The sequence below is a fragment of the Hemitrygon akajei genome, chromosome 1, assembly GCF_048418815.1.
Source record: "Hemitrygon akajei chromosome 1, sHemAka1.3, whole genome shotgun sequence".
Taxonomy (NCBI): domain Eukaryota; kingdom Metazoa; phylum Chordata; class Chondrichthyes; order Myliobatiformes; family Dasyatidae; genus Hemitrygon; species Hemitrygon akajei.
In genome coordinates this window covers 123,064,885-123,209,063 of record NC_133124.1, presented here as the reverse complement: position 1 = coordinate 123,209,063, position 144,179 = coordinate 123,064,885, and the positions used below count along the sequence as shown (strand labels likewise).

At 40.7% G+C, this 144,179-nt stretch overlaps 1 protein-coding gene across 1 annotated transcript; it reads left to right on the top strand.

Moving 5' to 3' along the window:
- Window positions 1-23,651: 23,651 nt before the first annotated feature.
- Window positions 23,652-110,804, top strand: atp6v1c1a (ATPase H+ transporting V1 subunit C1a). The gene is made up of 13 exons (XM_073051261.1): window positions 23,652-23,799; window positions 38,005-38,174; window positions 41,362-41,429; window positions 49,503-49,588; window positions 70,568-70,662; window positions 84,534-84,625; window positions 84,865-84,963; window positions 91,837-91,905; window positions 93,105-93,197; window positions 93,285-93,378; window positions 99,175-99,272; window positions 105,659-105,785; window positions 110,139-110,804. Exons 2-13 carry the CDS (start codon window positions 38,043-38,045, stop codon window positions 110,232-110,234), a joined length of 1,149 nt encoding a protein of 382 aa, XP_072907362.1. The 5' UTR covers window positions 23,652-23,799; window positions 38,005-38,042; the 3' UTR covers window positions 110,235-110,804.
- Window positions 110,805-144,179: the final 33,375 nt, after the last annotated feature.

Here is a 144,179-nt window from a genome sequence, read left to right as displayed (position 1 = left end):
ACCTCCTCACCTTTCCTACTTACTGTATGTCATTGGTGCCAATATGTACCAAGACTTCTGGCTGCTCATCCTCCCCCCGAGAATGCTGTGGACCCTATCTGAGACATCCCTGACTCTGGCACCTGGGAGGCAACATACCATCCACGTGTCTCTGTCATGCCCACAGAATCTTGTTTCATTTCCTCTGACTATGGGATCCCCTATCACCATTGCAAACTGCTTCTCCTCTTTTTTCCTGTCAGTCACAGCACCAGCCTCAGTGCCAGAGACCGGGTCACTGCGGCTCTCCCCAGTAGCGCCCCCCCCCCAACATTATCCAATATGGTATACTAATTATTGAGTGGAACGGCCACAGGTGTATTCTGCACTGGCTGTCCATTTCCCTTCCTTCTCCTGACAGTCAGACCAGTTACCTGCTTTCTGCAGCCTAGGGTGACTACCTCCCTGCAGCTCCCATCTATCACCTCCTCATTCTCCCATATGAGCCAAAGATCATCGAACTGCAGCACCAGTTCCTTAATACATTCTCTCAGGAGCTGCAGTTTGGTGTATCTGGTGCAGACAAGGTTATCTGGGAGGCTGGAGGTCTTCCAGAATTCCCACATCTCACACACAGAACAAAAGACTGCCCCTGGAGCCATTCTCACTGCACTACTATGCCCTAACAGATGAGAAATGAAGAATCAAGAAAAAAAAAGAAACTTACCAGATACCTCACACAAATGTGATCTCGCCTAAACCTGATGAGCCAAAGCCACTCCAAACACCTTATTTTTATTTGCACATTCTAATGAACATTATTTTTATTCACCCATTCTAGTGATTGATTGCAATCCAACTCCGAAAAACTGCCACAAGTTTCTGCCTATTTAATCTTGAGAGTGAACCTAATTGAAAATGTAGCTCTCTTCTCATACTCTCAATCAGTGATTGATTGCAGTCCAACTTCCACATCACTTTGACAAGGTGCCACACATGAGGCTGCTTCACAAGTTAAGAGCCCATAATATTCCAGGAAAGATACTAGCATGGATGGAGCATTGGCTCATTGACAGGAGACAAAGAACGGGAATAAAGAGAGCCTTTCCTGGTTGGCTGTCAGTGACTAGTGGTGTTCCGCAGGGGTCTGTGTTTGGACTGTTTCTTTACACGTTATATGTCAATGATTTGAATGCCAGAATTGATAGCTTTGTGGCCAAATTTGCAGATGATACGAAGGCAGGTGGAAGGACAGATTGTTTTGAGGAAGGAGAGATGTTACAGAAGGACTTAGACGGATTAGGAGAATGGGAAAAAAGTGGAAGATGGAATACAGCGTAGGAAAGTGTATGGTTATGCACTTCGGTAGAAGAATAAAAGCTTAGACTATTTTCTAAATGGAGAGAAAATTCAAAAATCTGAGATGCAAAGGAACTCGGGATTTCTTGTGCAGAATTCCCTAAAGTTAATTTTCAGGTTGAGTCAATGGCGAGGAAGGCAAATGTGATGTTAACATTAATTTCGAGAGCACCAAAATATAAAAGGAAGGGTTGAAATATTGAAGCTTTATAAAACATTGGTGGGGCCTCACTTGGAGTATTGTGAGCAGTTTTGGGCCCCTTAGAAAGGATGTGCTGACATTGGAGAGGGTTCAAAGGGGGTTTATGAAAATGGTTCTGAGATTGAAAGTCTTGTCATATGAGGCTCTGGGCCTCCACTCACTGGAATTCAGAGGAATGAGGAATGACAATAAAACCTATCAAAAATTGAAAGGCCTTGATAGAGTGGATGTGGAGAGGGAGTTTTCTATGGTGGGGAAGTCTAAGACCAGATGACACAGCCTCGGAATAGAGATGAGGAGATTGCTGAATCTGTGGAATTTATTGCCACAGACACCTGTGGATGCCAAATCATTGGGTATATTTAAGGTTCAGGTTGATAAATTCTTGATTAGTCAGGGCATGAAGGGATATGGGGAGAAGGCAAGAGATTGGGACTGAGAGGGTAATTTGTATTTCTTTGTTCTGCTGTGAATGCCAGCAAGAAAATGAATCTCAGTGTAGTACATTATATGGAAACATATATGCACTTTGATAATAAATTTACTTTGAGCTTTGAATTTTGAGAACTAGATGGTTGTTTATTCATAGGGCCATCTTTCACTTCTGCAACTAAAGGGGGATATTTTGGGTGTCTAAAGATTGTATTCAAGGAGGTTTTTGAAATGGATACCACCATTGAAGATTCAAAGCAGTTCTGCTAGTTCTATGTGTATATACAGTTTCTCCCAGCTTACACACGCCTGTCTTATGTGTAGTTTATATACAGGGATTAGTGTTTGGGAGACTGGAGGGGTGGTCATGCTGTAACACCACAAACTATTATGTTTAGCAGCTTTATGCTCCTTTTCCTTTCTCTGACAGTTTTCTTCCTTCCATAAAAGTCGTTCAATCAATACGGGTGTACAATTTCTTCAGTAGTGGTCAATTTCAATCCAGTATAAATTCTTATAAACATAAGAGGTTCTGGAGCTGCTGGAAATGTGGAGTAACACACCCAAAATGCTGGAGGAACTCAGCAGGTTGGGTAGCATCTATAAACAGTCAACATTTCAGGTCGAGACCTTTTATCAGGACAGGCTATGTACTGGCAGGGAGAGAATTACACACTCGGCTCTCCTTTTCATGAGACTGCTAACCAGTGGTGGAAGCTGAAAGTGAGAGTGACAAGCACTACCCACTACACCTACACACTAGATGTATCACAACAACCATTTTGACACCATTCTGAAATAATAGCATGTTGTTAATTACCAAACTGAAGAAACATACAGCACAGTGGGAGGATCATCTGACCAATTATAGGCAAAAACAATTTAGTCTATTCCTTTGCCACATCTCTTAGTTTGTTCCCTTATAGAAGATGATACTTCTATTGCATTTTGGAATTGCATTGATCTCTTCCACTTCCAAAATGCTTTTAAACAGTGATTTCCAGATCCCACTATATGTTGGTTAGATATTTTTCCACGACTACCATCAGGGGAGAGGCCACATAGCATCCACACCAATGGTTGAGATGTTCCAATCATTTTGATTCCATTCCCCATTCCTATTCTGACATGTTGGTCCATGGACTCAAAAATAATTACTTCTCCAAGCTGTCAGGTTGATCATACCCCCCCCCCCCCAACCACTACTTTATAATTTACTGTCAAGGTCACCTTATGTACAGATACTCCTGTTTCTAACATCACTTTATATGTACAGTCAGTCTATGTATATAAGCTAATCATATGTATTTATATTTATTGTTTTTATTGTGTTCTTTATGTTTATTGGTGTTTTTTTTTTCATACAGCATTGGATCCGGAGTAACAATAGTTTTGTTCTCCATTGCACTTCTGTACTGAAGAATGACAATAAACAATCTTGAATCTTGAATTTAATCTTTCCACTTTTTTCCTTGAATCTTGTACTTTAGTAATTGACCTATCTTCTACATGAAGTAGTTCCTTCCTCTTTACCATGTCTCAACTTACAAGTCAAAGTACATATGTGTTGTCATTTACCACTTAGAGTATATAGTAATATATACATACTCTGACAAAAAATTATTGTGACTGTATGCTCAATAATAGCTGTGTGTGTGTGTATATATATATACATATACATACATACATCTCTGTTAAACCTTTCTTCCGTCACCTTCGTTGCAACAAAAGTAAGCCCAACTGAGCTAATCTTGAAACTAAAATTCTTTATCCCTTTCAACATTCTTTTCAATCTCTCCTATAGCCTCTATAAAGCTGTCACCTAAGGAACTTTAGTCATGGCCTAAATAGTGTCTCGCCTATTTGCAGCATGACCTTGCTGTTTATGTATTCTATTGCTCAGCATGGACTTGAAGATTCCTTTCTTCAAGCATAGTCCAGTCCCTGTCTGCTTTGTTTGTGTGCCCCAATGCATTACTTTACCTCACAGTTATCTGGATTGAATTCAATTTTTGCCCACCAGACCAGTCCTCCAATCATGCAATTCTTTACTATTAATTATAATTCTAATTTTGATATTACTTGCAAACTTATTTTATTGTGGTTATGCCACAAAAAAGGAACTGAGCACTGAACGATACAGAAGCCAAATGTATGCAGTTTCCAGTCTTGTATACCGCTTCCAATATGCAAGACTTTGGAGGAGGGGGTACTGTTTGAGTATGTAGAAACAGGATGTTTTAAGGGATATGGAGGGGATAGTTAGCAGGGCTGGTTGTATAAAATATACAATATGAAGTTGTGTATTCACAAACCATTCATGGTAGAACCAGTTAATATGGAGCAGGTTCTTTCAATGCTGGAGCAAAACGTATTGGAGAAGTGGTTGAGGGAAGTCCAATTAATGTTGCACCTCTTAAAAAGTACTCACTTCAGCCTGAGAGCATTAAGTGTTTGTTTCATATGTTCCAATTAATAAGGGCCTGTTCCACCAGGCCAATGCAGAACTTATCACAAGATCAGTTTTCATTAATTAAAATCACTTTACTTTGTAGCAATAATGATATCTGTTCAAATTGGTAAATGCATTTCAATGCAATAGAAAATGCATTTCAAAACTTCTTTGAAATTTACTACTAAGTGGTAGTCACAGTTTAGCATATTGGTAGCGTGATGATATAACCAGATTCAATTACTCCATTGTCTGTAAGGAGTTTGTCTGTTCTCCCCGTGACCACATGAGCTTCCTCCGGGTGCTCCAGTTTCCTTTCACATTCCAGAGACGTACAGGTTAGTAGGTAAATTCATCAAATGTGTGTAATTGGGTGGTGCAGGCTTATTGAGCTAGAAGATCCTTTTACTCTACTCAATCTCTAAATAAGTGTAATGCTCTGGGTAAGATTTCTACTACTATGCTGTGAGGTTTTTGTACTTTAGTAGTTTTCTGTAAAGTAGTGTGTGTTGCTAGTAAGAATGTTTTGGCTTTGGCTAAAGATAAGGAGCCATATTAGCCAACTTAACAATGTTGTGTCAGCCTATCAGGACTGTTAGGGTGCATGTTGTAACTTTCTGTCTAATGGGATGCAAGACAGAAAGTTAGAAAGTTGGGTGGGAAGAGATTTCTGAAGGACAGTAGTGTGGTTTGGGATCTTTTGGCGGGAGGTGTGGAGAGAAGAACACCAGGGAAGACACCAAAGTCCCATCTGAAAGGGAGATCCTAATGCAGGAAATGCTTTGTGAGATGAAGGATTCCAAGAAGGGAAGTTCTACCTGTGGATTCAGTGCCATGAGTAAAGCAATTCACCCAGTTACCACAGAAAAGAGCTCCAATGTTTATGTGCTGTTATTTCCTGGTGACCAATAATTGTGTATTTACACAACATTCACTATAATCAATGTTCCTTAATCAGAACATCCCAGCTGTCCTGTTTGGTTGTGTTATGATACGGCAACAATGAATATAGAATTGAGACAGGTTTTTTTTATAAACAAAGAAACATTTATTTAAACTCAGCTCAACAACAAATGAAAAGTAAACAAATGACTAACTTAACTGGAAGTTAATTGCTATACGGCAACTCGAACAGTTCTTAAAGCGATAAATGCCAACACAGTTCTTAAAAGTGGTAAATGCGAAAGTCCAAATGATTTACACAGTGAATTAGGAGAGACTTTCCTGAAGTAACAAATTCCTCGACGACGTGACATTACTGCTGATCCCAGCCAAAATATGCCTTGCCCAAAGGATTTATGACGAAGGAAATAAAAATGGCTTAAAGGAACTGACCTTTTCCTTGGCGAATAACGCTGCCCCAACCCTTTCTGCCCTTATACAAGACAGGGATTATCTTGGATGTAGGTTACTAATTCCAGAACAAAGATCCAATAAGGTCGATCCTGTATTACTGCCGACAACACCAACTTTACTTGATCCTTCGGGTTCCTGCATTTTGGTAAATCTTCACTCTCCAATAATTAGACTAAAATTAAATCAAAGATACATCAAACACAACTGGCAGTGATTTTAAAAACTGCTGGCACAACTTACAGTAAAAAGTAAAACTCCACTTTAAAACAAAACTTCGTCATGAGACGAATGCGCAGCATAACAGAGTTACTGATGAATTAAACAACGAACTAACCTGCATCACAGCAAAGGTTTCCCGTTTTACACCTGTTGGAACAGGCCATCACATGACCTCCCACTGGCGGGAAAATTACATCACCCCACCATCGCAAGACCATTACATCATGCTCACCGGATACTCAATTACATCATGGTCATGAGGCAGTCACAAGATACCCACGGGGTATGTAACAGTTGAAACCCAAATCCTACTGACCCTAGATATATGATATTGTTTATGAAAGGTGACTCTCTATGCTGAGTCACATGGCTGTTAACAGACTTAACTAACAAGCCAAATTTGTATACGAGCGCCAGTGAGAGGGTAACACTTGTGGGGGCTTGTCCGGGATCTGGATGCTGCGTGAATGCTGCTTGAGGATTGATTAAGCAGTTTACTTGTGTGTTTAAGCCAGTGTTTAACCTAGTGTTTGTGAAAGTGAAGTGGCACCATAATTAAAGTAATTTATTAGGGTTAAGGTTTGGTGTGATTTGAAGAGGATATCAATAGCAATGCTTGTGTTCTGAGCAGTGTGGATATTAAAATTCCCGACAAACTGCTACATAGAGAGTTTTGTAAAAGTATTGAGGAAAGTTACGCTGATTAAACGGTGTTTTGACCAATCAGCTGGTAAGAATGTCATGTTAGTTCAGGCTACCAGTGACGTGACTGAAGTTACACTGCCTGATAAGTTAGGGGCACCTGGAGAGGTGGGGTCCATGGGCAGTCCATAATTTTAGAGAAAGGGAAATGTAGCTGAGGGTGAAGACAAGTTGCTTTTGTTTCTACAAAGTAAGGGAAAGTAATTGATGTGGAAGGTCTAATGGGTCCTTCAGCGGTTAATTTAAATTCAGAGCTGGTTTTGGCTATTACATCACTGGTTGATAAATACCAGAGTGTACCCGCAGAAAGCCAAAGTTATCATAGGCTGAGAGTGTTCTCTGGAACACTGGTGGGTTCCCCTGGTGGGGAAGAAGAATATGAGGGTTGGGTGGAGCAAACAACTCAGTTACTGGATGAGTGGGACTGCTCAGATAATATGAAAAGACAGGGACTGGTAGGGAGTTTAAAAGGTCTGGCTGCTGAAGTGGTGAGGTCCATAATGGCAGAAAACCTGTTGTCACATCTGTGAACTACATGCAAGTGTTTGAAAGTATCTTGGCATGACGGACAGCCCAGCTGATCCTATGATGGAGTTTAGGCACACATTCCAGGAGAAAGGGGAGAAACTTTCTGTCTACCTTTTCAGTCCAGAGATAGCCGCTTTGCTTGTGCTGTAAAGGGACCACTCAGTTGGCTGAGATAAATTGATTAAGGGTGAAGCAAGTAGTGAAGGGCGCACTGCCACATGATGTGATTGCTGTAAGCATTCAAATGACTCTCAAGATGTGTCCCCCTCCCTTGTTTGTTGAGCTGATCAGAGAAGTAGGAGAGAAGGAAAATATGAAGGAGGACTAGGAGCCTTCCATCAGTTGGTATATGTCCCAGTAGCAGCCTCTGTTGCTGAGGCAACCCCTGATGCCACATAAGTGGGGGTTTTGCAAGATAAAGTGAAAAACCTGTAAGGTGAGGCATTTTGTTTGATGTCGGCTAGTGCTGCAACCAAATATGACAAGTCTGATAGAAAACCTGACCCATCTGTAAGACACCCTAAGCAGAGGAATTCTGCTTAAAGTGGCCTTTGACATGGCCACTTACCATGTGGAGGATGGACAATTCAAGCGGGAGTGCAAAAGACAGGAAAACCTTCAGAAAGTAACCCAGCAGTTACTTAAACAAAAAAGTAAGTTGGGAAAATTCAGAAGGACCCAGTAAGGCAATGGTCTGGCATCTTGGAGAAAACACATTCCAATCAGTGTATCAAAGGAAATACTAAAGTCAAAACCCTATTCCTGAAGGTTTAGTGGAACTAAACTCTGATGTATCCATGCGGATTGAGGGTTTTTATGCTAGAGCTATACTTGACACAGGTTCACAAGTTACCGGTACTTTAGAGATCCTTTTACAAATGGTATTTGATGCATTTACCATTGACACCACTCAATGCCCTAGAAATTTGGGGCCTTAGTACTGATGATTACTTGGTTACTTGTAATGTAATATGATGGTTACTTGTCATTTTCAGAAGCAGATATTGGAGTAGCTGATACCTTTGATACACTAGTGCTGGTCTGCCTGGATCCGGTTGAAAAAGGGGAAACTTCCATACGTGGGAACAAATGCTTCCATGATGAGAAGGCTCGTGGGAGCATGCAAAAAGAGAGAGGGAAGAAGTTTTTGATAAATGCTGTCCGTTAACCTGGTGTTCAGAGCTGCTTTTGAGAAGGTGCAAGTTCCTCCTAAGCAGGATGATGAGCATATAAGAGGAACTATGTGGTACACCCAGTCCAAACTCGTCATGTTACGTCTTGGGGAAGTAGCTAGAGTGACAGGAAACTCCAAATTTCCCATAATGCTTGATGCTGAGGCCAATCTGGTGGATACTCCAGAGGATCATAAAGAAGAGTTGAGTTTACCTGCCAAAGTGCTGCTGAGATCTGAACTGCAGAAACCTTTGGCTGTCCACACAAACAGGATGACAGTGATTATCAGGAATACCTCTGAGAGAGAAGTTACCCCCCAATTGGGGAATGCCAATGGCACATCTTTTCCCTGTGACATTAATGTCTAGTTTTCTGGTCAGCAGAGACAGTCTCTTGGACTGGGAAAGTCAACAACAAAGCCATTCAACTTTGGTGACTCCCTGGTACCCGATAAATGGAAAACTAGATTAATTGAGAAGATGTTGAAGCTTAAAGATGTTTTTTCTACTGTCAAGTTTGATCTTGGTTGCTCCAAGATTACTTGCCACACTATTAGTGACAGAGTACACTCCTTTCAGAGAGAGGTCCTAATGGTTAGCATCAGCGAAGGTTGAAGGTGTTTAGCAGCACCTGCTGAGACTGAAAGAAGCTGGAGCTATTATTGAGTTGAGATGTCCCTATGCGTTACCCATAGTGGTGGTGAGGGAGAAGAGTGGGAATGTATAAATGTGTGTTGATTATCGGACACTGAACAGGCGTACAGTCTCAGACTGTACTGTTCCACAGATCAAGGATACTCTGGTCTGCCTGAGTGGAGCAAAATGGTTCAGTATGTTGGATCTAAGGAGTGGGTATTATCAGATACCCATGAGTGAAGCTTAGAAGGAGAAGTTGGCAGTCATATGTCCACTTGGATTCTTCCAGTTTGAAAGAATGCCCCAGGGCATATCAAGAGCACTGGCTACTTTACAAGGAGCCTTGGAGAAAGTTGATGGGGACATGACATGTTTGACGTACTGATGTACTTGGATGGTCTCGTAGTGTTTGGATCAACACTGGAGGAGCATGAGATAAGGCTACTTAAGCTGTTAGACCACCTGAAAGCTGAAGGTTTAAAACCATAACTGACAAGTAACAGTTCTGTAAGACATCAGTCTAGGTTTCCATGATTCTGTGGGTACTACCGGAAACTTGTGAAGGACTACTTCAGAGTAAGTCACCCTTTGAATCAGCTTCTGTATGGTTACCCTCCCTTGGGGAAGAAAGGCAGGAGAATGAGAGGAGAAAGGTTTATCTTAGCCCTTTGGAGCCTTTCAGTGAAAGATGGGATGCAAATGTGAAGAGGTCTTTCAGCTGCTGAAAGAGTTGTTGACGAAATCACCTTTGCAGACCCCCCAGTTGCCATATATACTGCATACAGATGCCAGCCTTGAAGATTTTGGCTGTGTTCATATCAAGACCAAGTTAAAGTGTTGAGACCTGTTGCTTTCATTAGCCGGAGTCTGTCACCACCTGAACGAAACTACTCCATGCACAAATTGGAGATTCTGGCATTGAAATGGGCCATGGTGGATAAGTTAAGTGACTATATATGGTGCCGAGTTTGAGATGAGGACTGACAATGATCCACTGACTTATATCCTGACCTTGGCAAAGTTGGATGCCACAGGTCATCACTGGTTAGCAGTATTATCTGCTTATGATTTCAGCCTTAAATATTGCCAAGAAAGTTGCAACATTTATGTGGATGCGTTGTTCTGCCATTTGCTTGAAGTGCCGGAAATGAATGGAGAGTGGGAGAGCGTTCCTGCCTCTGGTGTTAAAACAATATGCCAGTTTTCCACAGTGGGGAAATTAGAGGTAAGGCTGTGGCCTGATAGAGCTGTGGATCATTTGGGAGCTTCTTCCCATGCCATTCCACAAGCATATTGCAACTTGACTGCTCTGAATACAAAGCAGTTGCCCAATTTGAGTTCTGTGGAATTGGCAGCAGTCCAGCAAGATGACCCTTATATAAGTGCCATTTGGTCATTGATTGTCAAAGGGGAAATGGCCAAAGCTGAGAAGACCAAACACCCTAACATACCCCTACTGATGAGGGAATGGGGCAAAGTGGCATTGAGGGAGAAGGTTTTAAATATGGTCACGTGTCCTCTAGAAAGGCCTCGGCAGTCCCAGTTGGTTTTGCTGAGAAGAAATGGATGATGACTCAGGTCATTGGGGTTTGACAAAATCTAAGGATTGGTCCAAGATTGGTTCTGTTGGCCCCAAATGAAGCCTGAGGTTGAAGATTACTTTAAGTCAAATATCCGATGTATTTGGAGGAAGAGGCTGGCTATGAGAGTTCTCCACTATCTCACTTACAGAGTACGTGACCACTTGAGTTAGTGTGTATGGATTGCCTCTCCATTGAGTCTGATTCCAGTAACATTGCGAATATCTTGGGCATCATGGATCACAACACCAGATAGATAGATAGATAGATAGATACTTTATTCATCCCCATGGGGAAATTCAACTTTTTTCCAATGTCCCATACACTTGTTGTAGCAAAACTAATTACATACAATACTTAACTCAGTAAAAAATATGATATGCATCTAAATCACTATCTCAAAAAGCATTAATAATAGCTTTTAAAAAGTTCTTAAGTCCTGGCGGTTGAGTTGTAAAGCCTAATGGCATTGGGGAGTATTGACCTCTTCATCCTGTCTGAGGAGCATTGCATCGATAGTAACCTGTCGCTGAAACTGCTTCTCTGTCTCTGGATGGTGCTATGTAGAGGATGTTCAGAGTTTTCCATAATTGACCGTAGCCTACTCAGCGCCCTTCGCTCAGCTACCGATGTTAAACTCTCCAGTACTTTGCCCACGACAGAGCCCGCCTTCCTTACCAGCTTATTAAGACGTGAGGCGTCCCTCTTCTTAATGCTTCCTCCCCAACACGCCACCACAAAGAAGAGGGCGCTCTCCACAACTGACCTATAGAACATCTTCAGCATCTCACTACAGACATTGAATGACGCCAACTTTCTAAGGAAGTACAGTCGACTCTGTGCCTTCCTGCACAAGGCATCTGTGTTGGCAGTCCAGTCTAGCTTCTCGTCTAACTGTACTCCCAGATACTTGTAGGTCTTAACCTGCTCCACACATTCTCCATTAATGATCACTGGCTCCATATGAGGCCTAGATCTCCTAAAGTCCACCACCATCTCCTTGGTCTTGGTGATATTGAGACGCAGGTAGTTTGAGTTGCACCATATCACAAAGATATGCTTAAGCCTTCCCCACGAAGGATCAGAAAGCACCCACAGTTGTCAAAGTATTATGGGAGAAGTATTTTGTTCATTACTGCCTCCCAAGGAGGATACACAGTGAGCAAGGAAGGGATTTTTTTGAGAGTTGACTCATACATGAGTTGCAGAGCATGCTTGGAATCGAGAAGTCAAGGACCATGCCATATCACCCTCAGGGTGATCCTCAGCCTGAAAGGTTCAATCGGACATTGCTAGACATGCTTGGGATCCTGGATGCCAACAAGAGCAAGTGGAGCCAGCATATTAAGCATTGGTACTCTGGCTACACGCTACACTATTTGCTATTTGGACAAGAAGCAAGATTACTGGTAAATCTCTGTTTTGGAACTGGTGGTGAAGACTTGCCGCAGAGGACATATCTCATATATGTGTCTGACATGAGGAAAGAACTGCAAAAAGCTTATGAGCTAGCAGTGTTTTCTGCCACTAAGCCAAACCAAGGAAACAAGAGGACATATGATCAAAAGTTTAGGTTCTCTCAATTGATGCCTGGACATAGAGTTTTAATAAGATAATTGGGGCTATCAGGAAAGCATAAATTGACCAACTGTTGGGTTTCTATGGCTTTACGTAGTGGAGAGCCAGATGCCAAATTTGCCAGTTTTCCTGGTGAAGCCAGAGGTTGGAAATGATACTGTCAAAATTCTCCATCAAAATGACCTTTTACCCCTAGGCCAGGAAGTACATGAGAATGTGTTGACCCAGAGCCTGACGTGGACCCACAACTAGTAGGAGAATTCTGCACAGAAGGAGAACGGAAAGGTAATAAGCTGACAATAGTGTGATTTCAGTGAAGAGGAACCAACATGCATCAGTATATTGTTCTCAGAGGATGAGGAAATGGGGGTATTGTATGCTTTATGCAAACTCCCCAATAATTGATGAAAAGATGTCTGAATTTCCCAGCTCTGACTTAGAGATAGCAGGGAAGACTACTAGTGGACAGTCAATAGACAGTGAGGAGAAACTGGGCTCCAATATAATTGGAGATGAAGCTGAGTGCAGTCAAATGGCAGGGGAACTCAAGCAGCCGGAAAGTATGAGTGCCAGACAGGGAGAGGCATTCCCTGGTAGACTGGAGTGGTCACAAGGATTAGCTGAAGCTGAAGATGAGATAAGGAGATCTCAGAGAGTTAAGACCCCCCCCCCCCCGCCCAGATAGGCTGGCCTATGATGCACTGGGGAAACAAAATTTGATATGTTACATCCATTTACAGATGTATAGTGGGTTCTGAAATCATGAAATTAATTTGAACACTGCATTGTTAAAAATGTTTTAATGAGTTCCAAAGTCATGAGCACATGACTATTTCTGGTGGGGGTGGGGATGTAATGCCTCAGGTAAGATTTCTACTGCTATTTTGTGAGGTATTTTTATTTAAGCAATTTCCTGTGAAGGAGTGTGTCCTGCTCGTTAGAGTGTTTTGGCTTTGGTTAAAGATAAGGAGCCATGTTGTCCAACTTAGGAAAGTTGTGTCAGCTCATCAGGACTGTCTGAGTACGTGTTGTAACTTTCTGCCCAGTGGGATGCAAAGAAGTTTCTAGAGAGCTGAGCAGGAAGGGCAGTAGTGTGGTTTGGGGTCTTTTGGCAAGAGGAGCACCAGAGAAGACACCTGGGGGGGGGGGGGGTGGTTCCATCCAAGGGGAGACCCTGTTGCAAGGAGTGCTTTGCGAGATGAAGGATTCCAAAAAAGAAAGTTCTACCTGTGGTTGGTGATGTGAATTCAGCGCTGTGACTAAAGCAATGCACTCAGCTTCTACAGAAACAAGCTCCAACGTTTATGCACACATTTAGACTGGTTAACTGTAATGGGCCCTTTTATCTTTCTTTCCTTTTCCAATTAGCTATTTGATAAAGTTTAAAAATTGGTAAATACACTTTCTTTATAATTTTATGCTGGTGTACGATCTGTTATTTCTTGGAGACCGATAATTGTGTACGAGCAGTATTTATACAGGATTCGCTACAATCATTGTTCCTTAATCTGAACATCCCAACTGTCCTGTTTGGTTGAACTCATACCAGCACTGCACATACTGTATATTGTTCATAAGAGGAGGCCTTCTCTCCGCTGAGTCACATGGCTGTTAACAGATTTAACTAACGAGCCGTGGTGAGAGGGCTACATAAGAAAGTAACAATTTTAAAAAACTGAATTTTAACTTGAAGAAGCAAATAGGCGCCACCTTGTGGACCTGTATGAGCTGACTTTTACTTCTGATTCAATGTATCTAGCATCAAAAACAACAGGAGCAGAAACACATCAGTCCTTGATTTTGTTCTATCATTCAAGGTGACCAAGACTGATCTTAGATTATAAAATTAGCTTTATTTGTCACATGTACATCAAAACATACAGTTAAATGTGTTGTTCACATCAAATCAAATCAGCAAGGAGCAGCCAACAAGTACTGCCATGTTTTTGGCACCAGTATAGTATGCCACAATTTACTAACCCAAACCATACATCTTTGTTATGTGGGAGGAAACACACATGGTCACGTCAAGAACATATGAACTTCTTACAGACAATGGCAGGAATCAGACCTCGATCTTACACCTTGCACTGTAAAGCTATGTGCTAACTGCTACATTGCTATGCCATCCCGGCTCAAATGGATGTCCTTATTCTATCACCACACTCCATAACTTTATAATCATCTATACATCTCTTTGGAGTAAGCTGATGTTAGTCTGGTGGTGCAGTACCTTTAAGAGAAGTTCACAACTATTTAAAAAAAATTGTATCTTGATATCCTAAATGGCTGACATGTTATTCTAAGACATCCCTTAATGTTGGATGGCTCAGGTAGGAGAAAGGTTCCGTTAATGAGACTGCAGATGCTGGAATTGGAATCAGAATCAGTATTTATTATCATTGAAATATGTTGTGAAATGTGTTGGTTTGCGGCAGTAGTACAGTACCACACATAAAAATACTATAAATTTCAGTAAGAAATAGAGTGCCTATAAAAAGTATTCACCCTCCTTGGTGATTTCTTGTTTTAAGGTTTTACAACATTGAATCACAGTCTATTTAATTTGGCTTTTTTTTTTACACTGATCAACAGAAAAAGACTTTTGTGTCAAAGTGAAACAGGTCTCTACAAATTAATCTAAATTAATTACGAATATGAAGCTCAAAATAATTGATTGCATAAGTATTCACTCCCTTTTAATATGACACACTAAATCATCACTGGTGCAGCCAATTGGTTTTAAAAGTCACATAATTAGTTAAATGGAAATCACCTGTGTGCAGAAAAGGTGTTTTCATTGATTGTAGTAAAAATACACCTGTATTTGCAAGGTTCAACTGCTGATGAGTCAGTATCCTGGCAAAAATTACACCATGAAGACAAAAGAACACTCTAAGCAACTCTTTGAAAGGGTTATTGAAAAGCATAAGTCAAAAAATGGATACAAGAAAATTCTCTGAATATCCCTTGGAGTACAGTTAAGTCAATCATCAAGAAATAGAAAGAATATGGCATAGTTGTAAATCTGCCTAGAGCAGTCTGTCCTCAAAAACTGAGTGACTCCAAGAAGGGGACTAATGAGGAGGCCTCCAAGAGACCTATGACAACTCTGGAGGAGTTACAAGCTTCAGTGGCTGAGATGGGAGAGACTTGTGCATACAACAATTGTTGCCTGGGTGCTTTGCCAGTTGCTGCTTTGTGGGAGTGTGGCAAAGAGAAAGGCACCATTGAAGAAAAACTCGCATGTAATTTCAGATAGAGTTTGCCAGAAGGTGTGTGGGAGACTCTGAAACCGGATGGAAGAATATTCCAAAATTTAGCTTTTTTGCCATCAGACTAAATGCTCTGTTTGGCATAAGCTAAACACTGTACATCATCAAAAACACACCATCCCTACTGTGAAGCATGGTGGTGGCTGCATCATGCTGTGGGGATGCTTTGCTACAGCAGGTGCTGGAAGGCTTGTGAAGGTAGAGGGTAAAATGAATGCAGCAAAATACAGGGAAGTCCTGGAACAAAACCTGATGCAGTCTGCAAGAGAACTGGGACTTTGGAGATTTGTGTTCTAGCAAGACAATGAACCTAAGTATAAAGACAAAGCTCCACAGGAATGGCTTAAAAACAACAAAGTTAATGTCCTGGGGTGGCCTAGTCAGAGTCCAGACCTCAATCCAATTGAGAATTTGTGGCTGGACTTAAGAAAAGCTGTTCACTCATGATCTCCATGCAATCTGACAAAGCTTGAACAGTCCTGTAAAGAAAAATGGGGAAGAGTTGCAGTGTCCAGATGAGCAAAGCTGATAGAGACCTATCCACACAGACTCAGGGCTGTAATAGCTGCCAAAGGTACATCTACTAAATACTGACTTGAAGGGGGTGAGTAATTATGCAATCAATTATTTTGTGTTTAATAATTGTAATAAATTTAGATCACCTTATAGAAATTTGTTTTCACATTGACACAAAAGTCTTTTCTGTTGATCAGCATAAAAAAAAGCCAAATTAAATCCAGTTTGATTTAATGTTGTAAAACAATAAAACATGAAAACTTCCGGGGGGGGGGGGGGGTGAATTCTTTTTATAGGCACTGTATGTACTTAAAAAAACTATTAAATAAGTAGTGCTAAAAGAGAGCAAAAGTGGATAGTGTTCATGGACAATTTACAAATCTGATGGCTAAGGGCAGAACTTGTTCCTAAAACATTTGAATATGTGTCGTCAAGCTCTTGTACCTCCTCCCTGCTGGTAGTAATCAGAAGAGAGAAGTCCTGGATGGTGGCTCTTAAGTGATGCTACCTACCTGAGGCATTGACTTGTGAAGATCTCCTTGATGCTGGAGAGGCAAATGCCCGTAATGGAACTGACTGAACTTGCAACCTTCTGCAGTAGCAGCTCCATATCATGTGGTGATGTAACCAGTTAGAATGCTCCCTGTGGTATGTCTGCAGAAATTTGCTAGAGTCTTTGGTGACTTACCAAATCTACTCAAACTCCTAACAAAATATAGCTACTGGTGTGCCACCTTACTTGTATCAATCTATTGGGCCCAAGATAGATCCTCAGATGTTGAACTTAAAATTGCTCACCCTTTCCACTGCCAACTCCTCGATTAAGGACTCTGTGATCCCTCAACATGCAAAGCCATCAAATGTCATGTGTCGGTGGTTGCATACTTACTTGTTCGAGATGGTTGTTGCTTTTATGGTATAGATATTGCTAGCCACTTGTCAGCCCTGCTAGAATGTTGTTTTGGTCATCCTATTTGCTGACATGGAGTGCTTCATTTGCTGAGAAGAATTGGAAATGGATTAAACATAGTAAAATCATTAGGAAACCTCTCTATTTCTGAGCTTATGGTGAATGGAACATCTTTGATGAAGCAGTGAAGGTGCTTGGGCCTAGTAATACCACGACCATCAACAGCCAGAATGATTGCCCTTTGTGTGAACAATACAGATAGATACAACTAGTCAGATGCTTTTTATCGTACATTTATAGAAATTTGTAAGGGTCTTTAGTGACATGTCACATCTCCTCAAACCCCAGCAAGAATAGCTGCTGGGGTCTGTATCATTGCAAGATGTTCTGGGCCCAGGATAGATCCTCAGATTTTGGCATCCAGGAAGAATGAAGCTGCTTAACTTCTACTCTCCTGAACCCTTGATAAGACCTGATGTGTGTTCTCTTGACTTGCCCTTCCTAAAGTCCATAATTCCTTAATCTTACTGACATGGAGTGTAAAGATGTTGTTGCAACACCACTCATGCAGCTGTACATTTGTGCATCTCCTCATCCACCTGAGACTCTATAACAGTTGTGTCATTGTCAAGTTTATAGATAACATTTGAGTTGTGCTTAGCCATACAGTCAAGAGAGATTTAGTTATCACATGTATATTGAAACGTACAGTGAAATGCCATTTATGTTAACGATAACACACTCAAGGATGTGCTGAGGCAGCCCATGTTACCACACATTCTGGCGCCAACATAGCATGTCTACCATGTAAAACTTGGAACACAAAGCAGAATATACCAAGTGACAAAGCAATATCAGTGAAACAAACCAGTTTCTCCTCCCATCCACTCACCACCCATGTGCATACACAGTCCTCTAACCCCGGGACAGAATGTAGTTCTCCTTTGACCTTCAGAGGACTTGTGGAGTTGTAAAAGCCACTAGGCTCCAACTTCCCTAACATGCTCGCAAAGATTCACAGACCCATGTTCAGGCCATCAGGCCTCAATTTCTGGGCTTCTGATGGACCCCTGAGCTTTGATCTGGACCTCTGATTGACTTTTGGGCTTTGATCTGGACTTCCAATCAACCTTCAGGCTTTGATAAAGCTTCTGATTGACTTTTGGGCTTCGAGCTGGACTATGATTGACTGTTGGGCTTCATTTAGACTTCGATGGACCTTCAAAAGAACCAAATGTGTCATAGGTAGTTTTATTACTTTGTGAATGTTTACTGATTAGTACACATTAACAACAATGTTTATCATAATATATAGGAGCAAAATTAGGCCATTCAACTGATTGAGTGTGCTGGGCCTTTCAATCATGGCTGATTTTTTTTCAACCCCCATTCTCCCACATTCTCTCTTTAAACCTTAACTCCCTTCCCAGTCAAGCACATATCAGCAGGCTCAAACATAGCTACTGCCCTATGTACTGTATGTTTCTTAGACTACACTTAGAATATACTTGACTTCACAACCTACCTTGTTATGACCTTGCAATGAATTGATCTGGATTGACAGTATGCAAGCCAGGTTTTCCACTGTACAGTCATCCCTCAGTATCCATGGGGGATTGGTTCCGGGACCCCCCATGGATACCAAAATCCATGGATACTCAAGTCCCTTATATAAAATGGCGTAATATTTGCATATAACCTACTCACATCCTCCCGTATACTTTAAATAATCTCTAGATTACTTATAATACTTAATACAATGTAAATGCTATGTAAATAGTTGTAATACTGTATTGTTTAGGGAATAATGATGAAAAAAAGTCTGTACATGTTCAGTACAGATGCAAGCATCATAGCTCTTCTGGGAACACTGATGCTGCCTCGGCATCAGCCGATGCAGATTCTCCCGTTGTCTTTAAGTTCTTGAGGCTGTAGCAATTTACATAGCTAGCCATCCCTTACTAGCCTTAAACTCCTTCCTCTCACTCACAAGTAGCGAACGAACGAGACACGAGGCGAACAATGCTCAAACAACGAGTGCTTGAGAGAGACTGAGGATCTGTGAAATGACAGGAGGCTACAGCAGGATATGCCTATTCATCACTTCATCTGAGTGGATTCAGCATAGTGCTCGGTGCGTGGCAAATTCAAGTTTTGCTTTTTGGAACTTTCTGGAATTTTTTTTGAATATTTTCGATCCGCGGTTGGTTGAATCTGCGGATGTGGAACCCGTGGATACAGAGGGCCGCCTGTACTTTGATATATATGTTAATAATGTACCAATTTACATCCCTTTATTCTGAGGCTGTGCACTCTGATCCTAAAGTCTTCTATGAATGGAAATGTACTCTATATCCATTCTATCCAGGCTTTTCAGAATCCAGTAGGGTTTAATGAGATTCCCCTCATCCTTATGAATCTTATCGAGTACAAGCCCAGAGACATCAAGCGCTTCTGATACGTCAAGCCCTTTATTCCTGGAATCAATCTCATGAACCTCCTCTGGACTGTCTCAAGGACCAGCACATCTTTCCTTAGATGAAGGGGCCAGAATTGCTCACAATATTCCAAATGAGGTGTGACCAATGCCTCGTAAAGCCCCAACAGTACATCTTTGCTTTTATGTTCAGCACTGCTCTTTCTCTGTATTGTTTTTGATTTACCTTGTTCTGGCTTAATGTACAGTGTAATGATTTCATCTGTATGTCCTCCCAAAATGAATGCTAATGTTGCATTTGCCTTCTATACTGACTCAACCTGCAAGCTAACCCTAAGTGAGTTCTGAATGAGGATTCACAAGTCCCTTTGTGCCTCCAATTTCAGAATTGTCTCCCCATTTAGAAAAGTCTATACTTTTATTCTTCCTACATAGTGTTCACATTTCTCTATATTGCAATAATGGAGGCCCATTGAATTGTAGTATTCAAAAGTGTGGTTAAGCATCTAAAAGAAAATAATGGGTGTGGGGAAGGGAGATTCAGTGTAGCTTTTGGAGAGAGCTTGTACAGACTTGATGAGCTGAATAGTCTCCTGTATTTTTACTATTCTGTGTCAGCTGTGATTTGAACTTTTGGATTTGAGTTATAAGGATGCCTATTGAAATCCAATTTCAGGGATTTGATCACAAAAATCAAGTATGGCATTCCTGTGTAGAACGGAGCAAAGATCATTCTTCAGAATGGAGATGTTAAAACAACTTACTTTTTTGAGTCTTGAATTTCCCAAGGGAAATCCTATGGAACAATATTGCAGATGATCCATAACTTCCCAGCCCAAAACATTGACTGTTTATTCCCCTCCATTGATGCTGCCTGAGTTCCTCCAACATTTTGTAAGTGTTGCTCTGGATTTCCAGCACCTGCAGAATCTCTTGTGTTTATGCTTTGGTATCCTTTTCTGATCTGTACTTGTCCCCAGCCTGAACATGCTGCAGCTTGTGGCTGCCACTGGTAGGGTTGCCAACTGTCCCGTATTAGCTGGGACAACCAGTATATTGGGCTAAATTGGTTTGTCCCATACAGGACCGCCCTTGTCCTGTATTTGACTGCTACTACTCTGTAATCACCAGAGGGCACGCTTAGACAGATCCTAGATCTGATACAACAGCGTGTGTGTGTGTTGCATGAACTGTTGATGCCACGCATGAGTGATTCACCTGTCATCCAATCACAGGCCCCCTTATGTGTATCAGTTGTGTGCTATATTTTGCCAATTCCTGCGAAAACTAAGTTTCAGTAACGTCTAGTGCTGGTTGGTCAGTTTGGCATGTGCCAATATGGACAAACCTCCAAAAAAGACTGTGCAGCTAGAACAAGCAATGAGAAGCAAAAAAGACATGGGTTAAGCCCGTCAGCGGTGACTCGATGTCGACGAAGGCCTTCTGTACTTTATGCCGTTGGGAATTCTCAATTGGCCATGGAGGTGAGAATGACCTAACTCAGTATGCTTCCACAGAAGTGCACAAGAAAGCCACACTAGCTAAAGGTTCAAGCAATATTGGTGCATTCTCCATGAAATCTACTGCAGAAAATGACAAAATCGCGGCAAGTGAAGCCTCGTATGTGTACCATACAGTTAATCGTGGATTCAACTATAACAGCACCAACTGTCTTCCTAAGCTCGACGGTGCTTTGTTTAATGACTCAAACGTTGTTGTGACGAAGATGCACTTGGGAAGAACAAAAGCTGAGATGATTACAATGAATGTTTTAGGACCAAAGACTGTGTGGGATACTATGGATGATCTGTCCCCGACCGAAGAAGGTGAGCCCGCGTATTTCTCAGTTGTCACCAATGCCTCAAACAAGGGAGATGGAAAAATGTTTCCAGTGTGTGTGAGATATTTCTGTGTCTGATGGAGTGCAGTGTAAGTTACTTGACTTTTATGAAGACAGTGATGAAACTGCAAATGACATACATCAAGCTCTGATGAGCTGTCTGGAAAAGTATAAACTGGATATTAGACACGCCACAGCCTATGCAGCAGATAATGCCAATGTAAACTTTGGAAAACAATCCCATTCTGAAAGCTAATTGCCCAGCTCACATAGCTCATAACACCTGCAAGCACGCCTGTGATCAGCTGTCAGTTGATTTTGAGACAATTGTTCTAAAAGGTCTACAGCCACTTCTAAATATCTGCTTCCTGAAGAGAGGAACTGCATTCATTTTTTTGCCTTTGTTGACATTGAGTGGCGTGAAATTCTGCGTCATGTTTGCACATGATGGCTCTCTCTTCATCCAGCTGTCGAATGTCTCCTGCAAAGAGGGCCAGCTCTTACATCATACTTCAGGTCCCTTGAGACCTGTTATGTGGCACTGAAGAGGATTTTTGAGGCTGAAGAAAAAACTGGACCTACTGAAATGCTTTTTCCACAATGTGGGGTGTGTTTTTGACCAACTCGTAAAAAAGCTGGAGGAAACAAAACTCTGCATTACAGATGTTTACGAAGAAGCCTGAAAGATCAAAATGAAGATGCTTCAGTGGAAACGGGGCAGCTTTTTTGGATACCAGACCAAGCAGCTAATGGACAAATAAGTGCCAGCACAAAGGTCCAAGCAGCAACAGGACGTTGTGACGTTCTATGACTCTGTCATTATGTACATTGACAAGTGGTTTGATTTCTCACCAGAAAATGTAATGATCAAACTGATACCAATCAGTTTGAGGAGCTCTCCTTCATTGACCTGGAGCAGGTGGTGGCTGCCCTCAAAATGACAGAGACAGTCAATATGGACCAACTGTATGAAGAGTTTTGTGCTAGCCGGGAGGAAATACAGAAAGCCAGACAGGATACCACAAAATCCACCTGTGAGAAGTGGGTGGCAGTTTTCCAAAACATAGGGAAAGCCAACTCGATCAACATGTTCAGGATTGTCTCATTTGTCCTCAATGTGCCAGGCTCAAGTGCCTTTGTAGAGAGGATCTCCTCTCTGACCATTAAATGGTCAGATTCAAGAAACAGATGCAGCACAGACCTGATAAAAAATGAACTTCAAATATCTGTGGACTGTGACTTGTCATGTGAGGACTTCTCTCTGGTTGTGCAAAAGGACAAAGGACTGCTTGAATCAGTCAAGAGCAGCAAGAAATATCCATGGAAAAAGTAGACTTGGTGAGTTCCCCCCTCACCCCTTTTCCTCTTTTGTAGTGATTATATGTCTACTCTATAGGCACGTACAGACAGGGTTATTTGGTGTTATTTCATGGCTGACTGGTAGATTATGCTCTGTATTATGCTTTGTTATAATTTGGTGTTACTTTTCATATATAACACTGAAGGTATGTACACATGGTTCATATATTGGATTTGTTTACCTATTCAGTTGGTTTTTTTTCTCTCATTTGAAAAAGGTCCGTTACCATCTGCTAGCTGCAAGCCCTCTCAGTCTCTTCATCCCAGGCCTGCACCATACCCACACCTCCGCGGCACACCACCTTTTGTCCCTTATTTGGGAATGAGAAAGTTGGCAACCCTAGCCACTGGTGGCCCAGAACTTAACTTACCTTGGGACATCTGAAGGGTTGTAAATCTGTGGAACTCATTGCCACTGACAGCTGTGGAGGCCAAGCCATTGGGTATATTTGACAGGTTTTTTGATTAGTAAGGGTGTCAAAGCTTGCAGAAGATGGGGAAATGGGTTTGAGAGGTATAATAAATCAGCCACGATGGAATGGTGGAGCTGACTCAATGGACCAAATGGCCTAATTCTGCACCTATGTCTTGTGGTCTAAAGACACTGCAGAGACGGAACACGAGAGATACTGGAAAACTTGAGAGGCTTGGGTAGAGTGGACGTGGAGAGGATGTTTCCTATAGTGGGGGAAGTATTTTGTAGGACCAGTGAGCACATCCTCAGAAAGCACGGACGTCCCTTTAGAACAGAGATGAGGAATTAAGCCAGAGGGAGGTGAGTGTGGAATTAATTGCCACATGCGGTTGCGGAGGCCAAGTCATTGGGTATATTTAAAGCCCAGGTTGATCGGCTCTTGATGAGTCAGGGCGTCAAAGGTTACTGGGAGAAGGCAGGAGAATGGGGTTGAGAGGAATACTAAATCAACCATGATGGAATGGCGGAGCAGACTCAATGGGCCGAATAGCCTACTTGTGGTCTAAAGCTCACGCAGCCTCTCAGAATGCCACAAAACATTTTGTACCGACTTGATAAATACTGTATTAACTGTCCTCTCCCGGCAGAGCGCCGCGCCGCGCCGCGCCAGGCAGCGCGTAGCCGAGCGCGAGAGCGGAAGCGGTGGCGGTGGCGGCGGCGGCGTGTGCGCAGGCGTCGCAAGCTCAGCTGACTGACTGGAGTTGCGCCGCTCGAGGGCAGCGGGCGATGTGAAGGCAAGAGCGGAGCAGCCACGGCATCGCAGGAGACCCCCTCTTCCACCGAGCTGCTTCGGTAAAGTCTCGGCCTCGGCTCCGCTCTGCTCCCAGGCCGCCGAACGTTTGGGGGGCGTCGGTTGTCTTGTGTGGTGGTATTTGCGTTGGCTGTCATTTAAATGCCGGGGTGAATGATGTAGGAGTAAGGCCTGAAGGAGAGAGGTGAACCTTCGCCTCCTCATCTCTCATAGTTTCTCCACATTTTGCTGCCAATTAGACGGCATGGTTAGGCGATTGAGGCTCTCTTCTTCATTGGCTTTGAAATCTTCAGGAGGGTGGTGCTGTTAATTTTTCCTATGTAAAGGTCGGTGACAGTTTGTACAGCCCCCTCCCCCCGAAAAACAAACACTAAGGTTTAGGGAAGTGCAATAATCCATTAAGCAATCGCCCAATAAATCCGCTTTCCTTACTTGGGGGAGAAATGGAGCTGTTTGTCACGAGTGCTTGAGTATTTAAGATACATTCGTCTTTTTAGGTTGGTGGGACGCTCTAAGTTTATAAAACGTGTGCACTATACACTAGACTTGTCATGCAGTAGTATCCCTTTTGGGTCATTTCTTGTCAGATTGGAGTTTTTCAAGAAGTGTTATTCAATATATTTTGAGAAGTCAGGTGGACTATATTCCCAGTCTACTTTTAGAAATCTTACCAAACAGCAGTGGCTTTTAATGGTGCTAGTTGTACTGACTGCAAGTGTTTTGTTTGGCATATAGTGTGCATCAGGAAGATTTTTTTTAATGAAGGGAATCAGAATCTGGTTTATTGTCGTTGACATAAAGTGGAATGTTTTCTTTTGCCTTTACAATACAAGCACATCAAATGATTATAAGCTACATTAAAATAGTGTAAAAGAGGAAGATCAAATTGGTGTTCGGGAGTTCATAGCTCATTCAGAAATCTGCTAACAGGGAAAGAAACTATTCCTAAAACTGAATGTCGGTCTTCAGGCTCCTGTACCACCTCCCTGATAATACTGATGAGAAGAGGGCATGTCCCAGGTGGTGTGGGTCTTAAATGATGGATGCTGCCTTTTTGAGGCACCACTTTTGGAATGTGTCCTCAGGGAAGGCTTGTGGAGCTGGCCTAGTCTACAATCCTCTGAAGCCTCTTAAGATTCTGTGTATTGCCAGACTGTGATGCAGCTAGTCTGAAGACTCTATGGGACATCTATAGACATTTATCTTTGGTGACATGCTGTACCAAATCTCCTCAAAGTCCTTGTGAAGTATAGCACTGGTGTGCCTTTGTGATTGCATTTAATATGGTGGACCCAGGATAGATCCTGTGAGACATTGATACCCAGGGGGTTGAAAATGTTTACCCTTTGCACTGCTGGCCCCTCAAAATGACTATTTGTGTGTGTTCTGCCAACATCCCCTTCCTGACATCTATAATCAATTCTTTTGGTCTTCCTGATGTTAAGTATTGCAACACATTCAGCAAGTTGATCTGTTTTGCTCTTGTACTGTTCAGAAATCTGATGGTGGAGGGGAAGGAACTGTTTTTGAATTATTGAATGTTGGTCTTCAGACTTGTGTACCTCTTCCCTGATGGTATTGAGGGGAAGAGGGAATGTCTGGATGGTGAAGGTCCTTCATGTTGGATGCTGCCTTGTAAAGCCGTCCTCAGTCTACATCCCATTGCAACCACTTTGTGATTCTTTGCATTGGAGCCTCTATAACAGATTTTGATGCAACCAATTAGGATGCTCTCCATCATACATCTATCGGAATTTGCTTGAGTCTTTGGTGACCTACCAACTGTCCTAAAACTAGTGAAGTAGAGGCACTGGTGTGCTGCCTTCATGATTGCGTCAATATGTTGAGCCCAAAACACATGCAAAAGTAACACTTGACATAAGTTATTGAACTTTGAGCTTGACAATCCAAGGTTTGGTTATAGCACAAAATAGTTTTTTTAAGATAACAACTTATTCAGCCGTGAAATAATTAGCACTAGAACTGGGACAACTGACCTGGCTTTCAGATACTACTCTGATAGCTGTTGATTTGGGGAACTGGACTTGATGTGTTGGAGATTGGCATTTATGACGATTTCCATGTTGGAGTCATTTATTTTCTTTCTTATTCCCAAACCCAAATGTTCATTGTAACTTCCAATTTTTGTAGAGGCTTTAAACCCTATGTCTTGCTGCTTAACATCACAAGTAGGGTTATGTAGAAGTGTCTCGGCCTGAAGCATTAACTGTTTATTCATTTCCCTAGATGCTGCTTGACCTCCTGAGTTCCATCAGCATTTTTTGTGTGTTGTGTGTTGCTTTGGACTTACAGCACCTGCAGACTTTTTCATTTTTATCACAAGTAAATTTGTCTTCTGATCTTGTAAAAGCACATTCATGTATATGTACTTTATCTCTGTGTAGTGGAGAAGGTTGCAGTATTATGATGCCAGTCAATTCTGGCATAATCAAAGGAACTTGTTTTTCATTGTAGGTACTTCAACTGAACCTTTTGGCCAATTTTTAAGGTTTCATTTCAGCTTTTCTTTGACAATGTCTATTCAAAAAAACATCATTCATTCAAATTATTTTTGCTAATGGATTGTAAGCAGAATATTAGTAATGTGATCACTCAAGTATACTGTTCTCATTGTCAATTGGTGGGTACTCGGGTGCTTTTAGAGGCTGATCTGGGGTCCACATGTTGTGGTGCGGTATTGGCAAGAGTAAATGGTAGCCATGGTTAGTGGTTGGGTCCTTTAGTTGTTCAGTCTCTCCTTTCACACCTGTCACTTGTTCCCTGGTATAGCGGAGGACGTATTTGTGTCGAGCATCTCCTTCCTGAACAGATTTCCTCCAGGTGTATCTATTGAGTGTAATGCCTTCCTAGTTTTTAGATGGAATGTCGAATTTATTGCCATTAATTTTGATGTTATCTTTGAAGCATTTCCTTTGCCTATGAGGAAAATATAGCATTGTTAATTTGTGGTATTTGAAATTCCTGAACACCCTTGCTTGTTGCTTTTACATCATTGTGTATTTTGTGTAAAACAAAAAAATCAATCATATTTTGCTTTATTGTATCCTTTTTAAAGGGCAAGTTTAAAAGCAGTAAATATGTCTTTGAACTTTAAATGGAATTAAGCTGGGAGTTTTAATATGGACCTGCATGGATTAAGTAATTGTTTTGGATATCCATTATGTTCAAGGAAAAGAATTAGTTCAAATTATTTTTGTAAATTTCTCTTTTGCAGTAGAAATAACTATCTACTCTGGCTTCTTTGAGTTCAAAATTAAACATTTGATTTCACTGGTCATGCAGTTCGGCTTGCATAGACTCCTAATAAGATTTTTAAAAGGGGGGGTTGTTTTTATTTTGTTGTCATACTATATTTTAATTAACTTAGTGCAGTTAGAAAATGATTACTGCATACAAATATCAGAGCTTCAAAATTGTATACATGTTTTCTTAAATGGGTTAGCTTAGGAGGTTTATGAGTAACATGAGGGGAAAAATGAAAACGGAAATAGAAAGCTATGGTAGGTGGGGAAGTTGCTGTCAGCCTTGTGTATTTCAAGAAGTGAAAATTCAGATTTCATTTATTGTGTAATATAATTTGTTAATATTTCTCAGGATTTTTGAAATTAGTTTTTCCAAGTGTTCTGGAGTTGGTACAGAATTTTAAGAATCTTTTCCTTTTTTGGGTAGAATGAGCAAAGAGTGTCATCAGAAGTGATTTTTGTCAGCTGTTGCTTGAGAGACAATTTAAAATTAGGATTTTTTTTGTAAATGTTTGGATTTTCTTTTACCCTGGCATTTCCAAAGCATTTAAAGGAACTGATTCTAACAGAGCTTCAAGTTTTGCCATGCTGTAATCTAAGTTATGACTGATGACTGTCTGTTGGTGAACTTTTATAGTAATCACTTGGCCACAACAGAATCTACCCAACATCTACACTTGTATTCTTCCTTGGAGTCCCTGCAGACTTTTTTCCCATTTTTGTCTGCATATCAAAGTCATTTGTTAGACTCCGTCGGTCTAGCTGCCAATTTAGTTACATTGAACTCCAGATCTTCCTTTGCCAGCTGAGCAATCAGGGATGATGTTAAATTCATAGATGAAAATGTCTGATGCCTAGTTCTCCCTGTAATTATTAGTTGTAACTTTAAAATAACCTAGGGTAATTTAGTAGATCCGTAACTTTAAACAGATGATTCTGAAGATAAATCTCAAAGGCCAGATTGTTTACTTGTAGTAAAGATCCTAAGTTGCTTCTCCAAATTGATAAGTAACATGGATATGAAGTAGATTGTGATGCTATTCAAAAAAAGAACAAAGTGCTCTCATTGTGGAACAATTCAGAATCAGGTTTATTATCACTGACATGTTGTGAAAGTCGTTTTTGTGGCAAATACATAAAATGGGGGTTACAGATGCATGCAGATACAGATATATGTAATTTTATAGATAAATGCATAGCTACTTTGATATATTATTATACACAATGGTTGTCTATCGATACAGGAAGCCTGTACGGGAGAGCTTTCAAAGTGGAAAAGCCATTGTACTGAGGCAGTTCCACTCTCTGGACCTCAGAAGTCTGGGTCCAGTGGTACAACCAAGTGTCACAAACTGGGATCTTCCTTGCGTGCAGAGGATGAACATGCATGCATTTTGCTCTTCATGGAGATGTGCAGTACCGCCTTCCTGGCAGTTGGATCTCACTGTAGATCTCATCTGCCCTGTCCACTGGAGCTGACTTTGCATGCGACAGGTGTGTCCCTATCTCATCAGGGAATGGTGCCTGCCTCTAAGTGTTGTGCATACACACATATACATACACCTGAACTGGAGGGGTACTAATATCCTAGAAGGAAAGTTTGCTAATGTTGCGTGGGGAGAGGGGGGTGGCAATGGTTAAAGGGAATCAGAGTGCCACAACAGATACTGGAGAGGTTGTGGCAAAAGATGTTGTTAAGACCTCAGACAGTCAGGAATCAAAAGGTTGAGCACAGGTCCGGAGCTGTGTATATTTCAATGCAAGAAGTATTGTAGGAAAGGCAGATAAGCTTGGGGCATGAATCAACACATGGAAGTATATTGTAGCCGTTAGTAGTTGCAGGAGAGGCAGGGCTGGCAGCTCAACATTCCATGGCCCTGCTGTTTTAGACGCAATAGTAGGAGTGATTAAAGGGAAGGGGGTGGCATTACTAGTCAGGGAAATTGTCAAGGCAGGGCTCAGTCAGGATAGACTGGAGAACTCATCTAGTGAAACTGTGAGTGGAGCTGAGAAATAAGAAAGGTGTGACCATATTAATGGGGCCATATTACAGACTACCCAACAGTCTGTGGGATTTAGAGGAACAAATTTGTGGAGAGATCATGAACTGTTGCAAGAGACATAGGTCATTATAGCAGGTGATTTTAACTATCCACATATAGACTAGGACTCCCTCACTGTAAAAGGATAGTTTGTCTAATGTGTTCAGTAAAGTTTCCTAAATCAGTGCGTGCAACTCCCAAAGAGGGTGCGATAAGTGATCTGCTATTAGGGACTGAGACAGGGCAAGTGACAGAAGTTTGTGTAGGGGAACACTTTGCATCTGCTGATCATAATGCCATTAGTTTCAAAGTAAATATGGAAAAAGATAGGTCTGATCGGCAGGTTGAAATTCTAAATTGGAGGGAAGGCCAATTTTGATGTATCAGAAAGGATCTGGCAAGTGTGAATTGGGACAGGCTGTTTTCTGGCAAAGGTATACTAGAGAAGTGGGAAGTCTTCAAAAGTGAAATCTTGAGTACAAAGCTTGTATGTGCCTGTCAGAATAAAAAGCAAGGACACCAGGTTTAGGGAACCATGGTTTTCAAGATTTATTGGGGCCCTCGTTAAGAGGAAGAAGGAGGTGCCTAGCAGGTATAGGCAGGTAGGAACAAATGAGGTACTTGAGTACGAGAAAGAAGTCAGGAGGGCTAAAAGAAGGCATGAGATGGCCCTAGTAGACAAAGTAAAGGAGAATCCTAAGGACTTCTACAGATATATTAAGAGCAAAAGGATTGCAAGGGATAAATTTGATCCTTTGGAAGATCAGAATGGTAATCTATGCATGGAGCTAAAAGAGATGGGGGAGATCTTAAACATTTGTTTTGCAACTGTATCAACTCAAGATGGACACAGAGTCTATAGAAATGAGGCAAAACAGGTGTGTTCCTACACAGATTACAGAGAAGGTGGTGTTTGTTGTCTTGAGGCAAATTAGGGTGGATAAATCCCCAGGGACTGACAAGGTGTTCTCTTGAACCCTGTGGGAGGCAAATACAGAAATCGCAGGGGTCGAAGCAGAGATATTTAAATCACCCTTAGTGACAGGTGAGGTACTGGAGGATTGGAGGATAGCTCATGTTGATCCTCTGTTTAAGAAAGGCTCACTGGCCTATAATTTCCTGGTTTATTTTTAGAGCCTAACATCAGTAGTGGGAAAGTTATTGAGGGTATTCAAAGGGACAGGATACAAGTATTTGGATAGACATGGACTGATTACGGCTAGTCAGCATGGCTTTGCATAGTAGGTCATGTCTAACCAATCTTAAAAGTTTGGTGCTGGGTCTGTTGTGTTTTTTTTTAAATCAATGATATAGATGATGATGTGGTTAACTGGATCAGCAAATACATGGATAACACCAAGATTAGGGGTGTTGCGGACAGCGAGGAAGACTGTCAGAGCTTGCAGCAGGATCTGGACCAGATGGAAAAATAGTGTAAGGAATTTAATGCAGAAAAGCGCAAACTGTTGTACTTTGGTAAGACCAACCAGGGTAGGACTTTCACAGTGAATGGTAGGGCACTGAGGAATGCAGTCAAACAAAAGGATCTGGGAATACTGGTCCATAATTCATAAGAAGTGGCGTACAGATAGGGTCATAAAGAAAACTTTTGTCACTTTGACCTTCATAAATCAAAGTATTGAGTACTGGAGATGGGATGTTATGTTAAACTTGTTTAAGACATTGGTGAGACCTAATTTGGAGTATTGTGTATTGTTTTTGTCACCTATCTACAGGAAAAATGTAAATAAGGTTGAAAGAGTACAGAGAAAATTGGATAGTTGGGGTATGGAGGACTATGGTCTGGCTGCAGGACAATGAGAGGAAGGTTAAATGTTTTGGTAAACATTAGATGGGCCGAATGGCCTGTTTGTGCTGTATTTTTCTATGACTCTATGCATATACACATACACACATGTGCATATATATTTTTTTTCACCATGGTAAGAGTGAGCATAACACTAAGACACGTGCTGGTCATCCTGCATCAGCAAGGTCTTTTCCAAACAGAAATTCTGTGGCACACAGGAGCTTCAAGATGTCCTCTTCTGAAGAAGCACAAAGAAGTGGGCAAGGTTGATGACGAGAAATGCAGTGGTTGGCCATGGAAACTGGATGCTTCAGACGAGAGATGCATAAAACTGATACCCTTCTAAATCTAAGTTCAGCACTGCTATCAGCTGTGAGTTCACAGGGATCAAAGTACACCCCTCTACAGAAGTCTTCTCAAGATGTGTTCTTCATGGAAGAGCTGCTGCTAAAAAGCTATTCCTCTGAAGTGGGAACAGAGCCAAAAGACTCACCTATGCACAAAAACACAGGGACTTGGGTGTTGAACAATGGCAGCAAATGCTGCGGACTGCCAAGTCAAAATGTGAAATTTTTGGCTCAAAGGCAGTTTGTAGAAGAGCTGGAGAGTGCTACATGGATGAGTGTCTGCAGCCAATATTGAAGCACGGCAGAGATTTCCTAGGGATGCATTTGTGCAAATGGAGTTGGTGATCTGGTTAGAATTGATGGAATCCTCAATGCTGAGAAGTACAAGCAGATTCTCGTCCATCATTCAGTACCATGAGGGAAGTGTGTTATCAGTCCCATCTTCATTCTGCTGCAGGACAATGACCCCAAACATGGAATGGCCTCCACAGAGCATTGATCTCAGTATCATGGAGGCCGTCTGGGTATACCTGGAGAGACAGAAGCAGCAAGACAGCCAAAGACTGCAGGATTGTGGCAAGTTCTCCAAGATGCTTAGAACAACCTACCAGCTATTATTTTAAACTGCATGAAAATGTACCTAAAAGTCTGTGTCTCATACGTACATTCAAATAGACGTACAAACTGGATTCTGGTTAATTGGGTCAGTCACTTATTTGGGACAAATCTTGAAGAACAAAAAAAGAAAAACTAGACTGTTGTAATTAAAGTTGCTGGAGAGAAGTACTGTTAGACATTTAGTAGTGTCTTTATCTGACAAAATGAGGCACAGCAGGAATCCTAAGGAAACACAAAGTGCACTGCAGATGCTGTGGTCAGATCAAGACGTACAAAAAAGCTGGATGAACTCAGCAGGTCGGGCAGCAGGTCCTGACGAAGGGTTTCGACCCGAAACGTTGACTGCTTCTTTCAACGGATGCTGCCCGACCTGCTGAGTTCATCCAGCCTTTTTGTACGTCTTAAGCATCCTAAGGAAACCTTTTTGGAGGAAGAGGTCTGCTTGACCTCTGCAATGCTACATGACATTTTATGTGCTAAAGATCAAAAGACAATTCCATATTTACAATGCATTCACAATGTTTCCTTTGAACTACACAAGCTTTATACCTTCTGCTTCACACCCACACCACAGATGGCTAAATGCATTTTTATCAGCTTTGTCTGGTCTTCCCATTAACTTTGATTCACAGCTTTTTAGGAACCCGTTGTTCAGAGCTGCTGTTTAAATTTAACCTACAGACTACATTCAGATTTGAAGATGGGTGGCTGGTTAATTAGACCATATGACATAGGAGCAGAATAAGGCCATTCAACCCGTTGAGTCTGCTCTGCCATTCCATCATGGCTGATCCCACTCAACCCCATACACTTGCTGCCTTGCCGTATCTTTTGATGCCCTGACTGATCAGGAAACGACTGACTTCCACCTTAAATGCACCCACAGACTTGGTCTCCACTGCAGTCTGTGGCAGAGCATTCCACACATTCACAACTCTAAGGCTAAAAAAGTTCTCCTTTATCTCTGTTCTAAAAGGTTGCCCATCAGTTTTGAGGCTGTGCCCTCTATTTCTGGATACCCCCATGGGAAACATCCTCTGTACATCCACCTTATCTGGTCCTTTCAACATTTGGCAGGTTTCAATGAAATCTCCCCCCCTCCCCCCCCCCCCCCCGGGCATTATTTTAAAATCCAGTGAGTACAGGCCCAAAGGTGCCAAATGCTCCTCATATGTTAACCCCTTCATTCCCGGAATCATCCTCGTGAACCTCCCCTGGACTCTGTCAAATGACAACACATCCTTTGAGATATGGGGCCCAAACTGTTGACAATACTCCATGTGCAGCCTGACAAGTGTCTTATAAAGCCTCAGCATTATCTCCTTTTTAATAGTCTATTCCCCGTGAAATAAACGCCAACATTGCATTTGCAGACTTGACCTGTAAATTAACCTTCTGGGAGTCTTGCATAAGGGCTCCTAAATCTCTTTGCACCTCTGATGTTTTCACCTTGTTTGCACCTCTGATGTTTGAATTTTCTCCCCATTTAGATAATAGTCTGCGTTATTGTTCCATTTACCAAAATGCATTCTTATACATTTCCCAACAACATATTCCATCTCTACTTTTTTGCCGATTCTTCCAATTTGTCCAAGTCCTGCTGCAATTGTATTGCTTCCTCAGCACTACCTACCTCTCCATCTATCTTTGTATCATCTGAAAACTTTGCCACAAAGCCATCAATTCCTCTATCTAAATTCCTCTATCCATGCCAATATCTGTCCTGTAACGCCATAGAATTTTATCTTGTAAAGCATCCTTGTATGTGGCACCTAATTAAATGCCTTCTGAAAATCCACTGCCTATACTTTGTCCACCCTGCTTATTTCTGCCTCCAAGAACTCTAACAGATTTATCAGGCAAGATTTCCCTTTACAGAAACCACGCTGACTTTGACTTATTTTAACATAAGTCTCCAAGTACCACGAAGCTTCTTCCTTAATAATAGACTGCAACACTTTCCCAACCACTGAAGTTTGGATAACTGGCCTATAAATTTGTTTCTTTTGTGTTCCTCCCCTCTTAAAGAGTGGAGTGACATTTGCAATTTTCCAGTCCTCCGGGACCATGCCAGAATAAAGTGATTCTTGAAAGATCATGACTAATGCATCCATTATCTCTTCAGCAGCATCTCTCAGGACTCTGGAATGTAGTTTATGTGGCCCAGGTGACTTAATCACCTTAAGACCTTTGAGTTTTCCTAGCATGTTTTCCTTTGTAAAAGAAATGGCACTCACTCCTGCTTGCTGACACTCATGGACCTCTGGCACACTGCTAGTGTCTTCCATAATGAAGACTGATGCAAAGTCCTCATTAAGTTCCTCTGTCATTTCTTTGTCCCCCAATACTACCACACCAGCATCATTTTCCAGTGATCCAATATCAACTCACCTCTTTTGCTCTTTATATAACTGGAAAAAATCTTTTAGTATCTTGCTTTATGTTATTGGCTAGTCTGCCCTCATATTTCATCTTTTCCCTTTTTATAGCTTTTTTAGTTGCCTTTTGTTGGATTTTAAAAGCTTCCCAAACACCCATTTTCCCACACTTTTTTTTGGCTACCCTTTCCTCAGCTTTTGCACTGTCTTTAACTTCCCTTGACAGCCACAGTTGCTTACCCCTGCCATTTGAGAACTACTTCTGTGGGACATATCTATACTGTGCCTTGTGAACTATTCCCAGAAACTTCAGCCACCTCTGCTCTACCGTCATCCCCGTCAGTATCCTTCTCCAATCCACCTGGGCAAGCTCCCCTCTGATGCCTCTCTAATTCCCTTTACACCATTGTGATACTGATACATGTGTCTTGTGCTTCTCCCTCAAAATTGCAGGATGAATTCAATCATATTATGATCACAGTATCCTAAGGGTTCCTTTGCATTAAGCTCCCTAATAAAATCTGGGTTATTACACAACACCCAATTTAAGATGGCCTTTCCCCGAGTGCGCTTAAGCACAAGCTGCTCTAAAAAGGACATCTCTCAGATATTCAACAAATTCCTCTCTTGCAATCCAACACCAACCTGATTTTCCCAATTCCCTTGCATATTGAAGTCCTTCTTTACAATTGTGACATTACTGTTAATACATGCCTTTTCTAGCTCCTTTTGCAATCTCAACCCCACACCTTGGCTACTGTTTGGAGGCCTGCATATGATTCCCATAATGGTATTTTTTAAACCCTTGCTGTTTCTTAACTCCACCCACAAAGATTCAACATTCTCTGACCCTATGTCACCTTCTTCTAAAGAAGTAATTCCATCTCTTACCAACAGAGCCATACGACCGCCTGTGCCTTTCTGCCTGTCCTTTCGATACAAAGTTTGTTAAGCTCCCAACTATGGCTACTTTTCAGCCATGACTGTGATGCCCACAGTGTCATACCAATCAATCTGTAATTGTACCATGAGTTCGTCCATCTCATTCCAATTGCTACGCGCATTTAAATACAGCATCTTCAGTCCTATATTCTTTACCCTTTTGAATTTTGCCTCTGTGGTACAATTTAACTCTGTCTGCATTTGTACCCAATCATTGGCTTGTCATGAGTTGTTGAAGTTATTTGCCCAAAAATCATTAACAGACGGGATTCCCTTTGTTTATTTGGGACACAATGTTGTTTAATTAGGACAGTAGACTGTTGCCAAACAGTTTCTAGCTAGCATCAGTTGTGCACATTGTGTGGCTATTAGACACTACACCATGCTTAGAACAAACAATTTCTAAATACCGTAGATTCCGGATTTTAAGCCGCTACTTTTTTCCCACATTTTGAACAGCTTTGAACTTTGCGGCCAATAATCCGAAGCGGCTAATGCAAGGTTTTTTTCATGCCGCCTCGTAAACATTTTGCCTCGTAACAGTAGACCAATAAAATTGATGAGTAGTTCACAGAGGTCCAATGAAATTGTACGATAAATCAAGCGCACTTTCACAATTAAATTATTGTAAATCAGTCATTTGTACTCACCCTCATCAACATGGAAAACACTCGAAGCATTGTGCTACCTACCCTACTTAGTTTAAACTATATTTGTTTTCTGTACTACATCGCGGGATGCTATGACGACACACCCGGTTTCGCGGTGTCTTGTGGGAAAATGCCGTTTGCGATGAAACGGAAAGGAGGGGGGAGCGGATTACGCGAGCGGCTTTGGATCCGAGCGAAATCTGCTTTTAAATGCCGTTTGCGATGAAACGGAAAGGAGGGGGGAGCGGATTACGCGAGCGGCTTTGGATCCGAGCGAAATCTGCTTTTAAATGCCATTTGCGATGAAACGGAAAGGAGGGGGGAGCGGATTACGCGAGCGGCTTTGGATCCGAGCGAACTCTGCTTTTAAGTTAAAGGTATCAATAACTTTTCCTGGTAGGCTGCAGTATATATATTTTTTACCAGTCGTTAGGAGATATTGGAATGTTGTTCAGTAAAGAAGTATACGCAACGTATATTTAAAAGTAGCCGCGTACGGGCACGGTTCGAAAAAAAGCATTTGCAATATGTATTTGTTTTTGTTACCATATGGATTTAATTAAAAGTTAAAAAAATCCTCACGTGTAATATCTTTCTGTGTAAATATCTCATATTACAACGTGGGACACCTGCGGCCGAAAATCCGGTGCGGCCTAAAATCCGGTGCGGCCTTTACATTTAAAAAAATGATTTTATTTCTAAAATTAGTGCCAGCGGCTTAAAATCAGGTGCGCTCTGTAGTCCGGAATCTACGGTAGTATCATTTGTGTGCGTTTTGTGCTGACAAGCAGTAATTTTTGTCACTGACAATTGGAGAGAAATAATCAGCAAGTCAATTCAAAATTGTTTTGTTGAAGGGTTTCAGCCCGAAACGTCAACTATCTATTCTTTTCCATAGATGCTGCCTGGCCTGCTGAGTACCTCCAGCATTTTGTGTGTGTTGCCTTGGATTTCCAGCATCTACAGATTTTCACGTGTTTCAAAGCTGTTTGCTCACTGTCGTTTCTAGTATTCAGGCTTGTACGCAGCAGAAACAGCCAGGAGTGAAAATGATACAATTTCACTACTTCAAGTTAGGAACTACAAATAATATGAAAGTATTGATGATCATCTTGAATGTTACAATGCAAATGAAGATTTGGAGGATTCAATAATCGCAAGCATTGTTTGAAGGCAGTCCATGTGTCTAGGCACTAGGTGTCTGCTTATTTTGCTGATTTACAGTCAATCAAAAAGATACTGCAGTGTGTTGGTTGTCCATTGTTTCTAAAGATGACAGTGAAGACTATGCAGGAGAGTTTTTAAAGTGGAAAAAGCCATTGCACTAGGAAATTTCCATTCTCTCTACCTTGGAAGTCTGGGTCCAGTGATACAAGTGGTCATCACAAGTTGGGTTCTTGGTTGCAGTGGATAACCATGACTGCTTGTGTCTTATGCCCTTTGCTCCTCATGAAGCAATGCAGAACTGCCTTTTTGGCCGTTGGATCTCAATGTAGGTCTCATCCACCCTGTCTTCCAGAGCTGACATCACATGCTAGGATAGGCATGTCCCTATTTCACCCAGCTATGAGGCCCATCAGCTGAGTTGGCCTGCTTGTCGAAGCAGTGTACTGGGGACGTGGCCGCTGTCGCATGTGAACAGCTACTTGGAGCCACTAATACACAATTTTATAGCATTATAGTCGCATTTTGGTGCTCTAATTGATTCTGTGTTTCATCTGAATAGATGTCTTTTTTTAAAAAAAAAATGTTTTTAACTATTTCCATGAAACTTGGGCTAATTGAGACAGCCGCTTTCTTGAGCCAAAATGTACTGTTCCTGATGTGTGCCAGTTAACCAGAATCTGCTGTATTATAACAAGTATGAGGGGGGAGAGAGTCTGAGGTTTAGGTTGAAAATCTTTCAGCAGAATGGTTAGAAATAATGCTCAGATGTGAAAAAGATGGAGAGTTAAGAAAAACAGAAATGGTGATGGGGTGGAAGATGAGAGAAATTAAACAAGAGTGAAAGTGCAAACTGAAAAGAGGTGATAATACTCCCAACACTTTATAATATTTCCAGAATCTTGTGTAATTTGCTTTTGAATGAAAGAGCAATTTTAAATTTGTGACTAGAGACATAATTCTAGGTATTGATGCATGAGGTAAAACCTTGAATTCCTATTGCACTAATTAAGTTTTATCATCTTATTTCAGTATCTCATTTACTTTGCAAGCCATTTACTTATTTGAGGATGACAGAATTTTGGTTAATATCTGCTCCTGGAGAAAAAACGTGTCAACAGACATGGGACAAATTAAATGTTGCAACTACGAGGAGCAATAATCTTTCTACCAACTTCAAGTTTTCAATTCCAGATTTGAAGGTATGTAACAGCTGAGATAAAGTTGTGTAAGTTCTCAATCCTGCTCCTTCATCTGTTGTTTTTTTTTTGAAGCAATGAAACCAATATCTTTCTCTCTCAAAAAGAATTGAGTTAATGTAGTTTCTCTGAATATTTTAGTTCCAGAAAGAAACTGATAAAACCAATACAAAGTAATATTGAATAGATCCTATTGAGTGAGAATTTTCACATTAACATTAAAGGAGAAATTTGGTTGTGCGCTACTGTGTGATCCAAGGTGAATATAAATGAACAGAAAGCAAAGTTGAAACATTGCACTAAAATTTTACTTGTACTTTGTTATGTTTGTTATTAGCAAAGAAGAATGAGATTTTTCAAGTTTAAGGTTTTTTGTCATTCAACCATACATGTTTATACAGCTAAATGAAACATCATTCCCCTGGGGCTAAGGTGCAAAACACAGCACACAGTCACAGCATGTACAATTATGATTCAGTGCATACAGTCTCAAAAGAATATTAGCATATGTCCCTGAGTGGCATGATCTGAAGTTTGACAGGTTGACATTATGTGGGAGAATCGTGTTTATGTAGGACAATATCCTGTTACTGGCACTATTATTATAGAACCTCAAACTGATTAGTACTTGTAATTTACATTAGGAACTGAAGACTGGTTTTCATTTGAACTAATGCCTGTAACTGTCACATTAATCCTGTAACTCCTGAATCCCTAGCAGTAACAATGAAAGTACCTGAAGAGCAAATGAGGATGGTCAATAAATATTGCCCTTCCCTATAGTTTGTATAATAGGGATGCCATTTTAGCAATGTATTACAGCATCAGCAATCAGTGATCCGGGTTCAATTCCTGCCACTGTCTAAGGAGCTTGTATATTCTCCCTGTTGGTTTCCTCCATATGCTCTGGTTTCCTCCCCATTTCCAAAGATGTCAGAGTTAGGGTTAGTAAGTTGTAGGCATGCTGAGTTGGTGCTGAAAGCATAGTGACACTTGTGGGCCTCCCCTAGCATATTTGTAGCATAAATGACATTATTTTGATGTACAAGTTACAAAGGTAATCGTTAATCCTTTTACCTCACTGATCACTACATCGCAAACTGTTGACGAGACCCGAAGATGAAACTGTTCATTTCCCTTTTGTTACTCTTGCTTTCCTTTCCAGAAGAAGTGAGAATTTTCTTTGGCATTCAAAAGATCATCTACCATTTCCATGATCTTGCTCTGTACTGCTCTCTTTTGCCTTGCCCCTACCCCTACCTTTTTGTAATTTGATCTCCATCAGAAACTTTTCCTCAACTACCACCCCACCATTTTCCAGTGTATTATAAAATTTGCAGCTGTTTAACTTTTCCAAAACTACTATAATATTGTTGATGTGAATTGTTAACTGCTTTTCAGTAATACAAAAATAAATGTCCCTCTGAAATGCAAAGTTTTACATAACCTGAATGATTCTGGACAATATTTGAACATTAAATTTGTAATAGCAAAATGTTTTCCTTCAGTTTTGTGACACTCTATACATGTTTATTTTGACTAAGGTGGGCAATTTTAGTTATTGTGTTGAAAAAAGATTGCCTCCAAACCTGTCATTTTCATGAATGGCAGTATAAGGTTTCATGAGCTTGCATGAAAACTATTGCTCCACAAGAAATATCTTGTTTAATGAATTTGAAAATTTTGGAAAAACAAAGTTTAGATTTACTTCATAAGAGGGGAAAACATTCAAGCCCTGTCACAAAGTGTCAAGCATCTTTCATTGATTAAAGTTTAGTCTGGATTTTCCACTTCTCCTATGAGATGGTTTTCTGGAGGTCGTACCTGGACCTCTTGTAACTTTCTAGGTCGCCTGACTTGAATGCCTTTGATCTGGCCCTTAGCAGATTGTGGATCGCATGGTTCATCCAATGCTCCTTGTTAAGGAAGACTTTGAATGATTTACACGCTCGTCTACAACTGTTTTTATAAAGTCCATGACGACTATGGTGTATTCATTCAGATCCACAGATGAGTCCTTGAACACGACACAGTCCACTGACTCAAAACCAACCCTGTGGCCACTCCTCTACCTCATTTGACCACCTCTTTGTTGTCCTAATCTCTGGAGCCTTGCTCTTTAGCTCTGTCTGTATGCAGGTAGGAGAAGGACAGCCAAGTGATCACATTTCCCGAAATGTGGTCTGGGCATAGAAAGTTAGCCATTACTTATCTTAGTATAACAGTGATTATGGTGTGTTGGGACCCTGGAGCTCCAGGTTATATGCTGATGGTAATTGGGCAGGGATTTCCTTCAAACAGGCCTTGCTGACGTTCCCAACAATGATTTGAAATCAAAGTTGGGGACTGTGAACATAAAGGAGCCTTGGGACTCTCACCACCAGTTTCAGGAATGGTTATTACCCCTTAGCCACCAGGCCATAGAGCCAAAGGGGATAGCTTCACTTGCCCCTTCATTGAAATGTTCCCGTAGCCTCTGTACTCACTTTCAAGGATTCTTCATTTCATGTTTTTGATATTTAATGCTTATTACATTATTATCATTTCTTTGTGTTTGCACAGCTTGTCTGATTGAAAGCCTAGTTGGTGTGGAATTTCATTGATTTATGTTATGGTTATTATTCCAGTATCGATTCATTGAACATGTCAGCAAGAAAGAATCTTGGGGTTGTATAAGGTGATATATATGTACCTTGATAATAAATTTACTTTGAACTTTGTTTAGATTTCTATAATTTTGTTTTTGATATTAAACCAATGTTGAAATGATTTCAAATAAGGAGAATTATGCTCTATATAACCAATTAATATTAAAACGGAACTGTAAAGCAATACACACCAAGTGCTGGAGGAACTCAGTAAGTCAGGCAGCGTCAATGAAGGGGAATAAGCAGTCAATGTTTCAGGCCGAGCCCCTTCTTCAGGGCCATTTGGAGAATTGTAAGTGCATTTTGTAAAATTATTCATTTTTAGATTCCACATTTTTATCATTCACCATGGTAGTTTTAGGCTTGGTTAGACTGTACATTTAAATCATTAAATGTATTTTGTGGAAGAAAAATATAGAAATGCTCAAAGCTACAAAAAACAGTTGTCTTTGAAGCTATTGATTGTTTGGGATCTTAATTTCAATCTGCTGTCACATAATTTTGTTCTGCTTTTAATATGGGATTTTCTTTCCCCTTAATAGGTTGGAACGTTGGATGTTTTGGTGGGATTATCTGATGAGCTCGCCAAGTTGGACTCCTTTGTTGAGAGGTAAGTTTGTTAAATAGTCATATTTCTAAAGATAAATTTATATTACTTCTGACAGTTCCGTTATGAAAGGTTCCAATTTTTAAAAGTGACCAATTAAATAATCTAGTAACTGGTTGCTGTTTACAGTTCACATTGGATTGTGGCTATGTGAATTGAACCCATCAGAAACCATCTATCAGTTTCAGATTGGGTATGTGTTCTGATTTAAATTTTTTAAAATGCAGATCTGTGTTAGGGCATGCATGCTGGCCTGTCTCTTGATGAAGTCACAATAGGTTCAGGTAGATTATAGATAGGTTAAATGACTGGACAAAGAACTAGCAAATTTGGTGTAATGTGGGAAAATCCAAAATGTCCATTTTGACAAGGAAAAAAATGAAAGGAGCAGAATTTTGACCCAGATCATTGACAATTCGTCTCCACCCCCTACTAACAGATGCTGCTTGGTCCGCTGAGTTCCTCCAACTGATTGCTTGTCCGTATTCCAGCACCTGAAGTCTCTTGTGTCTCCAAAAGATGAAAGGAAATTATTATCAAAATGATGAGATATAGTAGAGTTCTGAAATGCAGAAAAGGTTAGTTGAATTTCCAAATGACTAGTGCATGAATCGGTGAGATTGGTGGGTTTGGTGTTCAGTGATTGGCAGGTCCTTGTGGTCACTGTTGAGGATGAAGGCCTGGAAGTCAATTTGGAAGTCTAGAAGTCAAGGCTCTACTGTCTGTTAATCTGATTCCACTGGAGGCCGAAGAAGACAGCCTGTCCTGGGGTTAGAGGCCTGTGTATGTGGGTGGCTGGGTGAGAGGAACAGGGCTTGTTTTGCTGTTGCTCTGTTCCTTGTGTTCTGTTCCAAGTTGTCCTACTGAGCACTAAGGGTATGCTTATGTTGGCATTGGAATGTGTGGTGACCCTTGTGGGATGCCTCTAGCACATTCTCGGGTATGTTGGTTGTTAATTCGAATGGCATATTTCACAGCATGTTTCAATGTGCGAGTGACAAACTTGAATCTTAATCAAACTTGAGGTGCCAAGTGGCCTTTGAGTCTCTGTGACTTTGGCTTCAAGTTCAGTTCGAGAGATTTAAGTACGTAGATTCAGGTTGATGCTCATTTGTCGATATTTAGGCTGTGAAATATAAGGAGAGCAGAATTAGGCCTTTTGGCCCATTGAGTCTGCTCCACCATTCCAATTATGATCTTTCAACCACGGTTCAGTGATGCCCACAATGTAACACCCACCAATTTTTAACTGTGCTGCAAGATCACCTACCTTATTTCTTATGCTGTGTGCATTCAAGTATAACACCTTTAGTCCTGTATTTGCCACCCTTTTCAATTTTGTCTCTGTGTTTCCTGAAGTTAAACTCTTATCTTTTTAATCTTATTCTTTATTCTGGAGACTTCTGTAAACCTTCCTGCACTCTTTCTGTTTTACTTTATCCATACTTTTCCAAGCTGTTAAACTGACCTGCCCCCCATACTGTTTAGTTTAAAGCCCTATCCTAGTTAAAGCCTAGTTATGTTTTGCTAGGGCCATGGTCCCAGCATGTTTCAGATGGCACTTGATCTTATTAACCTTGTGCCAATTTATGCATGGCTCATAACAATCCAGAGACTATTACCTTTTGCATTTTAATTTAGTCACTAGCTGCAAAAGTTCCCTCAGCAGAACTCCTTTTATTGTTTTTATTCTGCCATTTTAGATAATGAAAGATACAATATTAAATTCTTTGTACTCTTTTGAAGTTCAAAATAAATTTATTATTGTGTGTATAGTATTGTGGAAAAGTCTTGGGCGCCTTATTATTTTATGTGGTTTTCGATTGTATGACCTCCATAGAGACTGGATTTCAACATCAGCGAGGCTGTCTGGAATTACCTGGAGAGACAGAAGCAAGCGAGACAGCCATAGTCTGTGGTGGGGGGGGGGGGGGGGTGGAAACTGTGGTGGCAAATTCAAGATGCTTGGAGTAGCCTACCAGCTGATTTTGGTGCACTGTTGTGCAGTTTTATAAGAAAGAGAATTGATGTAGCTTTAAAGATAAAGGGTGGTCACACCAAATATGGATTTAGTTTTTTTTACCATTTACTGTTCTTTATAGTAATTCTTTGATATTTGGAAACTTTTCTTTTTTTTTCAAGCATCTTGGTTTGACAAAATTTTTTACATTTGTCTTAAGACTTTTGCACAGTATTGTATGTGTGCATAATATGTGTTTCCTTTTGTACAGTTCAAGTAAAAGACTTGTTTGAATGTTCCACATTCTGGATTTTGTCTCATTCCAATTTGTCCAATATTTTAAACTTGTCACATTTTATTATTTTAACTGGTGTTCAGCATTTTTTTTTCAACAAAGTGTTATAGATATCAAAGTGAGAAAAATCTTTAATGGAATCAGATGTAAAAGATTTTCTTTGATCACAAAATAAAATTAAGATCACCTCCCTGTCAAATTCCAGTCACTACTCTGAAAATCAATTGCCTTCAATCTAATGACTGAGATTAAATAAATCTACCAACGTGGTGATGAAGCAAAGGGTATATTTTTGATTAACAAGTATGGTTATTTTAAGGATATACACAACTTTGATAAGTTATCAATAGTAATTAGACTATTAACTAATGGTATTTATTCCAAAAACTGATACATCATGAGTTGGCGATGAAAACAAATTGAATATCAAAAATACAGGTTCAGCCAAATTTTCCACACTAACATTAATTCTTTGGCTCAAAGTAGTACCACATTTTTGTAATCAAGAATTAAGTTCAGTGATAATTCTTAATGGGAAGGAGCACAGGTTCAAGGAACATTTCAGAGTTAGATTTATCACATGTACGTTGAAAAACACAGTGAAATGAGCCGTTTGTGTTAACAACCAAATCACCCAAGGATGTGCTGGAGGCAGCCTGCAAGTGCAGCACACATTCTCGCACCAACATAGCATGCCTACAATGCTCTGCAGAACAACATGCAGTGAACCAAGCCACAAAGCATCAACAGCAAAATGAGCCCCATTCCTCCTTCTCACCCACGTGCAAACACAGTCCTCTAACTCAAGGATGGGTCGTCACCTTTGGCCTCCAGCAAACTCATGGATTTGCAAAGAGTGGGCCTCAACGTCACCATTATTTTAAAACTCATAGCCTGTCATATATTCCACTAATGCCAATTGAGATTGACTAGTTTTGATAATGTATCTCAATGCAAAATTATTCAGCAAAAAAAATTATACTGAAAATTCCAATCTGAAAATTTTGCACCAATAAACATTCATCACTAACTTTTGCATAAATCTGTAAACATTTTTTCACTGCATAGTCAGTTTTTCCCCCAATTACATTCCACTTAAAAATGGGTAACTTCAAAAACCTATATCTGAAAATATTATTTCAGAGAGAAAACTAATTTTACAGAGTAGCTCCCAAGGAATTAGACTGTTTTGATTACAATACAAATTCTACAGGTTTAATTTCAGCAGTAATTTTAAATTCAGTATTTTTTTAAATGCTCACCTTGAAGGGTTAGCAGAGCACCCTCCTCAAAATGGGCTTGCCGTAGAAATCCTTTCATCTTGTTTACAATACCACCACAGTCCACTAATAGAGTCTATGCAGAACCAAGCTTCATTACTGCCCTAACATTTTGTTCAGTTTTTCTTGCCTCCAAACTGTGTCCTGTGTGTTCAAAGTATATTATCAAAGTACAAACAGTATATGTCACCATATCCTACCCTGAGTTTCATTTTCTTACAGGCATTCACAGTAGAACAGAGAAATAAATAGCATCAATAAAAAACTACACACTGACTGTCAAACAACCAATGTTGAAAAGAAGGCAATCTGTGTAAATACAAATGTATTAATAATAAATAAGAAAATAAATACCGAGGACATGAATTATAGAGACCTTGAATGAATGTGAGTTCATAACATTGTGGAATCACTAAAGTAAAGTCAGGTTGTGAGTGTGGAGTTCAAAGTAAATTTATTATCTAAGTATGTGTATGTCACCATATACTGCCCTGAGATTCATTTTCTTGTAAATATTCAAATTAAATACAAAGAAACTCAACAGAATCAATGAAGAGCTGCACACAAAACAGACTAACAATCGATGTGCAAAAGACATCAAATTAAACATATAAAATTTAAAGAAAAGAAATAAGTACAGTGGATTCCAGTTAATTGGGACACATTGGGACCAGTACATTTTAGTTCAATTAAGTGACTGTACTAATTATCTAAAGTTTCATGGAGATAGTTAAAAAGGTATTTAAAAAAAAGACAAGCTACTGTTTAACTGAGTAACAAATTAAGCATTTAAATGAAATACAGAATAAATTAGGGTTTAGTAACATCACCTATATTACTACAGTACTATAAAAATGTACATTAGTTCATAATGGTTGCTGACACAGGAATTCATCGAATGTATGCTGGCAGAGTACTTAATTGGTAAACTATCCATTCTTAGCCCCTTAAAACATCGAGGTTTAACACTTTTCCCAATAACAAACAATTATTTTTTATCAGTTTCTGACGTGCAAATTTGAACAACACAACAGTTATTAGATCCATTGCTTTCTTTGAACATGATAGTGTTGTGTGTTTTGTAGCCTGGTACATCAGCATTGTAGATAACATTTGCAAAAAGAGTTTTCAAACAAGCTGAGGCCTTTTGTAGGTTTCCATGATTCCGCACTTACAGTATCAGCACTACTTTTCTCACCCTGTGCTTTCTTGAATTTAATGTGTCTATATTTCCATGAAGATAATCATCTGTTGCTTTAAAATCTTTGAACCAGCTTCTTAGCTAGCCCCTCAGACTTGTTTTTTTTTAACATTGGTCCACTGACACACCTTGTCCAGTTACAATGGAAAACCATTGATTTTTCAACATCTGGATCTTTACCTTCATGCTTTCACTTTTGGGATGCTTGCTTAATGCCCATTCTTCTCGAGCATCCAATTGTAGATTTCAAAAAACCAATCATCTCTGCCAGCTGATGATGAGGGGTGTTAGGTGGATGGCTTTATATTTGGTTAATGAGGGTAATATTTTTTTTAAAAAGTCAAAATAAAAGAAACCGAAATGATGAAAAAAGACTGATTTTTGAATCTGCGTCTGTTGGCCCAAATGAATAACATAACACAATCACCTGCTACTCTTGTCTCTAAGCATGGCAGTTAGACACTACACCACACAAGTTCATGTGATTGACCATCTCCTATCCCAATTAAGTGGCATAGTGTCCCAAATAAATGAAGGCAATTCTGGCTATTTTCTTGATTTGGTTTTATTTGAGTTCTCCCAAATAATTGGCTGCCCCAATTAACCAATGCCCTAATTAACTAGATTGAGAACGAGTTGTAGAGTCCGTGAAAATGAGCCCATAGATTGTGGAATGAGTTCAGTGTTGAGGTGAGTGAAGTTGGTGTCTAATGGGCAATGGTGACCCCCCTGTCGTTTATCTTATGAGGTCTGGGCTACCTACAACAGGTATCTCAAGACACTTAAAAGATAACTCAATGCTGAATCTATACAATTCTCAATTCCCAGAGGTAAAAGTAAACTATTATGTTTCCATTTGTAGGTAGGCACTTAGGTGCTTGGCTGTGCTGGCCAGGTCATCATGTTCACATACCTGCTATCAGATTTCTGAAATAATGCCCAGGGCCTCATTAGAGAAGAGGGAGGATGGGGGGGGGGGGGGGGGAAGAACAGCTTGTGCTTTATGTCCCTTTTGAGAAAATGCAAGAACACCATTGAGTATTGGGATTCTCTGGTTTATAGCTACTCCATGTGAAGAGATAAATTTAGGATGGTATTCAGTACTTTGTACACTTCGTCCATGCTTTGTCAGTACAGAGGTCCTGCAACTACCTACCCATCTGCCCTTTTAGGCAGTTCAGGGGAGTGGGGGAGGGGGGGTTGGCATGGTGGCATAGCTATTAATGAAATGCTTTGAAGCACCTGTGATTAGTAATCAGGGTTCGATTCCTGCTGTTGTTTAAATGGGGTTTATATGTTCTCCCCATGACTGCATGGGTTTCTTCCGGATGCACCGTTTTCCTTCCACATTCCAAAGATGTACTGTTAGGGTTGTTATGGATTCAAGCAACAATAAATATGAGTTAGGCAGGGGTTTTTATAACAAACAACATGTTTATTAAACGCTGAAAACAACCCCCCCCCCCCCAAAAGTAAACAAATCACTAACATAACCGGAAATCAGCTGCTGTGCGGCAGCTTAAACAGTTCTTAAAGCGATGTTGCAAAAACAGTTCTTCAAAGTAGTACTGCAAAAGTTCAAAATGCTCACAGTCCATTTAAGGGAGAGACTTTTTAAGACGATTTAAATTCTCTTTCACGTCGTGTTGCTTCAGTTCCCAAATCGAACTTTTCCCACGAAGAATTTTACGTAACGAAACGGCTTAAAGGCACTGACCTTTCCTTTACAGAACTGTTCCCAATCCTTTCTGCTATTTCACAGGGATTAACACGAGAACAGTCAACAAATTCCTTCCGAATAAGGATCAAACAAGGTCGAACCTGTTTCACTGTCGAAATCGATTCTCCTCGATCTTTTATCTCCCGAACTCCGATCTTCACTCTCCACTGATTCTCAACTAGCAGTGTTATAAAGAAACTGCTGGCAATGACCCTTTAAACTTTAGGCATTAAATAAAACTTCATCTTCCAACTAAACTGCGTCATAACATTAAATCACGCAGTGGCATGAAGTCAACATGGCAAATCCAGCCACGAACTGCCCCTCCTCACAGGGAGGGGTCCTCCTTTTATACCCTGTTTAAAAAAAAAACCTGTCACATGACCTCTACTGGCGAGAAAATGACGTCACTCCACCATCACAAGACCATTACCTCAAGTCCAGTGTAGCTTCAACCCCAGTCACGTGTTATGTGTACGTAACAGGGTTAGTAGATTAGTAGATTGTGGGTATGCTATGTGGTGATAAGCTTGCCCCAGTATAATCATCACCAATTTGATGCATACAATGCATCATGGTATGCTTTGATGTACGTGTGATAAATAAAACTACTCTTATAATTCATGTCCCATCTGAAAGATTCTTCAGTTGTCGTGTCAGCTTCACTGTCACTTGCGAACCCTCAGAACCCAGTGGAGGCAGGTTATGCTCGATTCCAAGGACAATCAAAGAAGATGCTGATTTGTGAGAAGATATGAGTGTCATTGGAATTCCCTTGACTGTTCCCTTTTTGGGGCACCATTATTGAGTGATGTTGGGTATTCTTGCTCATCAACTCTCAAAATAACCACATCTTTAGGCTTATTTATTGTTTCTGATCAGTTGGTCTTCAGAATGTCTTTTCTCCTAACTCCTCCATCCTCTGCTATTCCTATAGTTGGCAGCATATCTAGAACCAACAAATATTCTCCAGCCTGAAGCGTATTGCTTTCCACATATCCTGACCTGCTAAATGCTTTTAGTATTCTCTATTTTTATTTCAGTTTTCTAGTATCTGCAGGTTTTTGATTTTTCAGTCTTGGAAAGGACCTGAGTGTACTGATTCAAATTTTTTTTGCAACTCTGAACATTCCATGTCATTTCCTGGTGCACTAATTACCAGGTTATTGAATTCAGTTTTGGAGACATTCTACTCTTGGCCTTGTTCTCTGTCTCATGGTAATTTTTTTTAAATTTAAGGATATAGTGCGGGACAGATCCTCCAATCTTTTGAACTGCACCGCTTAGTAACCCACTAATTAAGCACAGGATAATTTACAATAACAAATGAACCTACTAACCAAAGCATCTTTGGACTATTGGAGGAAGCTGGAGCACCTGGAGGAAACCCACATGCATATGGGAAGGAATGTATAAACTTAGAGGATGCTGGTATTGAACCCCAAACCCCAAGCTGTAATAGCATTTTGCTACCCACTACAGCATTGTGGTGTCGAGCACAATTATGCGTTCATGTACTCAATGTTTTAGTAGGTTGTGCTGGAGCAGAGGACAGTACATGTTGCATTTGCCCTAATGTATTGTTTAAACCCATAACCCATGATCTGTTTAATGTTTCAGTGTTGTGAAGAAGGTGGCCCAGTACATGGCTGATGTGTTGGAAGACAGTAGGGACAAAGTACAAGAGAACCTTTTGGCCAGTGGAGGTAAACGGAAAACTCTTGAATCACAGTGGAATTTTGCACTGTTAATCCGGCTTTCAGTTACATTCCTGCTTTCTTTTGAATAGGTTGTAGGAATTGAATTTCACCTATGTTCATGCATGAGTGAATATTGTATCTTTGAGACCAATGTATCAAATGCTGGAATTTCATGATCAGTCCAGTTTGTATTTTATTTGCTGGAAACAATGATACCGAGCAACCATTATGTAGTTAAGATGCAGTAACAGAGCAGACATTTAGTGGATGTTGATCAGTTATCGTGGATTGGAACAAGGGCAAGCTTTACTATCATGACATTGGAGAGGCAATAATGGGGGACATCATTGTTCACTTCAAAGAAACCACCAGTATGCCAGAAATTTGGAGTGTCAAGGGGCAGAAGTGAGTGTAGTGTTTTTACTAAGGAGAAGGTGTTTTACTTGGGAAGCTGACATGTCTAAATGTAGGTAAGTCACCTGGACCACCAGGGATTTGAAAGTGATTGCTGAAGGGATTGTGGAGACATCTTTAAAGAAATTACTGGATTCTGGAATGGTTCCAGAGGACTGAAAAATAGCAAATGTTACACCTGCTTTAAGTAGGGAGGGTAGTAAAAGACAGGAAATTATAGGCCAATTAGCTTGACTTCAGTGGATGGTAAGATGTTGGAGTCCATTATTAAGGATGAGTTTTTGGGGGATTTGGAGGCACACGATAAAGTAGGTTGAAGTCAGTATGGTTTTCTTTAAGAAAAATCTTGCCTCACTAATCAGTTGGAATTCTTTGAGGAACTAACAGGCAGGATAGACAAAGGGCGGTCAGTATATGCTGTTTACTTTGATTTTTCAGAAACCCTTTAAAGTACCATACATGAGGTTGCTTAATAAGAAAAAAGTCCATGGTATTACAGGAAAAATACTAGTATGGACAGAAGATTGGCTGACTGGCAGGAGGCACAGAGTTGGAATAAAGGGGGTCTTTTCTGGTTGGCTGCTAGTGATTAGTGGTGCTCTTCAGGGCCTGTGTTGGGACTGCTTCTTTTCACATTATATTTCATTGACTTAGATGATGGTTTTATGGCTAAGTTTGCAAATGACAGAAAGATATGTGGCTTCACATGGTTCAAACAGATTTGGATCTGTTCAAACCAGAGCTTAAAGTAATCTTTTGGAGATAGTGATCACAATATGATAGAATTTGTCCTGCAGTTTAAGATGGCAAAGCCAAAATCTGATGTACCAGTATCACAGTGGAATAAAGGGAACTAAAGTTGCATGAGGAAAGAGCAGGCCAATGTTGATTGGGAAGGGCCCCTAGCAGGGATGATGGCAGAACAGCAATAGCTAGAGTTTCTGGGAGAAATTCAAAAGGCACAGGATCAATTCATCCCAAAGAATAAGTATTCTTAAGGAAGGATGACGCAACCATGACTGACAAGGGAAGTCAAAAACAGCATAAAAGCAAAAGAGGGAGCATATAATGTCACAAAAAATAGTGTGGAACTGGAGGATTGGAAGCTTTTTAAAACAAAACTAACAGAAGGTAATAATCAGTTAAAAGATTAACTACATAGGGTAAGCTAGCTCATAATAGAAATGAGGTACTAAAAATTTTATCAGATATAAAAAGAGGAAGAGAGAAATTATCTTGGACATTGGACCACATGAAAATCTTGTTGGAGAGGTAATAATGGGGGAACAAAGAAATTGTGTTTGTTGCTTCAGTCTTCCCTGTGTAAGACACAATCAGTATGCTAGAATTCCAAGAGTGCTGAGGAACAGAGTTGAGTGTAGTTGCTATTACTAAGGAGGAAGTGCTTGTAAAGCTGAAATGTTTAAAGGTTGATAAATCACTGACTGGAAAATTGCAAATGTCGCTTCTCTTTAAGGAGAGAGAGAGGTCAAAGAAAGGAAATTTAGGCCAGATAGCCGGACTTCAGTGGTTGGGTAGATGTTGCTTTTCATAATTAAGGATGAGGTTTTGGGGGACTTGGAGGCACACAATTAAAATGGCAAAGTCAGTATAGTTTCCCTCAAGAGTAATCTTGCCTGACAAATCTGCTGGAATTAATTGAAGCACAATAAGCAACATTGAATGCTATTTTCTTGAATTTTCAGAAGGCCTTTGAAAAGGTGCCGCATATGAGCCTGCAAAACAAGAAAAGAGCCCATATTATTACTGGAAGTATACTAACATGGATGGGAGTTAGGGTGGGGGGGGGGGGGTTAAACTAGAGTTGCAGGGGATGGGAACCAGAGTGCCAGAACAGATAGAAGAATAGTTGTGGACATATGTTTTAAGTCGTGCATATTTTAATGCAAGAAATACTGTAAGAAAGGCACATGAGCTCAGGGCATGGATCAACACATAGAATTATGATATTGTATCCATTAGTGAGACTTGGTTGCAGGACAGGCAGCTCAATATTCCAGAGTGCCATTACTTCATACGTGATAGAGCTGGAGGGATTGGGGGGGGGGGGGGGTTGTCATTATTAGTTATGGAAAATGTCAAGGCAGTGCTCGGTCAGGACTGACTGGAGAACTCTTCTGGTGTCGCTTTATGGGTGGAACAGAGGAATAAGAAAGGTATGACCATGTTAATAGAGCCATGTTATAGACTACCCAACAGTCAGCGAGATTTAGAGGAACAGATTCATAGAGAGATCGCAGACTGTTGCAAGAAACACAAGGGTGTGATGGTGGGCGAATTAAAATTTTCCACATTTTTGACTGGGACTCCCATACTGAAAAAGAGCTGGATGGGAAAGAGTTTGTCCAATATATTCAGGAAAATTCCCAGCAACAGATTGTGCAATACCTAATCTCCTCACATGTTAAACTCATACATTCCCAGAATCATTCTCGTGAACATGCTCTGGACCCTTTCCAAGGCCAGCACATTTTTTCTTAGCCCAGGGCCCAAAATTACTAGCCCTTCAGAATGAATGCTAATGTTCTATTTATCTTCCTTTCCAATGAGTCAGACCACAAGTTAGCCTTTACTGAATCAATGCACAAGGATTCCCAAGTTCCTTTGCACCACTGATTTCAGAATTTGCCTCCTGTTTAGGAAGCAAGTCTACGCCTTTTATTCCTTCTACCAAAGTGTATAACCATACACTTCCCTACACTGCATTCTATCTTCCATTTCTTTGCCCATTCTCTTAATCTGACCTAGTCCCTCTGCAGACTCCCTGCTTCCTCAAAATTACCTGCCCCAGCAATCACTGTATCATCTGCAAACTTGGCTATCAATTCTGTCATCCAGATCATTGACATAAAACATTAAGTTGTGTCAAGACGAACACCTGCAGCGCACAACTTGACATTGGCAGTAAACCAGTGAAGACCATCTTTATTCCTACTTTGTCACTTGCGAGTCAGCCAATCTACTATCCATGTTAGTATACTTCCAGTAATAATATGGGCTCTTTTCTTGTTTTGCAGGCTCATATGCGGCACCTTTTCAAAGGCCTTCTGAAAAGGTCTAATGCTAGGATATTAGTCACCCTCTGGTGGAGATGAAAACCACAAAACTCCTGCGAGGTGCTGCCTTTTAATGAACGCTCGCTAGCCTGGGTGATTCATTCCTTCGCTCACTCTTGATCTGTGCACCACCTTCTGGTGTTGCATCTCCTTCCCTTTCTCCCAAGGTTCTCTCTCCTCTCCTATTTGGTTGGACAAGACTGACTCCAGCCAGGGACAAGACCATCACACACAACACAAAGCATACACAAGATATCAAGCACAAATGGTATCACAATTACGCAAATAAAGAGTGCCAAAATTTGAACCTTAAATACACAGTAGCCACGATAGAGCCAACTCCTGGGGGTAGCACTGACTCCAAAACTTGGAAGGCACAGCACACCACCCCCAGTGAAACGCACTGGCCTCAACATGGCCTCTTTCTCTCTCCCCCCCAGTGCACTCCAGTCCTCGCACGTACTGGACAACAAGCACATACAACAACACAGAATGTACATGTATATATTCCAGATCCTCCAGCCCATTGAAATCATAAGTCAACCATAACAGAGCTTCTAGTCTGGTTGCTGCACCACACTGCCCCGGTGCAATGCACCGGCCCTGACACCTATCAGGCGACACAGCAGCTTGGGGCTCATCCTCACATATTCAAGCACATAGAATATTAGAAAACTTCCAGTCACATACAATGTATGTAGTCCAGACCACAACTGTGCCACCACACCCCTGGTGGAGCACACCAGCACAGATGCTTCTTTCCCCAGCAGCAGAATTAGGCCATTCAGCCCAACGAGTCTGCTCCACCATTCCATCAGAACCCACTTGTTGTGATGGAAAATAACTGGTTCTTTGAGTCTCAACAGTAGAGGCCTGGACACACACTGTTTTAATAATAAGGAATTTATTTACAAGGGGAAGTCGGGTCAACACAAGCAACTACAATATTCTAACAAAAAACGCTTAGGGTTAACACGTGTGGGGAAGGTCAGGTTGGCTGTACAATACACAGAAAGCGGTGTGGGGACAGGGTACAGTTACACATACAAAGAACAAAGGAAAAACACTACGACAGCTATCCCCCTTGACCTTGGATAGCTGCGGCTCGCTTACCAGGACAAACGATAAACCTTTCCAAACGTAAATCAATGCACTTACCTTCAATGAGGTGGTCTGTAAGAGAGAGCGAGCCAGGCACATGTCTCACCTTTTATAGCATGGGGCTGGGCGAGATAATCCAATTAAGGTGTCCAATAATTTAGGTGTGCATTGATTAGTTGGGAGGGACCAAATGTTGATTGGCGTGTGGTGTGTCCTCCAACCTGCCAGGTGGCAGTGCATCTGTCACGTAGCCGGTATCTCTGGATACACCACTCAAACCCATACACCTGCCTTCTCACCATATCCTTTGATGCCCTGACAAACCAGGAAACAATCAACTTCCACTTTAAATATACCCACTGCACTGCAGTCTGTGGCAGAGCATTCCACAGATTTACTACTCTGGTTAAGAAAAATTCTTCCTTACCACTGTTCTAAAAGGTCATCCTTCAATTTTGAGGCTGTACCCTCTAGTTCTGGATACCCCTACCATAGGAAACATCCTCTCAACATCCACCCTACCTAGTCCTTCCAACATTCTATCGGTTTCAATGAGATCCCTCCTCACATTCTTCTAAATTCCAGTGAGTACAGGCCCAAGGCTGCCAAACATTCTTCATATGTTAACCTCTTCATTCCTGGTGTCATCCTCATGAACCTCCCCTGGACTCTCCAATGACAACACATCCTTTCTGAGATAAGGGGCCCAAAACTGTTGACAATACTCCAAGTGCGGCCTGACTAATGTCTTGTAAAGCCTCAGCATTATCTCCTTATTTTTATGTTCTATTCCCCTTGAAATAAATGCAAACATTGCATTTGCCACCTTTACCACAGACTCAATCTGTAAATTAACCACCTGGGAGTCTTGCACGTGAACTCCTAAGTCCCTCTGCACCTCTGATGTTTGAACCTTCTCCCCATTTAGATAATAGTCTGCACTATTGTTCCTTCTTGCCAAAATGCATTATCATACATTTCCCAACACTATTCTGTCTGCCACTCTTTTGCCCATTCAAATTTGTCAAAGTCCTGCTGCAATTGCATTGCTTCCTCAGCACTATCTACTGCTCCACCTATCTTTGTATCATCCGCAGGCTTTGCCACAAAGCCATCAATTCCACTATCTAAATCATTGATAAACAATGTGAAAAGTGCAGTTCCAATAGAGACCCCTGAGGAACACCACTAGTCACTGGCAGCCAACCACAAAAGGCCCCCTTTAATCCCACTCATTGCATCCTGCCTGTCAACCATTCCTCTATACATGCCAATATCTTTCCTGTAACGCCATAGAATTTTATCTTGTTAAGCAGCCTCGTGTGTGGCACCTTACCAAATGCCTTCTGAAAACCCAAGTAAATGACATCCACTGCCTCTCCTTTGTCCACTCTGCTTGTTAGTTCCTCAAAGAGCTCTGATAGATTCGTTGGGCAAGATTTCCTTTTACAGAAACCATGCTGTCTTTGATTTATTTTATCATTAGTATCCAAGTACCATGAAACCTCACCCTTGATGATGAACTCCTAACACTTTCCCAACCTCTGAGGTTAGACTAACTGGCCAGTAATTTCTTCTGTGTTCCTCCCTTCTTAAAGAATGGTGTGACATTTGCAATCTTCCAGTCCTCCGGGATCATACTAGAGTCAAGTGATTCCTGAAAGATCATGACCAGTGCATCTGTTATCTCTTTAGCAACCTCTCTCAGGATTCTGGGATGTAGTCCATCTGGCCCAAATGACTTATCCACCTTAAGACCTTTTGTGTTTGCCTAGCACTTTTTCCTTTGAGTCCAACAGAGTTTGTCTTCTGCTGAGTGAAACCCTGGAAGGGCAGCACCTACTTTGTTCTGGACGCTGCACCACACCACCCCCAGTGGAGCGCACCAGCTTCATCTCTTCAGTGCTGGCGGCTGCAAGCAGGCTTGAGGCCTAGTCCTCGCTACAACCGAGGCCACACAGCTCCCTTGCCATCCGCCCCTGTTCTCATCCAATAAATCAGCAAATCGAACTTGCGGCATACCAGTTTATCAATGTCAAATGGGGTCTTGTGATCACAAGAAAAGTGATTGTGTCAGCACTTGCTGTTAGACTATAAGCCGCTATTGACTCAGGCAGCCACATGTTGCGCAGTTCCTTCATTTTCTCCGCCAATGAGCAACTTGCTGATGGTGTAGACATTCAGTTCTTTAAGTTCTTCATGTGTAGCAGGATCTTGCACATTTGAAGTGTTGTTGGAGTCTTTATTCACACAGTGAACCTTCAGAAGAGGGAGTTCAAGAGAATTTCTTTTTCTACTACTTCAGCACAAAGGTAACAATAAATGATTATCAACAGTTTAAATTGTTATATCACTACTTAAACTTTTTGAGTATAGTCAGGTAAACTTGCAGAATTACATACTTACCAACTTACCAGAAGCACATCCCAACTTTAAAAATTCAATACAGTGCATTCTGGTTAATTGGGGCATTGGCTAATCAGGGCAGGTACTTATTTGGGGCTGCTCTTAAAGAACAAAAACTAATTGAAAATAGCTGGGATTCCCACAGTTTATTTGAGATACGATTCTGCTTAATTGAGACAGGAGGCTGTGGCCAAACAGTTTCTAACTAGTGTCAGTCACGTGAACTTGTGTAGTAGTTAGGAACTGCACTGTCCTTTAGAGTGAATAGTTTTTAAATAGCATCGATTACATGTGCTTGTGTTACCCATTTGGACCGAAAGGTGCTGATTCAGAGAAACGGTGATATTTGAGAATTTTGTACCTGGAAATTTAGGATTAAGATACTGCTTCATGCAGGAAGGCAATGAAGGCAGTCTGTTATCTGCGCTAGATATCAGCGCTTACTTTGTTCATTTACAATCAAAAGAGCATGACAGCACACACTGGATGAATTCCTTTGTCAATAACTTAGGAACTAATAGTTTTATAGCACTGTAGTAATATTGGTTGTGTTCCAATTTGTTCTGTACTTCATTTAAATACGTAATCTGTTCAGGAAATGGTTGTTAACTTTTTTTCATATTTTTAACTATTTCATTGAAATAGTTAGGACAGCCACTTACTTGGGCCATGATATACTGGTCATGATGTGTCCCAATTATCTAGAATGTAGAGCTTTGGTTACAGTGTTGAAGGATGGCTCCATGAATATACAATTAACTGAAAGGACCGGTCCTGAATAGAACATTCATTGTCTTCCCCAAGTTTATTGATGGGACAGTATCAGAATGCCCCATTAAACTGTGTACAGGTTTTATTTCTTGAAGACTGATTTCCGTAATGTCATAACTCCGGAATGAAGTTTAAATCCGGCTTTGGCCAGTTCCATGTGGTTTAGATAGGTTCAAACCAGTTCTGGTGGGTTCAAACTGGTTCCAGCGGGTTCAGACTGGTTCAAATGGGTTCTGGCTAGTTCAGAAGGGCTTTGGCCAGTTCAATCTGATTTTGGCCTGTTCAGTCTGGATCAAACCAGTTTCAGCCATTTTAAAGCAGAGCGGGAGACTGATCATAACATGATAGAATTCACCTTGCAGATTGAGCCGGAGAAGCTAAAATCTGATGTACCAGTATTACAGTGGAGTAAAGGGAACTACAGTTGCAGGAGAAAGAAGCTGGCCAAAGTTGATTGAAAAAGAAAACTAGCAGGGATGATGCCAGAACAGCACGGGGGGCTTCTGGGAGAAATTTGGAAGGCGCAGGAAAGATTGATCCCAAAGAAGTAGTGGTATTATAAAAGGAGGATGACACAACCATGGCTGATTGGGAAGCTCAGAGATAGCATTAAAAACGAGAGGGCATATTGTTACGAACCCCGTAACTGGGTGACTTACCAGCAAAGATAGAGACGTCTGTTGAAGTCTGATGATACTATTTTTAACAGTATTTATTAGTAAAAATACACAAAAATAATATCAATGCAAATATACAGATAATATACGTCGTCAATACTAAACCTAAAAGTGTGGGTATAATAATAATCAATAAGAAATAAGCTCTATCGTTGTCTAGGGGATAATGAATTGTCCGATGGAAATATACAGTTCACTGCAGTTCCACAAGCTGCCGTCTTTAGGTTGTCGCTGTGTTGCAATTGTTGGAGGGAGAGAGAGAGAGAGAGAGAGAGAGAAAACTTGCCGGCTTTCTGTTATGATCTCGATCCGTCAGGTGTCTCATTGTTGTGGCCGTTCAAGTGTGACCCCTCCTTTAGCTAAACCGTTCTTCCGTGATGAGCCTGCCACCCAGGCAAGGGAGGACGCACACAGGCCCCCACCGGCTTTCGCTATAAAACGCTATCACGGGATTTCTAGCGTTTCTCCTGGTGCGTCTGAAGGGGTGTTCCCCAGACCCCTCTTTTATCCTTACTCACGGGGTCTCAGATGTCAATCAGGTTGGGATGATGCAATCCCTCAACCAGACCACTCTGGTTGTCCCCTGAGGGGTTTCAATGAATAGTACAGTACTCAGTACACAATTCCTTCTCCAAGAGACAATGGCAGTAATGAGTGGGTCCATTCCGCTGATGTCAGGAGACATTCCACCTTGTGTATTCTGCGTCTCCCTCTCTCATGATGTGTATCTCTCTCATTTCCAAGGTCCCAGACCCAAAATTATAGCGATCTTGCGAATCTCAAAAAGGAGGGGGGTGACTTTGTACCCTTCGGCCCCTCAGAGTTGCTTCACCTTCATAACAATATAATGTTGCAAAAAATAGTGGGGAAGTGGAGGATTGGGAAGCTTTTTATATTTTTTAAAAAAGCAAACAAACTAATAAAATGCAATTAAAAAGCAATGCAGGCAGTCCCCGAGTTATGAACGTCTGACTTGCGAACAACTCGTACTTATGAACGGAGGGAGGAGAACGTCGTCCGCCATTTTAAGTCGTTGCCGTTAACACTGTGAGTGTGTAACTTCGTATATGGCTTAAATATTTCTTAGCAAGATTCACCCTGAATGCCCCCCCCCTTCCAGTCAGCATCACCCCTATTTGTCCCATTTAATATGTCTCAGTGCGGGTGGACTTTAGGACCCAGGGGAGCAGAGGATCTGCCGCCTGTGGCTGCTGCTGAATCTGCAGTTTTCTGTTCTATTGATGGAAAACAATTGCGATTGGCAATAAAGTGGAAATAAAGTGATCAGAAAGAGGTGAAACGCCATCAGTAATTGGAAAAGCGTTAGGCTACAATCAGTCAACGATCAGAACAATTTTAAAGGATACAGGTAAAGGATAAAGTGAGAATAATGGAGCATGTGAAAGGCCCTGCCCCGATGAAAGCTACAATTATTACTAAGGAACACAGTGGTTTAATTATTGAAATACATACATTTCTTTAGTGTTTATATGCATAGAAAGGTAAAATATATACTACATACTAAGACAAATGTTTAACTTAACTGACGCTAAATAATACTGGATGTACCTGTTCCGACTTGTGTACAAATCCCACTTAAAGACAGATTCAGGAACGGAACTCGTTCATAACCCGGGGACTGCCTATAATCAGTTAAAAGATAAAGTAAATCATTAACTATGCTGCCTTCAGATTGGGGGACAGGATGACTCCAAGGTCAGCAAAAGCTGTGCTGTCCTGTGCCATCAGGAAGGTAAAGTGTGAGTACGCACAGAAAACCCACAGACACCTTTGTAACACCATGGATACACAGTGCATGTGGCCAGGTGTATAACCAATTACAAGTTCACCTTGCATGTCAGTGGTGCCTCCCTTTTGGGCTGAATGTTTTCAATGCACAATTTGATCAGTTGAATGTTATGACTGAGGAAAGCCCCCTCTCTTAGGAATAGGCACCCTGTACAGCTGCAGCCCAGGTGAGGAGGACGCTAGCCAGGTTAAACCCACGCAAAGCTGTAGGGCTGGACAACGTACCTGGTTAGGTGCTGAGGACTATATGAACCAGCTGACATTTTTAATATCTCTTTGAAATAGTGAACTGACCTTGCAGGCTTCATGGCAGCCAAGAAAATTGCAGTGCCCAACAGCAATTGCAGTTGCCTAAATGATTACCACCCAGTGGCACTGATTTCAAAAATCATGAAGTGCTTTGAGTGGATGGTAGTAAATCTTATAAAATCCCACCTTCCATCTCCATTGGACTCTCTGCAGTTTGCCTACTGTTCAAGCTCTGGTACACCTCCAGTGGAGCGCACTGGCTCTGCCTCTCTAATGAATACCCTGCCATTACAGAGGTTTTGTCACTAGGACAGCCAGCTGTTTATTTTGCTATTTACCTGTGCTGCACTTTACTACATGCATTTTGAATTGTATTTTATTAACTTATAGTATAATACTTTGATTTATGTGCTATGTGTGTATGTTGTGGGTGCATCATGGTCCAGAGGAAAGTTGTTTCATTTGGTTGTATGATGACAAACTTGAACTTAAAAACATTCACTGTTTTCCTTTGGCTGTTAGTTTTCTGGTACTTTGTACTTTTCAAGTTCAAGTTTAATTGTCATTCAACCATACATGACTACCATGAATACAGCCAAACAAAACAGCATTACTCTGGGGCAAACAGTACCAACAGTCATATACAGTGCACATAAGATGTCAGTAAGATAGTGACACAAAAAATATTGTCCAAGGTCCTGAATCCATTAATGTTGCAACACTCTGCAATCAAATACATTACTGTTTGTTTTCTGTCGAGTGTAAGCACAAGTGGCTGCACTGACTCCAGCTTGGATGCTGTGCAATACCAACTCTGGTGAAGTGCACCTACTCAACAGCCCTCTCTTGGGCGGCTGTAAACAGATGACACCATGGCTTGAGGCCTAGGCCTTGCAACAATCAAGGCCACGCAGCTCTCCTGCCAGCCGCCAATGATCACTATCTCCACGTGTCTGTGGGGTCCTTCTTGTCCACGATGGTTGGTCTCTGGCTGCTGGAGAGTTATTGCCCCTGTGTATTTGGAGCACCCGAGTCTTGTACGGTTCCTCACCAATTGAACTATTGGATCTGCATCCCATTGGCTCAATGTCACCTGACCTACCTGGTTCACCTTCTTACTGGTCATTGTACAGGGCTGCAACCAACATCCCAAGGCCCATCCCAGCCTTGTGTATTTGTGTCTTTACACTGTGACTGGTCCAATCCAGTTAAATGAGGCAACCCAGACAAAGTCTAATGAGATTACTGATTGTTTCTTTTGTAGGTCTGGCATTTTGCATAATAGGTAGCTACTCCTCTGAGAATGGTCTCAGATTTATTGCTGTGATTAGATTGTCCCAGAGTCGAGAATCAGTTCAGAGTCCACGCCCTTTACATAACATGGCTACTTGTTTTGAGAATGGTTTTAGGATTAGAAGATCATTACCTGAAGCTTCCTGTGTCCACATTCATTTGGTCTAATTAGATTATCCAAGAGCAAGAATTAGTTCAGAGTCCACAAAATGGAGGGGAAACAAAGACAACTGGCTTGTCTGCTTCCCCTATCCTTGATCAGACTGTAGTTTCTTCTTGCCAACAGTTTCCTTGTAATTCAAACACTACTGCTTTCTTCTCATGTTGATATTGCTGCTTTAATTTCTCCTCAAAATATGCCTCTTCCATTATTAAAATCTGGAGTCATGAAGTTTACAGATCCTTTCCTTTTAATAGTCATGATGTTAATTTGCAGATAGTGCAAGATGGTAACAATCCGACTAAATCAGAAGTACAGATTTATAACAAATTACTATAAACAGTTCATTGTTTTCTTTCAGCAAGCACATTTGTACCTTTCATTAAAGTTATACTTGATATTTTGGTTATAAATCTATCATTTTTAAGGTAGAATTTGATGTAAATATATTCATGTATCTTACAATTATAGTCATTACTTTGTAATTTAACTTATGCGCATTATAATTCTCATTACTGGAATCCTAAGTGTAGAACTATAATGTTAGTGCCCTTTTGTTGATCCACCTACTTCAGCATTTATTAGAATTGGCCAACTGTTTGCTTCAAAAAAGACTTGTTTTTGTTGCCCTTGTAGTGAGGAAAAATGAACTACAGATGTGTGTGTGTGTGTACTTTTCACAATCATTAGTCAGGAGCTTCTTTGCAGCTGTAGTGCTTCAAATCTTTGTTTTCATATTTCACATTGGCGACACTTCTCTGGTTCACCAAACTCCAGTATGTAACATGGAGATGCAAGACTGATGTACCATATTTCATCTTGCTGAAACCTAACATAAGCTTCAAGTTCCTCTGGAGTATTAGGTTTGCCATTATAGTTCCTTGATTTTATTTGTTATTTAGAGACATGGCATATTAACAGGCTGTACAGCTTGTAGTCTAAAACTTCAGTTTCTTCCACCAGGTTGCTACATGAATCCAAATTTTGCTTGCACTTCAGCAGGCAACTAATGCATTACTGAGTTCATATGAAAGAAGTTAACTGAGGCTTCACAACAGTTTTAGTTATTTTAAATACAAGAGATTTTTCAGATACTGGAAATGCAGAGTAATACAGACAAAATGCTGGAGGAACTCAAGAATTTTGAGTGTGGTACCCTGATTTATTTTGCAGTTTGGTGTAAGTGCAATATAGTAATATTGACTGGATGGTGTGGCGAGTGATCTTGGAACAAATCACATCAAACTCGTCAGTAGAAGAGACATCTTCCAGCTTTGACATTTTCTCTATCAACCTCTTCTTTCAACCTCCAGGTACTGGGGAGTCCCCAAAGTTGAATAACTCGGCAGTTAACTTTCCCTTTATTGGAGAAGGTTCTCCCCCAGCTTGTCTCACAGGGACACCAGACATTACCATCACTGGAACGAGGGCTATTAGCATCCCCTGCCTGAGGGTGACCTCCTGCTCCGAAGTTTTCCTGACACACACTGTCATCCTGTTCACCTGTACAACCGAGGGCTTCTGCAGTTCGGGCCTCACCAGTATCCCAGCAGGAAAGCATGACTGCTCTTTGTGGTCTTCCAGAATATCCACCAAGAGAGCCTTGGCATCAGGCATTCCGGGAAATTTGGGGTTTCCCATCATTCTGGCTACTTTCCCAGGCCGTAACATGATGAATTTGGACTGAGTGTACCACACAGTCCCTCATTTATGCTCATCATCCAGCCCAGTGCAGTCACACACTTCCTGAAAAGCAGCTCAGAACATAGGGTGAATGGACAACGTTTTCAGAAAGCTCTCTACAACTTCCTCCTTGGCTCCCGCTAGCCTCCTCACAATAGGAGTATTTGCCCCCGCAAGAATTGAAGCTTCACCATTACTGGATCCAGACAAATCATCACTAATATATCAAGGATAGATAGTCATCCGTACTAAGACCCCAGATCTCTAGCACACTGAGTGGCGTCAATGGTAATGCATTAAATTCCAGTTGTAAAACGAATGGTATCAGCCAGTGTCAAATATGGCTGTAGCATAAATTCCCTCAATCCATAGCAATATGCCGGAGCTTGGCCCCGCTAAGCCTTAAGGAATAGAGATTTTTGCTTTAGGGTGTTCCTTGATATATTGCTGGGAACATGTCTCTCCCCACCCCCGCCCCCCCATCGAGATGCCAGGCTGTTTCCTCAATGGGTCCCTTTGGTTAAGTATTTGGGGGCTCACTCTCTGAGGATTATCCCATCTTTCACACTACCGCCTGGTTCCCCTCTTCACCACGGTTATAACAGATAATACCGGTCGCTCCCCTTCTCGTGGGACCCTGTTCACTTGCAGCCCTCTGCTTAGTCCGTCCCCTTGGAGTCTGACTCCCTGGCAGCTTTATCATGTGAGGTGGCCGCACCTCCTGATGATAACTGGGACATCTCAGTCCTAAACTCTGCCACAATCTCCTTTACCACTCCAGGGTGGGCTGAAGTGGTCACTTCAGTCAAGAGGGGTCCTACCTAGAACTGTACCCTGCTGACGGAGGCCTCTCGTGTCTCCATCAGTTTTCCTCCTCTCTTAACTTCTTTGATTAGCTTGACAAACGAGGGAGGGGGGCACGTTTTACAAGACGTTTTTCAGAGACCCAAGCGATGAGGTCCTGTGACTGGGTGCCTGTCGCCACTTAGTTTATTCTTAACTGATTCACCCCAGCCGTTAGAATGGCCCCTCTACACCGCAAGCAATTCAGCTGCCTCTCTACTGAAAAATGTAGGTGGAAAGTTTCTTCCCATTCTCCTGAAACAAGTTCTGAAACCCTGTCACGCCAAAAACATTTTCTAGTACTTGAATGTAGTCTGCTGCGGTAGCAAAGGGGTTCTGTGCCTCTAAGAATCTCTATGTCAGCAGCTGGCCCCTCAAACTCTATACCAATCGCTGTCTTTTTACATCATCAGAGCACTGCCACTCATCCAGCATCTGAGATGTCTGCTCTACCCAAGTTTCATACTCCTCTTCTGTTTTAGGGGTGGGCTTTATTCCTGAGAATATTCTGAGTCTACGATAGCTCAGACTTTGAATCTGGGCATTTTGCCATTATTCGCCAGGGAGGAAAGGGCTGCTACCAACTCAGAATGCTCATCCCTCGCTGGAGGGCTCATTAGACCTTCCACATCAGACCACTCTTTCCCCTTGCTCTGCAGAAATGAGAGCACCTTGTCTTTAAAGTCTCTGCCCCCAGCTATGGGAAACTCAGCTTCTGATTCGGCATGCTTGCTTACACTCCCGGAAAGTATGGACAGCCCACGGCTCCCCTCTCTCGGGGCCATTTTGTCAAGCCTTCGCTCCATGATTGTAACTGTTCCTAATGCTTTAATGGTACTTAAAGTCTGAATTAATAATTCATTGGGACTACGAATGCTTACCCCACTCAATACGCACATGTTCATTATTGGTAACCCTGTGGATCCGCACCACTGCTCAACCCCTGCAGTATCCATAACCATGTATCTTAATCACTTTACCAGATAATAGTTTAACACAGGCTTAAACACACAACGCACCAGGTCAATGCTCAGGGCAATCACACAGCATCCAACCCCCCACAAATTAACCCCCACTGGTTTCCTAGGCTGCGTGAGTCTAGGGAATATACTTTCTGGTCCCGCCAAACCTGTGAGATTGAGACAGCTCTCCTACTCCAAAACCTGGTTTGTGTGGATGCTGTGTAATTTGCAACCCTGTTCTAACTCTTTGCCAAGAAACAGCAGACAGCACACTGCATACGATTAAAGGGATTATATTTATGAATCTTAACTAAAGGGTTAGTAAAGAAAAAAACAAAAAGGGCTCATTATAATTAAACAGTCAAATATGCGCCAATTTCAAAGGTCCAATTTATTGTCAGAGAAGTGCATACAATATGCATACTGAAATGCTTTTTCTTCGCAACCATCCACAAAAAGAGGAGTGCCCCCAAAAGTGAAAGTTAAATGTTAGAACCCCAAAGTACCCCCAGCTCCCATCCCTCCCATGTATAAGCAGCAGCAAAGCAATGATCCCCCTCCCCCACCAGCAAAAAAAAGCATCAGCACCCACCACTGAGCACTCAAACATGCAGCAAAGCAACAGCAAAGACACAGACTTGCAGTACCCCGAAGACTACTCATTCACCCGGTATTCAACATACCTCAGTGTCTCCCCCTCCCCCTCCCCTAAGGGAGAAAGAGCGGAGACAAAAAACACTCGCTGGTTTAAGATGTCAAAAGTCTGTTGCATTGCTTTTTCCGAGTTCTGTGCCTAAAGATCTTGGGATTCTGGGCACACAGCCAGAGATCTGCTGACTTCCACAACACACTGATTTCCTGCTGGGACACCGACCTTTGATCCGCCTGTCTCCAGAGCCATGAGATCCTGGACTTCAGAAGGCAAGCTGAGCTCTTAGGCCGTATCCTTAGCATGTCGAATAACAGCCAGTCGTGAAACTCCGAGAGCAGGTCCCATTCCTGCAAAGAACCAAAGTCAGCGTGTAACTCCAGGTCAGGGTATTCAAAAGAACCCTGAAAGGGAAAAATAGAGATATTCAAGATGGAAGTAGAGCCGTTTCCGAAGATGCAAGCAAAGGAGTTGCTGTTTAGCGCCATCATAACTAAGCTCCGCCCTCTTAAGTTGGAGCTCAATTCACCGATCCTACCTGGCTCCAATCATGATCTTCGCACCGGGTCGTATCGTACGACCGGTTCTTTCCACAGTCTTCTCGCTCCACCTTCCGCCAAATAAAGGACTCAGCTCACATTCCAAAGCACCTGTTATCTCTAACCATAAGCCAAACTCTGCTTCTACAGAAAGACCATTATGTTGGCAGTGAAACCTTTCCCAGGGTGTTACAGCCTTTATGTACCTGTTGACTGGGCTGATTTTAGAGTGCGGTTTTAACTGCACAGTGGAGAAATATTAACTTTGTAGATGACTACATAGTGGTTTAGATTGAAGTACAACATCAGTAGTCCCCCTTTATCTCTCTTTAGTTTTATGCTTAACTGTTTAACACCATTCACGTGTGAACAAGACCACAAGACACGAGCAAATTTGTCTATTCAGCCCTTCAAGTCTGCTCTGCTGTTCCATCATTCTAATTTATTATCCCTCTCAGCTCCATTTTCCAACCACCTCCCCATTCCTTAAACACCCTTACTAATAAAGAACCTATCAACCTCTGATTCAAATATAATCAGTGACAGTCTCCACAGCCACCACCACCTTCTGGCTAAAGAAATTCCTTCTCACCTCTGTTCTAAAAGGATGTCCTTGTATTCTGAGGCTGCACCCTCTGGTCCTCGACCACCACCTCCCCCCCCCCCCCCCCCCCCCCCACCACTATAGGAAACTGCCTCTCCATGTCCACTCTATTTAGACCAGGGTTTCCCAAACTTTTTTATGCATGGACCCCTACCATTAACCCTGATCTAGACCTTTAAATATTCAATAGGTTTCAATGAGATTTCCCCTCATTCTAATCTGTGAGTTCTCCTTGTAATTTTTGCCTGAGCATTGCTTTATACTTCTCCATTTAAATGTCACTTTTTGTAGCTTTATGTTCTTGTAACTAGCCTGCCTATAACTTTACATCTCCGCTTTGCAGAAATCACTAGTTGCAGTTACATCTTAGTTAGGCTGCTCAACTGCAATGTTATGGATTTTATTTCTGTGTTTTGTGGCTCACATAATGCTCTGACCCTTTTAGTTAGGAGGTTGTGCTGTGTAGTTTCAGTCATGAGATTTGAGCACGTTATCTAGATACACATGCCAGTCCAGTACTGGATTGCTCTGCATGAGAATCAAAACCGGTAGCATTAAGCTGCTTCTAGTGTCCATTCCTCAGTGCCCTTGAGTGGTGAGCTGGTTTCTTGAACTATTGCAGTGTTTCTGAAGAAGATTTCCCCACAAGAATATTGGAAATTGGATTTAGATGCATTGCCAGTAAAGGAACAGTGATGTATTTCTAAGTCAGAATTGTGTGATACTAAAGGAACCTGCAAAGTTGTGGGGGTGCAGTGTGCCTCCTGAGCTTGCTGTCATTGGTTTGAGTGGTGCTGTTAAGATCAGCAGTGTGATTTGTTGATGCAATCACATTGTGCAAGGGAATTAATATATGGAGTGGAGTACCATCTATCAAGGTTGCACTGTTACACGAGGTATCGGGCATCTGAAGCTTTGTTGCAGACACTTGTGCTTTTCTGTTGCATTAGCTATCTACTCTGTTGCAGCATCAAAAAAATAGAAGGACTTTCCTTTGTATAGTGTCCTTTTCAACCTTCAGATATTTCAAAGCTCTTTCCAGCCAGTATAGACTTTGCTTTTGAATGTAGGAAAGTTAGATGCAAAAGATTTAGTTGCAAAATTTTAATGAAGAATAGGGTTTTTCATTTATCATGTGTATCAGTGGACCATTGGTTACCGTGTTTTAAAAGTATCTTATTCATTGTTTGTTTTAAGGTGGTGTTGGTGAAGCACAGTGACGACTTGCTGGCAGTAAACAAAGCTATAAATTACATTATTTATCACTCTTTTTCTCAGAAACTATGACTGCAATCAATAGCCTGTAACTCTCCTTTTGGAGTTGAGCTTTTAAACTGCCTGTATGACCTGACATTTTTGTAGCGCGAAATGAAGTCTCGAAGGTGCAGGATGGTTGTGATGTGGCGGGTATGGGCTTAATCAAGGAGGTTGGGCCTGTGTCTGAGAGCGGGTAATCAGCCAATGTTTGGCCCCTGCTAGAGTAGACTTGGAAGCAATTCGAAGCAGCAGAACCAAGATGAGGCAGAGTCAAGATGGCGGGGCCCAGGCTCAAGAATGAGGAATGACCCACCATTTGGCTGATTTAAGCACTGGGGCAGATGGAAAGGTAGGGTATGGGCCAAATCAAGCCAGCCGAACCTGGGTCCGAGATCAATTGAAGCAGTGGGACCTAGGTCTGAGAGTGAGGAACGACCTGATGTTTGGCTGCTTTTAAGCACAGTGCCAGATTGTAAAGGCCAGGGTATCTGCACCAGAGGAGAGGGATAGGCTGGTGTTCAGCTTGCTGCTCGGTGAAGTTACCTCGTCTTTGTACTGAACTGGGGCTGTGGCCTGCAGCTAATAGGCTCCTGGATTGGCTGCAATGATGACTGGCTTTGTGGCTGTGAACTCACTTACATAAACTTCATTTCTGAATGTTAGTTACTTTTATTGTTGACTCGATTTGTTTTTTTTCCCCCTGTACATTAGGTGTTTGGCAGTCTTTTTTAAAATGGGTTTTATTGGGATTCTTTCCTCTGTGGCTGCCTGTAAGAAGACGGATCTTAGTTTTCTGTATAATATACATAGTTTGATAATAAATGTTCTTTGAACTTCGTAAAGCATTTTGAAATCTGTGGTACTATGTAAATGCAAGCTATTGAGCTATATTCACTACTCTGACAAAAAAGTGTGATTTACTTTAAATATTTGTGCAGATTTGAGACAGAGAGCAGATTATATTGTTAGCTGGCAGTTCTGTAGATAAACTGTAGAATATGGAGAAAATGGGGACTTGTGAACCGCAGAGTACATAATTTTCTGGGACTGGGGGTAATCGGTTGTTCTTAATTTTGTAGAGCCAAGAGTCTCTTTGCACTTGGCCTGTCAGCTTTAAGTAAGGCATGTCAGGTCTATAAGCAGTTCCCCATCTTTTTCATCTGAATGGATTGCTGACTTTTGTGAAAGTCTTTTAATTTCATTTAAGTATGAATATTTTGAATTTATTGAATGTGGCAAATTTTATAGTAACATTTTTCATTTGGTTTTTAAAAGTGTTTCTATAAACTTGTAGCAACAATGAAAAATGGCATGAGCACTTAGAATGTAATAGCATTAACAATTGGGTTTGCAGGTGGATGTGTCTCACAGCACAGTTTGGGGTCTGCTGGGCACTTTCTATTGGCTCTGATTCATAGGTTAGCCATGTCAGTGAGGACTTGGGATTGCTGGGAGTTGTTTGCAGTCAGTGCAAACCTTTAGAACCTGCAGCAGGCGAACTCGAGTGCAGGCCTGCTCGTGGGTGTTCCAGCCCAACTACATTTATATCTGTGTGAAATGCTGTCTGACCTGAATCATTACACTGAGTGTATGTTCATGGTCGTCTTCTGTAGCCCATCCGTAAGACATAGCAGAATTAAGCCATTTGACACATCAAGCCTGCTCTGCCATTCAATTGTAGCTGATCTTTCTTCCCCTCCTCAGCCCCACTCCCCAGTCTTCTCCCCATAACCTTTGCTGTGTCCAATAAAGAACCTATCAAGCTCTGCCTTAAATACATTCAATAACGTGGCCTCCACAGCTGCCTGTGATAATAAATTCCACAAAATAAATTCCACTTCAAGGTTTAAATGTGTTGTGTGTTTAGAGATGCTTTTCTGCACACCACTGTTGTTTGTTGTTATTTGAATTACTGTTGCCTTTCTGTCAACTTGATCCAGTCTGGTCATTCTCCTCTGACCTCTCTTATTAACAAGGTGCTTTTGCCCACAGAACTGCTGCTCATTGGATGAGTTTTGCATCATTCTCTTTAAAGAGACTATTGTGCATGAAAATCCCAGGAGATTGTTAGTTTCTGAGATACTCAAATCACCTCGCCTTGCATCAACAATCTTTCCACAGTCAAAGCTACTTGGATTACATTTCTTCCCCATTTTGACGTTTGGTCTGAACACCAACTGAACCTCTTGACCATGTCTGCATTCATTTATTCATTGAGTTGCTGCCACATGACTGGCTAATTAGATATTTTTCATTAATGAGCAGATGTACTGAATAAAGGGACCACAGATATATTCAAATAATTGAATAATATTTGTGTAACTATTTTTGATTTGTATACTGTTTTGAAGTTGTGTATTGCTACAACATGGTAATTGCACACATTGCATTTCTTCCCATTATTAAACTAAAAAAGACTATTACGTTTGTTCTAACGAACACCTGAAGTTTTTTACCACATTTTTAAAACAACTTTTTTTTAAAATTTTAGTTGACTTGGTCACCTATATCACGAGGTTTCAATGGGACATGGCAAAGTATCCAATCAAACAGTCTCTGAAAAACATTTCTGAAATCATCACCAAGGTTGGTGTCATTTAGATTATTTCTTGAACTTAATGTTGGTTTAATATAAATCCCATGGTCATTTCAAGTTCCTTATGGCAATTTTGGAACATTTTGGGTTTATTTTTGTTTTGTTTAAGAATTAAACAAATTATAAGGGAAATCATAATGTTCAAAATGGAGATGCTTTGTTGATATTTTTGTCTTGGATACTTGTATGATAAGGGTGTTTAGAAACAAATATGTTTTATTTCATATGCTGTCTACTTAAGTTTAAATTATTTAAAAAAAAAGACATCGGGTTAGATGCACTTTGTCTTGACTAGGGATATCCTCCCAACTGTGAGAGCTGAATTATAAACTGGCATGAAGTAAGCTTTTAGTCAGTAAATTTGCTAAAGTTAGTGTTATTAAAAGATGAAATGCTCTTAAAGGCACCTGGTTGTACAAGGTCTGTCACATCTTTATATTCATTCTGGGGATGTTGATGTTGGTAGCAAGGCCAGTATTTATTGTCCATTCCTCAGTGCCCTTGAGAAAGTAGTGGTGAGCTGGTTTCTTGAACTTCTGCAATGCTTCTGAACAAGCTTCCCATAAGGATATTAGAAAATAGATTTGGATCCATTGTTAGTCAAAGAACAGTGATATATTTCCAAATCGGAATGGTGTGACACTGAAGGAAACCTGCAAGTTGTGGTGCTCCCATGTGCTTCCTGAGGTTGTTAGATTGATTTGAGTGGTGCTGTGAAGAGTAGCAATGCAATTTGTGGATTGTGTGCATAGCAGTCACATTGTGCCAGGAAATTAATGTATGCAGTGGAGTGTCAGCTATTTGGGTTGCACTGTTCTGCCTGGTAGTGCAAGTGTGATCACTTGAGTCAAGTACGTTCTCCTAAGGGGTTGTCTATTGGTGGGTCCTTGGGTGGCTGTTGAAGCCCTCTCTGGGATCCACATTATTGCTGAGTGTTAGGGTATAGTCTCTTAACAGAGAACATTTGCCCATGACTCTTTTTAATGTGGGGAGGCTGATGTGTGGGCAGCCACCACACAGTCCTTGACGGTTTGGGGCCAGGCTCCAATGGTAGATGATGCAAGACAACTAGGAATCCTTCATTGCCACAGCCTTTCTCTGGCCTCACTGATATTATGGTGTGCCGTCATCATCTTCTGCCAGTCCCACCCTTGAAGACTTGGTTGCATCACTGTTTGTTTGGAACCTCTCCCTTGACCTTACTGCCAAGGGTGACCCTACCAGAAGCTAAGCGCCAGGCAGCTAAACGGCGGATGACATCACTCTCAGGATCTCAGGAACTCAAGTCTCTCCATCATGATAAGGCGACAATCCTTAGAGAGGAATCTACATGGTATCAGGCATCTGAAACTTTCAGCAGTTGTCGCAATCAGGCACTAGTGCTTTTCTGTTGCATCAGTTGTCTAGGTCATTTCTCAGTGATCATAGGAGTATGCATTCGTTACTTGAATCTTCAAAAGTAACTGGTGGTTATCTTTATACCGTCCAAACTATTTGCAGGGAAGGTGACAATTTTAGCTCTCCACAATGAATTCTCTTTTGATGGTATTGTTTTGAATTCATGTGTTCAAGGAATCGGTTGAAATGAAGGTGATTATGCACTTGTTCTGGTTAGCAGTGTGCTTCTGGCAAATTATTCCAAGGATTGCATTCAGCTTGTTTTTTTTAAGGAATGTTCTGAGATGGAGATATCCAAGATACAGATTTATTTATAATGTGTACATTGCATACAGTAAAATGCATTTTGTGTTAACAACCAACACCCGAGGGTGTGGTGGTGCATCCCCGCAAGTGTTGCCACACATTCTGGTGGCAAAATAGCATGCCAACAATGCTTTGTAGAACAAAACACAGCAAATGACAAAACAAACCCTGTTCTTCCCTCCCAATGCACATATGTAGTCCTCCAACCCCAGGACAGGCTGTAGTCTGTCTCAAGCTGCTTGTGGACTCAAACTCGCAGATAATGGGCCTTGGACTACTTTTGGAGTAGTTAACAATTTAAATCAGTACATCATCCCAATGTATACTCTGCTTAGTAGTGAATTTATTGTCTTAGATTCTTTTAATCAAATTTGACATGGAGTGAAATTTAATTTTAGGTTGCATTTCAATTAATCCAGTAATAAACATTCTAGATTAATTTAATCAATTGATAAAACTGCTTCAATTCAATTGTAACTAGTAAAGAACAAGATATAATTTCATCAGATGAGAAGTGAGTCCCAGCAAGATTGTTCTGTTCTGAATTGATGCCTCCAACCAGCAAGATCTGCTGCGTTGCCTAAAATGCTAGTCTATAGATACATAATCAATTGTGTGTCACTAGATTTAATATTCAGTGACATTTGCTATTAGATTGGGGCCAGTCTGTGGCCATATACCACTATAAAAGTCTAGGAGAGGCTGCTAGTACCTGGTGGTCAGTTCACCAAATTACCTGTTTGGCCTTCAGATAGCTTGAAATGTCAAATAGCTTTTCATCTGTGTCTAATTACTTTTGATTATAGACATTTAAAAACATTTATCTGTAATTCTTCATTAAAATTCATATTCAAATGTAGAACTTTTGTATATTGATTTAAAATATAAATGCAAAGGATAGAAATAAATAGTTGCGCCTTATTTGCCTTTTTGAATAAAGATCAACAACGCCATTGAAATAAGTAGGGCCAAATTATTTTAATTTTTATTTAGAGATACAGCACGGTAACAAGCCTTTCTGAGAACCCAACAAGCCCCTCCCACCCGATTAACCTACTAACCCATGTGGGTGGAAACTGGAGAATCAAGAGGAAACCCATGCAGTCATGGGGAGAATGCATAAGCTCCTCACGACAGCAGCAGGAATAGAACCCAGGTCACTGGCGCTGATACACTACCATATCATTGTGATATTATTCCATTCCATGCCTTGTGGTGCATCAGGCAGCAGTTTTGCTATTTGCTTTTTTTTGAGGCTGAGATGCCAGCTTTTTTTTTTTTTTTTTTTTTTTTTTTTTTTTTTTTTAAACTTTTTTTATTGTTTTCAAATAGTTACAAAATAAAAGTGTATGAGAGAAAAAAAATGTTACCCAGCCCCCCTCCCCTTAACCCCTCCCCCCTAACATCCCTAAAAAAAAAGAGAAAAAAAAAAAGGAATGCCTGGATATTGGAAGATCCCCACACGCTCCACGGAGTTCGTAATAACTTTGGTGTATGCATTTATTTCTTTCCCCAAGTAACCAATTATTTCATCTTCGGAGCACCTATATATTTAATCCTGTCTTTTGTAAATAAGGGCGCCAAATTTTCAAAAATGTTTCATATTTATCTCTTAAATTGTAAGTGATTTTTTCAAGTGGAATACAGCCATAAATTTCGTTCTTCCAACGATCTATACTTAGGTATGTATCCGATTTCCAAGTCACTGCAATAGCTTTTTTGGCTACTGCCAATGCAATTTTTATAAATTCTTTCTGATATTTATTCAATCTGGCTATCGGTTTTATCCCTTCAATATTACCTAGTAAAAGTAATGTTGGGTTGTGTGGAAGTTGTATTCCAATGATTTGTTCCAGTAAAACTCTTAAATTTGTCCAAAAAGGTTGAATTTTGGAGCAGGACCAAGTAGAATGTAAAAAAGTACCAATTTCTTGGTTACATCGAAAACACTGATCAGATAGATTTGGGTTTAATTTGTTTATTTTTTGTGGTGTAATATATAGTTGATGTAAAAAATTGTATTGCACTAATCTTAATCGAACGTTTATTGTATTTGTCATACTCTCAAGACATAGTCTTGACCAGTTTTTTTCTTCAATTTTGATATTCAAATCACTTTCCCATTTTTGTCTTGACTTATGGACTCCTTGTTTAATTGCCTGTTTTTGAATCAAATTATACATACAAGAGATAAATTTTTTAATCTTTCCTTTTTGAATTAAAGTTTCTATTTCATTGGGTTTCGGTAGTAACATTGTTTGACCTAGCTTTTCTCTTAAGTAAGCCCTTAGTTGAAAGTAACAAAAAAGAGTGTTGTTTGATACTTTATATTTATTCTTTAATTGATCAAATGACATTAATATACCTCCTTCAAAACAATCTCCTATATATCTAATCCCTTTTTGAAACCAATTATATAAAAGTTGATTATCCATTGTAAAAGGAATAAGTCTATTTTGGATTAAAGATCTCTTTGCTAATAAGGATTTCTTTGTCTCATCGTCAACATTTATCTTATTCCATAAATCAATCAAATGTTTTAATATAGGAGATTCTTTCTTTTCCCGTATCCATTTAGATTCCCATTTATATATAAAGTCTTCTGGTATGTTTTCTCCTATTTTATCTAGTTCTATTCTGATCCACGCCGGTTTGTCTTTCTCAAAAAAGGATGCAATAAATCTAAGTTGATTTGCTTTATAATAATTCTTAAAATTTGGAAGTTGTAACCCTCCTAGCTCAAATTTCCATGTCAATTTTTCCAACGATATTCTTGACATCTTACCTTTCCAAAGAAACTTCCTCACATATTTATTCAGCTCTTGAAAAAACTTCTGGGGTAATTGTATTGGTAGTGATTGAAATAAGTATTGTAATCTAGGGAATATATTCATTTTTATGGTATTTACTCTACCTACTAATGTTATTGGTAATACCATCCATTTATCAAGATCTTCTTGAATTTTTTTCAATAGTGGTAAATAATTTAATTTGTATATGTTTTTTATATCATTATCGACTCTTATACCTAAATATTTTATACCATTTGCCGGCCATCTAAACTGGGTTATTGATCGACATTGATTATAGTCTCCTTTAGTAAGAGGTAAAATTTCACTTTTGTCCCAGTTTATTTTGTAACCTGATACTTTCCCATATTCTTCTAATCTATAGGATAATTTACGCAACGATTGCAATGGGTTTGTTAGATAAAGTAGAACATCATCAGCAAATAAGTTGATCTTGTATTCTTCTTGGTTAACTCTAAAACCCTTAATATCTGGGTCCATTCTGATCAGTTCAGCTAATGGCTCTATCGCCAACACAAATAAAGCAGGTGATAATGGACAACCTTGCCTAGTTGACCTTGTTAACTGAAATGGTGTTGAAATTTGACCATTTGTCACTACTTTAGCTTTGGGATTAGTATTTAAGGTTTTAATCCATTTTATAAAGGATACTCCTAATCCGTATTTTTCCAATACCTTAAATAAAAAATCCCACTCCAATCTATCAAATGCTTTTTCTGCATCTAAAGCAACTGCCACGCTCATTTCCTCCCTCTTCTGTGCTAAATGAATTATACTAAATAAGCGAGTTACATTATCTGCTGATTGTCTATTTTTAATAAATCCTGTTTGATCCATATGTACTAATTTTGGTAAGCATTTAGATAATCTATTAGATAAGATTTTTGCTATTATTTTATAATCAGTATTTAATAAAGAAATCGGTCTATATGATGATGGCTTTAAAGGATCTCTATCTTTTTTTGGCAATACTATTAAAATGGCTGTCGAAAAGGATTCTGGAAGTTTATGCGTTCTTTCCGCTTGGCGTATTAACTCCATAAGAGGAGGAATTAATAAATCTTTAAACTTTTTATAGAATTCAGGCGGAAAACCATCTTCTCCTGGAGATTTATTACTTTGAAGTGATCCTAGGGCTTCTTCGACCTCTTTCAATGTAAAAGGCATATCTAATCCCTTCTGTTCTTCCGTATTTAATTTTGGAAGAGTTATTTGTGATAGAAACCTTTCTATCTTGACATTGTCATTTTGTGATTCTGATTTGTACAACTCAGAGTAAAAATTCTTAAAAGCTTCATTAATTTCTAAAGGTTTATAAGTAATTTTATTTACTCTTGTTCGAATTGCATTTATTGTTTTAGAAGTCTGGTCTGTTTTTAGCTGCCATGCAAGAACTTTATGTGATCTTTCACCTAGTTCATAATATCTTTGTTTAGTTCTCATAATTGCTTTTTCCGTTCGATATGTTTGGAGCGTATTATATTGTAACTTCTTGTTAATGAGTTGTCTTCGTTTTTCTTCTGTCATATTTCTTTGGGATTCTTTTTCTAATTTCGTAATCTCTTTTTCCAATTGATCTATTTCTATCATATATTCCTTCTTAATTTTAGAAGTATAACTTATTATCTGACCTCTCAAGTATGCCTTCATTGCTTCCCACACTATAAATTTATCATCAACTGAATGTGAATTTATATCTAAAAAGAACTGAATCTGTTTTTTCATAAAATCACAAAAGTCTTGACGTTTTAATAATATTGAATTAAATCTCCACCTATAAACTGATTCCTCTTTATCTGTCATTATCATTGTCATTATTAAAGGAGAATGATCTGACAGTATTCTTGCTTTATATTCCACATTTTTCACTCTATCTTGAATATTTGTTGATAATAGGAAAAAGTCTATCCTTGAGTATGTTTTATGTCTATTTGAATAAAATGAATAATCTCTTTCTTTTGGATTAATTCTTCTCCATATATCAATCAGATTTAAGTCTTTCATCAATGATAGAGTTAATTTTACTGCTTTTGATTTTGTAACAACCTTTGTTGATCTATCTAAAGCTGGATCTAGACAAAAATTAAAATCTCCACCTATTAATATTTTATCATGTGCGTTGGCCAAATTCAAAAAGACCTCCTGTATGAATTTTACATCATTTTCATTTGGTGCATAAATGTTCATAAGGGTCCATAGTTCTGAAAAAATTTGACAGTGTATAATTAGATATCTCCCCGCCGAATCAATTAATATGTTTTGTATTTTAATTGGTAGATTTTTGTTAACCAAAATTGCAACTCCTCTCGCCTTTGAATTAAATGAAGCTGCAATAACATTTCCAACCCAGTCTCTTTTTAATTTCTGGTGTTCTGTGTCCGTTAAATGAGTTTCTTGTAAAAAAGCTATATCTGTTTTCATTTTTTTAATATATGTTAAAATTCTTTTTCTTTTTACTGGCCCATTAAGCCCATTAACATTAAAACTTAAAAAGTTTAGTAGATTAGTCATTATTTTTTTTTATTATATTATTCCAATCTATAATAATACCTAATCTTTCCACTTTCATGGTATCTTGGGAAATCTTTATAAAAATCTCCGTGTTGCTATGTGTGTCCCCACCAATCATCCAGGCTAAAAGATAGAAGAAAATTAAAATATAAAGAAAAAAACAAAATACCCCCCTACTAATGTTGTGGAAAAATAACACAACATTACCCCCCTCTGCTGTACGGGTCATGGCAACCGCCATGATTACACACGTGAATCCCGCAGTAACCGATCCAAAGCTCCCCAGCCCCCCCGCAACACAAAAACGTATATGTATAAGAAGAGAAAAAAAAGAAATACCATTCTCATTTAGTATTTCTAAAATTTTGCTCCCCTTTTCTATAATATCCATAAATGTCCATCAATTCTGTTCGTTGGGTCTATCTTCATAGCGTATAGATGGAAGATCTTGTACAAACTCCTCCGCTTTTCGATAATCGGGAAAAAATTTTTTTCCTTCCTCCGAAAAAATTATCAGTGTTGCTGGATGACGCATTGTAAATTTGTAACCCTTTACCCATAAGGCTTTTTTCACTGGGTTAAATTCCTTCTTCCTCTTCAACAGGTTGTGACTTATATCAGGGTAAAAAAGGACTGGTTTTCCTGCTATCATCAATGGCCCGTTTCTATTTTTGGCACTTTGGGCGGCAGCCTTCAGGATCTTTTCTTTGTCTTGGTATCGTAAACATTTTATCAAAATTGATCGTGGGTTTTGATCAGCTCGAGGTCTTGGCCTTAAGGATCTATGAGCCCTTTCGATCTCAATTGGAGTTTCTCCTTCCATTTCCAACTTTTCAGGGATCCATTTTTGAAAAAAATTTATTGGGTCTTCTCCTTCTATATCTTCTTTAAGTCCAACAATTTTAATATTATTTCGTCTACTGAAATTTTCAAGCTTATCAATTTGTTCCATAAATTGTTTTCTTTCTGATGCCCAAGCAGCATTTTCATTTTCTATTTTGTCCATTCTTTCAACCATGTCCTCCGTTGTAATTTCCAAGTCCGTAATTCTTTTTTCCATTTTTTCCTGTCTCTTTGTCATTTTATCAAGCATAATCTCCATTTTGGTCATTTTTTTTTCGAGTCTTTTTTGATTATTTTTAATTATTTTTAATGTGTCTAATTTACGCATTATTTGCCTCAAAGTCTTTTCTATATTTCTAGAAGGACTTTTAGCTTCTTCTTCATCTGATCCTTCCGAGACACTTGACTCTCCCTCCGATTCGCTATCACTTTCAGTTGCAGTGGTAGCTGGGCTTTGTAGTTCTTGTTGCTTCCGTTTGCGCATGCTCCGTCCTTCGGGTTTGCGCAATTCACGATGACCCTTCCCTTCAGGAATGGCCATTGTTGCCGCGGTCTCTTGTTCCGCCTCGCCGGTGGCACAACGTACCTGAGACCGGGGTACCTCGGCAGACGTGGGCCCCGCTCTTGTTCCAACTTGCGTAATCTTCCCGGTATTAGTTTTCTTCATCTTCCTTCTTTGAGGCATTGCTTGACACAGTCCGGAGTAGTTTATAAGTAACTTTTAGAAGATACTGACTAACTTTTCTTCATTTAGACATTAATTTATTAACTTTTTACGGGAGAGCCGGGTTCCAGCGTCTCGATCCTACGTCATCACGTGACGTCCCCGAGATGCCAGCTTAACGCTCAACCCAACGTGGATGGAAAAGGTGCAAGGAGCTGGCCAGATTCAAAGCTGAAAGCACTTGTCTTGAAGTCCAGTACTGATGTACACCACCTGCTGGTTATAGTGTTAAGGACTTAATAGACTGCGTCTAGCCCCTCAATACAGGTGATCTTGAAACACCTTTACATTTGGTGATGTGCTCAGTAGCATGGTGAGAGGGGTTATATACAATAAAAGTAGCACCAATATGATTAGCACTCGTGCAACTGTGTGCAGATGGACAAATTATAAAGCCACCTACTTCAAGATTTACTTATCTCATGTACGTTGAAACATACAATGAAATGCAATATTTGTGGTAACAACTAACATGCTCAAAGATGTGCTGGGTGCAGCCTACAAATGTTGACACATATTTTTGCGCCAACATAGCATGTCAACACGCTCAGCAGAACAACACAGAACAAAACAAGCAACAAAAGAATAACAGCAAAACAAGCTACTTTCTTCCTTCCCAGCCACCTCCATGCACACAGACCTTCAACTCCAAGATGGGCTGTATTTGTTCTCCTGTGAACTTGGACTCACAGGCATTGGCCCTTCGATTATCCCAGCACACTTGCAGAGACCCCCAGACTTGGGGCTCCAGCCATTTGGTTTTGACTTCTGGATTTCTAATTGACCCTTGAGCTTTGAACCTCATCATTGGCCCCACGACCTGCTGATCACTGAACATTAGGCCTCAAACTCTAGTCTCATTGATTCACATATCCCAGAGGTTACCGGACCTCGTTCCTTCTGCTTGCATGGAACTCTTGACTCCTGAACCCGCCTGCAACTTGTGATACTTGCATCATAGTTTCTTATTGTCTTTTGAGCCACAGCCAAAGGTAAGTATGATGCAACCCGAAGAGCCACAACAGAGGCAATAGTCAATATGTAAAGCTGTTGGGCTGTTGGCCTGGTCAGGTGCTGGGGGACTGTGCAGTTCAGTTAAGAGGTTCTAACAGACATCTTGAACATCTCTCTGGAACAGTCCACTGTCCCTGCAGGCTTCAATGTAGCCACTATCATCCTGGTGCCCAAGAGGACAACAGTAACCTGCCTTAATAACAACTGTCCAGTGGCACTGACCTCAACAATAATGAAGTGATTTATGCGGCTGGTTTTTGATCACATTAAATCTCATCTTCCTGCTAGGTTGGATCCTTTCCAGTTTGTTTATTGCTCAAATTGGTCCACTGATGATGTCAAAGATACCTTGGCCTTTGCATTCTATTCTGTCCTGTCTCAGCTAGAAAATGGTGCTTCATATACTGGGATGCTGTTCACACTACTGATGTATGACTGCACTGCTAGATCCAGTTCAAACCAAATCATCAGCTTCACTGATGACACAACAGTGGTTGGCCTCATCAACAATGATGATGACGAGACAGCGTACAGAGGAGGTAGAGTGGCAGGTGGAATGGTGTGACCACAACAGCTTGAGACTCAAATGTGGACAAGACCAAAGAGATGATTGTGGACTTTAGGAAGATGCAGGCTGACCACTCCTCATGGCACATGCTCCATGGAGAGTGTTAGGAGCACCAATTTTCTTAGAGTGCCCATGATGGATTATCTACCTAGTCCTTCAACAGCATTTCTTTGGACAAAGAAACACAGCAATGTCCATTTCCTAAGTTGAGGTGAACAACTCAACTTGGGTTCTTTCCCACCCCCTCACCCTATTCTAACCAATTTTTACAGGAACACTATTGAGATTGTCCTGACCAGCTACATCACTGTCTGGTCTGGGAATTGCAAGGCATCTGAAATTCATCAGGAATGTTGTGTATGCAGGGCCCTTAGCATTGTCAATGATACTTCCCATCCATCCAACAATCTCTTAGACCCTCTACCATCAGGCAGAAAGTACCATATCATTAGAACAAGCACTGTTAGGATAGGAAACAGCCTTTTGCCCCAGGCTATAAGATTATAGAACTTCCTGCTACCACCCAGGTCTCATCACACATGAAGTGCTTATAGGGTTACAGTGGCATGCAAAAGTTTAGGCACCCGGGTCAAAATTTCTGTTACTGTGTATAGTTAAGTGAGTAGAAGATGAACTGATCTCCAAAAGTCATAAAGTTAAAGATAAACATTCTTTTCAACATTTTAAGCAAGATTAGTGTATTATTTTTGTTTTGTACAATTTTAGAGTGGGGGAGAAAGGAAAGGACCACTATGCAAAAGTTTGGGCATTGCAAGAAATTTGAGCTCTCAGATAACTTTTACCAAGGTCTCAGACCTTTATTAGCTTGTTAGGGCTATGGCTTGTTCACAGTCATTGTTAGGAAAGGCCAAGTGAGGCAAATTTCAAAGCTTTTTAAATACCCTGACTCTTCAAACCTTGTCCCAACAATCAGAAGCCACGGGCTCCTTTAAGCAGCTGCCTAGCACTCTGAAAATTAAAATAAATGATGCCCACAAAGCAGGAGAAGGTTATAAGAAGATAGCAAAGTGTTTTCAGGTAGCCATTTCCTCAGTTCATAATGTAATTAAGGAATGGCAGTTAACAGGAATGGTGGAGGTCAAATTGAGGTCTGGAAGACCAAAAAAACTTTCCGCGAGAACTGCTCATAGGATTGCTAGAAAGGCAAATCAAAACCCCTGTTCGACTGCAAAAGATCTTCAGGAAGATTTAGCAGACTCTGGAGTGGTGGTGCACTGTTCTACTGTGCAGCGACACCTGCACAAATATGACCTTGATGGAAGAGTCATCAGAAGAAAACCTTTCCTGTGTCCTCGCCACAAAATTCAGCGTCAGAAGTTTGCAAAGGAACATCTAAACAAGCCTGAAGCATTTTGGAAACAAGTCCTGTGGACTGATGAAGTTAAAATAGAACTTCTTGGCTGCAATGAGCAAAGGTATGTTTGGAGAAAAAAGGGTGCAGAATTTCATGAAAAGAACATCTCTCCAACTGTTAAGCACCGGGGTGGATCGATCATGCTTTGGGCTTGTGTTGCAGCCAGTGGCACGGGGATCATTTCACTGGTAGAGGGAAGAATGAATTCAGTTAACTACCAGCAAATTCTGGAAGCAAACATCACACCGTATGTAAAAAAAAAGCTGAAGATGATAAGAGGATGGCTTCTACAACAGGATAATGGTTCTAAACACAACTCAAAATCCACAATGGACTACCTCAAGAGGCGCAAGCTGAAGGTTTTGCCATGGCCCTCACAGTCCCCTGACCTAAACATCATGGAAAATCTGTGGATAGACCTCAAAAGAGCAGTGCATGCAAGACGGCCCAAGAATCTCTCAGAACTAGAAGCCTTTTGCAAGGAAGAATGGGTGAAAATTCCCCAAACAAGAATTGGAAGACTCTTAGCTGGCTACAGAAAGCGTTTACAAGCTGTGATACTTGCCAAAGGGGGTGTTACTAAGTACTGACCATGCAGGGTGCCCAAACTTTTGCTTCGGGCCCTTTTCCTTTTTTGTTATTTTGAAACTGCAAAAAATGGAAATAAAAAAGTAATCTTAAAATATTAAAGAAATGTGTCATCTTTAACTTTATGCCTTTTGGAAATCAGGTCATCCTTTACTCGCTTAGCTATTCATAGTAACAAACATTTTGACCAGGGGTACCCAAACTTCTGCATGCCACTGTATACTGTTTGCTTTTTAAATTGTGTCATAAATGTACCTTATTATTAACTTATTTGTGATAATACTTTGTGTGAGTTATATGCTCAGTGTGTGTGTACCTTCCTCTGGAGGAATATTGTTTCCTTTGGGATGCATGTGTATAGTTAAATGACAATGAACTGTAGAGGACAAGAGACCTCCTCTGTGTTTGTCTCTGTTTGATTCATTTCACTAATTAATTATACCTTTTAAACCTTAGGCTTGATCTAAAGTTCTTCTGGTGTAAAACCAGAATAGAAGAAATAAGGTGAAACCATGGCACTGAAAAGATCTATCGAGAACAGATCTGATACTGCATTTAGGAACTGGAGGTGTGCAAATACAGTGGATTCCAGTTAGTTGGGACCAGTACATTTAGGTCCAATTAAGTGGCTGTCCCAATTAGCTGAAGTTTCATGGAAACAGTTAGAAATGTATATTTAAAAAAGACAAACTACAGTTTAACTGAATAATAGATTAAGTAAAGAAATACAGAACAAATTAGACCATGATCAATCCTACTGTAGTACTATAAATCTGTGTATTAGTTCATAATAGTTATCCGTAGGAACTCATCCAGTGTACGCAGCCATGTTCTTTTGATTAACTGTAAATGAACAAAATTAGTGCAGACATCTAGTGCAGAAAATGGACTGCCTTCATGCAATGCTTTCAACAATTACATTTACCAAATCTTCATTTTCATTGTATCATTCAAGGTGATTGCTGATGACTTCAAATTCTTCATAATTCCTAACTTTCATTTTCATTTTTACTATCAGGCCTTTCTGGCATCTCCAAGCCTGAATGCTTGAAACAGCAATGAGCAAACAGTTCTGAATTGTCTTAATGTTTGTCTTGCCAATTAGAAGTGACAAAAATCACTGCATTTTGAACAGAAACACATACAATTGATGCTATTTTAAAACTGTTTCCTCTAGGCACAGTGTAGTGTCTAACAGCTCTACAGATGCATGTTACTGACACCTGTGAGAAACTGTTCAGCAACAGTCTCCTGTCCCAATATCGTTTCCCAGATAAATGAAGGGAATTCCTGCTTCTTTCTCAATTTAGTTTTAGTTTTTTGAGTTGACCCAACAAACAGCTGCCCTGATTAACTGATAGCTCAATTAACTGGAATCCATTGTATAGGGTATATTAAGTATATCCACAGCAAATGATCTCAATTCAAGGGATGTCTTTGAAAAGGCAGTTGAATGTTATTAAATGAGAGCATTAGAGAAACATGGCACTAATGGGCTTTTCCAATCCTTTTGTTTATCCTTGCTAATTTGGACATTTGCTCTTTTGCTAATGATCTGGGTAAATCCAATAACCACCCCCTCACACCAAAAGTTCTAAAGTATTATAGCAATGGAATCAGTCTTGAAAAGGTTGACTTTATTGATTATGAAAAGTAAATTTGGCATTTTCAGATGTCCATTTATTTTCAAGTAAATAAACCATTAATTGTTTGCAAATTTGCAGCAAGTATCACAGATTGACAATGATCTAAAAGCAAGAGCATCAGCATACAACAATCTAAAAGGAAACTTGCAGAATCTAGAGAGGAAGAACGTGTAAGTTACATTTTAATATATTAACCTGTATTATAGCTGGACATGAAATAAGTATCACTTGCCATGTAATTTACAATTTTGAGTTTTTTTTCCAATTCTCTCACTTTTGGTTTCAAACCTAGCCCTTAAAATTTCAGTAAATGGATCTTAGAATTATTTCAGTGGATGATAGATGGGTTTTGCCAGGGGAAATGCATATTTAATTTGTATTGCCATATGGTTTGTGTGATCATTTGTAGTGGAAGTTTGATGACAAGAAGCCTAGCTGATATTGTGAAGAAGGACGACTTTGTAATGGACTCTGAATATCTTACTACTTTGTTGGTAGTTGTGCCCAAGTAAGTAACTTTCAAATATATTTTAAAATTTAATAAGTTTAAATTGCATACATTATCATTGATTACTCTTCATGCCAGGGTGCAGTGATTGGGAAAGAAACAAATATTGATAACTAAAAAATCAGAATGAGCATATTGATTTTGGTGGTTTTACTTAATCAAAAGAATCTGAGGCCTCCCAAGTGCAGAAGATGCTTTTGCATGATTTCTTTTAACCTAGGATAGCTGCTGAGCATTAGCTACAGCATGGGGTAGACAAAGCAAGATCCTGTGGCAAGGGGATTCAGATACAGATTTATTTATCACATGTACAATGAAACATACAGTGAAATGATTTATTTTGCATTTACAAGCAACACACCCAAGGATGTGCTAGGGGTTACCCAAAAATGAAGCCATTCATACTGACGCCAACAATACATAGAATTAATATTACAAAGCTTAACACAGCACAACGAAACATAGCAAGGAACAAAGCAACAATAGCAAAACAAGCCCCATTTCTCCCTCTCACTCATCCATGCATATAGAGCCCTCTAACCCTTATTAGGCCTGAGGCCTTATTTGAACTCAGGCTTCCAGAGGACTTGTGATTCCAGACATGGACTTGGCATGCATATGTACCTAAATGGACATGCATACTGAGAGATGCTTATGATATGATTATTTGTCTGTACCCAATTCCATTATGACGTCTTCCTTCCAAACCCCTCCCTCCACACTTCTCCCAACTTTGCAGCTGTCCACTGCCTGCATTTTCCCAGAGTGAGGCCACCTTCAATAATCCATGCCCTTATTCACAGAGGTTTTGCTTCCTGAAGACTGTGGCCAAGTCTAGCCCCACTTTGAATCTTCAGCTGCTCCCTTGGTGCGCCTGATGTTGACAGTTCAGTGTTCTGGTGTCTTGCAAATTGGTTGGAGAGTCCCAGGATAATTTCCTATTTGGAGGGTGTGAATTCAACCACTTTTCACCATCACTGGGCATTTCAAATGCCCAGAAACTCACAGTGCATCTTTCACCTGAACTTGTGGGCTGCCCTAGCATATCCTTAGATGTGTTGGTTGTTAATGTAAATGATGCATTTCACTATGTTTTGGTGTACAGTACATGTTATATAAATCTGAATCTGCCTGGACTTTAGCTTCTGAACCACTGTACAATCACACATTCTTAATTTGAGTTTAGACAATCGATGAGGAATAGAAGGTAGGCTAAATGATAGAACAAAATTGTATAGGGTATATTGGAACACATTGGAATTTGCACACACAAACCTTTGAAGGTGGCAGATAATATTTAAGCTGTTAGTCTAAATACTACAGATGTTTAGAAATCTGAGTGAAAATAGATAATTCTAGAGCAACCAACAAAATACTGGAGGAATTTAGCATCTGTGGAGGGAAATGGACAGCTGATGTTTTTGGTCGAGAAACCTCTTTGGGACTGGAGAGACGGGTGGGGAAGGAGGGGATGGAACGAGAGCTGGTGGATGATGGGTGAATCGATGGAAGAGGAGGAAGATGAGCAGGTAGGCGAGAGAGGAGTGGGAATGGTGTAAGAACTTGAGCTGAAGAAGATGGAACTTGATAGAGGAGAGTGTACCATGGAATAAAGGGTAGGAAATGTGAGGATGGGAAATGGAGGAATGTGTAGATGATTGCCAAATTGAGAGGGTGGGCTGTGGAAAGAGAGAACAAAAGGATTTGGGGGGGGGGGGGCCAACTGAGGGGAATGGTTACTAGAAATTGGAGAAATCAGTGTTAATGCCATCAGGTTGGAGACGGCCAAGATGGAATATGAGATTCTGTTTCTCTCATCTGCGTCTGGCCTCAGCTTGGAAGAAGTGGAGGTAATTGAAAATACCTGGCTGCTGGGAGATCCTGGCTGCTACAGCCAATGGAGTAAAGATGCCTCCACACCCCCTCCCCCAGTCTGTGTTGTCTCACCAATGTCACAAATAAATTCACAATTGGGGTATTATCTCACCTGGAAAAACAGTTTAGGCCATGAATGGTGGTGAGCGAGATGATGTAGGGACACATGTGGCACTTAGTGAGGTTGCAGGGATAAAAGGAGGGGGATCAGTGACAAAGGATGAGTGGACTAAGGACTTATGGAGAGAGTAATCCCAATGGGGGAGGGGAAGGACAGATATGACTGGTGATAAGGTTGTGTTGGAGATAGTGGAAATTGCAGAGAATACACAGTGGTATACCTGTGCACTTGTTAAAGCAACTATCTAATCAGCCAGTCGTGTGGCAGCAAGTGGTACAAATCAGATGGAAGTTTTTTTTATATAAACCAGAATAAAGTGTAAAAGCATATCGACATGATCAGAGGGTTCAGTTGCTGTTTGGACCAAAAATCAAAATGGGGAAGAAATATGATTTAAGTGACTTTGACCATAAAGTAATTGTTGGTGCCAGATGAGTTGGTTTGAGTATCTAAGAAACTGCTGATCTCCTGGAATTTTCATGCACAATAATCTTTAGAGTTTACAGAGAAAGGTGTGAAAAATGTAACTAAAAGTGTCCAGTGAGTGGTAGTTCTGTGACCAAAAATGTCTTGTTAATGAGAGAGGTCAGAGGAGGATGGCCAAACTGGTTTAAGCAGACAGGAAGGCAACAGTAACTCATAACCATATAACAATTACAGCATGGAAACAGGCCATCTTGGCCCTTCTAGTCCATGCCGAATGCTTACTCTCACCTAGTCCCACCGACCAGCACTCAACCCATAACCCTCCATTCCTTTCCTGTCCATATACCTATCCAATTTTTTTTTAAATGACAAAATCAAACCTGCCTCTACCACTTCTACTGGAAGCTCATTCCACACAGCTACCACTCTCTGAGTAAAGAAGTTCCCCCTCATGTTACCCCTAAACTTTTGCCCCTTAACTCAGCTCATGTCCTCTTGTTTGAATCTCCCCTATCTACATCAACTCTATCTATCCCCCTCATAATTTTAAATACCTCTATCAAGTCCCCCCTTAACCTTCTCCAAAGAATAAAGACCTAACTTGTTCAACCTTTCAAAGTTGCGTTACAAAGTGGTGTGTAGAAGAGCATCTTTGAACACGCATGTCGAACCTTGAGTGGATAGTATATAGCAGCAGAAGATCATGAGTGTACACTGAGTGTCCACTTTATTAGGTACAGGAGGTATGTTGTATGCTGGATGTAAAAGCTTGTGGTGTGGTGGGTGAAGATAAGGGGAACTCTATCCCTGTTACATCTAGTGGGGAATGCAGTGAGGCGGAAGTGCAGGAAATAGATGCAGGTGTTCACCCCATCAATAGAAGTGGGGTGGAGCCCCTTTTTTTGTTTTTAAAAAAAGAACATCTTGAACATCCTGGAATGGAAAGCATTATCATAAGAATAGATGCAGTGGATGGGGAGGAACTGGAAGAAGGGAATGGCATCCTTGCATGTAACAGGTTGGGAAGAGGTATAGTCAAGGTAACTGTGGGAGTTGACGTGTTTGTTGGAGGTGTCGGTGGATAATCTCTCTCCCAAGATGAAGATAGTTATCAAGAAAAGGGAGAGAAGTGTCTGAGATGACCAAGTGAATTTGAAGGAAGGGTAAAAGTTCATAGTGACGTTGAAGAAATTGACAAGTCTGCATGAGCAATCTCCGGTCCTGATGAAGGGTCTCAGCCCGAAATATCAACTGTCAACTGTACTCTTTTTCCTTGGATGGTTCCTGGCTTCCTGTGTTCCCCCAACATTTTGTGTGTATTGCTTTACTTTCCCTAAATTTTCTCTGCAAGGCCTCCTCACTTTTACCTGTGTAATTGGTATCATGACTTCTAGCTGTTCACCCTTTCTCTTTAGAATGTTGTGGACCAGATCCGAGACTTTACTGACTTTGGTAACATACCAGCTGGGTGTCTCTATCAGGTCCACAGAATCTTGTCCACTCTTAACTGTGGAATCCTCAGCACTACAGTAGCCCTCTATTCCCTTCTTCTGTCTGAGCCTCAGCATCAGACTCAATGCCACAGACTTGGTTGCTGTGGCTCTTCCCCTCTCTCCCCCCCCTTATTATTGAGGGGAACAGCCACAGAGGTATTCTGTACTAGTTGCCCATTTCCCTTCCCTCTCCTAACAGTCACCCATTTTCCTGCCTCCTGCAACTTTGTGATGACTACCTCCCTGTAGCTACTATCTATCACTTTCAGTTTTGCATATGAGCTGAATGTCATTGAACTGCAGTTCCAGTTCCTTACCACGTTCTGTGAGGAACTGCAGCTTGGTGCACCTGGTGCAAATGTGGTTTCCTAGGAGGCTGAAGGTCTTCCAGAATTCCCACATCTCTCAAAGAACACACTATAGCCCAAGGAGCCATTCTCACTGTTCTAACTATATACTAATAGACAAAGTATGAAGAATAAGAAGAAACTTACCAGATATGTACCTAGCCCAAGCCTAATGAGCCAAAGGCTCTCCACTCGAATACTGGTCCACTCTCACAATGCTGCTCCACTTGTTCCTGCCTTCTTTTTATTTGCCTTTGCTAATGCATGAGTCTTCTTGTACCACTGAGACTGTGCTGCCCTTGTATACTGTGTTTTATAGGATTGCTTTTATAATTTTTATTTATTGAGGTTTTTGTGTTCTTTATGCTTATTGCATTTTTTATGTTGCATTGGATCCAGAAGAATCATTTTGTTCTCCTTTACACTTGTACTGAAAAATGACAATAAACAATCCAGAATCTCGAACGAGCTCAGATTCATAGAGAGAACTAGATTCCTGATTCTGTTCCCTTTGTTTCTGATCCACATGTTTTGTTCGAAGATGATAATCACTTGCAGCAGTAGACGTGATTTTGTTGAACTCTGGATTTGTTATGAAGATGAAATCTTGAATCATAAGACCTAAATACTTAAAATGGAGTTAAATATATTTAAACAGTTAAGTACTGATAATGTTGTTTCATATTCCATCCAGTGGTTGAAAGTAGAATTGCAAAATTAGATGCTTTTTAAATTATTGATGTTTCATAAAGCAACGAGGTGTACTTTAATGGTGCAGATTCTGGCTCAGTGTAATCTTGTGATATGTATGTGTGTAAAGAAATTTCTCCTCACTCCTTATCCTGCGATACTACCTCTACCTCAAGAGTTTCCAGCCGGAGGAAATAACTTCTGTGAACCTTTTTATGAGCCTTTTATGGCTTGGTGAGATCACACCTTGTTTTGAAACTTATGAGTATGAGCCTTCCATAGAACATAGAAAATGACAACACACAGAGTTGTGCTGACCTTTTTACTGACTCTAAGATCATTCTCACATTTCCCTCCTACACCTCTGTTTTTCTTTCATCCACATGCCTAAGAGTTTGTTAAATGGCCCTAATGTATCTGCCTCTTTTCCTGGTAGTGTGCTCCATGCAACACTCTGAGTTTAAAAAAAAAACAACACCTCTGACATCTCCCCTAACTTTCTTCCGATTACCTTAAAGTTATGCAGTTATATTAGCCATTTCCAAACTGGGGAAAAACTAACTAGCTTAAAAAAAACACAAAATGCTGGCAGAACTCAGCAGGCCAGACAGCATCTATGGGAGGAGGTAATAACGACGTTTCGGGCCTAAACCCTTCATCAGGAGTGAAGTAACGTGGGATGGTTGGGGGGGGGGGGGATAAGAAGTTGGGGGAGGGATAAAGTAGAGAGCTGGGAAGTGATAGGCTGAAGGGAAATGGGCTAGGGGGAAGGTGGAGAATTATGGGAAATAAAAGAGAAAGAAAGGTAGGGCTGGGGGGAGAGATTATAGTGAGGGGGGAGAAAGAGAGAGAAAGACAACCAGACTAAAATAATAGATAGGGATGGGGGTGAGGGGGGGGGGCAGGGGTATCAATGGAGGTCTGTGAGTTGAATGTTCATGCTGGCAGGTAGGAGGCTACCTAGGCGGGAGATAAGGTATTGCTCCATCGACCTGCGTGTGGCCTCATCTTGACGGTAGAGGAGGCCATGGATAGACTATCTAGCTGTCCACTTGATCCATGTTTCTTACTAAACATTTGTACGCTATATCCTCATAATAATTATCTTAGAAATCAGTCCAGTGAATCCAAATAACCCTTGAGTCCAACACAAATTCAGCTTTTTTTAAGCACAGGTACAAAAAACTGCATACAGTACTCAAAGAAACTTCTACCAAAGTCCTATTTAATTTCATTATAATTCTTGTAGACCATTTGCAATGAAAACAGAAGAAGGTGAGAATTCTTAGCAGTACAGATCGCATGATAGAATTGAGAAAGAGTTGATGACCCATGTGTTTACTTCAGTCCTCTTGAAGCAATAGCCAACTAAACTTTTGTATTCTTAGTTTCTTATTTTATTTGCATGATTACTTTCTGCATCTTGTGAACCAGAGCACCTAGTTCTCACTATAAGCAACAAAATTGCTCAATCTCACTGTTTATAAATATTAACAGAAAATACTGTAGAGAGTCAGGGAACAACAGTGGAAAGAAATGTCTTAGCATCTATGGAAAGAGACAAAAGTTTTGGGCTGAGTGTTCAATCAATTTCTGTTTTTTTTTGCTTCAGATTTCCAGTATCTGCAATATGCTTCAATTCTCATTGTTTTTCTATTTCACTGATTTAAAGTGCATATTCTGCCTTTTTTTATACTCTGTCTTAAGTAAAAAGGTTTTTACTTAACCTTTCTATCCTTTTGCATCCCGCTCTGCTCCCTCTGCCATTTAGCTTTCATTATTGGCAGACTGTCATGGAATTCTCTCAATGGGAGAGGCGGTCATCTTGCTAAGCTCTTGTTTCTGTATTTATCAGATATGAAAAAAAAATCTGGAACTGGAGTTAATGTATTTTAATTAAAATGCTTTTCTTCATCTTTAGAGCAAATTATGCTGAATGGGAAAAAACATATGAAACTCTAGCAGACATGGTGGTTCCACGGTCAAGCAAGTAAGGAAGATATTTGATCTATTGCTTGTGAACTTTCCAGTTGGTATTGATTGAAAATTTGAGCAATACTTACTGCTATGACTTTGATTTTGACCATCTTAAATAAACTGGTTATAATTTGTAGATTGCATCTAAGATGCAAAGGGGGAGAGAACTTGGAAACTGTAGTGTTATGGTTCAGCAGCATAATAAGATTAATGATGTTCACAATTCTGGTTCAGTGGGAAGACAGTGGAGAAAGAGTATATAATTTGAGATGGATGTTTGGCAAATTGAATTAAAGATCATTTAATTCTGATGCAACCTGGAGTAAATTTATGGTGGGGGAACACAATTTTATGGGGAAAGTAGTTGTATTTTTAAGTGGGGTTAAAGACAACTTATTCTCAACCATAAGGTTAATCAGAGTACAAATATTTGAGTGCTTAACTTTCCAGTGAAGTATAATTCCAGAAGAGCACCACCATATTTGCTTTAAAATTTGTACTTGGGCTTTCATATGATATAGATATTATTTTCAATGATACAGGTGAAGTTAAATTTTCTATGAATGATTAAAGTTGGCACAACTACTTCCACTTTCAGAATGCTAATACATTAGATGTGAATTTTTGTTGAAGATGGGCAGTGCAAGTTGGTGTTCAATTCCAGATGTAAGAATTTGGAAATCTGCTGGACCCATCGAAACATTGTTCATGGGATTTTTTTATATATATAGTGAAAGAACTGTGCTCCTCAATTATCAATGGCCTCCCAATCTCATGTTAAAAACTGAGAATGAACTCAACCAAATAAACACAATCCAACTGCGCATTGCCATACTGTGCTGAGATTGTTAGTGGAGCTGTTCGGTCACTGCCTACCACTGCGAGTGCTAGCATTGCTCATTACGCGAAGTTCAGATTCTGCTGGATGTTTTAATTAGTCATATTGCACTGTCAGACATCCAGAAGCATTTAAAATGCTAGTCTATGTTGGCAAACTAAGGGAGGGGCATTGCTGGCTCTCAAATTTAGGGGTACAAATTTCTCCATTGTGTTGGATCCTGCCATTATTCAGAACATTAATGTACTTGAATGCATGAGGTTAGGGAGAAAAAAACCCTTTGCACCTGAACATGACCACACCGTGGACTAATGCAAGCAAAATCTGCACAAATAGTCTTTATTAATATTTCTTCCATTTTACCTCCATTCAAGGTTGATATACGAAGATTCTGATTGTGGCCTATATAATGTAACATTGTTCAGGAAGGCAGTTGATGACTTTCGACTGAAGGCCAGGGAGAATAAGTAAGAATTTCTGGTTGAATAATTTCTATTAGAGTTATGCATATTTGAAAACCTGATGCATTCATTTTTCTCTTGCTTTCTCTCCAGATTTGTTGTGCGGGATTTCCAGTATAATGAGGAGGAACTGAAAGCAGATAAAGAAGAGATGACTCGTCTTTCAACTGACAAGAAAAAACAGTTTGTATGTACTCAAGTCTACGGCAGAGCAGATTTGCTTGGCCGAATAACCTAATACTGCTCTTATGTCTAATGGTCATTCCAAGACATGCAATTCTTTTGAGTGAAGAAATTCTTCTAAATCTTAACTGACACTCATTATGCAATTTTTACTTTCTTGTCTTAATCATAGTTATAGAAAAGTAGAGCGCAGAAGCAGGCCCCTTGGTCCATCTAGTCCACGCTGAAACATTTAAACTGCTACTCCCATCAACCTGCACTGGAACCAGAGTCCTCCATACCTCTCCTATCCATGTACCTATCCAAACGTCTCTTAAATGTTGAAATCGGGCTCGTATGCACCACTTGTGTTGGCAGCTCTTGCACACTCTCACAACCCTCTGAGTAAAGAGGTTTCCCCGCATGTTCCTCTTAAATTTTTACTTTTTACCTTTAACCCATGACCTCTAGCTGTAGTTCCACACAACCTCAGTGGAAAAAGCCTGTTTGCATTTACTCTTTCTATACCCCTCATCATTTTGTATACCTCTATCAAATCTCTCCTCAGTCCAAGGAATAAAGTCCTAACCTATTCAATCTTTCCTTATACTCAGGTCCTCCAGTTCCAGCAACATACTCGTTAAACTTTTTTGTACTCTTTCAACCTTAATAACATCTCTTATGTAGGTAGGTGACCAAAACTACACACAATACTCCGAGTTCAGCCTCACCAATGTCTAGTACAACTTCAATATACCATCCCATCTCCTGTTTTCATTCTTTGATTTATGAAGGACAATGTGCTAAAAGCTTTCTTTATGACCCTATCTAACTGTCTCGCCACTTTCAATGAATTATGGACTAGTATTCCCAGATCCCTTTGTTCTACCGCACTCCTCAGTGCCTTACTGTTCATTGTGTAAGACCTACCCTGGTTGGTCCTACTGAAGTGCCTTTACTTAAACTACCAGTGAGCTGTTGCAAGCTGTTGTAGTGTCATCTTAAATAGAAATTTTCCATATAGCCAACATCCACTGCCTTGCTTTCATCAACTTTCCCTGCTAAGTTCCTCAAAAAAACTTAAGACTGGTTAGCTATGACCTACTCACATGCTGACTATACCTAATCAGTCCTTGTGTATCCAAGTACTGATAAAACTGGTCCCTTAGGATACCTTCCAATAACTTTCCCACGACTGATGTCAGGGATGCTGGAGATCTCCCTGCCTCCAGCAAGAGGAGCATTCAGCTATCCTGACTGCCATCCCTACTGTTCTAATTGAGTATAAAGAAGGAAAGAAAATAAACTGGGGGGAGGATAAAACCTATCTACAGTTTTTTTTTGCTTTCTCTTACTCAAGCTTCCTCGCTGAAACCTCAAAGAGCTAAAGCCTCAAAATCCCCACTCCAACACTGTCCACTCCAAAAATGGCTGCTGCACACCTCTGCCTTATTTGAATTTGCTCTTTCCAATCAATCCCAATTATTGACTGGTCACTGCTCAAAACAAACTGCTGCAAGTCAATGCCTTATGTACTGAATTAGCAAACCTGAGTGGGCTGCATCTTCTCGTGCTTATAATCTCTGATTGGCTACTGCTTTAAAAAAAAGATTGCTCTGGTCAAGCCCTTTAAGAATATTGTGTTTTAGTAAGATCAGCATTCTTCTGATTATAAATGTGCACAAACTGAACACAATTATATTTATAAGAAAGTAGTTGTACTTAAAAGAAAATGTCATTCCATCCATACCCAGAAACATTGTGGAACTGCCTTCAGTGATGATAAATCTTGAATAAAGGGAACAAAACCGAACAATGTTGTCCTCACTAATGCCTTTGCAGCTGTTTTTAGATATAACTACCTCAGTACTCCATCCCCTTTGAAATAAAAACCACCATTTTCTTATTCTAATAACCTGCTTGATACCCAGGATAGTCCAATTTTCCAGCATTTGGCCCATGACCTTCTAAACTTTTTCTATCTATATACCTGTACAGCTATCTTTTAAAGGTTGTTATTGTTCCTGTCCCTACCATTTCCTCAGGCAGCTCATTCTACATGTGTACCACCCTCTGTATATAATTAAAAAGTTACTTTCAAGCTTCTGTTAAATCTTTCCCTTGCTTTAAACCTAAGCTAGCAAGCCATCAGTGTTTTATGTACAAGAACACCTAAATTATTGGTGGCACGGTAGCATAGCAGTTAGTGCATTGTTTTACAGCCCTATTTGTAAGATTGAAATTTGATCCTGCCAGTTCTGTCAGGAGTGTGTATGTTCTCCCTGTGACTGCATAACTTTCCTCTAGGTGCTCTGGTTTTCTTCCATATTCCCAAAAACGTATAGTTAGGGTGGGCATAATACGTAGTGGGCATACTATGTTGGCACAGGAAACATGGCGACAAAGCATGGGCTGCACAGCACAACCTTGCTGATTTGAGTTGATGCAAGTAACTTATTTCTCTGTATGATTTGACGTACAAGTGTTTAATCTTATGATTTAAAAAAAATCACCTCATGTTCAGTTTTCTGTTTAAATAATATGTTAAATATTCATCCTAAAATTAATAGCTTCCCTTTCACACATAATACTTCACTTGCCAACTTTTTGCTCTCTCATTTAACCTATGAATTTCTCTCTGTATCATCCTCAAGCTTACTATTCCACCCAGCTTTATTTCATTTGCAAATGCAGTGCATCTACTGCCTTGAGATCATGAATGTACAGGTGCCACCCTCCCCCCACATTACAGTTGTTTAAATAACCAATTTGTCATTACAGAATTTAACATTTGCTTCCCAAAAATTTTGATTTATGGAATAAAATTTTCTGTTACAGAATTTGTGGGGGCAAAAAACAGCATGTGCAATTGTTTTTACTTAATTTGCATTTCTTGATCGATTTGATTCTGATAACTGTGATTATAAAGTTGTAGAAAACTACAGCATAGAAACAGGCCCTTCAGTCCATGTAGTCTACCCAAATTATTATTCCAACTAGTCCCATTGATCTGCACCCATACCCTTCCCATCCATGTACCTACCCAAATTTCTCTTGAGTGTTGATGTTGTACCTGCATCCACCAATTCTGCTTGCATCTACTTCCACATTCTCACCACTCTGAGTGAAGAAAAACACCTTCGGGTTCCCCTTAAACATTTCACCTTTCACCCTTAACCCAAAACCACTAGTTCTATTTTCACCCAACCTCAGTGAAAAAAGTCTGCTTGCAATCTATACCCCCCCCCCCCATAATTGTGAATACCTTATGATCTGTTTTCAAGGAGCACAAACCTTTTCCCTCCATCATGCAGGGGTCTCCCATATGTGTTAAAATCAGTTGCGGTGTCAGTACTGATCCTTGCAGCACTCAGTTTGTTACAGGCCATGATCCAAGAATGACAATTCAGCAATGAGTTTTGAGATTTGCACAATTAAAAATGAAGTAATTGCAGTTTCTGAAAGCCCTGAAAGTTTGCACTCATTTTCTTGAATATTTATTCCCTGGATGAAAGCTGTTTCAAGTTTAGGACTCTGCTGCATTAGATCCACCTGAAACCAGCTGCCATTTGTGCATTTTGTTTTGGTATTCTTTCCTGTCAGTAGAGCAAAGTCAAAGTAGATTTATTATCTAAATATGTTTATGTTACCATATACTACCTTTAGATTCATTTTCTAGCAGGCATTTACAGGAAAATAAAGAAATACAATAGAATTTATGAAAAAAAATACATTAAAGTCTGACAAACAACCAATATGCAAAAGAAGAAGAAGCAATTTTAACAAATAGTGATACATGATTTATATTCAGTTTTTTGTAATTTGGATTATTTTCATTTTTATTTGGGATTATAAAGAAAAATGAGTATCATAGCCACAATATACGCTACATGTACATCTAATAGAGGCATGCAAAATCTGACTCTGCAGTGCCCTTGAACTTGAGAGAATTTCAATAATGTTTCTGCAGTTCACCAAGGTGCCAATGAATGTTAACCAACATAGTACTCTTGGAAGTTAATTGCGTGTGCCTTTGATGTGATGCAACACGTACAAAAATACCCAAACACAAGCATTGTATCCTAACATAGAAGTACAACTTTTACATAGTGGCTATTTTTGCCTTGTTCCTAGGTTGCCCTCAAAAATGAATTTCTTTTAAACATAAGGGATTATGCAGATGCAGGAAATTTAGAATAAGATACATAAAATGCTGGAGGATCTCAGCAGAACAGGTAGTATCTATGGAGAGGAATAACCAGTCTACATTTTGTGCTGAGACCCTTCATCAGGACTCCTGTCAGGATCATTCAGGCAGAAGGGTCTTGGCCTGAAACATCAACTTTTTATTTCTCTCCATGGATATTATCTGACCGACTAAGATCCCCCAGCATTTTGTGTGAGTTACTCTGGATTTCCAGCATCTGCAGAGTCTTTTGTGTGATGGACTGTGATGTTTGTTTAAATTAGTTAAAAACTTAAACTATCAAGAGCAATCTTTAACATCAAGTAAATTACCATTTCAGTTTGATTTGGAGTGTTTGTTGATTTTCTGTGATGTTCCTTGGGGTGAGTTGAGAAAAAGCTGGCCACAATGCTGCATGACCTGCTGTGTTCCTCCAGCATTTTGTGTGTTACTCTGGATTTCCAGCATCTGCAGAAGTCTCCTGTTTAACAATTTCATTTTTGAAGACAACCTAGGAACAAGGCAAAAGTAGCCATTATATAAACATTATGCTTCTATGTTAGGATGCAATATTTGTGATTGGGTATTTTACTATTGATCAAAAAATAATCCTGCTATTAGTTGACATATTACAAGGTGTATCAGTTCTACAGCTAGAAGTTCAACTACATTGAAATCTGAATAAGTTTAATCAGATTGTGGAAAAGTTATTATTGTGATTTATTTTTTGGATGAGTGTGAGATGAGCAAAATTACTTGGCACCATACTACATCCATGTGATTGTCTTGCAGTTTCAAATGTTTAGATAAACACTTGCTAATTATCTTTTATAGCTATGCCCTCTGGAAGGCTAAAAGTAGGAAATGAATGAGGATATAAAATTTACTTGATATATCTGTAATTGCAATACTGGGATAAGTTAAAATAAGGGGCTGTTTCATATTTAGCAATAATACTGTACATGTACATACTGTCTGTGCATCTTAATTGAAAATTATCTGGTGTTTTTTAAACAGTTAAAACTGAGTCTGTTCTGCCATTCCATCATGACTGATTTATTATCCTTCTAAACCCCATACTCTGCCTTCTCTGTGTAAACTTTGATGCCCTTACTAATCAAGAACCAATCAACCTCCGCTTTTAGTATTTTATTTATTTACTGATATAGTGCAGAGTAGCCCCTTCTGGCCCTTCAATCCATGCTGCCCCAACAACCTAATCACAGGACAATTTACAATGACCAATTACCTACCCACTATGTCCTTGGACGGTGGGAGAAAACTGGAGGAGCTGGAGAAAACCCACGCATTTCACAGGGACTCATTGCTGAGCAGCATCGGAATTGAACTATGAACTCTGGAATGCCCAATTTGTGATGGTGTCACGCTAACCACTCCATTACTGTGATGCCCAGTGAAATGGCCTCCACAGCCTTCTATGGCAATGAACCCCCCCCAACCCGCCCCAAAGAAATTCCTCCTCATCTCTGTTCTAAAGGGACGTCCTTGTATATCGAGACTCCCCCACTATAGGAAACATCCCTCCATTCTATCTAGGCATTGAAGATGCATAAACTGTATAAAATGTATTGCAATAAACTACTTCCTTAAGTGTGTTGTACTGTTTATTCATAGGGTCCTTTGGTGCGATGGCTGAAAGTTAACTTCAGTGAGGCTTTTATTGCATGGATTCACGTGAAAGCTTTACGGGTGTTTGTAGAGTCTGTTCTAAGGTACTGATTACTAATTTGAAACTTCACACTGCCAATGCTATTGTACAATAAGTTTTTAATGTTATCAGAAGTTCTACTTGTAAATTAAAGTATAATGTTTGTGCTTGGATATTTCATATTCAGGGTACTCTAGTGCTTAGCACAATGCTATTGCAATTCAGGGCGTTGTAGTTCAGAGTTCAATTCCGATGCCATCTGTAAGGAGTTTGTACTTCCTCCTAGGCTGCATGGATTTCCAGGTTTACTTCCACATTCCAAAGTTGTACCGGTTAGTAGGTTAACTGGTCAATGTAAGTTGTTCTGGGTTTTGGCTAGGGTGAAATAGGTGGTTTGCTGGACAGTGTGGCTCACTGAGCCAGAAGGGCCTGTCTGTGCTGTATCTCTAAATAAATATACATTTGCTACTGATCAGAAACCTACTACTTATTCAGCACTCATACTTGACAAGTAAATTAAGGTAAATCAATTAAGGTTTTCTGATTTTGTATTTTTTTTTCTAGGGTCTAAATCATCGTCAGAATTTCTAATGTTTGTGGTCAACATACACTTGGGAGAGGTAGCACTCAGAACAATTTACCAGCAGTTCATTTGTACTGAAATGCACAAAAGTTTAATGAAATTGTTGAAAGGAAAGGCAAATCCTGTTGCAGAGCAATTTAGAGATGACATTATTTCGTCTTCCTTCCTTACATACATAAGCCCATCACCCCCATTGATGCATTGGCTGCTGACAGCATCTTGCCAATGTCCTCAGTCCTGGGCTAGTTTTTCAAATTGTTCCTAGGTGTAGTCCATCCTCATGGTGTCCTTCCTCTCCCACAGATGAGATCTTTGGTGCTGCTGTTGGTGTTTCTCTAGCTCTGGGTTTTTGGAGATGGGGTTGCTCGTCCCATGCCCAATCCTCCTCCTTTCGCAGCTGGGCTTGGGACCATCCATGGCAGAGTTATTCCATCTTCCAATATTTGCCTATCAGAGCTGTTTTGGATGCTTAGCTTTTGTACTTCTGTTTCTTTCACTTTAGTTTTGAGCTGGATTATATTTGCTGAATGACATCCTAAACTGATCCTGTCATTTTTGAATATTTTTAGAAAATGATTTTAATTAGTAGAGCAATGTCACTGCAATTAAATGTGAGTTGAAGAAGTTGTACTGTTTTTTAAATGCTTGTAAATTGTTCTGAGTGCTATCCTACCAAGTTTGTTAACCACAAGATTAGAAATTTTGACAATGATTTAGACCCTAGAAAAAAATTATAAAATTTTAAAAGCCCTCACCACACTAATCCTTGTGAGATCTCACTGTCTTCTGCTGATTATCTCTATCCTGTGCTTTCAGTTAGCTACCTATTCTGCTCCTTGTCCCTTAACTTTATTTTGAACATGAAGATCTTTATGCAGTACCATAAGGCCCTTGTCTTCAAATGATCAACTATTCCAACTTCTTATATTCAGTTTATTTCCTTCCCATTAAATGTTTAGGGTTTTATTATGTTGTGAGACCTTAAGACCATAGAAGCGGAATTAGGCCATTTGGCCCATTGAGTCTACTCCACCATTCCATCATGGATAATTTATTATCTCTCTCAACACCATTCTCCTGTCTTCTCCCTATAACCTTTGACAGCCTTGCTAATCAAGAACCTATCAAACTCCACTTTAAATATACCATGTCTGTGGCAGTGAATTCCACAGATTCATCACCCTCTCACTAAAGAAATTCTTCCTCATCTCTGTAAGAAATATCCTTGTGAACTAAAATGTGCTGTTACTTGAAATAATCAAAAAGTGCCAGATCACCACAGATAATTTTATAAAAGGGAATTTAATGTGGTATTCAAAGGATAAACATCTTTACAGTTTCCAGTGTCAAATAATTGATCCTTTGAGATTTTCTATCACTGTACTTTGCTTTCAGCTCAAGAATCGTAGTGTCTAAATTCCGGAGTCTGGCGTTTTTGGGTGCGTACCGTAACAGGACCTCCCTCTCCTACACAGCTGAATCCTGATGGCTCTGGCTGCTTGGGGTGACATTAACAGTAATCATGGATCAGTGCTGGGGGTAACTTGATAGACCTCAGTCTCCTCAATAGGTTGACTAGAGTACAATATTGAAACAGAGTCCTTATCTGACTCCAGAGACTTGACCAAATCAGAGTCCAAATCTTCATCTGTATCCTCAGATGACAGCAATGAGGCACTATAAATAGTCTTTGTCCTCCTCGGACTAGGCTCTGAGAATCTGAGTTTAGGAGCTTTGCCCTTTCACTGGACCTGTGACTGAGTCCCTTAGGCTTGGCTGCTAGGGCTCCGGAATTCCTGAGCACATCATTGATGGATTTTTTTTTTTGCTTGTCCCTTTCTCTGCAGTTCCAGCATACCTCCGACTAGGCAGTGTCAGAACTCTCACAGTCCTGTTGAGATCTTCTCACTGTGGCTGGCCACAGCTGACGAGAGACTCTGATACCCTACTGGGTCTGTGACAAGAGGCCTAGGTGAGGATGGTAAGGACCCAAGTGCTAGACTAGAATTGAAACACGATTTTGAGACTGAGACGAGAAATTGAATTCTTGACTGGATGCTAGACAAAAACCTGACAAGACTAGATGAGAATCCAAATGAGACAGAAATCCTTAACTCAACTGTAGTCTGAACCAAAGTTGAGCTGACAGTTGAACATTGAACTGGAGTTCAGGTGCTCTTTAAATATCCAAATCTTGGCTGCCAATTAGTGGAGTGGGCCAGAATCTATAAAGGGACCACACTAGCTATCCGTATTCTGGAGAATCGTCACATCTAAACCCTGGAGGCTGGCACGGTCGGGTACATTCTGTAACATGATGAGGTACAGAATGGGGGTTAATTTTGTGGAAAATATTTTTGTTTAAACTATTCCTTCCCCCATCCATTATCTTTGGGGGCAGATGGGATCTGTATGCTGATAAAATATGGCTTAACACTTAAAAATATAAACTTAGCAGAAGACATAAGACTCTTAATATTCTTGCACGTTAGGTGTCCTGACGATGTTTCTGTGCAGATCTGTGTGTTGAACCTCTAAGTAGCTTTATTTTTGCAGATTGCTGAATTTGCTAATGATTTAAAGATGGGTAGTTTCATCACTAATTAACTGGAATCTGAAAACTCACACTTGGTCATCAATCACACTTTATTTACTTGTGCACAAGGAGAACAGTATGGCTTCTGTCACTATAATTTTCTCCAGTCTGAACAGAGAAATGCCATTTTTATACAGAATTGACTAGCAGTTGCCAAAATTGACCATTTGGTAAACTTGTGTAGGTTCAAACTCCATTTTTTTGCATAAATCACCAATCACACTACAATACACTGCAAGTATTAATAACCAATAGAATTTCCATGCTAAAGGTCAATAATACTTCAGATTAAGTGAATTAACTGATCAGTAGTAAGTGTCACCCTAGAATCCTTTGTTTGCATCCTTGTCTTTTGTATTCCAAAATGGCTCTGGTCCCTGCTGAGCAAAGGGAAGCTGTGCTCTTCAAAGGTCTTTCTTATAGATCCTTTCTTGTCAGGGCTGACTGCATACTACCTGTAAGCTATCCTTGCCTGGACATTTTCAATCCTTACCTTGCTGCAACTTACACTGTGAAGTGTGAGAAAGGCATAGGTGGCTGCAAATAGGAGCAGGGATCTGGCAAAAGGAGTATAACGTAGACAAAATATGTTTTCATTTTAGCATGAAAAAATAAAATGAAAGATTATTTAAATAGTGACACTGCAGATATAGTAAGTAATCAGGAAATCTCACAAAATCTTTGGTTATGTTGAAGGGAGTTGATTATAAATATTGGGAGCTTGTGCTTCAGTTGTTTAGTGTATTGACACAACCACATTCTAAGTACTGTGCACAGCAGTAGTCTTTAATGTTCATGGAAGGATGCTAGTGTAACTTACTTTACTAATTTCTGGAATGAGTGGATTGTTTTAGAGGAAAGTTGGAAAGGCTCAACTTGTATCCATTGGAGTTTGGAAGCATAGAGCGGATTTGACTGAAGTGAGGTCCTGCAGGTTCTTGTATGAACTAGGGAGTCACTTTTTTTTTTAATTGTCCATTTAAAATGGGTAAGGTGAAATTATTTTTCTTAGTGGGGCATGTGTCTTTGGACTTATCTTCCCCAAAAGGTGGTTGATAGATGTTGCCTGGCCTGCTGAGTTCCTCCAGCAATTTGTGTGTATTACTTTGATTTCCAGCATCTACAGATTTTCTCTTGTTTGTTTTCAAAGCAGAATCTTTTGATATTTCTAAACCAGAGGTTGATAGATATTTGATAAGCAGGCTGGTGGGGGGGGGGGGGGGTGTGCTAGGTACCATGGGTAAAGTGGAATGCAGAATTGAGGTTATGGTAAGAATACATTACTGAATGGTAGAGTAGTGTTGAGTGACTATCTGGATGCCTACTGTTCCTACTCCTTGGATTTATTCACCTGTTACTTCAGACGGGAAATTCAACAAGCCTAATGCCAAACAGGCCAACTGCCTTTCCTGTTTTATTCTAAAGTTGTTTCTATGTATTGGTATTTTTAAAGGTAAATGAATATGAAAACAGTCACTTTAATAGAGCAGTTTTCTGTGACAAGAATAACATTTGAAAAGTAGTTAATAGTACACATATGTTGCCCCAAACAAAGACTTGCACACTAGGTGATGTGAAGCTAGTTGAAAAAGAGGAGTTCTAAATAATAAATTAACAGCAGTTAAGTATGGTAAGAAAATATTGAATAGTTGGTTTTATTTCAGAATCAACATAATTAACTGAAATTTTATAATGTTTAAAAGATTGTGAAAAATAAAACTACCTTTTAAGCAAGATTATAAGTAACCGAATTTGGGATGTAAGATAGCAATGTGGCAATGTATTTGTATTGTAAAACATTTCAGAAAATGTGAACAGTGTACTAATGATAAAATGCTCTTATGGCCATAAGTAATACTTGATGACAGTTTTGATAATCTATTCTTGATGCACAGCCTTTTCAGTTGAAAGAAACACATCTATTTACTGATAGAATTTAGATATCTGGAAAAGCCTAAATAAGAGAAATTAAATAAACCCAAGCAGAAAAGTTATAAAATATCAGACTTGACATCTTGAACTTTATTGCAAGGAGGTAAGAGGATGAGGCGGGCTGAGAGTAGTGAATGGAGGTAGTGGATTGAAAGGAAGGTAGAAGCATCATATAATGACACAAGACTAAAAGGTGTATATAAATCCAATATTGAACTTAGTCATGTGATTTGCATTATGTTTACGTGGCACAAGCCATAATGTTGTTAACATGGTGGCACGGTATCTTAGCAGTTAGTACAATGCCTTGCAGCACACTAGTTTTAAGATTGGAGCTTCAGTTCCCACCATTGTATGTAGGAAGTTGGTACATTCTCCCCATGATAGTGTGAGTTTCCTTCGGATGCCTCTGTTTCCTCCCATGTTCCAAAGACTCACAAGGTTAGAGTTAGTAAGTTGTGAGTATGCTATGTTTGCACCTGAAGCATGGCGACACTTGTGGACTACTCCAAGCATATCACCAACATAAACGATGCTTTTCACCATGTTTCAATTTAAGGTACATGTGATAAATAAGCTTATATTTAAAGTTTTGAATGATAAATCATACTTTGTAATGGATTCTTTTAGATTCCTATGATGTACAATTTGTAATAGTGGATAGATTTCTATACTGTACTTTGTAACTGGGGAGCACAAATTAATTGTGTAACAGGTAAGCAGGAATCTTTTCTATTAAGCTTTTTTTCATAATCTTTAAGAGGATTTTAAAAAGATATCTGAAATTTTATATTAAAAAATGCATTGATTGAAGTTGATCACTTGTTCTAAAGCATTTCTGTGTATCCTCCAAGAGGATCTCATCCTTGTTGTAGGGTTTGGAGGCTTGCATGCCTCAATGACCCAGAAAGCTATGCTGGCTTGAGTCAGGGCTTTATGCTTTGTGTCTTGGTAGGGTCACACATGCCAAACAGGTCAAAGGGTAGAAGCCAGACTTAAGAATGGTCCTCTGGGTTTGGGGGTTTAGCTTGGGGTTAACAGCCCTGACTGGTAAAACAAAACTGTTAAAGGAAACATCAATGAAGAATCCTTCTCTATCTTAAGTGCAATGAGTTTCTGAGTCTCCACCCGGAACTTGCAAGTCTGTCAGTAGTGAAAACTGAGCTACTGACAAGACAAAGGAAGCCCTGAACATTGCCAGAGATGGAGGACTTTCATTGCTGCCCTAAACACCAGTGGTGTAATTGGCAGTAGCTAGTGATTTCTGTGTATGGAACAACATTATGCATGTAAAAGTACAGGAAGTATGACTAACATCTTTGTTTTATCTTTTTTCCAGATATGGTTTGCCAGTTAACTTCCAGGCCATGCTTTTACAACCCAACAAAAAAATGATGAAGAAACTTCGAGAAGTTCTCAATGATTTGTACAAACACCTAGACAGCAGTGCAGCCGCCATCATTGATGTAGGTACCTGCATGGCAACACTTGTTCATCTTTTAGTAATTGTTAATCTGTTAGGAGACATCGTTTTTTAAAAAAATAACTAACTTCAGGCCTCTGTAAATTAAAATATTGATTGTAATTTTATGGAACAGATGGACCATTTATTGCACAATCACTTAATAACACCCAGACTAGTAGCAATTTTTTCCCAAAAATGTACTTTATATATAAAGCTCAAGACACTTTATTCCATTCCATAGAGGCAACCTGACCTGCTGAGTTCAGATGGGACATGGAATTGTCTTAATTTACTATACCAGCCATAATAGGTCATTAGTTAAGTTTTTAATCATGGTCCACAGGCTTTTCTCATAGTTGCATTAGTGTCCTTCAACACATAATCCTATAGTTTGGATTATAGCATTTATACTCGGTGGAAGAACTTGACAATGTTACTGCTTCTGAAAGGTGAAAGGCATTCTCTACCTGTGGGAGAGCCTTTCACTGCAAAATCCTTAGAATGAGAATCATATTCTGTCTGGGTGGCCTCCAATATGATGCCATCAATTTCTCTAACTTCTGGTAATCTCTCCCTCTTCCCCTTCTCTCTTTTTCCATTCCCCATTCTGTTTCCCCTTCTGCCTCTTCTCTTCCCTTGCCTATCATCTCCTTCTGTCCTCCCTCCCTTTCTCCCATGATTCATTCTCCTCTTCTGTCAGATTTCTCCTTCAGTGCTTCACCTTCTCCATCTGTCACCTCCCAGCTTCTCACTTCATCCTCCCTTCCCCACCCACCTTCTTCCTCACCTGGCTTCATGTATCACCTTCCAGCTTGTACTTCTCCTCCCTCACCACCTTATTCTGACTTTCTCCCCTTTCCTTTCCAGTTCTGATGAAGGATCTCAGCACAAAATGTCTGTTCTTTATTCCTTTCATGGGTGCTACCTGACCTACTGAATTCTTCCAGCATTTAATTTGTGTTACTAATGAGAAATTAAGTTTATTATCACTGACATGTGTTGTGAAATTTGTTGATTTGTGGCAGCAGTACAGGGCTAGACAAAATGCTGTAAGTTACAAAAATAAATAATAGTGCAAAAGAAGAATATCAAGGTAATGTTCATGGATCATTCAGAAATATGATGGCAGATGAGTAGACTGTGGGTCTACAAGCCCCTTTATCTCCTCTATAATGCTAGTAACAGGAAGAGGGTATGTCCTAGATGGTTTGGGTCCTTAATGATAGATGCCACCTTCTAGAGGCACTGCCTCTTAAAGATGTCCTTAGTGGGGAGGGTTATCCCTGTAATGGAGCTGGTGGAGTCCACAATCCTCCGCAGCCTCTTCTAATACTGTGCATTGGAGCCTCCATATCAGGTAGTGATGAAGCCTGTCAGAACACTGTCCATGGTACATGTGTAGAAATGTTTAAGTGTTTGGTGAGATACCAAATCTGCTCAAACTAATAAAGTAGAGCTGCATGCATTAATGTGTTAGACTTGAGATGGATCCACCAAGAAGTTAATTCCCAGGCACTTGAAGCTGCTCATCTTTTCCACTGTATCATGAGTCCTGACAAAGGGTCTCGGTCTGAAATGTCGACAGTGCTTCTCCCTATAGATGCTGCCTGGCCTGCTGTGTTTCACCAGCATTTTGTGTGTGTCATCCTTTCCACTGCTGACCGTTCAATCAGAAATAGTGTTGTGTTACACAATCAGTTCCTTGGTCTTGTCTTATTGTGATACCACTCAACCAGCTGATCTATCTCACTTCTGTGTACCTCCCAGTCACCATCTGAGATTTTGTCAACAGTGGTGTTATCAACAAATGTATAGATGGTGTTTCAGCTGGTGTCGTGAGGTGTCAATAGAGTAGAGTCATGGTCAAAGTATACTTGAAGGTGCACTCGTGTTGTCATATCTGCACTGTGGTCTCTCAATAAGGAAGCTGAAGGTCTAGTTACAGAAGGAGGTACAGAGGTCCAGATTTTGAAGCTTGTTGATTAGTACAGAAGGAATGGTGGTGTTGAATGCTAAGCTGTAAACAATAAATATCAGCCTGTCCTATGCATATGGGATGCACCTGAGCATATGGGATGAAATTCTTTTCAAATCAGTCTTCAGAAAAATTCAAAAGATCATTCATGTTATTTCCTAGCTGAAATAATTTGCTGGTGTATTAGGAGTTTCAATTTGTTTTTAATGAGGTTTTGCTTTTTAAATAAAAATCAAAACTAATTGCAGTTGCACCACATTTAGATACATTCATCACTTGATCTTGAATGTGAATGTCTTTGTTAGCAAATATTTACAATTAAGCCTGATTTCATTTGCAGTGCAATTATATCCTTTCTAAACATGGAGAAAGTTCAGAATTCAAAGATGCAAAGGAACTTGGGAGTCTTGCAGGATTCCCTAAAGGTTAATTTGCAGGTGGAGTTGGTAGTAAGGAAGACCATTGTAATGTTTGCATTCATTTCAAAAGAACTAGAATATAAAATCAAAGATGTAATGTTGAGGCTCTATAGGGCATTGGTCAGACCGTGTTTGGAGTATTGTGAGCAGTTTTGGGCCCCTTAGAGTGGATGTGGGGAGGATATTTCCTATAGTAGGGAAATCTAGGATAGAGGGCACAGCCTCAGGTGTATCTTGAGAACAGATGAGAGGGAATTTCTTTAGCCAGAGGATGGTGAATCTGTGGAATTCATTGTCACAGACAGCTGTGGAGGCCAAATCAATGGGCATGTTTAATGTGGAGGTTGATAGGTTCTTGATTAGTAAGGGCATCAAAGGTTACAGGGAGAAGGCAGGAGAATAGGATTGAGGGAGATAATAAATCATCCATGATGGAATGGTGGAGCAAACTCAGTGGGCCAAATGGCCTAATTCTGCTCCTGTGTCTTTCTCTCTAATGGTCTTATAAAGTGGCCACAGAGTATAAATTATTCTTGATGAGGAAAAGTTTGATTTGACACAAAATGATGCATTTTGATGTATATGTGAACAGTAATCTCATTTCATAATGTTGCATTCTTTAGTTTTAAACCCATGAGCTATCAGTTTACTGATTCTCTATTCAATGTTGCTTTAGCTTGTGCATATTATCATAAACTTTCTATAATCCTTTTTCTTGGGCAAAATCACAGGTGGGGGTATTGCATGTGCAACCTGCCGTAGAGAATGATTCTAGGATACAGTATTATAATGTGCTAATACAATAAGCATTAATCTTGAGGTTTAATTACTGTAGCTAATCTTTTCTTATTTGAATTTGTACACAATCATTGTATTCTTACTATGACTGAGCTTGTATGACATCTGGAGACAAATTTGTAAAAGCTGATGTTACAAGTTTTCTTATTTGACTGCACCACTTTTTGAAAGCTCATGGATAACATTCAAGTTGCTGAATCAGCTACTGGTTAATTGGGAGTTAACTGTATTTTGTATGGTTTGACTTGCATTCCACACAAATAGAATGCAGTCCATTCATGTGTAAATTCAGTTAATTCTAGCTCACAAAAAGAGCAATTCTAAAACCAACATTATTAATGTAAATCTACTTAAAATCACTGCTTTCTGGATCAAATATTCAAAAATTCCTGTTGCCTCCTTGGTTCTCTCTTCATCCCACCTATTTCTTCTTACTGCCCTCTCTCATTTGCCTATTCCTATTATCTTCATTATCATCACCCTACAACACTTGGCCACTTTATTAGGTACAAGAGTGGAATCTGATGTGGTCTTCTGCTGCTGTTGCCCATCTAACTCAAGGGTTGATGTGTTGTTCGGTCAGAGATGTTCTTCTGCACACCACAGTTGCAACATGTGTTCATTTGAGTTATGTCACCTTTCTTTCAACTTGAGCCAGTCTTGCCACTCTCCTGACTTCTCTCATTAACAAGGTGTTGAAGAAGTCAGCAGTTTCTGAGATAGGCATTCCACCCTGTCTGGTCTGAACGACAACTGAACCTCTTGACCCTGTCTGCATGCTTTAATGCATTGAGTTGCTGCCACATGATTGGCTCAATAGATATTAGCATTAATGAACTGGTGTACATGTGTACCTAATAAAGTGGTTGTGGATGTCAGTTGTGCAATGCAACATTGTAAATTATGCATAAATTTTTATTTGGTAAGATTTCCTTCAGTTTAATTGAAGTCAGGAACTTCAAAAGAATTGTAACATGGAAATGTCATTGATTTATGCATGAATTTACTTAATTTACAAATTGCCAGTTAATATTTTAGAATTTGAAACAAAAGGTATTTTGGAAACTGCTGCATTATCTTAAATTGAGCTTCTTTTAAAAAAAAGTCTATGAATGGAATAATGTAAATCAAATGATAATTTGTTTTCAACTTTCTTTTACAGGCTGCAATGGACATACCAGGTCTAAGCTTAAGTCAGCAGGAATACTACCCATATGTATATTATAAGATTGACTGCAACCTGCTTGAGTTCAAATAAAAGTTCATATAGTTCTTCTCCAGTCACCTTGGTTTTTAGAGTATGGGTAACAGTAGTATTGGATTGCCACTTGCTCCTCCCTTTTTCTTCAAGCCTGGGTTAACTGGTGTTTGCTTACTCATTCCTGCAGTTCTGTGATCTGTCCACTGATGTTTCCTTCAAAAACGTGTTGACATTTTTTTTTACCAATCAGGTATTGAATTATGTGCTGCAATAATCTGGATCTATATTTATGAAACAAACTCACTATTTAAAAATTTAAAAAAAACTCATTTGTGAAGTGCTGTGCAATAAACTGCATTAGTTGTCAATATTCCTGGAAGACCTTGTTTACAGCTATATATTAATAGTGCAAAGAGTTTGTATCATGTCAGCTCTTTACCTGTGTTTGATACATAAAATTTTAAATGGTCATTGGTTGTAACAAATTGTGTTTATTGAAAAAGTATATGTGATGTACCGGGTCTGTACTAGTGTTTCAAACATGACTCCAATGTGCAAAAACTGTATACATTCATGATTAATGATGTCTTCAAAATATGTAATAAATGTAAAAGTAATGGTAACGAAGATGTTTTCAATGTTTAGTATTTGTCAAATTACTAAATAAGTAAGAAACATAGAAAACCTACAGCACAATACAGGCCCCTCGGCCCACAATGCTGTGCCGAACATGTACTTACTTTAGAAATGACATTCTAAAAATTTAGAAAAAATTTAGAAATTCTAAATGATAATAAACTGAAATTCAATTCAAATTACCTAAGGTTACCCATAGCCCTCTATTTTTCTAAGCTCCATGTACCTATCCAAGAGTTTCTTAAAAGACCCTATTGTGACCACTGTCGCCGGCAACCACTCTGTGCTTTTTTTTCAAAAAAAAACTTGCTCCTGACATCTCTTCTGTACCTACTTCCAAGCACCTTAAAACTATGCCCTCTCATGTTAGCCATTTCAGCCCTGGGGGAAAAAGCCTCTGACTATCCACATGATCAATGCCTGTCATCAGACCATAAGATATGAGCGTAAAATCTAATGTTATAACTGATTGTTGAAATTATAGAATTGCTAAAACAAGTTAAGATTTTAGGATGTTGAGTACCTTCACTCCATCTGCAACAGGCAGTATTTCCTGGTGGTCAACCATTTAAATTCTACTGCCCATTCCAATTCCAAAGTGACAGTCCATGGCCTTCTCTGCTGCCATGATGAAGCCACTCTCAAGCTGGAGGAGCAACACCTCAATTCTGCCTGGGTAGCCTCCAACCTGACAGCATGAACAATGATTTATCCAACTTCTGGTAATTTCTCCTCCTCTCCCATCTCTCTTATTGTGTTCCACATTCTGGCTCCCCTCTTACCTCTTCTCAACTGCTTATCACCTCCCTCTGGTGCCCCTCCTCCTTCCATTTCTCCCGTGAGTATTCCTGTCAGATTATTTCTTTAGCCCTTTACCTTTTCCACCTATCACCTCCAGGCTTCTCACTTCATCAAACCCTCCCCCATCCACCCAACTTTCCCATCACCTGGCACCTATCACCTGCCATCTTGTTCTCCTCCCACGCAAAATGCTGGAGGAACTCAGCAGGCCAGGAAGCATCTATGGAAAAAGTACAGTCAACGGCAGTCCTGCTGAAATGTTGACTGTACTTTTTTTCCGTAGTTGCTGCCTGACCTGCTGAGTTCCTCCAGCATTTAGTGTGTTACTTGGATTTCCAGCATCTGCAGATTTTTCTCGTTTGTTCTCCTCCCACCTTTTTTATTCTGGCATCTTCCTCCTTCCTTTCCAGTCCTGATGAAAGGTCTCGGCCCGAAATGTTGACTGTTTATTCCTCTCCATAGATGCAGCCTGACCTCCTGAGTTCCTCCAGCATTTTGTGTGTTACTCTGGATTTCCAACATCTGAAGAATCTCTTTTGGCTAAGATTTTATAAAAACAAAATATTAAAGATGCTGGACATGTGAAATAGAAACTAAAATTTTGGAAGCACTTTGTATATAAGGGTGTACTTGCAGGGAGTGAAAGAATTAATATGTCATGTTTATCATGCTTATGAAATTGCATCTTCAGCAACCTGGGCTCAATGTTCACTTCATACTATCTGTATGGTGTTTACATGTCCTTTCAGTGACTGTGGGTTTTCCCTGCATGCTCTGTCTTCCTCTCTTACCCAAAAGATATGCAGGTTGTTAGGTTAATTGTCAAAGTTCAAAGTAAATTTATTATCTAATTACATGTATGTCACCATTATTTATTGAGATAGTGTAGAATAGATCCTTCTGGCCCTTTGAGCCATACTGCCCAGCAATCCCCCGATTTTATCATAGCCTAATTATGGGACAATTTACAATGGCCAATTAACCTACCAACCGATACGTCTTTGGACTGTGGGAGAAAACTGGAGTACCTGGAGGAAACCCACGCGCTCACAGGGAGAACAGACAAACTCGAACAAATAAAATATACAAACATTACCTTAAACAGCTGTGATGTTTCTGCTGCTGGACCGTAGAGTCATCAGCCGGGTCCATCCGTCTTCAGATGTTTCGTCCCCTAACCCAGAACATCCTCGGGATGGTGGGATAGCAGAAGGTGATCAGTCTTCTACCCCCAACGGTCAGACATCCAGTTACTATCGTCCCTTCGCAGCCAAAGCCAACTGGATGTTCTCTGCTGCTTGAGCCATGGTGTTAACGGCTCTCTTCCTGGTTCTCCCTCGTATCCCTAAAGATGCCATTATCTTCCAGCATGACATGGCAGGAAATCCTCTTGCCCCCACTTCAACAGGGAAGTTCCACGTCTGCCAGCCTTGCCGTCTGCAGTCTGCCACCAGGTCTTCATACCTCACAAGCTTCCTCTCATGAGCCTCTTGGCATCGGGTCTCCCATGGTACTGTTAGCTCTATCACCACGAGCTTCTCTGACAATAGTAGAACGTCTGGTCAAAGTGTGGTCTCTACTATTGGTGGAAACACCAGCTTCTTTCCAAGATCGACCTTCATCTCACAGTCCTTTGCCATGTTCAGGATACCATCTCTATGCTTGTTTGTTGCTGCAACACGTTCCTTAGTCCTGATAAAGTTTGGTTGGCTGTCCTTTTTGTGGTCCTTTTCCCTCTCTGTCTTCAAATTGTGGGCGAGTGCTCTCAAAACCTGGTCGTGTTCCATCTGTACCGTCCCTGGGAAAGGGCAACCTGGCATGATGAAAGAATATGCTCTAGGTTGGCTGGTTTCTGGCACAGATGGCACGTTGGGTCTTCTGTTATTCCCCAGTTCCTCAGGTTTGTTGGAGTTGGTAATACATCGTACACAACCCTCAGTAAGAACTGGAGTTGGAAAGATGTATATTTCCATATGTCATCCCATGTCAACACTCTCTGTTCTGTTTCCCACTTTGTCCAAGTCCCTTGACTCCCCATCTCCACTGCTCGCACATATCTAGCCGCCTCCTCTTTCTTCCTTATCTCCTGCTGGACCAAGTGCCATCTGTTGTTGGGGTTGGCCTGCCTCCACCTGATTGTTGACTCGCATCCTAGGCCTTGTCTGCCCTTACACACTCTTCCGACAACGTCTCTGTGGCGAAGTCGGGACTCTGCTTCTTCTACTGTCTCCGCCGCCTTCCATTTGCTCCCTGTCTGTATCTTGACTGCTGCTTCACTGACTTTGTTGTCCTTGGAGTCTTTGAGAGTCATGATGAGGCGTGCTTTCCCTACCTTAAGTTCCTCTACAACCGAGGAGAGGGGCAACCGGAGCCTGGCTGACTTGCTGTAGAACCCTGTTGAAGAGAAGCACTGCGGTACTCCGAACCACCTTCTCAGATACCGGTTGATCTTCCTCTCCATACCCCCGATCGTTGACAGGGCTATGTCATACAGCATCATTGGCCACATTAGTCTGGGTGGGAGCCCATGTTGTAAGATCCATGCCTTGAACTTTCCTGGTAAACCTGATTTGTCGATCTTTTCCAGCCTTTCTGTTGTTTGTTGCTCCAGGCGTCTGCTGTTGTTGACATCCTTCAGGCTGTCATCATAGCATTTCCCTAGGCACTTAATGGGGTTTCCTATGATAGATGGGATTTCTTCACCCTGGATCTTCAAGGTTAACTTCTGGGTAAGTTGGCTTTTCTTCATCACCAAGCACCTTGATTTGGCAGGTTTAAATTTCATTCGCGCCCATATGGCTGTCTCGTCCATTGCCTGGAGTACCCACCTGGCCTGGATATGTGTTGTGGTTGTAATTGTAAGGTCATCCATAAATCCTCTGCTTGGTGGCTGCCTGATATTGATGCTTGTCTTTGGCCCTCTGGTCTCTCTTTTCCCAGCCGCTATAAGGAGATTCATGGCCTTGACGAAGAGGACTACTGATATAGTGCAGCCAGTCACAATGCCCTTCTCTACTCGCTGCTATGATGTTACGTAGTCCTGCACGCTGAACCTTAGGTGAATCCCCTCGAAATAGCTTGCCAGGATCTTGGTGACCTTCTCCAGGATATGGTAGTGTTTCAGTGCTGTCTCAATGAGCTAGTGCGGCGCTGTACCATAGGCATTGGCTAAATCCAACCACACAACCGTCAGGTTCCCTTTGGTTGCCTTGGCTTCCTTTATCAGCTGGGATATAACGCTTGTGTGTTCCACACATACTGGGAATCCAGGAATTCCTCCCTTTTGCACTGCCGTATCTATTTATTGGTTTTCTACTGTGTATGATGTCATCCTTCTTGCTAGAACAGCGAAGAAGATTTTTCCTTCGACGTTGAGGAGGGAAATGGTTCTTAACTGCTTGATCTCAGTTGAGTTTTTCTCTTTTGGCACAAAGCATCCTTCAGCCACTTGCCAGCAAGGTGGTATCTGGCCCTTCCTCCAGAAGACTGTCATCAGCCTCCACATCCTCTTGAGAAGCTTTGGGTACTTCTTGTAGACTTTATATGTGATCCCATTGGGCCCGGGTGCTGAACCTGCCCTCGCCTTCTTGACGGTTTCTTTTACTTCTTTCAGTGTTGGCTCTTTCTCATCTAGAGGTTTCTGTGGCTGTTGCACTGGCTCAATCCTGCTGTTTTCCCCAGTGGCAGGTCTTGTCTTTCATCTGAGTGTGTTTCCTGCAGGTATGCCTCCACTTCCTCTCTTGGTTTCCCCAGTTTGCCTGATCTTTCCCTTTCTAACACACTTGCAGAAAAACGATCAGGGTTTCTGATGAAAGCAGCCCTTTTCCTATTCTTCTCATGCTTGTTCTTCCTTATCCTTTCCGCATTCTGAAGTTCTTTAAGCCTCCTTCTCAGGTCTTGTCTCAACTGCCTCAGTCCTTCTCTCTCTCTTCTACACTGCTTCTTCTGTACCTGTTGGAGAGTGTTCTAATTTCCCGTCTTATGCTGGTTATCTCCCTCTCTCGTCTGCTAGGCTGGTAAGCTCTCTTCTCCTTTATCTTCTCCACCACACCAAATCGGTCTTCTCCAATGGAGTACCTCAATCTGCACATACTCTCAAGCTTCTTCTCCACAGGTCCAATGAGTATCATCTCAAGAAGCCTGTCCATGTCCTTGTCGAATTTCTCCCACTCACCACTGTTTATTGGGGGCCAGTTTATTCTCTCCTTCCTCTCCTTTGGAAGCCTCACATGGGTTTCCCTCGACCCATCAGTTGATCCCATCCTGTGTTCCTGGGTTGAAGCAGTAGGTTGAAGGTCCTCAGTACTATAGGGTTGTTCCTGACTCTGGTCCTCCACCGTCTCACCAGCCACTGCTGTGCGTTCCTCCTGCCTCTCACCAGTCCTATACTTGGTGGATCCTGAGTCCCCTAAGATTCTTAGAGTTTGCCACAGTGGCATCTTGTCTGTGTTACGATTGTTCTGATCAAAGTCTGCTGTACAAGCCGTGTCATTTCCATTTGGTCCGTCCTGTTGGGTCTTTTATTCTCCCTCCCTCTCAGAAGACCCCGAGGGTATCCTCTTGGTTCTGTACTGGTAGCTATACTTCCCTGAGATTCAATTTCTTGCAGATATTCACAGTAGAATAAAGGAATAAAATAGAATCAATGAAAAATGACACAAAAACTGACAAGCAACTAATGTGCAAAAGACTGTGCAAATGCAAAAGGAAACAACTAATATTGTGAACATGAGTTGTAAAGTTCTTGAAAGTAAGTCATTATTGATCAGTTCAGTGTTGTGGTGGAGTGAAGTTATTCAATCTGGTTCAGGAACCTGGTGGTTGTAGGGGAATAACTGTTCCTGAATCTGGTTATGTGGCACCTAAGACTCCTGAACCACCTCCCTGATGGCATCAGTGATGGCCTTAGACGATGGAGGTTCTTGATGGCTGTTGGAAATCTAGGGAAATGTGCACAAAATGCTGAAGGAACTCAGCCGGTTAGGCAGCATTTATTGAGAGGAATAAACAGTTGATATTTCAGGCCAAGACACTTCATCAGGACTGGAAAAGGAGGAGGAAGAGTCCAGAATTAGGTAGGGGATGGTGTTTTTTTTTGTGGCAGTGCTCTACCTAAATATACTCAATGGTAAGGAAGGCTTTTCCTTTAATGGACTGGGGTGTATCCACCACTTTCTGTAGACAAGTTGTCTACTGCCCTGTATATTACCTGAGTATGTAACTGAATGGTGTAATGTAGGGGAAGTTAATAAAACTATGGGAAGTATAAGGTGGCATTAGTGTAAATGGTTGTTGATGGTCACTGTAAAAGCAAATGGATCAAAGTTTATATTATTGTGTTGTATCTTTCTGTGATTCTAAGTTAACTAAGATTTTAGGCTTGTATAGATTTACAAAAATTATCACTCATTTAGATTGCAAAAATTAGTGCAAATTAAATGTTGCTATTCTTTTTAAGAATTTAAACTTTATTTGGTTTAAAGAGAGATCAGATCTAAGGAAAGAATGCTCAGAAGTCAAATATTTCACCCAAAAGTAATTTATATTTGCAGATCTACATTTCATGATTCATTTTTTTTGCCAGATCAGTTAATTTCAGTCCTCATTCCTGAAGATAGGGATAGATAAATTGTAGCAGTAAAATATAGCAAATATCCTATCTCTAGTAAAACATTCATTTTTAATTATTTTTTGAGATTTTTCATTTTTATAGTCTTTTGTTTATCCCTTTTCCTGGAAACTTGCTCTTTACTGAGATTATTCCCAATATTAATGTACCTTGAGGTCTTCCAGGCCCTCTTCCACAATGGAATCAATGAATGACCCCACCCAACAGGACGGGTAACAACCAATGTGGGGAGAAAAGACAACTGTACAAATACAAAGAGAAGGGAAAAAAGCTTGATCAAGTTTGTTTATTGTCATTCAACTGTACACATCTATATAGCCAAACAATTTTCCTCTGGAACAAAGTAAAAACGCCAGATATATCACATACAGCACATGAAATAATACTAACAGATAATAAAATAGTGTAGATGTACAAGTTGACAATGTGTATGGGTGACATACAGTATAGTTAAATATATAACAGTATAATGCTACTGACACGGTCATAAATAGGGTGTACTGGGTGGTAGCAGGGAATTTGGTTGGAAATGTCCTTTCGTTACTAAAAGATAATCATATATTTAACATTTTGTTTGCCAAGTCCTGTTTCATTTTATGTAAATTTAAATTTCAGTAAAATTTGCCTGGTACTGGTTACCAGAGATGTGCAAACAGTTAATGATCAGGAGCACCAGGAAATCAAAGAGAACTTTGTGTTCTTTGAAATATTGATACAGATATGATGTTTATCATCACACACTCTTTGCTCCCACTGAAGTCCATGTAATGTAGATGTAATGTGGAAACAGATTCATGGGTTTGGTGAGTGAGACAGAAATCTCTGACTATGAATCAGTGTATTAATTATAAACAAAAAAACAGACCAAGCATATAAGTGCCCCAAGTTACACAAACTACAAAACTAAATATTCAACAAACAGATACTTTGTTGAAAGTGCACATGGAGTATACCTTCCAAAGAGCTCTGTGCAGCAAGCCTTAGACAGGGGGGGGGGGGGGTGGAGAAAGAGAGAGCGGGAGAGACCTCCCAACCTGCTATTCTTTATACCCAGGGTATTCAAAACTGGACACTGGGTGCTGTGGCACGCAAGCCAACCAATGGGAAGAGTGGTTGCAATTTTTAAATGTATCAGTCACAATCTAAGGAACCAAATATTTTCTCCTACAGTCTTTTTCCTTGTCATGAAAAGGGACCGTTATTAGCAGCATCCCTTCCACAACATAGTAAGGAATCCTCAAACAAATGCGGCCATCTGACCCACTAGCCTGGGGTGCAAGTTTAAACACCATCCCCAGGAATGTATTCCAGGATCTCCCACCACATCCAACACGTTGCCATTCTGTAATGCAGGGAGATACAAATACAGTCGCACCTGATTAGTCACTGAGTATTTAGAAAATACAAAAAAAAACAAAAACTACTGGAATTGACTCCCTAATTCCTATGCCCCCTCTGAAACGTGGGCATCTCCTATGTGGAATAAAGTTGTCCAAATTTCTACCCCATCAACTCAAATTTCACACATGGCCAGTGTGAAATGTGATATATCCCTAAAACCAATTGCATGGGAAATAAGTAACAGACTAAAACACAGGAAACAACATAACAGACTAAAAGCACAAGAAACAAGTACAGACTGAACACACAAGAAACAATAATCCAGGCTTGTACTTAAAAAAGTCTTCACATGGAACTGCAAAATTTAAAACAGTTAATTCCCACAGGGAAAATGCATTTAGAAAACAAAAAAGTGTAGCTTTTTGCAAATAAAGCTCCACGAGGCATTTTATGTTTAAGTAAACCACAACAACTCATTTATTGTACTGCAAACAATGAACATGAAGCACGGTAACAGAACTTTACATAATTATGTCATCCCGTCAGCTCAGCCTTTTAAAGTGAACTTCAGCTCTATGTCGGTGGCTGTGAATTATGTATCATTCCACCAATTGCATCACCCTTCCAAAGAACCCCCAGAATTCACTAAAACGGGCATTTTGAGCTTGTCCGGAGCTTGGACGAGCCACCTGGCTCAAGTGCTGTGTTCCATGGGTGGAGGAACAGCAGATGGTTCTGGCTTGCCCAAAGGTATGCTGACACACTCATAATCATATCATGATGGCAGGGGCATGGTGACAGAACCCTCCAAATATTGGTGGGTTATTTAAGGTGACCTACCAAAATACATTCAGGTTTACCCCTCTTATCTATGATAAAAGTCCTCTCTCTCCATTCCAAAACATGGAATGGGCCATCATAAGGGGGCTTAAGGGGATGTTGGTGTGCATTATGGTAGACAAAAGCAAATGAGGTGGAATGTAGGTCAACAGGAACCCAAGAATGCTGTACACCATGTTGGGAGATAGGAATAGGTGCAAGGGAATTGAATTTACTGGGAGGGTGGAATGCTGCTGAGAGGCTGACCTGGCGGTTGTGGTGTCAGGAATAAAATCACCTGGTACTTGTAACGTCTGCCCATATACCAAATCAGCTGCGGATGACTGCAGTCCTCTTTTGGAGTTGTTCTGAGCCCCAGCAGGACGCAAGTGGCACGATCATGCCAACAATCATCCATCAGGGAAGCCCTCAGGAGCCTTTAAGAAGCAGTCAAACCACTTGCATGGCCTATTGGACTGCAGGTGATTGGTGTGATGTAGCCTAACGCTGAGGTTCTGGGCCAGTGCAGCTCAGAGGTCTGATATGAAGTGGGGATTGTGGTCAGAGGAAATATCAAATGAGGTGCCAAACTGAGCAGCTCAGGTGCTGAAGATCACCAGAGCCACATCTGCGGATGTCATTGACGCCAGAGGGACAACCTCTGGCCACTTGGTGGTACGGTGCACCATTGTAAGAAGGTGCATAAAACCGCGAGGGGGGATGGGGTGGGGTAAGATGACATATGTCCCTTCTAAGGCTCCACCACACAAACTTTAGCCACAACCAGTTTCTGTGAGGTCTCCCAGCCCAGATGTGAGCGGCCATGTATGGAGTCAAAAACAGTCCGCCTCCAGTCTGCGAATACGATGGGGCCAGGACGGGTTGAGACATTGCACAGGAAAGAAACCCCAACTTCCTCCACTAAATGTCAGCTGACTGCACACCCATGACTGCTGTTCGGTAAGTCTGAACCCCAGGGTCAGTAGCCTAGTTGGCTGCCATGCCTGTACAGTCAACCTTTATGTGTATGGCCTCAGTGGCTGGCTGTAAGAGCCATGGTATTACTTTTCCTCTCGGTATGTTGTATATCAATAGTGAACTCTGATATGTAGGCCAGCGGGTATTGCAGCCGCGCAGACCAAGGGTCTGATATTTTGATCTTCGCGAGCACGAGAGGTTTGAGGTCAACACATACTGTGAACTGGCGAACCTGGAGAAGAAAATGAAAGTGGTGGACAACCAGATAGAGACTGAGGAGCTCACAGTCAAACGCTCTGTACTTACTTTTGGCAGGACAGAGCTGTTGGCTGAAGAAAGTGAGCAGCTGCCACGCATTTCCCACCAACTGTTGATGCACAGCACCCACCATATAGTCTGAAGCGTCAGTAGTAATGGCCACCCGTGTGTTGGGGAGCGGGTGCGTTGGAAAGAGCTCGTTTGGTACCATCAAATGCCTTGGTCATGTCCGCTGAGCAGTCAAGCACGAGATTAGGGGTGTTGCCTTTAAGCCCACTATAACAGAGGAAGCATACATTCAGCAGCTCGCGGATTGAAGTGGTAATAGAAATTTATCGCAACCAAAAACTCCTGTAGCTTTTTAGTAGAGTGGGCCAGTGGGAAATCCATAATACCAGTTACTTTGATGGGAGGGGTTTCGTACCTTCTGCAGAGATGCAATGGCTGCAAAAGTCAATGGTTAACAACCCAAACTGCCATTTAGCAGGGTTAATAATCAACCCACGTTGGCATAAGTGCTTGAAAAGTGTGAGGAGCTGGGATATGTGTCCGGATTTGGATACACTGGTGACAAGTATGCCATCCAGGTAAACAAAAAGGAAAACTAAGTTTTTAAATACAGAGGCAATCAGCCACTGGAAAGTCTGCGCTGCATTCTTTTTTTTTTTAATATATGTTAAAATTCTTTTTCTTTTTACTGGCCCATTAAGCCCATTAACATTAAAACTTAAAAAGTTTAGTAGATTAGTCATTATTTTTTTTTATTATATTATTCCAATCTATAATAATACCTAATCTTTCCACTTTCATGGTATCTTGGGAAATCTTTATAAAAATCTCCGTGTTGCTATGTGTGTCCCCCCCAATCATCCAGGCTAAAAGATAGAAGAAAATTAAAATATAAAGAAAAAAACAAAATACCCCCCTACTAATGTTGTGGAAAAATAACACAACATTACCCCCCTCTGCTGTACGGGTCATGGCAACCGCCATGATTACACACGTGAATCCCGCAGTAACCGATCCAAAGCTCCCCAGCCCCCCCGCAACACAAAAACGTATATGTATAAGAAGAGAAAAAAAAAGAAATACCATTCTCATTTAGTATTTCTAAAATTTTGCTCCCCTTTTCTATAATATCCATAAATGTCCATCAATTCTGTTCGTTGGGTCTATCTTCATAGCGTATAGATGGAAGATCTTGTACAAACTCCTCCGCTTTTCGATAATCGGGAAAAAATTTTTTTCCTTCCTCCGAAAAAATTATCAGTGTTGCTGGATGACGCATTGTAAATTTGTAACCCTTTACCCATAAGGCTTTTTTCACTGGGTTAAATTCCTTCCTCCTCTTCAACAGGTTGTGACTTATATCAGGGTAAAAAAGGACTGGTTTTCCTGCTATCATCAATGGCCCGTTTCTATTTTTGGCACTTTGGGCGGCAGCCTTCAGGATCTTTTCTTTGTCTTGGTATCGTAAACATTTTATCAAAATTGATCGTGGGTTTTGATCAGCTCGAGGTCTTGGCCTTAAGGATCTATGAGCCCTTTCGATCTCAATTGGAGTTTCTCCTTCCATTTCCAACTTTTCAGGGATCCATTTTTGAAAAAAATTTATTGGGTCTTCTCCTTCTATATCTTCTTTAAGTCCAACAATTTTAATATTATTTCGTCTACTGAAATTTTCAAGCTTATCAATTTGTTCCATAAATTGTTTTCTTTCTGATGCCCAAGCAGCATTTTCATTTTCTATTTTGTCCATTCTTTCAACCATGTCCTCCGTTGTAATTTCCAAGTCCGTAATTCTTTTTTCCATTTTTTCCTGTCTCTTTGTCATTTTATCAAGCATAATCTCCATTTTGGTCATTTTTTTTTCGAGTCTTTTTTGATTATTTTTAATTATTTTTAATGTGTCTAATTTACGCATTATTTGCCTCAAAGTCTTTTCTATATTTCTAGAAGGACTTTTAGCTTCTTCTTCATCTGATCCTTCCGAGACACTTGACTCTCCCTCCGATTCGCTATCACTTTCAGTTGCAGTGGTAGCTGGGCTTTGTAGTTCTTGTTGCTTCCGTTTGCGCATGCTCCGTCCTTCGGGTTTGCGCAATTCACGATGACCCTTCCCTTCAGGAATGGCCATTGTTGCCGCGGTCTCTTGTTCCGCCTCGCCGGTGGCACAACGTACCTGAGACCGGGGTACCTCGGCAGACGTGGGCCCCGCTCTTGTTCCAACTTGCGTAATCTTCCCGGTATTAGTTTTCTTCATCTTCCTTCTTTGAGGCATTGCTTGACACAGTCCGGAGTAGTTTATAAGTAACTTTTAGAAGATACTGACTAACTTTTCTTCATTTAGACATTAATTTATTAACTTTTTACGGGAGAGCCGGGTTCCAGCGTCTCGATCCTACGTCATCACGTGACGTCCCCTGCGCTGCATTCTTCAGTCCAAATGGCATGTACAGAAACTCAGAGGCCAAACAGGTGATTTCCCAGGGAGATATGGCCCATTATCTCAAATGGCTTAGCGTCACTGAGGCTGGGCAAGAAGAGCGTCTGTTTGGCACAATCAGACTCCAATAGTCCAAAAATCTGTAAAAAGAGAGTTTTCAGCAATCAGTATTTATCATGTTCAGGTGGGTCTTCTGGCAGACTCACCCTGCTCACAGCCATGGGGTTGCTGAGTGATGCCACCTCATAGTAGAATTTGGTGTTGTCGGCGGAAATTGGGGGTCGGCTTGTACAAACCAAACAGTAGCAATTTGCTCCTAAAACTTCAACAGTTTCAAAATGACTGTGCTGGCCGACATGTTCAATAACTCTGGAATCATTGTAAAGGACAGAAGTCACTTAGCAGGTTTTTGCAAATAAAACTGGATGAGGCGCTTTATATTTAAGAAAACTGTAACAACTCATTTATTGTACCACCAACACTGAACACAAAGCCCGGTTAAAAAACTCTACGTAATTACGTCATCATTTCAAACAAGCCTCTTAAAGGGAAGTCCAACTGAATGTTGGTGATTGTGTATGTTTACACCAATTACATTACTGTACAGGAGAAGGAAATATGTAAACAACATTTGCAATGCTGCATTCTCATCCTTAAGACCTGGGAGCATCTTGTGCTGGTTCATTTGATAGATAGAATCTTTATTGATCCCAAAGGAAATTACAGAGTCACAGTGGCATTACTAGTCCACAGATATACAAATATTGGAAGAGAAGTAAGAAAGAATCAAGAAATAAGTTACCTCAAGCAGTCTAACAGGAGGGGTCATCACTTCCCCGGTTATAGGTTAACTCATTCTAGTCTAATGGCTGAGGATAAGAATGACTTCATATAGCGCTCTTTGGAGCAACACAGTTGTCTTAGTCTATTACTGAAAGTGCTCCTCTGTTCAACCAAGCTGGAATGCAGAGGGCGAGAAACATTGTCTAGAATTGCCAGGATTTTCCATAGGGTCCTTTGTTCCACCACAGCCTCCAGTGTGTCCAGTTTGACTCCTATAACAGAACCAGCCTTTCTAATCAGTTTATTGAACCTGTTGGCATCACCTTTGTAGATGCCATTGCCCCAGCACACCACCACATAGAAGATTGTACTGGCGACGACTGGTAAAACATATGAAGGAGAAGCCTGCATACTCCAAAGGACCTCAGTCTCCTCAGGAAGTAGAGGTGACTCTGGCCCTTCTTGTGCACAGCCTCTGTGTTGGTGCTCCACTCATCTGTCATCCAGGTGTACCCCCAGGCACTTGTAGTTCCTCACCACATCCATGTCCTCACCATCAATAGTAACAGGAAGTAGTGCAGGCTTAGTCTTCCTAAAGACCATCTCACCATCTCCTTTGTCTCACTGATGTTGAGCTGCAGATGATTCAACTTGCACCATTTGACAAAGTCCTCCACTAGGGTGCTGCATTCATCCTTCCTTTATACACCCGACCATTGCTGAGTCATCAGATAATTTCTGCAGATACTCTGCGTTGTATCTAAAATCCGAGGTTTACAGGGTAAACAGGAAGGGAGTCAATACAGTCCCCTGTGAGGCCCCAGTGCTGCTTATAGCCATATCTGACACACAGCTCTGATGCGTCACAAACTGTGGTCTGTCAGTCAGGTAGTTCATTATCCAGGATACACTGAATGAAGCTTTACACAGCAATGAGGGATATATGGTATTGAAGGCCCTTTAGAAATCAAAGAACGTGACCCTCACAGTGCTGTCCTGCTTATCCAAATGGGAGTAGACTCTGTTCAGCAGGTAGATGACAGCATCATCATCTCCAATGTGCTCCTGGTAGGCAAACTGCAGGGGATTGAGGGCTGGTCTAACCAGGGGATGGAGGTGAGCCAGGACCAGCCTCTCTAGGGTCTTCATGATGTGTGAGGTCAGGGGTACTGGCCCGTAGTCATTCAAGACTTTAGGTTGGTCTTTCTTGGGTACTTGGGACCACACATGATGTTTGCCACGCAGTTGGGACCCCTTCCAGTCTAATAAAACACATAATGTTTTCAACAGAGTCAGGACACTTTCCAGGCTGAGACTCAGATTGAAAATGCGCTGGAGAACTCCACACAGCTGCTCAGCACTCTCCTTCAGGACCCTGGGGTTCACACCATCCAGACCCAATGCTTTTCCCAGAGCCCTTCTCACCTGCTCAGTGGTGAAGGTGAGTCCATGATGACAGGGGAGTTGCTGGAAGGTGGGGGCTGGGGGGGGCGCGAGGGGTGAAAATTGGGACGATAACAGTTGGTATGTGGAGGTGTGGTGGTAAGCGGTAAGTGCAGGACAAGGAGGGGATGTAGTTAGTGATAGCCTCTGTTTTTCATCCACGTGTTGAACTGGAGGGGAGGAGGGGGAGGAGGGGAAGGGTTGGTGCTGAGGGAGCATTGGGTGCCTTGGCACCTGGACTGGTGTACTGGGGGGGGGGGGGGTGTGAACAGGAGGGCAATTTTCAAACCTATTGAAGAATTAGTTTAACTCATTAGCCCATTCATGGCTGCACCCCAAGGATCTACAACTAGGCTGGTTGAAGCCAGTGATGTTCCATGCCTCTCCACACATCCCGTGTGCTACTCTGTCCAAGTTCATTCTCCAGCTCTCTTCAACATTCCTCTTTAGCCACCTTGATCTTCTCCTTTAGCACCCTCCGCACTTGTTTCAGTTCCTCCCTATCTCCTGATCTAGACTCTCTTTTTGTGGTTGAGAAGAGTTTTCTGATCACTGGTGACCCATGGTTTGTCATTGGGGAAGCAGCGAACAGTCCTTCATGGTATTACGTGTGCACACAGAAGTTGATGTAGCAATCAGTAAGTCCATTAATGTCCTCACCAAATGGTTCACAAAGCACATTCCAGTCAGTAGCCTCAAAGCAGCCCTGGCCAGTTAGCCTGACTTCAGTAGTTGTTAACATATTCAAATCCATTATTAAGGATGAGGTTTTGGGGTACTTGGAGGCATGTGATAAAATAGGTAAAGTCAGAATGGTTTTCTTCAAGGAAAATCTTGCCCGACAAATCTGGTGGAATTATTTGAGGAAACAAGTAGGATAGATAAAGGAGAGTCAGTGAATATTGTTTACAGGGAGCCCCGAGTTATGAACGTCCGACTTACAAACAACTCGTACTTACAAATGGCCTGCCATAAAGCCTATTATATTAAAAATTCGTCAGCTCAAGGAAGGAGAACGGCATCTGCCATTTTAAGTCGGATCACGTTGTCGTTAACATTGTTGAGTGTGTAACTTTGTACTTGGCTTAAATATTTCTTAGCAAGATTCACCCTGACCCCCCTTTTCCAGTCAGCACTGCCCCCACATCCCATTTAACCTGTCTCAATGTGGGTGGACTTTAGGACCTGGGGGAGCTTGGGACCTGCCGCCCTCGGCTGCTGAATCCGCAGTGTTTCTGTTCCGTTGACGGAAAACGATTACAATTAAAAATAAAGTGGAAATAATAAAGTGGTGAAGATAAACAGGTGAAACGCCATCGGTCATTGGAAAAGTGTTAGGCTACAGTCGGTCAACGATCGGAACAATTTTAAAGGATAAAGTGAGAATAATGGAGCATGCAAAAGGCCCTGCCCCAATGAAAGCTACAATTATTACTAAGCAACGCAGTGGTTTAATTATTGAAATACATACGCTTCTTAAGTGTTTTATATGCATAAAAAGGTCAAATATATACTATATACTCAGACAAACATTTGATGCTAAATAATACCGGATGTACCTGTTCCGACTTACGTACAAATCCGACTTAAAGACGGACTCAGGAATGGAACTCGTTCATAACCCAGGGACTTTGATTTTCAGAAGGCTTTTGTCAACAGGAGAGATACTAACATGGATAGAAGCTTGACTGCATGATTTCCTAAAGATTACTTCTTCAAAACAAAAGTAACAATAAATGATTAACAACAGTTTGAAGTGTTATCATCTACTTTAACATTTTGAATATCGTCAGTAAATTTACAAAATTACATACTTAAAATGGTAGCACATCCCAACTTTGAATCTTCAATACAGTGGATTCTGGTTAATTGGGCCATCCATTAATTGGGGTAGCCGCTTATTTAGCACAACTCAAAGAATAAAAAGTAACCGAGAAAATAACTGGTATTCCCTTTGTTTATGTTGGACACTATGCCGCTTAATTGGGACAGGAAACCGTTGCAGAACAGTTTCAAACTAGTGTTGGTTGCATGCACTTGTGTAGCTGTTAGTATTCTTAAGGGAGGATGGGACAACTGTGGCTTACAAGGGGAGTCAAGGACAGCATAAAAGAAAGAAAGAGAGCATATAATATTGCAAACATTAATGGGGAGTTAGAGGACTGGAAAGCTTTTAAAAACCAACAGAAGACAACACAAAAATCAGTAAGGGATTAAAAAAATATGCAAGTAAGCCAGGCAATAATACGACAAGTTTTTTCCCAGATGTATGAAAAATTAAAAAATAAGGCAAGAGTGGATATCAGACCGCTGGAAAATGACACCGACAAAGAAATGGCGGACGAACTCAATAAGATTTTACTTCAGTCTTTACGATATAAGACAGCACAGTATGCCAGAAATTTGAGAGTGTCAGGGGGAGGGAGTGAGTCTAGATGCTATTACTAAGGTGAAGGTGCTTGAGAAGCTGCAAGGTCTGAAGGTAGATAAGTCAGCTGGATATCCTCATCTGGACCGATATCAATATCAATATCCTCAGCTGGACCGAGGATATTGAATCAGACTCTAATGGTAGATTTTTAATTGTTAAAGGAGTGATTTGTAATAGAAAGGTTGTTTTAGTTAATTTGTATGGTTCCAATTTAGATGATCCTTCTTTTTTTTAAAAAGTGTTTGTTTTATTGCCAGATTTAAATGAGTACCATATATGTTAATAATGGGTGGGGATTTCAACTGTTGTTTAAATCCTATGATTGATAAGAGTTCAACTAATCAGAGACTTCCAAACCGCTCTGCATCAGTTATCAACTCCTTTTTGATCGATTTTGGGTTGATCGAATTATGGAGGCATTTACACCCTGATAATAGAGAATATTCCTTCTTTTTGCATGTCTGCAAAAAATATTTGAGGATTGATTATATTATAATTGATCCCCGCCTTTTGTCTAATGTTAAAAACTGTGATATGATGCTATTCGTTACCATTGGACAAAAGAGAGACTTTCTAAAATATTTCCCAATGTTGATAAGTATTGTGATAGATGTAAAACTGAGATAGCTACACTGACACATATGTTCTGGTCATGTTCTATATAAAATAGTTTTGGAAGTCAGTCTTTTTGACAATTTCTAAAGCACTCAGAATCAACTTACAACCTAATAAATTGACTGTGCTCTTTGGAATAATTCCTCAAAATATTCATGGTATTTCTCTGTCTGACCAACATGTTATTGCATTTGTTACATTGATAGCTAGGAGGGCCATTTTGTTGAAATGGAAGGATATATCTGCTCCTACTTTGTCACAATGGTTCTCTCAAGTGATGCTGTGTCTCAGTTTGGAGAAAATTAGAAGTCGAACCTTTGAACCTTTATTTGATTTTGAGAAGAGAGGGGGCTCATTTGCTCATTACTATCATTTCAGTTAACTGATAGATTTCCTCCACGATCAAAGTGTAAATTTTGTTTTGATATATTTTTTCTTCTTGTTGGCAGTTTGATGTTTATTTTTAGAAGCTTTCTATATGACGCATGGCTCCGAGTCATGCATCATGAGGACCCATGAACCCTCAATGGGTTCTTTTTTTTTCTCACTTTTCTTGCTTAGTAGGGGGTTTTTTTATTCACAAAAATTTTCAATCTTTAAGATAATTTTTTGAGGCATCGTAAGTGTTGTTACTTCGATGTACCTGTGTATTTTGAATAATAATAATAATAATAATAATAATGATAATAAAAAGATTTGAAAAGTCAGCTGGACCAAATGGGCTACACCCCAGAGTTTTGAAAGAGTTCGTCAGCCAAAGGGCCAAAGTTGGGCCAAAGGGCCTGTATCTGTGCTGTATATATTAAAAAAGTTCAGTTTATGTATACTTTCAAGGAAAAACATATAACATATGTTATACATTAATAACATATTAATGTTACCATAAGCTCTTCAAGAAAAGTCCATTTTTGCAAGATAATGTGGCAATTCAAGAATACAGTTCTCAACTTTAAATCCACTGTTGAACCTTGTCTCCTCAATCAATCACCTGCCACAAAATGAGAAATTCACAATTCTTTAAAAAATCAAAAATATTTACTTCTATTTAGGAGAATATAGCTACAGATACTGGTCACCTCTATAGCCATCCTCATACGGCAACCATGTCAAAATCTACAAGTATTTCTGATACAGAGCTTTATAAGATTATAACAAAGAGTAAACCACCCACTTGCTACCACACTTTTTAAGGACTCTTTTAATTGTGTGTTCAATACTTTTAGAAAAATTATTAACACATCCCTTGCAACTGGAGTTTTTCCAGATGCCTTCAAAATTGTGGCTGTCAAACCCCTACTTTAAAAAAAACAAACCTTGATAGTGAAGTACTAGCTATCTAGTACCTCAGGCCTATATCAAAGCTTCCCTTCTGGGCAAGATTCATGGGAAAGCAGTTTTCAATCAACTCAACAACTTCCTGAAAAGTTTCAGTCAAGTTTTAGAGCAAACCACAGCACAGAGATGGCCTCTATCAAAATTGTCAGCAACCTTAGGCTACACACTGCCTTCAACACAATTGACCACAACATTCTCCTAGATTGCCTTGAGAACTGGGTTGGACTCTCTGCTTGTGTCCATAATTGGTTTTGTCTGTCTTGGAGGCCAGTGTGGTAAACTATGTGTATACCTGTCTGGACACGCCCCTCTGCTGACTGCTCCTGTGGCTCCTCCCACAGAACCCTGTATAAAGGCGATTGGAGGCACTGTTCCTCCCTCAGTCTCCAAGATGTTGTGGTCACGTTTCCAGCTAATAAAAGCCTATCTTTTGCCTCCCGTCTCCGAGAGTTATTGATGGTGCATCAGCCAGTTTTCTAAGAGATACAATATACCTTTTGGTGTTGCTCAGGGAAGGCTTCTTGGTCCCCTACTCATAAACTTGACTTCCACAGTTTTGCAGATGGCACACAACTGTAAATCTCGGTTGAGCCTGATGATGATAACACCCTATCTTCTCTGACTTCCGACTTTGGCTGCAATAAACAAATGGATGAGAAATAATTTCCTGAAATTAAATGAAGATAAAACTGAAATACTTTTGGTTGGTCCCAAAGACAAAGGTGATAAACTTGATACATTTGTGAACTTGCCTCCATTGTAAAGTCAGAAGTAACAAGTCTGGGTGTTATCCTTGATTCAGATTTGAATATTTAGATCCCACATTAAGAAAGTGAGCAGAGCAACTTTTCTACACTTGGGAAGAGACGGAGGGTGGAGCTTAGGATGATGGTGCCTAACAGCAACTCGTTTGCTTGCAACTTCGGAAACAGCTTTATATCTATCTTTAATATTTCCTTTTTTCCCTTTTCGGGGTTCATTTGAAGACCCTGAGCTGAAGTTACACAGTAACTTTTTGAGTAAATGGGACCTGCTCTCTGGGTCTCACAACCGGCTGCTTTTCAATATGCCAAGGACACGGCCTGGAAGACTAGCGTGCCTGCAGGGTGCTAGATTTTCGTGGCTCTGGAAGTAGGCGAACTCGAGGCCAGTGCCGCCGCCTGATGCATTGTGGGGGACGGAAGATCATAAACAGTGAACTGGCTGCTGGCTGTCTGCCCGGAGACCAGAGTTCTTTGGACACAGAGCTTGGAAAAAGCGATGCAAGAGACTTTTAACATAGAATCGGTGAGTTGTTTTGCTGTGCCTCCCCTCTCGCTGTGAAACGGGGACACCTCTTTTTCCCTTATTAGGGAGAGAGAGAGCCTGTGGTATGTCGAATTACCTGGTGGATGAGTAGTCTTTGGGGTACTGCAAGTTTGTGTAATTATTAATGCTTTACTGCAAGCTTGAGTGCTCGGTGGTGGGGGTGGATTGTTGCTTTGCTACTGCTTGTGTGTGGGAGGGGGAAGCTGGAGGGGGCTTTTGAGTTCTAACATTTAATTGTCATTCACTCTTTGGGGTACTCCTCTGTTTTTGTGGATGTTTGCGAAGAAAAAGAATTTCAGGATGTATATTGTATACACTTCTCTGACATTAAATGTACCTATAGAAAGCTAAACATTGTAAATGTATGTTCCTCTCTGTCATGTACAAGAACAATGATTGTCCACGTCATAGGACACAGCATGTAATGATGATGATGAACACAGAGAACAGGCACTGACCAGAGCACCACCTCATCTGGATTTGTTTCTATTTTGGTCTGCAGGTGGTATCTTATTTTCCACCTACTCTGCACATCTGCAGCGTATTCCCCAATACACCATCTGAGGGTGCACCTGATGGGGTGACAGAACCCCCCCCCCATGGGTTATTATTATTATTACCACCATATGGAATAGCCATAGTGTGAGTGGGACAGGATTAGAGTGGGGGACGAGGTTTGGCTCAAGAAGCTTTGGCGAGGAGAGGTGGAGGCTAAGGTAAGTTTCTGATAAGTCTCTTTCTTTCTTCTTGTAAAATCAGAGCAGTGGAATGCCTGACAGGACGTTGGACTGCTTCTATTGAGTGATGTGAGAGGACCGGGAGAACTCCAACATTCCTGTTGACTTTACCTGCAAGAATTGCATCCAGCTGCAACTTCTTATAGACTGCATTAGGGAACTGGAGCTGGATCATTCAGGAGGCTGAGGGATTGATGGACAGAAGATACAAGGGGATAGTTACACGTAAGGTGCATGACATTGATAACTGAGTGCCCTTCTGAAGAGGGAAAGGGGATAAGCAGCCAGTGAAGACTACCTCTGTGGCTATCACTCTCATGGGGGGTGCGGTGTTGACATAACAGAGAAAAGCCACTACAGTCAGGTCTTTGGCATGGAGACTGGCTCTATGATTCTGAAAGGAAGGCAGAGAGAAGGGGAGCAATAGTAGTAGAGGATTCATCTGGCTAGGGAAACGGACAGGAGATTCCTAGATGCCTCCCAGGTGTCAGGTCAAGGACATCACAGCTAGAGTCTGTAACAGTCTTAAGAGGGAGTGTGAGTAGCCAGAAGCTATGGTTTATTAAGATACCAATGATATAGGTAGAAAGGGCAACGAGGTCCTGCAAAGTGAGTTCACGGAGTTAGGTCTAAGTTATAGCACAGGATCTCCAGGATTGTGACCTCAGGATTACTACTCATGTCTTGATGCTAGAAGTAGGAAGATCATACAGTTGAACATGAGGCTAAGGATATGGTGCAGGAGGGAGGGCTACAGGTTTTTGGATGATTGTGCTCTCTTCCAGGAAAGGGGGACCTTTACAGACAAGACAGATTTGACGTGAACTGGACAAGGCGTGGGGGGCAATATCTTTGCAGAAAGGTTTGTGAGTGCTGCTCCATGGGGGGAGGGGCTGTTAAACTAGATTTGCAAGGGGCTGAGAACCAGAGGTTCAGGGAAGATAATGGAGTGGTTATGAGGAAAGATAATGTTATGCCGACAAAGACAGGAATCAAACGGTTGAGTGTGGTGGGAATAACATTCAGAGCTGCATAAACATCAATGCAAGCAGTATTGAAAGTACGGCGGATGGATGAATTGAAAGCATGGATTAGCCTGTGGGATTGTGACGTAGCCATCAGTGAAACTTGGTTGCAGGAGTGGCAGGGCTGGCATTTCAATGTGCCTGGTTTGTGTTATATTAGACATGATAAAGAGGGAGTTATTAAACTGGGAGCGGTGGCATTACTAGTTAGGGATAAGGTCATGGCAGTGCTCAGACAGGACAGTCTAGAGGGCTCATTTACTGAGACATTATGGGGGAATTGAATAAGAAAGAGATGACCATGTTAATGGGATTATATGGTAGACCACCCATTAGTCATCAGGATTTACAGGAGCAAATTTGAAGAGCAAACTTTCTGAGCAGAAAGTTGCAAAAAAAGTAAGGTTTTGACAGCAGGCAATTTTAAGTTTTCACACATTGAATCGGATTCCCATACTATAAAAGGACTGGATGGGAAAGAGTTTGTCAAATATGTTCAGGATAATTTCTTTAATTAATATTTAGACACCCCAACTAGGGAGAGTGTAATTGTGGAGCTCCTCTTTGCGAATGAAACAAAGCAAGTATGTAGGGGAACACTTTGGATTTAATCGTCATATTTCCATTAGTTTTCAGATTGATAATTACTTATCGCTCCTACATTACATTGAAACATAGAGTGAAATGTGTCATTTGTGTTAACAACCATACACCCAAGGATGTCCGAGTGTCGCCACACATTCCAGTGTGCACACAAAGCTCAGCAGAAGAACACAGAACACAACAAAATGGAACAAAGCATCAAAGCAACACCAGTAAACAAACACCTTCCCTCTCCTGCACACATGGACAATCCCTCAACTCCAGCACAGAGATCCCAGGTCTCCAAACTAAACATGACTTTGTGTATAGTGGGTCATGTTTAACTACTCCAAAGAGATTTTTTTTGAGGAGGTTACCAGGAAAGTTGATGCAGGAAAGGCAGTGGATGTTGTTCAGTGGAAGGTCTTTGACAAAGTCCCCGATGGGAGGCTGCTCGAGAAGGTTCAGTCACTTGGCATTCAGCATGAGACAGTAAATTAGATTTGATAGTGGCTTTGTGGGAGAAGCCAGAGAGTGCTAGTAGGTGGTTGCCTCTCTGACTGGTGGCCTGCCACTAGTGGTGTTCCGCAAGTACTGGTGCTGGATCCATTACTGATTGTCATCTATATCAACGATAATGTTGAAAATGAAGTAAATTGAAGATCACACAGAGATTGGGGGTGCGGTGGACAGCGAGAAAAGCTTGCAGCGGGATCAGGTCCAGAGGGAATTTTATGCAGACAAGTGTGAGGTGTTACATTTTGGGAGAACAAACTGGGGTAGGATGCACAGTGCCTGAGAGGGCACTGAGGAGTGAACAGAGCGATCTGGGAATACAGATCCATTGTTTCTGGAAAGTGGTGTCACAGGTAGATAGGGGTGTAAAGACAGTTTTCAGCACATTGGCCTTCATGTATCGAAGTACTGAGTATAGGAGTTAAATTGTATAAGTCATTGGGCGAGGCCTAGTTTGGTATAGTATTTGCAGTTCTGATCACCCACCCACAGGAAAGCTATCAATAACATTGAAATAATAGTGAAAGTGTATGAGATGTTGCTGGAATTTGAGAACCTGAGATATAGGAAAAGGTTGAGTAGATTAGGACTTTATTCTCTGGAGTGTAGAAGAATGAGGGGACATTTGATAGAGGTGTACAAAATTATGAGGGCCATAGATGGGAATAATGCAAGCAGGCTTTTTCTACTGAGTTTGGGTGAGACTAGAACCAGAGGTCATAGGTTAAGGGTGAAAGGTGAAATATTTAAGGGGAACCTGAGGGGGAACTTCTCCACTCAGAGCGGTGAAAGTATGGAACACACTACAATGGAACTGGTAGATGTGAGTTTGATAACAACATTTAGGAGTTTGGATAAAAACAAGGATGGGAGGGATATGGAGGGCTAAGGTCCACATGCAGGTTGATGGGACTAGGGAAAATAACAATCAGGCATGGATAAGATGGGCCCAAGGGCCTGTTTTCTTTGTGGTAGTTCTCTGTGACTCTATATACCTATAAAATCTCTGATAGTAGCCAGATTTAGGAATTAGATTAGTTTTGGAATGAAGTTGGATGACAAGATCTAAAATAATAAATAGGAGAGAGGTTGTAAGTATGAATTCAAAGATAATGAGGGAAAACATGCCTCTTGGAATAGAGGGGAAAATTCTATATGAAGAGGACCTCAGACATGATTCCATAATTTTACTGAGACCATCTAATTGCATTAATCATAGTTACCCAGTTGCATTACGTCATAGTGTCGTAACTACACAAGAAATTAAGAGAATATTTTGCCTCGAAAAATATTAGAGAATAAAAGAGACTTTTAAATATCTGATACTTAGAATTAAACAGAGACGTAACAGTCCTCCAGCAACGTTCAAAGCCCTGGGGAAACTCAAAGGCTATGAAGGGAAATAGACTGTCGACGTTTTGCGTCGAGGCCCTTCATCTGCCCTTTTTCTCCAAAACCGTTCTTGGGTGCTGCCTGACCCATTGACCTCCTCCAGTGTTCCGGCGGTTTTCATGCATCTGCAGTCTCTTATTGCCTTCAAGGGTCTCCATTTTCCTTTCTCACTTTAAATTTATCTGGTTCATTGAATAAAAATTATAAAGTAATTAAAAGTGTGTTGGGGGTAACGAACAACGTCCAATAAATAGTGCAGAGCATCAGCTATTGCGATATCCCAAGTCCGAGTCTGATTTTTGATCCTGTGCTGTTTTGCAAAGTCCATACAACTATTTTTCACTTGCTGTTTTGAAAGATCTGCTAGGGTGGCCCCAATTGCTGTCTCTGCAGACGGTGACTCGATGCGCCCGCCTGCTGCTGGAGAAGGCCCGGGGCGCGTTCCACCGCCAGAGCGCCTGCGGCCGGTTTGAATCCGACCGTTAGGAAGCCCCGAGCCGCCAGGGCAGCGAGTGGCCCCAACGACCCGACCCGACCCGGCCCGGCTCGGCTCGGCTCGTCCAAATGGCTGAAGTAAGGCGCGTTAGACCACTCAGGTCCCAAAGCGTAAAGAACCGACGATGCCCTGCAGGGCCGAACCGCAGAAAACAATACACCCCCGGGACCCCTGAAGGCGGGATCCTCGGAGGTTCCCAACTCCGGTTAGATCCCTTTCTGAAGACCACCCTACTCCTAGTCCAACAGACTTCTCCTACTCCCATTTTGTTTGGTGTAACTAATAAGTAGAAGGTATACAAAATTATTTTAGAATAGTGGAATTTTTAACCCTTGTGTGCCCCACCCACCCCTCGTGATTTTCTCTCAATTACTGTATCTACCCCGTTTCCTATTTAAATATGGGAAACCATGAGGCTTGTGTAAATTCCCAAACTTTAAACAACCGAAGCTTATTTCAATGCCTCAGAAATTTTGTTTTTGTCTCTCCGGGATGGCTTGCTAGTTCAGAGACCACTCCCATTCACTCATTGGCTAGATGATTTTCTATACAGTTTATCCTATGATCATGTTTTTACTCACCAGAGACATCCCGTAAAATGATAAATTATAGGAGCAGAATGGTGTCTTTTGGCCATGCAATGCGCTTTCCCATTCAAACATTGCTGATTTTGTTCTTCAAACCTATTCCTCCACTTACTGCATGTAAATTTAACCCCCTTACTAAGCAAGAACCTATAAATATCTGCCTTAAATACACGCAAAGAGTCGATCTCTACAGCTCTCTGTGTCAATGAATCCCATAAGACGTAGGAGCTGAATTGAACGTTCAGCCCACCGACTGTGCTCTGCCATTCCATCATGGCTGATTTTATATTCCTCTCAACATCATTCTTCTGCCTTCTCCCTGTAACCTTCAAAGCCCATGCTAATCAAGAACCTATCACCCCAGCTGCCTGTGGCAATGAATTACACAGATTCACAGCACACTGGCTGAAGAAATTACTCCTCATCTCTGTTCTAAAGGAATGTCCATGTTTTCTGATATTTTGCTCTCTCGTCCTAAACTCCCCCACTATAGGAAATGGCCACTCCATACTCACTCTATGTGGGTATTTCAATATTTGATAGGTTTCAATGAAATCCCTGTAATTCTTCTAAAATCCAGCAAGTACAGGCCCGGAGCCATCAAGTACTCCACATACGTTAACTCTTTCGTTCCCGGTATCATTCTCATGAACTACCCCTGGACCTTCTCCGATGCCAGCACATCCTTAGATAAGGGGTTCAAAGCTGCTCACAATTGTGACCAATGCTTTATAAGGCCTTATCATTGTATCCTTGCTTTTAATATTCCAGTCCTCTTGAAATGAACACTAACATTTCATTTACCCTCATTTTGACAGACTCAACCTGCAAGTTAATCTTTTTGGAATCCTGCATGAGAACTGCCAAATCCCTTTGCACCTTTCATTTCTGAATTTTCTCTCCGCTTAGTCTACACCTTTATTCATTCTAGCAAAGTACATAGCCATACACTTGCCCAAACTATATTTCATCTGTCCACTTCTTTGCTCAATTTCCCAATCTGTCTTAGTCCTTATACAAACTCCTTATTCCTCAACACTACCTGCCCTTCCATTTATCTTTGTATCTTCTGCGGGGTGAAATCTATCATATTATGATCACTGCCTCCCAAGGGGTTCCTTTACCTTCAGCATCCTAATTAATTTTGGTTCATTACAGAATTGCCTTTTCTCTAGTAGGCTGAACTACAATCTGCTCTAACTAGCCATCTCATAGGCATTCTACAAATTCCCTCTTGGGATCCAGCAGCAACCTGATTTTTCTAATCTACCTACATATTGAAATCCCTCAAGACTATCCCAACATTGCCCTTTTGACATGCCTTTTCTATCTCCCGTTGTAATTTGTACTCCACATCTGGCTACCGTTCGGAGGCCTGTATGTAACTTCCACCAGGATGTTTTTACACATGTAGTTTCTTAACTCTACCCACAAGGATTCTACATCTTCCAATCCTATGTCACTTCTTTCTAAGGATTTGATTTCATTTTTTAGCCACCCCACCATTCTGCCTACCTGTCTGTCCTCCTGATACAATGTTTATCCTTTGATGTTAAATCCCAACAATGATCTTCTTTCAGCCATGACTCCGTGATGCCTACAATGTTATACCTGTCAATTTTGAACTGTGCTACAAGATCATCTATCTTATTCCAAATACTGGGAGTATTCAAATATAATACTTTCAGTCCTGTATTCATCACCTCTTTTGAATTTGCCCCATGTTACACTTTAACTCATCCCACTGACTGCAATTTTCCCTATCACCTGCCTATTTTCCCTCACAGTCTCACTACACACTGCTTCTACTTGTATACCAGCTGGTCCATCCTCAGTCCTTTCACCCTGGTTCCCATTCCCCTAACAAATTAGTTTAAACCCTCCTCAACAACTCTAGCAAACCTGCCCACAAGGATGTTGGTCCCCTCAGTTTCAGGCAGCAATTCAGCAATTACTACCCTGGAGGTCCTGCTTTTCAGTTTTCTGCCTAACTCCTGATAGTCTCTCTTCAGGGACTCCTACCTGCATTATTAGTACCAATATGTACCACAGCTTCCAGCTGTTCATCCTCCCGCTTTAGAATGCTGTCTGAGACATCTCTAACCCTGGCACCTGGGAGGCAACATACCATCCAGGTGTCTCTTTAACATCCACAGAATCTGCTTTCTGCTCCTCTAATTATGGAATCCCCTATCACGACTGCAGTCCCCTTCCCTCCCCTTCCCTTCTGAGCCACCGAGCCAGACTCAATTCCAGACACCTGGTTGCTCTGGCTTCCCCCCGGTCGGTCATCCCTCCCTCCCCCTACAGTATCCAAAGTGATACACTTGTTGTTGAGGGGAATAGTCACAAGGGTACTCTGCATTGGCTGCCTATTCCCTTTCCCTCTCCTGACTGTCACCCAGGGACCTGCCTTCTGCAACTAAGCGGTGACTCTCTCCCTGTAGCACCTTCTCATTCTCCCATATGAGCAGAAGGTCATCAAGCTGCAGTTTCAGTACCTTAACATAGTCTCTAAGGAGCTGCAGCTTGGCGCACTGTGCAGATGTTGTTATCAGGGAAATTGATGTCTCCCAAATTTTCCACATCTCACACAAGGAACATACCATGACTCCAAATCCATTTTACTAGCTACGTACTAACAGTAAAAAAAAGCTTACTACAGGTTTTCTTACTTACATTAAACCTCCACCTGTGTTTGACTAAACCTGTTGACAGAGATGGGAGAAGGGAAAGGAGTCCTTAGAGGGAGCAGGGCAGAAGAAGCATGTTCAAGATAGATGAAGGAACCTGTAGGCTTTAATGGATGTTTGTGGCTAGCCTATCTCCTGAAAAGAAAGCAGACTCACCATTTGATGGTGAGTGCATTATGGAAAATGGTTGCAAACATAGTTAAATTGTTGAATTCTAAGTGAATACAGTAGCAACACCGATGCAGTTGCCAATGCACCAGAAAATCAGTTGAGAAATGGGCCAAGAATGATTTCTACAAAGACAGTTCCATTTCTCCCACACAAAAAAGGCATAATTTAGGATTATTGGAGTGTCCATAGCTATCCTTTGATCTAAGGAACGTGAGTACAGTTGAAGGAGAAATTGTTTAATGTGGGAGTAAGTTAAATCAGGTGAATGATTGCGTTGCTTGGACATTTCTATTATTTTCATCCCAGAAGTTAATCTGGTTCCCTTGTAAGCTCTGACAGTTACGTTAGTTAAGGTGTACAATTGTACAACAGTAAAGAAAAAACACAACCACTTACTGTTACTGACATACAGCAGATCTGGATGTTTTCTATCAGGGTGCAATCAAACTATAAAGTCACATGGAAATGGTTGACAACATTTTCTATATTGCTTTTAGAAAAATCCTGGAGCAAAAATTAAATCAATGCAAACTGAACAAGATCAATATGAAAACACGCAAAGGATAGGAATGGATCATAAAGATGGTAGGTAAAATCCTGATAATGGTTTAGCTTCCACAGAAAATCATTGATATTCGAATTGAATTGAATTGACTTTATTTCTTACATCCCCTCATACATGAAGAGTAAAAATCTTTACATTATGTCTCCGTCTGAATATGCAATATGCAATTTATAGTAATTTGTAATAAATAGTATGTACAACAGGACAGTCAATATAGCATAAAAATAAAATTGTATCAGTCTGATGGCCTGGTGGAAGAAGCTGTTTTGGAGCCTGTTGGTCCTGGCTTTTATGCTGCAGTACCGTTTCCTGGATAGTAGCTGCTGGAACAGTTTGTGGTTGGGGTGGCTCAGGTCCCCAGTCGTTGGTGTTACTACAACTGAATGTAATGGCTTGAGTCAGTAATTTCAATGCACACTTATTATCGGAGATCTGAATGATTGTGCATACTATAAACAGTCCCTCAGAATCGAGCATGCTTTGCTTCTATTTCAGTTTTGTGGTTTCTGAGATGCTAATGAGGCCAAAGTGTGAACTGCAGCTTTTCCACCGATGGGCCAGAATGTGGCTGAGGAGTGGAGAAAGTGATTAGTTAGTGACTGTCCTTTCCTGCTGATTCTGCAGGGCTTCATTAGGCTGCTAGTAGCCTCAAGGTTCTCAACCATTTTAAATGCTCCTTCTCCAATTTCTATTGTCATGGCCAGAGTCATTTATATGTTCCACTTACTCAAAGAAGCTTTGAGCATTTTGAATCTTTTTTTCTCTGTTTGCCAAGTAATCCCATATGGTATAGCTCAGAAAAGAGTCCCTAGTTCAAGGATTTTGTGTCAGGCATGAGATTAATTGGCCAGCCCAACATAACAGACAGTTCTTTGGATGTTAATCAAGGAAACATGGTTGACTTATCCTTCTTCTGAAAGTTGGAGGATATTGCGTACACTAATAGCGGTGTCTTGCCCATGTTTGAAATACCTTCTTGTGGTGAACTACATATACCTGTCTGGAAAGCCCCCCCCCCCCCCCGCTGACTGCTCCTGTGGTTCCTCCCACTGACCGTGGCTCCTCCCACAGACCACGGTATAAAGGCGATTGGGGCCTGAGCCCTGCCCTCAGTCTCCAGGATGTAGCATGGTGGTCAATTGCTGCTTGTTCTTTCTTCCAGTCAATAAAAGCCTATATCTCGTCTCACATCTCAGAGAGTTATTGATGGTGCATCACTTCTATAGGTAGTAATGTTCTCAGAAGCATGTAGAAAGGCAAGGGACACTGCTGCATTGTAAACTAGGAGTTTGGTTCTAGGTCTGAGATCTTGACTTTCAAATACTTCTATTCCATAGTCATTCAGTGGCTATGAAGATGGTAGTGAGTTTCATTGTTGATGCCTTCCTTAGAGGAAGCAGTCCATGTTTCCAAAATCTTGTTGTAAACATTTATTACTGAAGTATGATATAGTGCATTGGGAGCAGGCTGGTGGGGGCTTTGTGATTGCTACTACTGAGTGTAAGGCTATTCTGGCAATCTTTGGTGAGCGATTTGTTTTGGAGCTTGTCCTCTGAGTATGAGCAAGCACGTGTTATCTGCAGACTGCAGATCAAACACTAAAGGTTTGGATAACCTTGGTACTGGAGTTTAATTGCCACAGGGTGAACAGGTTCTCATTAGTTTTGAACATAAGAACATAAGAAATAGGAGCAGGAGTAGGCCATCTGGCCCATTGAGCCTGCCCCGCCATTCAATAAGGTCATGGCTGATCTGTCTGTCAACTCAGCTCCATCTATCTTGCCTTTTCCCCATAACCCTTAATTCCCCTACTATGTAAAAATCTATCTAACTGTATCTTAAATATATTTAGTGAAGAAGCCTCAACTGCTTCCCTGGGCAGAGAATTCCACAGATTCACCACTCTCTGGGAAAAACAGTCTCTCCTCATCTCCATCCTAAATCTTCTCCCCTGAATCTTGAGGCAATGTCCCCTAGTTCTAGTTTCACCTACCAATGGAAACAACTTTCCTACTTCTATCTTATCTATCCCTTTCAAAATTTTGTATGTTTCTATAAGATCCTCTCTCATTCTCCTGAATTCCAGAGAGTATAGTCCCAGGCAGTATATCCTTCCTGAAGTATGGAGACCAGAACTGCACACAGTACTCCAGGTGCGGCCTCACCAGTACCCTGTATAGTTGTAGTATGACCTCCCTGCTCTTGAATTCAATCCCTCTAGCAATGAAGGCCAACGTTCCGTTGTACCTGTTGTACCTGCAAGCCAATTTTCTGCGATTCATGCACAAGCACTCTCAAGGCCCTCTGCACAACAGCATGCAGCAATCTTTCACCATTTAAATAATAATCTGGTCTTCTACTATTCCTTCCAAAGTGGATGATCTTGCATTTACCAATGTTGTATCCTATATGCCAGACCTTGGTCCACTTACTTAACCTATCTATATCCCTCTGCAGACTCTCCACATCCTCTGTACAATTTACTTTTCCACTCAGTTTAGTGTCATCAGCAAATTTTGTTACACTACACTCAGTCCCCTCTTTCAAATCATCAATGTAAATGGTAAATAGCTGTGGGCCCAGCACCAACCCCTGCGGCACCCCACTCACCACTGACTGCCAACCGGAGAAACACCCATTTATACCAACTCTCTGCCTTCTATCAGTTAACCAATCCACTATCCATGCCAATACACTTCTTCCGACTCCATGCATCCGTATCTTATTTATAAGTCTCTTGTGAGACAACTTATCATACGCCTTCTGTAAATCCAAGTATACGACATTCACCTGTTCCCCTCTATCCATTACACTCTTTGTGTTCTCAAAGAACTCCAGTAAGTTTCAAAAAACATAGAAAATAGGTGCAGGAGTAGGCCATTCGGCCTTTCGAACCTGCACCGCCATTCAGTATGATCATGGCTGATCATCCAACTCAGAACCCTGTACTTGTTTTCTCTCCATACCCCCTGATCCCTTTAGCCACAAGGGCCATATCTAACTTCCTCTTAAATATAGCCAATGAACCGGCCTCAACTGTTTCCTGTGGCAGAGAATTCCACAGATTCACCACTCACTGTGTGAAGAAGTTTTTCCTCATCTCGGTCCTAAAAGGCTTCCCCTTTATCCTTAAACTGTGACCCCTCATTCTGGACTTCCCCAACATCAGAAACAATCTTCCTGCATCTAGGCTGTCCAATCCCTTTAGAATTTTATAAGTTTCAATAAGATCCCCCCTCAATCTTCTAAATTCCAGTGAGTATAAGCCTAGTCGATCCAGTCTTTCTTCATATGAAAGTCCTATGAAACATATGAAAGTTTGTCAAACAGGACCTACCCTTTCTGAATCCATGCTGTGTCTGTCTAATGGAACCACTCCTTTCTAAATGTTTTGCTATTTCTTCCTTAATGACAGCTTCAAGCATTTTCCCGACTACAGGTGTTAAGCTAACTGGCCTATAGTTGCCTGTTTTTTGCCTACATCCTTTTTTAAAAAATGGCATGACATTTGCTGTCTTCCAATCCACCGGGACCTGTCCAGAATCTGGAGAATTTTGGTAAATAATTACTAATGCGTCTACTATAACCTCCACCAATTCCCTCAGCACCCTGGGAAGCATCCCATCAGGACCAGGGTACTTATGTACCTTCAGGCCCTCTAGTTAGCTCATCGCTATTCTTTTGTGACAGTGATTTTATTGAGCTCCTCACCTCCCATTTCATCCATAATGTCATTCTTTGGCATATTAGACATGTCCTCCACCGTGAAGACCAACACAAAATAGTCGTTCAATGCCTCAGCCATTTCCTTATTACCCAATATCAACTTCCCCTTCTTGTCTTCCAAGGGACCTACGTTGACTTTAGCCACCCTCTTCTGCTTTATATATTTATAAAAACTTTTGCTACCTGTTTTTATATTTTGTACTAATTTACTGTCATACTCTATCTTCCCTTTCCTCTTTTCTTGTTTTGTTGTTGAAGACTAGTTCTATTTCCACTGGAAGTTTATTGAAGGTGAAGTCATATGGCTTGATGAAAAAAGAAAAAGTGTTGGAGGCCTTTTTTGGCTCTAGTTCTTATGCATCTACATATTGGAAAATCTATCCTGTGCCCAACACTTTGATGCAATTGTGAAGAATTGCCAGCAGCTTTACTTCATTAGTAGTTTGAGGAGATTTGGTATGTCTCCAAAGACTCTAACAAGTACAGCCGAGAGCATTCTAATCAGTTGCATCACTGCCTGGTATGGAGGCTACAATGTGAAGAATCAAAAGAGGCTGCAGAGGATTGCAGACTCAGCCAGCTCCACTAAGGACCATCACCAACTAGGACATGCCCTCTTCTCTTTTTTACCTTCAGTGAGAAGGTACAGGAGCATGAACACCCACACTTAATGTTTAGAAACAGCTTCT

Coding starts and splice junctions, on each gene's coding strand:
- atp6v1c1a (XM_073051261.1), top strand. CDS start 38,043: ATGACAGAATTTTGGTTAATATCTGCTCCTGGAGAAAAAACGTGTCAA. Junction 70,663..84,533: donor TTTCTGAAATCATCACCAAG/GTTGGTGTCATT, acceptor GCAAATTTGCAG/CAAGTATCACAGATTGACAA. Junction 91,906..93,104: donor GTGGTTCCACGGTCAAGCAA/GTAAGGAAGATA, acceptor CCTCCATTCAAG/GTTGATATACGAAGATTCTG.